We start from the raw sequence: 144,179 nt of genomic DNA, 5'->3' as shown, positions 1-144,179 counted from the left end.
ACAAAACCATTAATTAATTCTAACCACAGAAGAAAGCAAGCCAATCCGCTTTCAGATACAAGTGCCAAAATTCTTTATAAAGTCACTGTCTCTAACAAGTTGAATCTCGCTTGTTGGCTGAAACTATAAATACTAGTTTTACCTTGATTAGGTACAAGAGGAGTTTGCTTGGAAACTCAACTAATCCAATCCAAAACAAAACAAGTCAAACCGTGATGTAGCAAAATCCAAACACAAAAGGCTCAACGATAAAGAAAAAAAAAAGTCCAATTATGTACAGTAAAAACAACTCAAACCCGCGTGGAAGAGGGTTGCAAAGGCGCCGCCTCATCGAAATCGTCGCCGCTGCGAACCAAATCGGACAAGACTTTTCCGGGCGCCTCAGGCGGATTCTCTCCGAGGAGAAGCGCGACGACTTCCTTCATGGTGGGTCTTCTCTGGGGGTCAGGGTGGCAACAAGCCAAGCCAAGCTTCAAAACCATCTCCATTTCTTCCTCATCGTACTCCCCTTGGATCCTCGCATCGGCAGCCTCACGCGCGCACCCCTTCGCGTACAACTCCCTCACCCAATCAATGAGCACCACCTCCTCCTCCGCCACCGAAGTCTCAATGGGCCGCCTCCCGCACGCCACCTCCAACAGCACCACCCCAAAGCTGTAGACGTCACTCGCGGACGTCGGCGCCGCAACCGTGGCCAGCTCTGGCGCCAAGTAGCCCAACGTTCCCACCACACGTGTAGTGTTGGGAACCTCCCCGTGCGTGTAAAGCTTGGCCAAACCAAAGTCCCCGAGTCTCCCTCGCATGTCGGCGTCCAACAATATGTTACTGGACTTAATATCTCGGTGAATAACGACCTGGTCCCAACCGTGGTGAAGGTAGTTAAGCCCCTCTGCCACGTCGACAAGGATTCGACGGCGTTGCTCCCACCCTAGAAGCTTCTCGGGGCGATCGAAAACCCACCTGTTCAGACTCCCATTAGGCATGTAATCATAAACAAGCATAAGCTCGTTACCCTTTCTACACCACCCTCGCATTTGAACCAAGTTCTTGTGCTGAAGCCTCCCCATACTCGATATCTCCGCCATGAATTCCCGCAGCCCTTGCTTCGAATCGTGGTTCACACACTTCACCGCCATATGTGTTTTGTTCGGCAACGTCCCTTTGTACACTCTCCCGAACCCTCCCGAACCTAACAGCTGCTCCTTCCCAAATTCCCCTGTTGCAGAACTCAATTCCTCGTACGAGAATCTATGTGGCCAGTACTCTAACTCCCAATCCTCGATCTCCTCGTCTTCTTCATCTTTCCCTTTCTGGATTCGCCACCATAAGTAAACACCACAACCGCATATAACCACAAAAACTACACAACCAACAACAATCCCTGCAATTGCGCCGCCAGAAAGCGAGGAAGACGACGATTCCGGTTCGAACACCGGTAAGTTTGTCGTGTTCAGCTCCCTCGCTGGCCCTGAATCGCTGAAGCTCCATGCCAGAACCCTCTGCGCCTCGATCCAGTTCGTTTTGGAAGCGGAAAACCCGACGTACATGTCAGCTGACACGTAGTTACCTATGGTAGGAACAAAATGTGAAAGTGTAGGCTTGGACGGGCGCGAAACGCCGATTGGCGCCACCGTTACGTTGAACAGCAGATTCTGGCCGTCAAAATCGATCCAGGCTCGGATATTCTGGCCGGTTCGCATGCGCACCGGCACGAACCCCTCGGTGGAATTGTAGTAGCCGGCAGGGGTGTAGAAGGTGGATTCGATGTTGTTGAGGTCGATGCCGATGTGGTTGTCGTCGATGTCGTTGAATTCAGGGTTCTGGCCGGTATCGAATTCGACGGCGACAAGGGGGAAAAAGGTGGGGGAGGTGGCGTTGGTGAATAGGCCGAAGTACTGGCTGGCGATGGCTCCGGGAGGGTCGGTGGTGTTGCAGAGGACGAAGGCGAGGCCAAAGCCGGGACTGGTAGGGATTTGCGGCAAGACAGAGAAAACAAAAGAGGTTGAGAATGAAGTGATGGATGAGGATGAGGAATTGGAAGAAGTTTTTGTGATGGGAACTTTTGTGGGATAGAAGGCGCGGCCGTAAGAGTACTGGTTGGAGTCGTTGGTCATGCGGATCACCGATGAGTCCACGCGAGCGTCTTTCACCAGAGTGAGGTTGGTTATGCCGGTGAAGGAGTTGAATAGGAAGTCCAAGCAAAGTGAAGGAGTCGCAAAGAGAGCGAGGTGAAGAAGAAGAATAACCAACCACATGCCGGAAAATGGTATTTCACCGGCGACGGGGATTTTTGAAGGAGACATAGGTGGCTGTCCCCCTCTAGGCCAAGTATGTTTTGGGTATGCCCAGGACTTGTATGGTTGGATTTTGTTTCAACTCTTCCTTTAACAGCGTTGAACAATCAATATCAATTAATGCTCATATTATTTCAGAAGTGAGGAATGTTATTTTTGTTTGACTATTATTGTTCTAAAAAAATTGTCAATTGAGACTTTTTTTTTAGCTGATATTAATAATTTAATAAAGATTGAATATTGTAAACTCAATTCAATGAGCTGGATCACTTATTAAGGTTACTCAAAGAAAATGAAAAGTAATCGCTGCGTACCGTCAGCAGTCAGAGGTGTAAAACCCTACTCTCAATTTTTCTGGTTTTCGTAGTGTCTTTTTGAAAGTCCACTTGCCATATCTCTACTGAGAGAATGATGACGTGGGTCTTTTTACGACGGCTAATTACAATTTTAGATTTTTACAATAACTTGTATATTTTCTTAAGTTTTAATTGATTAACTACAGAGTTTGAATATTGAAAGGCTCACGTGATTGATATAAAAAGTTGAATTTTTAAAAGTTATTTATTTGCTTAGTTCTAAAATATAGTATTTTGCGGTAGTAGCGTAGCGTGATAATGTCTGACTTTGATGCGTGAGATTGTGAGATTGTGATAATGGTGACGTGGTACTCTTTTGGTAGAAAGTTAGGTTCTTGTGGTTGGGAGCTCGGGGCAGCAAGCTCTCATGGTGACAGAGTCTTTGTGGAGATCTCATGGTAACGGTCTGGTGACGGCGGATCAGGAATTAGATGGAGGGTGGTGGAATTTTTTAAATAAATAGTACACTCTCACCTTTTTTTTTTCTCCAAAATATCACATTGCAGAATTGTATTTACTCAAATAGTATGTATAGTGTTTTACTTTATAATTCAATCTTCGGATAATCAAATTCTGAAATATTTTTTTCATTAGTATGTTTTTAATATGAATAAGAAAAATTAGCACAGTAAAAGTGTATTATTATTTGAGTAAATTAAAGCAAATTAAATTTACATTGTGCTGTTTTGGGAGAAAGAAAAGTAGTCATGTACTATTATGTAAAAACAATGAGGGTGGTTTAAGTAAAGGAGAAGTATTGTTATTACGAGGTTGAAATGAAATTTATAATAATATATATTTTTTATAATAATGTAGTTATAAAAAATAATAATAGTATTTTTGGCTAATATATTAGAGATAATTATCTATTTGTATTATTTTAAAAAAGCTTTTACTTGTATGGTCTTTGAGATGGGTTCATGTAATTTCTAATGTTGGTTTAGTAATTGTTTTATTATGATGATTGGTTTAGGGTTTAAGATTGGTTCAAAATGATTATTATTACTTGATTAGTTAAAGAAACATTGTGTAAGGTGTTATTGGTTTTGTCTTGTACTTGTCGATTAGATTAGTAACTTTTTTATCTTGTCTAATACTTATCGATCATCTCTAATATTTCTCAACAAGACTATTACTTTTCAATCTTACTTGTTATTTCTCGATAAAATGGTACTTATCAATTATTACTTGACAAGATGGATATTTCTGGAAATAAGACTCGCATATTCTAGTTTATTAATTTATTTAATGTTCAGTTAAACCTAATATTAGTATAAAAATGACAAACAAGAAAAAAATATCAAACACACAATAAATACCCTAACAATATTACAAATGATATATTTTACATTAACGAGTAATTAGTGTCCTAAAATTGTTAAAGCTAAATTTATGGTTAGAAAAAAACGTTTTCATATGTCCCAAAATAAAAAGTTTAAGTTGAATAAGAAATTTATGTGGGTTTAATTAAGTTTTAAATATCTATGAATTTAATTATTTTTATTTCAAGTTCTATTTAAAAAATATGTTATAGTGTTTAAAATATATTTTACGTTTATCTATGTCTTGATTTTGTTATCACAAGGAATGATAAGATTATTAATTTCGTCTTTTCATCTCAAACTAATCAATCAACATTTTCTTTCTTCAATCTCCTCAAACTCTCCTATCAATTTGTTTTTAAAAAGAAAAATAGAATTGACAAAGAGAGTTGAAAAAGTTGAGAAAGGAACAATAATTGATTGGTGAGTTGAAGACAAAAAAATAAATAATAACTACATAAATCAAATAACACTTGAATAAAAATAAAAAGTATTTTTGACATTTAATAAAATAAATTTGTTAATACAAATTTAATTACATATTTAAAACCTTGCTTAAGACTTAATTAAGCATTTTACCTATATTTATTTGATGCCAAGTTTTTTATTATGATAACAAGGAGCCCTTTCTTTGTTAGTGTGCACCGTGTTTTTCTATAGACGAGTTCCGTCTCAATATATTGGGCCTTGCAGTGATCCAATTGTAGCTTAATTTTGGGCTTCAAGGGAATGTTGATCTTATAACACATTCTTCTCGCACCTCCAAAATATTTCCTACATCTCCAAAAAAATTTAAATTACAAAAATATCTTTTGACCAAATAAGTAAAGTCACAGATAACACACTTCAAAATTACTTTTGAATGTCGACTTTCAGAAATCAAAATATATTACCAAAAGTTAACTTTCGATAGTCAAAATATATTACCAGAAGTCAATTTCTGAAAGTCCAAATATATTACTGAAAGTCCACGTCCGAAAGTTAAAATATATTACTGGAAGTCGACGTCCGAAAGTCAAAATATATTATAGGAAGTCGACTTCCGAAAGTCAAAATATATTATAGGAAGTCGACTTCCGAAAATCAAAATATTAATTCAGTTTTTAAATTTTTAATTTAATTTAAAGTTTATGTTTTCAAAATTTTAAATGTTTTTTTAGTTTATTATCTATTTTTTTATTTATTTGTTATGTTTTAAAATTTATTTATATATTTTAAAAATAAAATAAAATATTTATATTTATATAAATAATTTTATTTTTATTTAATATGATAAAAAATAAATATAAGTATAAAAATAAATAAAACTAAATATTATTTAACTTTAAATAAAAAAACGAAAAATAAAAATATTATTCTGTTTTTATTTAGTTTTATTTAATATTTAATTTCTTTAAAATAATAAAGCTTCAAATTATATATATATATATATATATATATATATATTTAAATATTAAATTTTTTAATTATTTTTTATTTTTATTTTTTGTAGATTTTTAATAAATTATATTAAAATAAATTTCAATTTAAAAATATAAAAAATATATAATAAAAAAGTTTAAAAACTATGATTAAAATTAAATATTTAAATTCTAAATATAAAAAAAATGATATGAAATATAAAATACTTTACATATTAATTATATAAATAAAATAATTATAAAAATACTTATAAATAAATAAAATTAAAAATAAAATAGAAAATTAGATTAATTTTAAATTGTAAAATTTTAAATTAAAAAGAAAGAAAAAAATATAAATATGGTGATATATATATTTATATATAAACGAATTTATATATATATATATATATATATATATATATATATATATTTGTTTTGTTTTTAATTTAAAGTTTTATTATTTTAATTTAAATTATTTTTAAATTTTTCTTATATTTTTATACTTTTTTTAAAGTAATTTTTGTTTTAAATTTATATATTTTATAATTTTTAATATTTTTAATATGTATTTTAAAAATGAAAGAAAATCTTAACATATTTATATTTATTTATATAATTTTTTATAATGTATTCAAAAGTAAATAAAATTAAAGTAATTAATCTTTAAATTTATGAAAAAAAGTAAAAGCGAAAAATAATATATATATATATATATATATATATATATATATATATATATATATATATATATATATATATATTGAAATTGAAATTAATTAGACGTGCCTATTTTTAAAAGTATTTTTTATCAAAAATCGACATTTAAAAATAATTTTAGAAATTTTTGGAGATGCAAAAAGAAATCTCTGGAGGTGTAGAAAACAAAAATCCCACAGGGAACACTTACACCAACTGAACAAAGCAACGATATCTATGTTGTTGGTACTGCTGTGTGATTTTTCATCAACCCCGAACCTTTACTCCACAACTCCACAAATTAGCACACATGAAATAACTGATATGTCACTATTTATAATAATACTTAACCAACTTGTAATACTGTATTGTCGTTTTACATTGTGAACCAGAGAAAAGATTGTTTCACATTTATAATAGCTATATACCATTTATTGATAGGATTAATTTATGAATTTTGTAAAAGAAAATTTCAAAGTAAGTATTTTATATATATATATATATATATATATATATATATATATATATAACTTATAAGTATCTATCGAGGTTTATTAATCCAGCCAAATTTAAGCTACAATCTAGCTACTCAAATCTTAGAATAAAAACAACTAACTTCTCAAATAAAACAAAAGTTTAATATAGTGTGAGGGCCAATTTTTTCCTCCTTCCTCTCACCTTCGGCAAATTCTTCTCACACCTCCGCACTTTTCTTCTGCACTCCCATAAATATGAAAATTCCAACTTCTGAATTGAAGGTAGAGAGGAGAGGTTAACTCACATCACTTCTGAAATGTACTATTCAGAAGTTATTTTTTATTTCCGAAAGTTGAAAATGTTTTCTAAATTATGCAATTTGATTTAATGACGGATTTACGGAGGGACAGAGGAAGCCGTGGCCCCCAATTTTTTTTTAAATTTTTTTATTTATGTTATATGAAAATTATTTTATTTTTTATCTTTTAAATTATGTATAAGAAATTTGATTTTTTAGAATTTTTTAAATAATAAAAATATATATTGGAAATTGATAAGAATTAAAATAGGTATTTTTTTATTTATTTTTATAAAATATAATATTTAATGCTAATAAATAATAAAGTATAAAATTAAATTTAATAAAAAATAAACAAATTTATTAAAATATTTTTTATTTTCTCTCTCACTATTTTTTGAGTTTCTCACATATTGTACCCACTTTGGACTTTTACTTGTTTTGTTTTCTTTTGTTTATGAAGAAAAAAAGAAAGTTGAACACAAATTCATTATTGTGTGCTCTCATTTTTGTATGCTTTCTCCTATTATCGAAGAAAAATGTAATTTTTCTTCTCAATTAATAGCGAAATATTAGTTTAATAATTAATATTATTTTTTATCTCACGAGCATTTGGTATATTCATTTTTATAAATATAGAAGAAAATGTTGTGCACTAAGTGTTTTGTAATAACTAGTTTTTAATTGTCTTCATTATCATATATTTTTCTTTTATTAATTATGTATCGCAATTTTTATTTAGATTATGATAAATTATCTTTTTTTTTTTTTTAAAAACATAAGTATATTGATAAAAAAAGTAAAAGAATAAATTAATTATTTAAAAGTGATAAAATGGAAGCTACCGTGAGGAAGAAAATAGAAAAAATCAATCTTTCACAAAAATAGGAAGTCAATTACATCTACTTGATTAATTTTTTAATCCGTCTCGTCTTATTTTAACTCTTCTTGTTTCTACAACTATATCAGAAAGATAATTTTCTACAATCTACAATAAAAAATATCAAAATAAGATTGCAAAATAAAACGGAAGATGAATTTTTTTGCTGACGATATGATTATTTACATTAAAAATAAAATATAACTAAAAAATTTAATATTGATTCAATTATTATTGAGTTCAATAATTTTACGGATCCATAATTAAATATATAAATTTTAAGTATATTTTGGCACCCCACAAATATTGAGCAAGTTCCGCCATTGCTTCCGAATTGTGTAATTTGAAAGCTTTTTTGGATGGCATAATCCAAAAGACATTTTTAATTTCTGGATTTTACAATCCAAAAATAGTAAAGTTATAATTATTTTTGGAAGTGTAAATGAGAAGTATAGAGGTGCAAAAAGAATTTGCCTTTCTTCATCATATTTTTTTTCTTCTCAGTTATGCTTCTTCAACCCATGTTTATCACTACCTCTTCGCTTCATATTTCTCTTCTCATTTTTATTTTTATTTTTTTTCTTATAGTTTTCGAGAAGAAATCCTTTAATCTAAAACATATTAGAGTTGAGTTTAATTTCATGTGGTTATAATTCTTAAAGTTAAATTTATTGTTATTAAATATTCTTACTATCAATTATCTAGCTTTATTTGTAAATGTTTTGATATTTTGTCACTTTTGTCAATTAAAGAATAATATTTTCTTAAGTAGTTAATTATTTGGATTGAGTTTTTGTTATTCTGAAAATCTATGTAAGATTTTTAGTAGTTTTGGAATAATTTATATTACTTATTAATTTTAAATAGGGTTAAAATTGATATCTTATGGGGCTGGAGATTCAACTCTTTCATGAACACCAGTCAAGGATAGTTTCCTACTGCCTTGGATGCCACCCTGTCCTAAGATTAAGCCATTTGGTTCATCCAAAAACCCAAAATCCAGTCACTGACCTCACTGCAATGTTTGCCATATAAAAATGTCTCTAATGTCGTTTAATGCAAAGGACATTTTAATTCTTTTCATAAAATATAGGAACAAAACTTTTTCATACTTTAATTTATAGACAAAATGCAATTTTAGTCAATAGTCTAGAAAAAAAATTAATCCTTTTAAAGGATTTTTTTAGGTCAGTTAGTAGCAATAGTTTGGAGACTAAATATAATTTTAGTACATTAGTGATATATTTTTAAATTTTAAATTGATTAAGTTATGAAGTTTTTTTTTATCAATATTTGGTGAAGTTTAAAGGGTAAATAAACAATGATGTTTAATCATTTTCTTATTAATTTATTTTAATAGATTATCTCTTTACATTTTTTCACTTACTTAAATTTAATTATTTAAATAAATAAATAATCAAAATCAGTTTTTATAATTGTGGGTAGAAGTCGATATATTCTTATGAAAGCCTTTTAAGTACTTAGTTATTTATTTGATATGTATATTATAATAAATGTGTTGTATCACCATTGTTAAATAATTTATATGAATTATTTGTTATTCGTAAGTCTATCTTATTTTGTTTTGTTTATTGTTTTGCAATTATGATGTGTGTTGTTTGGCTTTTTTGTAAATTGGGGTCCCTTTTTACTTTTATTTGTAAAAAAGGGTCCCTCAATTTTTTTTTTTTTTGTGAAAGTGGGTTATGTCGTTAGGGGGAGGATGACTTTGAAGGTGAAGTCGTCCTCCAAGGTAACAGTTTATTTTTTTTTTAAAAAAAAAACAAAGTCGTCAGGTAGGGTAACGGTTTTTGTCGCGCGCTGTTAAGTCATCTTTCAAGATGACGACTTCATTTTGAGTTTTTTTTTTCACAATAAATATAATAAATAAAAATAAAAATAAAAATAAACATTAATATATTTTTAAATTGATTAAAAATGAAAATACAATAATTTAGTTACTAGAAAATAATAAAAGAGGCATCTATGTCTTCCAGTTCCACATGTTGGTCTTCTTCTCGGTCTGTTGGGACGTGTTTGAGGTTGTTGTTGTTGTGGTTCATCATCATCATCTTCATCTTGATGACTTTGGACAGTTTGCGGAATTTGTGGTGATTGGAAAGGCATTGGCGGAGGATAAAATGGCATTGATGATGAAGATCCTGGATAATAGGCAGATGGTGGTGTCATGGTTGTGGTGCCAAACATATGTGATGGACCAGCACCATAACTTGACTGATGCGGGAAGAAACCATATGGAGAAGGGACGTGTTGGAATGAGGTGTTTGATGGGTTACCAAATTGAGGATGTGACTGTCCAAACATTTGACCCTGACCCATAGCCGACTGTCCGAAAAAGGGTTGGGGATGATGTATGAAATCTGGAGAAGACCCAACATGGCCAATGTAGGGTTGTGAAGCAGGCTGGAAAGGTTCTTGTGACATATCGTACTGAAAAATAAATAACATGGTTATTGTTATGAATAAGTTTGTATGATAAATAGATGTACAACATTGTAGTATAAATAACCTCATCGTCGAAAGATTCTGTCGATGGAGATATATAGCGGATAGTGTGGTTTATGTACCACTGCATATACGGTGTTTCATCACGCAAATGGCCGTTTCCGCTGAAAGGTGTACCTTGAACGATCCGATTTTCTCGATCATTCCAAATTGCAATCCATTGGTGATGATGTCCTACCCAATCTCTGTCGTTTCTCCCCCTCAAGTCATCCCTGTGAACTTGATCCAGGTTAACCCGCTCAGGCAGAATGTTTTGTCTTAAACCAAACTGACGCATCACCCTATCCGCCTGATGGATTTCTACTGTGGCGAAGCAAATTATTGGGACTGTTGCTCTGGATACCGGAGGTATGTCAACCACAATCAATCGACTAACTTCTTGTCGAGTGTAAGGCCTCCATAAGAACTGAAACAAAATTATAGACATTAGTTTGAAATGTTAAAAAAAGCGCTTTGATTTACCTTAAGTATTACCTGTCTTGTATGTAATTGATCAAATCTCAACCGAAATTCAGTAACTGAAATTGAAGCTGGATTTATCCGATGCGTTACATTCATCCACCTAAAAAAAGTAGCAATTTCAAGTTAGTTAAATGACAAAAAAAAAAAATTAAAAGTTAGCTTTTTACCTTCTACAGACAGGGAAACCATCCCTATCAGCCACCTCTTGATCACTTAAAGGTTGAAGTTGTGGGGCTATAGTAGTAATCCTCTCCCAAGCCCAACATTGTAACAAGATCATACATCCACCAATATTTTCTTGGCGTAGGTGAATGCCATGATCTAGGCAACGATATAGGCAAGCCAAAACTGCAGACCCCCAACTATAATTCCTGACTACATTTAAGTCAGCTAGCCTAAGTAGATACATGACATGTACCCTAGCTGCAGACGTGTCTGGTATTAAAATGCTTCCAATCAATGTGAGAATGTACGCTCTCGCATATTGAGCAATAACCTCATTGTTTGCATTCGGTGGAAGCTGTTGGAAAGTAGAGTTTAACCAAGAAACTCTAATTGAGTTCCCTCTTATCACCGTCGGTGGTGGGATGACACCTAGGTGTTCATGGAAGGTGGCGAATATGTCCTCAACCGTAGTGGGACCAGTTACCACATCTCTGTCTATCGGTAGTCCAAGCAGGACGACTACATCTTCTAGTGTCACGATAGTTTCTCCATGGGGGAAGTGAAATGTATGAGTTTCTGATCTCCATCTTTCTAATAAAGAACTGATGAGGAAGTGGTTGACATCCATGTCTGGGATGTACACGGCATGTCCGAATCCGGCTTGATGCATTAAATTTATGACACGGGGATCAAGTATGTCTTGATTGTTTAGTATCCAAACTCCAGCTCTTCTCGGTCTAAGAACTCGTTCCCGTCCTTCCCATAAGTCGTGAGTGATATGTTCGTGTTGAAGCCGAAGTAATGACATATCCCGGGGTAGACGTCCATTTTTTGCCATGCTAAATGTGTTTAGAAATTGAAAATAAAAATTAGATAATAATCTGAAAATTAATTGACAACAAAATATTAAAAGATAGTAGAACCTTCAACGTAAAAGCTTAGAAATGTGTCGTGAAATGTTGAAAACTCCCAATGCGCACAACCTCCTCAAAGTGCTAATCCAAGCTGAATGCAGAAATTGATGAATATGTGCAACTTGAGAGTATTTGAACCAATACTCTGAACCTATTCTCGTGATTTTCCACAATGCACTACCATCAATTTAAAGGCTGGTCGTGGCTTGTGTGGTTGTGAGAGCATTCAATCAAAGCTATAAAAGCTGCCACCATTTTGGACGAATGCATGCAAATTTTTAGCTGTGCATGGCTTAGGGAGTAGGAGAATCTCTGCCACTCCATTAATTGCACTGATTCTGTGGTGGTGGAGGAGCGCACAGTCAACACAGTCGTCTCGCAATAATTGTGCGCGCGTGATGGTGTCAGGCCCACTGAAGCGAAAGTCGTCACCCACGCGGACGACATCTCATTAATGTCGTCAGCCACGCAGACGACATTTAATTGAAGTCGCTAGGTGGCCTACCAGTTTCCATTTAATGCTTCCAGCGCATTAAAGTCGTCAGCCACGCGGACGACATGCAAGGGTTCGTGTTTAATGAAGTGGGTGCTTCGTGGTGGTCCGTGCTGACATGTGTTTAATGAAGTTGGGGGTTTAATTAGTGAAGTCCCTTACATTTAAGAGAAAGACGTTGTAATTAAAAGCGACTTCAGGCATAGTAAATGTGCTTGTGGGTAGGAAGCAGCCATAGTAAATGTGCTCGTGGGTAGGAAACAACCATAGTAAATGTGCTCGTGGGTAGGAAGCGGGTCTCTTAAAAAGTTATTATTTATAGGAAGCATGTTACTTCAAATTTATACTCATTTCAGTATCATTCAGTATCAGTATCATACAGGAGAGACTCGTTCACTTTGTTTTGTTCGTACCTTATTCAAATTTATACACAAATGACAGATCAGTTGAATCAATATCCAGATATTTTGTCTGATTTTAATGAAGATGAGTTGGTTACCAACCAATATACAGCCCATACAACAGATCATAGTGGGTCATCAAGTCAGACCTCACGTCAAGCTTCAAATCCAGTGATTGAAAATTCACTATGTGTTGGCATATCTTTTGACACAAAAGAGTCCACAGTGTCATGTATCAAGCAATATCATATTGACAATGGTTATAGATTTGCTGTTGTTGAGAGCAAATCTGAAAAATTTATATGTCGATGTGTCGACTATAAAAAAGGCTGCCCGTGGCGTTTACGGGCTGCTTATAGCAAGCGAAGTTTGAATTGGGAAATTAGAAAGATTGACGGATCACACACTTGTTTGTCAACCATGCAACCTGCAGATCATGTCAACCTTGATTCCAACCAAATTGCTTCTATTGTGATGAACTCTGTAAAGGAAAATCCTTCCATACCTATCAAAAGTTTGGTAGCTGAAATTAAAAATCGTTTCGGGTATTCAGTTTCATATGACAAAGCCTGGAATGGTAAGTAAAAAGCGCTTGCTAAGGAGTTCGGAGATTGGGAAGAGTCTTACAATGAACTTCCCAGGTGGTATGAAGTTGTACAACAAAGCAATCCCGGCACAATAATTCAATGCACTGGATCTCCTGTACAAGTAAGTGGCCAACCTGACCCTTCTTGCTATATTATGGAACGCGTATTTTGGTCTTTTGGACCATGCATCCAAGGGTTTAACTATTGCAAGCCAGTTGTCCAAGTAGATGGGACATTTCTGACAGGAAGATATCAAAGGACATTGCTAACAACACTAGCTCAAGATGGGTCACGTAACATATTCCCTTTGGCCTTCGCGATAGTGGAAGGAGAAACAAAGGAGGCCTTGATATGGTTTTTTCAACTGTTAAGGGAGCACGTTACACCACAATCAAACCTCTGCTTGATAACAGACAGGGGGAAAGGCATATTGGCAGCCCTACAATCTGAAGAAGTACAATGGGAAGCAGATGGACTGCAATCAGTATACTGCATACATCATATTGCTTCAAATTTCAACAAAAAATTCAAGAATCACGAATTGAAGAATCGATTAAAGAATATGGGTAATAATCTTTTTCTTTCATTCACCACATTCAATAATTAAACTAACTAATATAATTGTATTTTTACAGCTTACGAGGTGAAACAACCCATATTCGATGCTAAATTGGCAGCTTTGAGATCCTATTCACCAGAAGTGGCATCTTGGATTGACAGGATACCACTACAAAAATGGACTCAGGCTTACGATGGAGGTAGTAGATTCGGGCACATGACAACAAACCTGGCAGAATGTATGAATTCTGTTTTAAAAAGAGCTCGTTCATTACCAATTTGTGCTCTAATCAAGGCAACATTTGAAAGGACCGCAACATGGTTTGTTGAGAGAGGGGTTAAGACAGACTCCATGTTACGAGCAGGACACCAATATACAGAGGAAATTAATGCTATCATTAGAAAAAATCAACAACAAGCGGGAATGTGTCAAGTTCGTCGATACTCAAGAGAAAATAATGAATTTCAAGTTCAAGAGATGTTTTCTCCACATGATCACCGCCTACCAATGTCTTTTACAGTTAGATTAAATGATTGGTGGTGTGATTGTGGTCATTTTCAAGCTCTACGACTGCCTTGTCATCACGTAATAGCTGTTTGCTCTTTCTCGCATATAGACCTAACCTCATACATCCATCCAGTTTATAGCCTCTACAACATCAATAAAGCATATGAAATACAATTTCATCCGGTTAGGAATAAAGAATATTGGTCACCATACACTGGACCAAATTTCATTCCAGACCCAAACATGCGTCGTAGGGTAAGGGGAAGACCACCAATTAATAGAATCCATAATGAAATGGATGAACCAAATCCAAATAGACAAAGCAAATGTTCATATTGTAGAAACGAAGGACATCATAGAGGCAACTGTCCTTATCGTCAGTAATTTTATTATGTAATTTTTGTTGTGTTATTTTTATTTTTTTACTTTTATTATGTAATTTTTATTCTCTTACTTTTATTATGTAATTTTTATTTTTTTACTTTTATTATGTAATTTTTATTCTCTTACTTTTATTATGTAATTTTCATGTGTTACTTTTATTATGTTAATTGTGTATTTTTTTAAATTACTTTATTTTACCAATAACAAAATGAATTAATAACTACTCTTAATTGTCTAAAATAAGGTTACAAAATAAAACTGAAAAATTTTAAAAAATAAAATAAAATGCAACGTTAAAAAAAAAAAAACAGAAACCGGTCTTTTGCCTAACGACTTCAGTGCAGAAGCCGATCTCCCCCCTAACGACTTCGATTTAAAAAAAAAAAATATCAAACCGGTCTTTGGGAGGACGACTTCTCCTTGAATGTCGTCCTCCCTTCTAACAACATGACCCAAATTTGCAAAAAAAAATTCAAAGAATCCATATTTACAATTTATTGGTCAAAATGATCCAGATTTACAAAAAAGCCGTGTTGTTTACATGCGAACAAATTAATAATGCATCGAAGACTGTTCCAAAGCCACCATTATTAACAATGTTCTTCTCCTATGTTTTGGAATTTTTAAATAATTTGTTTTAAAAAATTATCTTAATCTTAATCTTATAACGAATAATTTATAAATATTTCTGAGTTATTTATTATTTGATGTCTGTAGGACTCCACCATTTTATCTAAATGTTTTATTCATAACAGAATATATGTAAAGGAGACTTTCAACTTTTGATAAAGAGAAAATTTTGAAGAGGATGACGCTGCTGGTTCGCCATCCCAGGTTTTCAACCAAGTAAAATGAACACTTGGCAATGTGTAGCATGTCCTAAATTGCCACGTGTCGACTACCTTAGATATATATATATAATAAAATAATATATAAAATATTTTTTTATCTGCTCAATATCATAAATTTATGTTGAACGTGTATAAATTTTAAATATATTATTTTAATTCTTTAAAATTTATGCATATGATCGGCCACTGCCATCATATAATTCTTTCGGTACAGATAAATTAATCTCTATATCTCATTAAAGAGATACAGTTCTTTATAATAAAGAATATTCCATTAACTAAGGGTGGATCTTAGCTGTTGAGGAGAAGGTTATAACCATTCCAAATTTTTTACATATACGTAATATATAACACAAAATATAATATTTAATATTAATAAATAATAAAATATAAAATTAAATATAATTAAAAATAAATAAATTTATTAAACTATTTTTATGATTTCTTATTATTTCTTAGTTTTTCTATATTGTATTTATTTTTTACTTTCACCTTTTTGTCTTTGAAAAGAAATAATAAATTAGACATGAATTTATTCTTTTTTATTTTATCTATCTCTCATATCTCTATTTATGTTTTCAATTAAAAATTTGAGCATTTTCATATATACATTCAATATTTGATTTTTTGTCAATATGGGAACATGTTGGTGTAATACTAAGAGAAACAAGCTTATTTGTAATGTATTATATTTTTTCATAACTTTTTTTAATTGTGACTTAATTATCCTAATTTTTTTTTATTTTTTATTAATTTTTTAAAAATATTTTTATTTTTGAACTTTTTTAAAATAAATATATTTATAAATAATTAAAAAATATATTTTTTAAATGATAAAGATATATAATTAAAGCATAATATTAAAAATTTAATTTTTAAATTAAAGAAATATGTTTTAATATTTAAAATAATTTCATATTAATTATTTTGAACGTATATAGATTTTAAATATATTATTTTTATTCTTTAAAATTTATGGATATGATCTAACTAACATCGTATTATGTTTAACAACCCTCTCATAAGTATTAGAAGTTTCTTACAGGTAAAGTTACAATAACAATTATATAATATCTATACCACGTGGATGAAGAAAACTACAAATAACGAAATTAAAGTGCGAGGTCCGTGATAATTAAATTAAATTAATTTAATATAATAGAATTTAAAGCTTACATTTTTTATATAAAATTTAAAAAAACGAGGAAATTTTAAACAAATTAAAATACATGAAAAAAAATATTATTTTCATACCACAGTATCATTTAAGATTCTCCTACAAATGATAAGTAAATATAAAACAATACCTAAAAGTTTTAACTTTCAAACTCCAAAATAAAAATTCTATTAAAAATATAAAATGATTTTAGAAACTATACAATTTATCCAGTTTTAAAATATTTTTTTTAGAAAAAGTGACTACAAACTAGCATAAAAATATGAGAAATAAAATTTGGAAGTTTAACAAAAAACAGTGAAAAATAGGTATCAAGGCCATGAATAGGTTAGTTTCCTCTGTATTTTATTGAAATTGGTCTCGAAGTGAAAAATAAAGAGAAAAAGAAGAATGTAGAGTCTTTATATAAAAAGCAATGAAACAGAGAATGATGTAGAGATTCACTGAATGAGATAGTACATGACGAAAAGATAAGAGTGAAAAAACAAAGTAAATGTAAAGAAATAGTATAATTAAACAAAAAATAATATAAAAGAAAATAAGTACGAAAACATCATCATAGGTCAACTTTGTCTGTAATAAAAACAGAAAGGAAAAGAAGAATGATGAAAGACAACACCGAGTGCATAATAATTTAATAAAACAATAAAATTATCAATTTAATAGGATAAGTCATTCGAGTGGAAAATCAATTCAAATAAGTAATTCACTCAATAGAAATGTCAAGGAAAAGGATTAAATTAAATTCAGTGAGATATATACACATTTTGTATAATGACTTATTGTTATTTTTTATTACATAATTTTTCTATAAATAAAAATAATTTTCATTTAATAAAATACACAACTGTATAAAAATAATTATATAAATTTTCCACTTAAAATTATTTATTATATACATTTTAATTATTTATATAAAATCATTTACTCTTTTGAAATTCCACCCGTACCAAAAGAAAAGGATAACTTAAATTCTTTGTTTTGATGAGTCAGAATGAGAAGCATGTGAGGTGCTTACCGAGACAGCAGCATATGGAACCGGGTCGGTTTACATTAAATCATTAAATTACACGCGTCGCCAACACATGAAATCAGGACAAAACAAAAGCTTACACTAATGCGTGCTTTCTGTTTTCAAACGTGATGACTGGTGAGGCACTCAGAAGATGTCTGAGACACTGGGTGAGATTTTGGTAACTCCTCCAAACCAATTTAACATAGTTCATAGTTAAGATGTAGATGGCTCCAAACAAATTTTGCTAATTTGGGAATTGAAAAAAGTGATGCGGGGAACATGATGAAGCATCACAAAGTTTAAGATGGCTCTTTCATGTTGGATTAGATGTTTCCATTTTATTGAACTCAGATATGGACAACACAACGGAGCCTCACTGTCTCTTTTCTTCAAAGCTCATTCCAGATGTTTCTGTGTATTTATTTATAAATTATGCATTATATATATATATATATATATATATATATATATATATAAAAGTAGTTCAATGAATATAAAAGGATTTCGAACATTTTTAGTGAGATAAGTTGTTAATGTTATGAATTGAGGATGTCTATAGAAAAATAACTCATAATATATGTTTCGACACATATGAACAATTTTCAGCCAACTGAATATATTGAAGATTTGAATGTGGTGTGTTTGTGGTCATAATTGAAGGACGATTGTGCTTTCACTTAGGATCCACCAGAGTGAAAAGTGTGGACATAAACAAACATTTTTAAAAAGAGTATATAAAGTGTCATCTCCGCCTAACTTACGTCTAATGGATAATTTCTAATATAATTTAACAAAGACAATACATTCAATCTTAGTGATATATATTTCACTATAAATATTTAACATTTATATACTGATTTTACAAGGAACTAAGAATGTTCTTCTGTCACTTCTGATCTTGTCCAGGATACTTCTATAGATACTACGTAATATAGTTTCGGTGAGGTGGATCTAGAAAAGGTTTTCTAACGTAAGGTATTAAGTGTTGAAAGTTTTACGTTTGATTTAAAATAACATCAGTTTATATTATATAAATAGATGTAATATATAAATGAATTAATGTGTAAACTTAATAAATATGACACATTTTATCAAACCTGTTTGATCTGAGTTTGTTATTATTTATTAGTTTGTTGTTTCTGGTAGTTTAGATATATTGGATCAAGTATCTTGAGAGTCCTCATATAGATTGTATCTCAGTTATATATATATATATATATATATATATATATATATATATATATATATATATATATATATATATATATATATATATATATATATATATATATATATATATATATATATATATATATATATATATATATATATATAAAACATATGTCAAGTTACTTTTATTATTATATCGAATATATTCTCACTTTTTAAGAGCAAATAATTCATTTTGAGAAATTTCTTTGGATATAGTTTTCCATGTTATAGTGTTGGATAAACCTTACTGGTATTTTCTTTTATATTTTATTTCCTTCTAACAAAAATTAATGAGTTTTTAATCTATTTTGTAAAATGCTCTTTCAATATTATAAAAAAGAGGAAAATTATAATTACTATTTTCACTTATTTAAATGTTTTATAAACTTGTATTTCTTTATTTTATATGAGTTTATGTAAAAGCTTAGTTAGAAATTTTTTTGTTTTAATTTTTCATCCTTAAATATAATTATATATTTAAGGAAATATACATTATCTAAAACTTTTAACTTTTTAATTTTTTTTTTCATAATTAATAATAAAATATTTTAATACAAATATCAATTTAAAAGGGATTGACTGTTAACAACTCATCCGATTATATTTAAATATATTAAACCACTTTTATTTTCAAATAAAAATAGACTTAAATTGTACTTATTTTAATAACATATTGAAAGTGAAAAATCACTTAAATATGGTTTGATATGGAAGCATTTCAAATATTTTTAATACAATTGTGATGATCATGCTGATATTAGATTTAATACTTAATTCTATGTTTTAGATTATTTTATGAGATATGGAATGTGCTTTACATTTTTATAAATTTTAATTTAAGCGAAAAAAGAGGTTGAGAGCATTCTTTTTTATGTTTCATACTTAAGCTAAGAAAGCATAAGCATAAGCAGATAACAATCACATTAAAATCAAACATGGAATAATTTTTCTTCTCTTTATTTGTTTTTTCAAGTGAAAATTTTTGATGGATATATATATATATAAAGTTAAATAAATCTATTATCTATTGTTGACACCAAAAGCATAACAATCCTATTTTCTTAATTATTAGATCAGTAACTATAATTAAAATTAAGATTATAACTCATTAATAACATAAGTAATTAGTAATTATAGTTGAAATGAGTTAGTTCTTAAATTAGTACTAACATAGTTTAATGTATTTTAAGATATGGTTAATATAACTCATAGCTATTTTCAAAATAGGAACTAAAACTTAAAGTTTAGTATAGTCTTTAAAAAGGCTAACACATATTCTCTAACTCATGTGCTACTTCGGTGTATATAACTTTAGTTACATTATTAGTATCTTCATCAGCTCCTAGACCTGCTCCCTATACACATCATACATGATCATCGCAATAATAAGATAAACCAAAGATACAAAAGACAACAGTGACTTAAATATCACAAAAATAATTTATAATTGAAAGATATTACAATTTTCACAAAAATCTTAAACTAAAATCAGACAACTAAAGTCCAAACATCACACTACATCAAAATTTCTAGTCTCTAGACTCCCATGCTTCTAGAAGACTAGTATAATGGATAGACTTGTGAGACTCTGCACTTGTCATGTCGACGATTAAATCCTCCATTGATATTTCAACACTCAAGACCAATGTCCCAATTCAAGCATGACAAGGTTAACCCCACTGACTCCCTAAGTATGATCTTATTTCATACCATACTATCTATCATGTGGAGTCTCCTTTGACTCACACTACCTAGAAGTCCTATCCTATGTGAGTTAGACACTAGTTGAATTAAGATAGTCTCACATCACAAGTCACTTTCAATATACTTGACTTCATCCTAAACTTGTATTTTTCCATTGAAATGACTAATCACATTAGACTTTCACAAGTAATCCTAAGTTCAAGAGATATAGTTGATTTGTAAGATGACTCTATAATAGATACTATATTTATAGTTTAGCTTTTTAGTAATAAAATTTAAACGTACCAATTTTATTTGCACAAAATTCATTTATATCATTGCTTTTGCATAGTTTCCTTTAGATTGAGCTTACATTTGTTATGGTTGTCATTTGATTCAAAGAATCTCCGTTCTAAAATTGTACGTGAGATTTCCATCTCATACGACTCCCACTCCCCTTTATGTGTGTAACGAGAAAAATCTATAAAATCAAAAAATATTTCAATATTTCATTCTCAACTGAATAGAGCTATTGTTTTTACAATAAATTTCTAACCAACCTTCTGTCAAAAATTATTTCTTAACATTATTAAGTATGTAGGTTCTTGATAAAAAAAACAGGAACTTCAACCATATCTTTGTCCTCTACGCGCTTAATTTCCTAAAATTAGTCATCTTAATAATTTTTTATGGTTCTATGGGTATCCAAAATATGATCGAGATGGATATTTATTGCCCCAACCATTCATGTTAGTCCCAATCTCAATAAACAACATAACACAATACAATGATAAATATAATTTGTGACAGACAAAGAAAACCATTTGGAAAGATATAAACCACCTTTAGTGTAAACAAAATGTCACATGGTTACCACCTAAGGGCAACACTACACATATAAGTTTTTTCTTAAGATTAGGACTTTCTCAACACTTCATATACTTCATATTTCTCTCATCCCTATCCTCAATTTACATCATTCTAATAAACAACCCAATATGCCACATTTATTATTATGACATCAAATTTGATTAGCCCTTCTCTGTTCTTACCAGCCAAAAAAAGTAACACTTCAGTTATGTTTCCAATAACTCATTAATCCAACGTGTTTCAAATCATATTATAATCGAAAATTTCCTAAACTGTGTTGAGCACTATCATATTCTCCCAAAATTTGTTCTAGATTACAATGAAAAAATCACATGTAACCTAAAATGTTGTATGCATTAAAAATCTAAAACAACCCCAAAAATAGATTTCACTCACTTTATGTTAAATGGTTCGGAGTAGATTAAAGGACTTCTCACATATATTGTTTCTATTGTCTCCAAACTTTAAGGATGACAAAAAAAAAATTGAAATTTTTTGAAGAAGAGAAGATAAGAGATATGAAGGGGATGTAGTGAAGGTGAATAACATGTTTTGTGTTGTGAGGGATAAATCACCCTATCCCATTCAATTTCCTTTTTTAAAAAGACCATACTTTTAGTATATATGTATATATAATTATGTTTTATTTGTTGGATCCTCGCAAAAATATCAATTAAACAATTAAAAATAGATTAGTCCCTTAGTTCCAACCTCATATGATAATTATGATAAGATAGGTAATTTGTATTCTCATTTAATTTTATCTCGTAACAAGTCCATACAATTTTATTGATTTTTCCTGATTTGATATTAATAAAAGTTTGTATATCCTATCATACATTTCATAACTTAATCATCATGTTAATCTCATCACAAAAGTATTATCTCATTAATAAATATCATCGTAACAATGGTATTTTCATCTGAATCTTTAACATTGTAATTTTCCACCAAACACACAACCGTTAAAATTATAAAATATAGGCATAACTAATATATTCATAGGTTTAATTACTCGTTTGGTTTCGTTTGGTTTTAAGTTTTGTTGAAAAATTTAAAGTTAGTCTTCATTATATTCATATATTCATAGTCTTAATTATTTGTTTGATGGAAAAGTTTTAAATCAGTCTTCACTTGAATTTTTATTTCGATTAACTCTCATTTTTTTGAGGAAATAAGTCGATTAGGTCAGTTAGTATCACACGTTAAAAACATGTCGCATATCAATTCGTAACTTTTTAAATTTTTTAAATTTCTTTTTTTCAATTTTTTTTATTTTTCACGTTACTTCTATTTTTATCACCAATTATATATGTAAGATTCAAATTCCAACATGATATATTTATATATTTTTCTTTAATTTTAAAATTTATTTTAGAGTATTGATATATGTTCTTGCCGCACTAATTCCGATTTAACACCAGGAAATGATACGACAAGTCACTCAGAAAATTCAGTATATCCTTTCCCTCTCTCGCCTAGCCCTTTATATCGTCCTGTCTTCGTCCCCTAAAGATCCCGACTAATATCCGAATTGGTTCCGAGTCCTTGGGGATCGCCTATCGCGGAGGTTTTTCCCCGGATATTCCGGGGTTGTGCTTACACGGTTTTTGACCTCTGGATGTAGTGGGAAAGAACCGTTTGATGTCCTTTCTTGGGCCGATCTACTTGGGCCCATAGATCGGATTAGACTTGGGTGCGCCAGGCCATTACACTAACCCTCCGAGCTTTCGGACAATTTTATTGGACGATAAGGTCGCCACTTTCCCCCCTGCGCGCGTGAGTCTGTCTTTTCCAGACATTTATTCTCTAACCAATAAATGAGCGCCACGTGGGCCATGTTTCTGGAAGTTTTTGTTTTTTCAATTTACTAGAAAAGCTTCAAGCCTTTTCCCTCTCAAACGACAATATCGCACGACTGTGTCCCTTCGTTTCCTCTCTTCTTCTTCTGACACTCTTCCTCTTCCAATTTGCACTTTTTGAGAGACACTGCTTGCGCTGCTACGCCCCTTCTTACCAACATTTGCGTAGCGTTTTGTTCTGCTCTTTATCAGGTATCTTGTTTCCTTCCTTATTTCTTCATTTCTCTGAGGCTTCGCTTACATTTGGGTTTGTCTGTTTCATTATTTTTTCGTATCCGCCCATGCTGGTTTTGCCTGTTTTTCGTAAGGGTGTAGTTTTCTAGGGTTGCGATGGTAGCTTTTGGTCATAGTTTTAGATTGGATGACGCTGTGTCACTATAAAAATGCTTACTTTAACCAAAATACCACTTAGTTCTAAGCCGTATTTTCGGTGGTTTCTAGAGGTGGTTTTGCCCTAGTGGGTGGTTTTCTGGTTTTGTTTTTCTGAGCGGTTTTCCGGTTGTTTCTAGTTGTGCGAGGGGACCCCTAGGTTGGAGTGCTTGATTAGAGTCTTGTCGGGGCGAACTGATGACGACCTATGACGAGTTGTATTCGTGGGCGCCTTTAGAACTCCGTCAGGAAGTGTCGAGCCTTAGCTCTGACCAAGCGATAGATCGGTTTCGCCAAGGGCAGAGGTTATGTCAGAGTAGCGAGGCAGATGTTACCGTGGTTCGCTGCGGATTAGATGAGCCTGTATGTGCCGACATAGAGGCCGATCTGGCTTCGGGGCACTTTTGTTTCTTTTATTGCACCTTATTCTCCAAGGTTGGTCTGAGATTGCCTTTGAGCTCTTTTGAGAAGACCTTGCTAACCGAGCTGAACGTAGCCCCTGCTCAACTCCACCCTAACAGTTGGGCTTTTGTCCGAGCTTTCCACATCCTCTGTACGCATTTTGGAGTGGTTCCGAGCGTGAACGTGTTCCTTTACTTTTTTGAGATGAAAAAGTCAACGAAAAAGGTGTGGTCTTCTGTGAGTGGTGTGGGGGGTAGAGGTCTTCTGACCCTGTTTCAGTCATCTTATAAGAATTTTAAAGGCTCCTTTCTAAAAGTTCAAGCGTCGCCCCAAAAACCCGACCTGCTGGAAGGTTTTCCTTTATATTGGACTCAGCAACCGAACATTGTTGGGGCGAGGCAGCTCGAAGATCTCGAGCCTCAAGAGCGAGAGCATTGCTTGCTGTTGGAGCAGTTGAAAACTGTTTTTGAAACCAAGCAAGTGTTGAGCTATGAATATCAACCAGCTAACCTCAAGCTCTACATCGGTTTGTTTCCAGATAATTGTTTTTCTTCGTCTGGTTATTGTTGACATTCTTGACTTTGCCAAATTTTTCTGCAGAGTCAAGAATGGGTATGTCTAAACAGGATTTGGTGAGGCGTCTGAAGAGCATCCGTGCACCCCTCCTGCCTCGTCCAGCCGTAGGTGAAGCTTCTACTTGAGTGGGCGAGACTCTGCGGATTCCTTCTGATGATGAAGAGACTGTTTCGGAATCTGGTCTCAAGCGTCGAAGAAGAGGATTGGTCACCCGAGCGGCTACCGAGGTTATGGCGACATCTACCCAGTCCCGACCTGAGCAGACAACCTCATCCATTGGCCCACTACACCTCGAGGGGTCAAGTAGTGGAGGTCAAAGTTTTTGGGATTCGTCCTATCAGCACATGTCGCACTCTTTAGCGCATAATGTGTTTGAAGGTGACCTGCAGTGTCTGCTGAATCAAGACTTCTCCTCAGTCCAAGAGGATATATGCGCTTTTCTTCATAAGGCCGAGGTGTCTACCATCGCTCTGTGCAAAAAGTTGAACCAAATGAGCGTGAACGAAGAGAAGAAAGCCAAAGAAGTGTCCGCTGCAAGGGTGGAAATAGCGAGGCTGAATGCCGAGCTGGCTGATTATGAGAGTTTAAAGAAGAAACTAAAGGAGGAAGAGGCAAGGTCGGCAGAGCTTGGGATCGCGCTGAAGGAGGCGATGAGGAAATCTAACGAAAGTGAGGCTCGACTTCGTCAGCTAGGAGCGGACACTGAAGAGAAGGAGAGATCCTGGCGAGAGCAGGAGGAGAAGATGGCGAATGAGGCTGCTACCACTTATGGAATAGGGTTTGAAGCTGCCTTGGAGCAAGTCCGCCTTTTATGCCCTACTGCCGATCTCTCCGGTGTGAATGTCGAGAAAGTCGTGATTGATGGGAACTTAGTGGATGATTGACCTATATCAAAAACGAACATTTGTAACTTTATGTAATGACTTTTTACCTGTTTTGATACGCTTTGGCTGCTTTTGCTGAAATATATTTCCTACTCTGCTAAGACAGTGTAACCCTCAAGTCTTAATGTCGAACGCCCTGTATTTACTTTAAACGGTTCTTCACCGCCCCTAAGCCGAGCTTAGGTAGTTGCTTTTAAGCGGCTCTTCACCGCCCCTAAGCTGAGCTTAGGTAGTTGCTTTAAGCGGCTCTTCACCGCCCCTAAGCCGAGCTTAGGTAGTTGCTTTAAGCGGCTCTTCACCGCCCCTAAGCCGAGCTTAGGTAGACAAATATACAGATAAATGGGTCAAGTGACTAGGAACAAAATACTTTTTATTTAAGGGATCTCCTGACCTCGTTAAAAAACCCTCATGTTCCTTGAAGAGGGAAAAAGAGTGTCAGGGGTACATAAAAATTAGCTAAAGAAAAAACGGAGGTTCATCGCGTTCCATGTTCGAGGAATTTCTAGCCCGTCCAACGTCTCCAGAGTGTATGCGCCATTTGCTAATACGTGCTTAATGCGGAAAGGTCCTGTCCACTTTGGAGAGAGCTTGTCCTCAATCTGCAAGGGATGTGCCCTTCTCAGGACGAGGTCGGATTTCACGAAGGAGCGGGGAACCACCTTGGTTTTGTATCTGGATTCGACTCGTCTTTTCATCGCCTCACTGGTGACTTTGGCTGCCTCTCTGGCTTCCTCAACCAAGTCCAGGTTTGCCCTCGTGCCATCCTCGGTGAGGGCGATAGAAAAGGTTCTTACTCGGAAAGAAGATTGTCCGATTTCCAAAGGAAGAACGACGTCTGTACCGTAAACCAAGCTGAAAGGAGTTTCATGTGTCGCCGACTGTGGAGTGGTATGGTAGGCTAGTAAAATCCCGGGTAATTCTTCCGGCCAGTCGGTTTTGACGGTGGTTATGCGGCGACGTAGTGCTCTCAAAATTACGCGATTCGCAGCCTTGGCTTGACCGTTGGTTTGTGGATGTTCTACCAAGGTGAACACCTGGCGTACTCCCCACTCTCTGCAGGCAGGTCGGACGACTGAGGCGGTAAACTGCGTTCCATTGTCGGAGATTAATCGGTTTGGGACGCCGAATCGACAGATGATTTTTTTCCACAAGAAGGTTTTTACCATGTTTGCTGATATGGTTGCAACCGGTTCTGCCTCGATCCATTTTGTGAAGTACTCGATGGCTACAATCAAGAACTTCCGTTGTCGGGTGGCCACTGGGAATGGTCCCAAGATGTCGATGCCCCATGTATGAAATGGCCATGGAGTACTTATTGAATGCAGCTCCTCTGGCGGGGCACGATGGATATCGGCATGTAACTGACACTGCGAACACCTTTTAACGTGCTCCTGACAATCGTTTTTAAGGGTTGGCCAATAATACCCCGCGCGTAAGACTCGGAGGGACAATGCCCTGCCCCCCACATGACTTTCGCATATGCCTTCGTGGAGCTCGGACATCAAGCGCCTGCCGTTCTCGGGTGTCACGCAGATGAGTAAAGGCCGGTTGAATCCTCTTCTGAAGAGCTTACCATCTATGAGGGTATATCTAGCGGCATTCCTTTTTATTATCTGAGCAATCATATGATCATCAGGAAGACGCCCATCTGCCAAGTATATTATGTATGGAGCCATCCAGGAGCTCGGTTGCCCCTGGCTTTCAGTTGTCATGCTAAGTGTGTAGACTTGCACATCAGACCCTACGTCTGATACCCTGGGTGTCACCAACGTTTCGCGTATCACTGATCTTTGTCGGCCGGGGCGTGAGAAACTGGCTAACTTGGATAATAGATCCGCGCGCGAGTTCTGTTCCCGCGGTACGTGCATCAACTTGAAAGAGTGAAAATGATCGGCTAGAGCTCGGACAAATTCTAGATACCGAGATAGCATAGGATCTTTCGCCTGATATTCTCCCGACACTTGCCCTGTGACCAACAGGGAATCACTTTTTGCCAAAAGGTTCTGGATTCCGAGCTCCTTGGCAAGCAGCATCCCAGCTATAAGGGCCTCGTACTCTGCTTGATTATTGCTGGCTCGGAAGGCGAAGTGTAGAGACTGTTCAATTAAAGCCCCTTGCTGATCCTCCAGGATGATACCTGCTCCACTTCCCTTGGAGTTTGTTGCTCCGTCGACCGATAGTGTCCAAGTCGCCTCTAGCTCTTATTTCTGTATTGGCGATGGTGTCAATTCGGCCAAGAAATCAGATAGAATCTGGGCTTTGATCGGGCCGCGAGGTTCAAACGAAATGTCGTACTCGGAGAGCTCAATGACCCATTTCGCGAGTCGTCTGGAGACCGCGGGCTTTTGAAGGATTTGCTTTATGGGTTGATCAGTCATTACCGAGACTGAGTGCGCTTGGAAGTAGTGGCGTAACCTGCGTGAGGAAAAGAGTACAGCCAGTGCGACCTTTTCAATCTTCTGATATCTGGCCTCAGCTCCTCGAAGTGTTTTGCTGACGAAGTAGATGGGTTTCTGGTCTCCTTCTTGGTCTTGCATCAGAGTGGCGCTTATAGCTCGATCAGTGACGGTGATGTATAGCTTCAGAGGCTTCCCATGTATGGGCCGGCATAGAATCGGCGGGCGACTTAGCTGTTCTTTGAGTTGCTGAAACGCCTTTTCGCACTCATCTGTCCACTGGAAACCCCTTCCCTTGCGTAGGCACTCAAAGTAAGAATGCCCCTGATCCCCTACTCGCGAGAGGAAACGGGACAGAGCTGCGATTCGTCCTGTAAGCCTCTGTACTTCTTTCACGTTGGTAGGACTCCTCATGTTCATGATTGCCGAACACTTATCTGGATTAGCCTCAATTCCCCTTTCGGTAAGCAGGAAACCTAGGAACTTCCCCGCCTTTACTCCAAAGATACACTTGTCTGGATTGAGTTTCAGACCATATTGGTTGATGGTGGAAAAAAGTTCCTCCAAGTCCGTCGCATGTGCTTCAGCCATACTGGATACGACCACCATGTCATCCACATATGCCTGCACCCTCTGCCTGGGTAATGGCTTGAGAATCCGATCCATTAGGCGCTAGTAAGTGGCTCTAGCATTCTTAAGGCCAAAAGGCATGACCCTATAGCAATAAGTGGCTGCTTCACCCATGAACGCTGTTTGTTCTTCGTCCCCCGGGTGCATGCCGATTTGGTTGTATCCCGAGTACGCATCCATAAAGCTTAGGAGACTGCAACCCGAGGCGTTATCGACCAACATGTCAATGTTTGGCAGGGGATAGGAGTCCTTCGGGCAAGCACTGTTTAAGTCAGAAAAGTCAACGCACATCCGCCACTTTCCATTTGATTTGCGTACCATCACTACATTTGCCAACCACTCCGGGTACTGGATTTCTCTTATATGTCCTGTCGAGAGGAGCTTCTTGGTTTCCTCCCTAACCGCGGCTAATTTTTCTGGTGCCATCTTCCTCCTGCGCTGTACTCTGGGTCTAGCATTAGGGTCGACGTTGAGTCGATGAGTGATCACGCTGGGGTCTATGCCCACCATGTCTTCCGCACACCACGCAAAAGAGCTACTGTTCTTCTGAAGAACTCCAACCAGCTCGGCTCGGGTCGTCGCATCCAAACCGCCTCCTATCTTGACCTTCTTGTCATCGTCCAAACTAATTTCCTCCACCTCTCCTACCGGTTGAGGCCTTTTGTCCTCTACGCCTACTCGGGGGTCGAAATCGGGAAAGTTCTCTCCCCGTGGACCACGTAAGGAAAGGGCATACATAGACCTTCTCACCTTCAGACTGTTCTCATAGCATTTTCTCGCCACTGTTTGGTCAACCCTCAGTGTGGCGACTCGCCCTTCATCCGTTGGAAACTTCACCTTTAGATGAGAGGTGGATACAACTGCTTCAAGTCGGTTCAGTGACGGTCGACCGAGAAGAATGTTGTAAGACGATGGTGCCTTCACGACTATATATCGCACTACGATTGTCTTTGCAGCTTTTGCATCCGAGAATGTCGTTCGCAAATCTGTGTATCCTCTGACTTCCACAGCGTCTCCCGCAAATCCGACCAGTACTCCATCGAATGGTCTGAGCTGGTCCAACGGTATCCCCAATCCGATGAATGCGTCCCAGAACAACACATCCGCCGAACTGCCCTGGTCCACCAGAACCCGGTGGACCCATCGCCCCATGGCGATGATAGAAATTACCACCGGGTCATCTTCATGCGCAACAACGTCATACCGATCTTCTTCATTGAACGAGATGGTAGGCGTGGATTTGCGTGGTAGGAGAGCTGCGGTCATTAACACACTCCGCGCATATCACTTCCTGCTAGCGGAGGTTGGTCCTCCTCCTGAGAATCCTCCTGCTATAGTGTTGAGGTCCGCAAAGATGGGTGATATGTGCTCGGATTTTTCCTTAGGTTTCTCGTCATCTCGTTTCTGCTTTCCCCCAGGGGATTCTCCTCTTAACCTGCGCAGCTGATTGGCCAAGGTGACACACTGCTCGGTGTGATGCCCATACGTCCGATGAAACTCACACCATTCTTTGATATCCCTACCGAGGATCCTGTTGGTTGGGTCCGGCCATTTAAGGTCTTTCGAGATGTTTTTGTCCGCCAAAGCTTCTGCATGAGTTTCGGTTCTCGTAGAATTTCTTTTGGCTCCCGCTCCTCGCCCGAGTCTAGAGAGCGAAGCGCTGGCGACATAAGGTGAGTATCTTTTGTCTGTTCTCTTGAAAAAAGGGGTGTCGTAGGTACGCCGAGCATCTCGCGGCTTTACATCGCCATTTTCGCGCCTTTCCTGACGACGCTTAGACCTCATTACATCCTCTGCCTCTATATGTGTGGTGGCCCGAGATCGGATCTCTGACAAAGATAAGGCGGGGATCCTCACTAGGGATTCACTGAAAGTATTGGCACGCAAACCCTTCACGAAGGCATCTACTAACAGTTCCTCGTTCGGGCTCGAGATGTTGGTAAACGCATCACAAAAACGGTTCAAGTATTCTCTCAGCGTCTCATCGGGATTCTGTCTCACGTCAAAAAGGTCAGCCATCTTGGGTAACTTGCTTCTGTTGGCAGCAAATCTCTCCACAAATGTCCGGGCGAGCACAGCGAAGGATGGAATTGAGGAACGTGGTAAACTACCGAACCATTTTAAAGTTGTGCCTGCTAGTGTTCCCACGAATACTTTACATCGCACTGCATCATTACCTCCCGAGACCAACATCTGTGCATTGAACGCCTTGAGATGTGCGTCGGGATCCGAGTTTCCCGTAAAGGAGGGAATCTTCGGAATGATGAAATGTTGGGGGACGACCTCGACCATAATAGCAGTGGAGAGTGGATAACCTTCCTCCGGCATAACGAGCTCAGTCCGCCTACCCCTTTCTTGCTCCTCTCTGATTTGCACGCGTCTCCAGAAATCGCCATTTGCTCGCTGGAAAGCATCCTGTTCTCGGATTGTCTCCTCCATCTGCCTTCTGGTCTCCGCTACCTCCCGCCGTGCCGCCATATTATCTGCGTTGACCTCTTCTGCACGCCTATGGGCCTCGTCAGCTCTGTGTCGGATGAGTTCGTTTTCCCGTCTTAATTCTATTATCTGCTGTAAGAGCTCCCTAGCGGTTGGTTCCGGAGGGGCATCCTGCGCATGATTTATTTGATAGTCAGACCCGTGTTCCGGACTTTGGACCATTTCTATCAGATCATTCTTTTTCAGGGGTCGGGGAATCTTTTTTACCTGACCCCACGGTGGGCGCCAAAATGTTCTTGCCGCACTAATTCCGATTTAACACCAGGAAATGATACGACAAGTCACTCAGAAAATTCAGTATATCCTTTCCCTCTCTCGCCTAGCCCTTTATATCGTCCTGTCTTCGTCCCCTAAAGATCCCGACTAATATCCGAATTGGTTCCGAGTCCTTGGGGATCGCCTATCGCGGAGGTTTTTCCCCGGATATTCTGGGGTTGTGCTTACACGGTTTTTGACCTCTGGATGTAGTGGGAAAGAACCGTTTGATGTCCTTTCTTGGGCCGATCTACTTGGGCCCATAGATCGGATTAGACTCGGGTGCGCCAGGCCATTACAATATCTAATAAAATAAAAAATTTCATTATTAATGGAGACATTTACATTAAATATAAGTGAAAAGTGATATCATACATTTATAAACAAAGTTATATAATGAAAGCGAAAAGGTTTACATTAAAAAAATTAATTAAAATTTAAATTAAAAATGCTTAATTAATTCAAATTCGTTTTTATATAATATATTAAGATAAAGGTATAATTATTGATTTAATCCTATAATTTTTTTGTTTGATTCAATTTGGTCTTTTTATTATTTGTTGGTTCAATTTAATTCTCCAATTATTTAAAATGGTTTATTTTGTTAAGCATCCATATATGACACGTGTCAAGCCATGAAATTTTTAATGTTTTAATTTTTTTTTCTAAAATTATATAAACTGTCATGTGTTATGTTACCATCTTGCCACGTGACAGTTTAGAGTCGTGACACATTAATGTGGTAGTAATTGTTTTCAATTTAGTATCCCTATTTTTTAAAACGATTTAATTTTTGTCCTCCCAATTTGAGACTAAATTAGTAAATAAACTTAATTACAATTTATATATACATGTTAAAATAATTTCTTTGAATTTATATATTAAATCACTACACCTAAATATTCAAATTATTTTATTTTTTACAAATGTAACAAATTTCAAATATAAAAATTTACAAAGGTAAAAATATATAAAATAAAATAATTTGAGTATTTAGTGGAGTAATTTGATGTATAAATTCAAAAAAATTATTTTAACAATTTATATAAGTTATAATTAAACTTATTTACTAATTTAGTTACAAAAAATTATACGAGTGTCACCTTTCACATGTCACCTTACTAAATTGAACCCAACAAATATCGAAGGTACCAAATTAAATCAAAAAAAAAAGGAATTAAATCGTTAATTATACCTAAAATAAAAATAAAATTAAATAAGCTTTTACTAATGTTTCAATAAAATATTATCACCATAAAATATTTTCCCCTGTCTTGCTTTTTTCCGTAGTAGATAAAAGGGAATACGCGGGTGTGCAAAAATATAAAAAGAGAAATCGTATGAACATTGGTATTTTCGATTTATTATTATTCCCTGCATCTGCCTATAAATGTGGATGAAACTCACTTACAAGAGTTTTCAGGCACCAACACTCAAACACAACCAAATTACCAAAGCTTTTCCTTCTTACAAGACTCAGCCATGGGATCTGAACTCCTGCATAACAATAACAACGGTAATGATACTATTAAGTTCCTCTGTAGCTACGGCGGCAAGATCCTTCCTCGCCGTACCGACGGCATCCTCCGATACTACGGCGGCCACACCAGAGTCCTCGCTTTCCATCCTTCCACTTCATTCTCAGGTCAGTAACTTCTAACTCGCTTCATCAATTTCATCATGCTCTTCTGTTAGTTTATTTATTGATGAAATATATTTTTTTAAAGAGTCACTTTAAATATTAAAACTCAATTTTATCACTCATATCAAATTCGAAGATAGAAAAATGTAATGTTTTTATCATGGTAATTTCGTCCCTAGAAAAAAAACTATATCTTGATTTTTTTTTTAATTTTAACATTTTAAAGATTTAAATAACAGTGAAACACATCTATTAGAATTTAAATAGTTATTTACAGTATTTTTTTATCTTTTAATACAATTTTAGTTTTGATTTCTATAAAATAATACGTTTTATTGGAGGCGCGTGTGCTTACACGTTAGTGTGTGTTTTATAGAGTTAATGACAAAGATTAACGAGCTGTGCGGTTCGCCGGCTACACTCCGGTGTCCACTGCCAAACGGGGACTTGGACACCTTGGTTTCTGTAAAAAACGACGAAGATTTGGCGAATATAATCGAGGAATACGATCGAGCTTCTTCATCCTTACCTCATCGGTTGAAGATCAGAGCCATTCTTTTGCCGATGGACAAATCCTCTCCTTCTCCATCTTCTTCGTCCAGCGCCTCTCACACTCCGCCTGGTTCGCCTCACACTTCCGCCAGTTCCCCGTCGTGTTCTGAGACTCACCGGTTCGGCTGCTGGAACTGCTCAGCAACAGCAACTGCGTATTCTAGATGGCCCCGTAACGGAGCGGTAAAATTCGGCTCACCTCACTCCTCTCCCTGTTCCCTGCCGTGCTACGCGGTGCAGCGGTTCGGTTGCAGGAATTGTTCCTCGGGTGCTTATCCTACCAGCGTCCGTATTGGAGCGGCGAAATTCGGTTCTCCTCAATCCTCCGGCGGCTCCCCGCCGTATTCCGTGGCCCACCGGTTCGGCTGCCAGGATTGCTCGCTAATTTCGTATCCAATTGGCGTCTGTAACGCGGCAGCAAAAGGATGTTAGGGTATATTGGGATGGTAGTACCAGCTTTGTGAATTTTAAAAAAACATATAAAAAATTAGCTTTTAGTTTTATAAATTAAAATGAATTTATGTATAAAGTAATAATTAAATTTTTTTGGAAACCTATATAAAAAAGCTGGTCTACTACGATACGAATTAACTTAATTTATACCAGAAAATAAATTATGTATTATTTAATAAAAAGTTGTTATACAAAACTCATCCATAGAGATTATCAATAGACGAGCAATTGCACAGAAACACAAAATTACATTACCGTGAAACTCTCTTCAATGATTATTTAATGCTACTGATCAAAGTTATTTCTGGGGAAGACTTTCAGATAGTGGACCTCGCTTCAATGATTATTTATTGCTACTGATCAAAGTTATTTTTGGAAAAAATTTTCAGATACTTATTTTGGATTTTAAATATTGTACAGAGATGTCAAAATAAGTTTTGATCCGTGAGCTAACCCGATTCATCACGGATTTGAGTCGGGTTGGGTTGAGAAAAATTCAATTTTTTCAAAAATGGGTTGAATTTAACCTGGCTCACTTAACCCACAGAAGCTAGGTTGAAGGTGGATTGATCCACTTAACCCATCAACATTTTTTTAAATTTTTTATAATAATTTTGTATTGCTCCTAATTATATAGGTTCACAATTTCATATTTACTAATGCTAGAATATTTCTCAATAATATTCGAATAGTTTGAATGTTTAATTAATTTGATTGTCGTGATATACGTTGATACTTTAATCTTTAACTATAATCTTTATAGTACATTACTCAAGCAACTGTCTTATAAATAAATTTTTCTAAATTAACATGACAAAAATGTGTAATTTTTTTTATTTAGACTTTGTTGAATAGCATGACAAAAAATGTGAAATATTAGCCATGTTTTCTTGGATTATATAAATACTTTCTTGGAAATAATTCATCATATATTGAATTGTCATCTCATTGTTGCTTAAAAAATTATTTAAATATTTGAATACTTAAAAATAAATAAATATTTTTTTTATATGGGTTGGTGAGTCAACCCACTTAACCCACCAACCCATGAGTTGAACAAGGTTGTAAAATTTTTGGCTCACCATAAAGTGAATCAGGTTGAATTCGCTCATTTTCAACCTGACTCGTGGTGAGTTAACTCGTGTGAGCCAAATTTGCTCACTTTGACATGTCTTATTATTGAAATAATTAATTTGAATTTTAAATATTGTGATAATTAGAATGACGATTAAGAATCTAAAATGTATGCATGGAGAGTTGAAAGCCAAAAACATTTGCCGGATTTTTTTTTTCATAGAAGGCAGTGATTTGTCCAAATACCTGCATCCACTTTTCTAATACGATTATTTAAAGATTAGTGATTTATGAAATAATATTGAATGAAGTCAATATTTGGGTTAAAACAATATACATGTTTATGTTCTTTTGGTTTTACCTTTTAAATTTAATGTATATCCATTATAAAAAATTTTTGGCATGTTTTGCTTCATTTATAGTTGATATTACTTTTATTCATATTAGTTTGTGTATATGTGCAATGCACGATATATATATCTGTTTTAAAAAAATGTAACATGTTTAAAAATAACCATTACACATTACTTGTAATTGAATTTTTCAAATAAATATCTAGAAGTTATTGTAAAGCGAAAGTTGAAACACTTATTTCATTTCAGCTTACCATGAAGTTTATAAAATTGCATTTCATGTAATAAAGATATATAAAATTAGATTGTGTAAAAACAAAATAGGAAATGAATAAATAAATTACAAATACAATAAAAGTTATACCTGTTCTGGGTTATCAAAAGTTATAGAATATAGTACAAAAGATTTGTTGGGATTGTACATCTCATATATATAGTTACAGTTATCGAGAGAGACTGCGGTTATATATATATATATATATATATATATATTGTTTAATTTTGTCTATTTTATTCAATGTGAGATTTTTTGACTCATATGGTCTTACATATATAAGGTATTTGACACCATTTTTACCCAAAACCTTAAAACAGTGATGTTATGAGTTTTTAGTTTTTATTCTTATATAGTGTTTAACTTTGTTTATTCTATCTGATGTGAAACTTTTTTACTCATACTTGGACTATTCCCAACAAGATTATGAAAGATTTTGAAATATTTATTTGTAAACAACGATTTTAGTTGTACTTCATACATATTAATAATCATCTAAGATGAGTATTTTCAACAAATAGTTGACCATGTGTAAAAACTAAACATGGATACAATCTAACTTTTGAAAGAGATTCACCTTGACTCTTATTGATTATCATGACAAAACATATACATAAATAGCTTTTAACCCATGTTTTGACATGTTATAACAATGACAAAAATAATTGTTGGGCTGATGAAAATAACATGTCTTGAAAAATCCCATATCACCTAGGACAACCAAGGAAGTGGGTGTCAGTGATGTTCCTTGCCCCAAGTCAAAGAAACTTCAATCTTATATTTGACTCTTCTTATTTCTTAATACTCGTGTAATAAGAGCGTTGTGAGGTTTAGGTTAAATTATTGCTTTGGAGAGTGTGGGTGTACTCAGGTCCAAAGGGCATGGGTGTGTTGTGTATGTGTTTTCTTATGTTTATTTTATTTCTCTAATAATAAAGTGATTCTCAGGGGATTTTTCCCAACAGTGATTGTTGCATGTAGCATCAATTATCCTGTGGCAGAGGTCAAGTGGGCCGAGTCATAAGAGTTACGCCCTGACTAATAGTTATAGTTTTTTGTCTAGTGGTAAGCACTCGATCTTAACAATTGGTATTAGAGTCAAGGTCACGAGTTCGATTCCTAGTGGACAATTGTTAAGGGGGAGATTATTGCAGGTTGCACAATTGTCTCGTGGCAGAGGCCAGGTGGGCCAAGTCACAATCCAAGTGGGATTCCTAGTAGGACAATTGTTGAGGGGGATATTGTTGCATGTGGGATCAAATCCCGTGAAGGAGGTCAAGTGGGTCAAGTCATAATCGAATCGTGGCGCTTGGACAGTGTTTCACTCTTAAGTAAAAAGAGTTGCACCCTGACTAATAGTTATAGCTTTTGGCCTAGTGGTAAGCACTCATCCTAACAATAACATCTTTTCCCAGATCATTAACTTGCAACTAGGGATGTCAACGGGGCGGGTAGGATACGAGTAGTAGCTCCCACGTACCCTACCCATTGGATAAATATCTGCCCCGTACCTGTATCCATATCCGTCGGGTATCCGTTATGCGAGTACCCGTATATTTTTTTTTTCATATCTGTGGGTATCTATGGGTACTCGCGGATATTTACAAAATTATTTAAAAATAAATATTTAATCATAAATTCAAATAAAATAAAATAAAATACATCACTGTCATAAATTTTAAATAAAGTTCAAACAAACTCAAGTCCATACAAGATTAATAATTATAAAAATAAATATAAAATGTCGTTCAATACAATGGAAATTATTTAATTAGTTTTTTTATCAACAAGTCCACTTTCTCCCATTGATTCCTAAGAAATAATAAAATAATAAACCTCAATTACCACGTGTCAAGTATTCTTAATTTGATTCCATGATTTGATAACAAGCATACCATAAATGTCACTGTCTATATAGGGTTTGATGTATATGCGCAATTTCAAAGAAGGGAAAAAGAATAATGTCAAGGGGTGTACTTGGAAGACGACAACGTACCAATACTTGAAACTGAAAAAATGAAGACAGAAGATAAGATGTGTAACTTATAAAATATTAGCTCATAATGTTTTTTACTAATATATATATATATATATATATATAAGGATATTTTTGTGAATTAAAGTTTAACGGGTATGGGTATCCACGGGTATGGATACTATGATATCCGTACCCGCCCCGTTAACATGCGGGTATCAAAAATACTTGTACCCACGGGTAGCGGGTATCCATTTTTAATATCTGTTTCCTACCCATTGCGAGTTTTATCCGCGGATACCCACGGGTATGGATATTTTTGACATCCCTACTTGCAACCTTAGCTTATTACAAAGACCATTGACTTGATCAATATTTCTTTTAAAAAAATTATTTAATTTGAATCATATTCTCACACTCCCTACTATATTCATATATATCATACATAGATTTCGAAACTCTCTTACTACTTGAGCGCGTCGGTCGGAAATCTTTTGCAGGTAGATTTTTTCTCTAGACAAGGTAAAGAAACAAAACAAAATTTATTATTTAATAAAAAATATAAATATTTGTTAACATTAAATATCTTCTATTTAATAATTCATAATCATTTATGGATTAAAATTTAACATTAAAACATTAAATACATGTATTAGCAATGGTTTTTAAGTGAGAGTGTTGAGAGCAATGGTTGAGAGAGTAAGAGGTAAAAACATTAAAAATAAAGCAAGACATATTTAATGTGATAATAAAAAGGTTTTACAACCATCTACTATTTGAGTTTGTTGTTTTAACTTATTTTAATTTATGTATTAGAAAGACAATATCATAAACTCTTTAGTTTATAAATTTGAAATTGATAAACTGTTTTATTGGATTATAAATGTTTAGTAAAGATTAATTAATGAAATAAAGTAATATAAACCATATAAATACATGGTTTTATTATATGTGATACAACTTTTTTTATTTTACTATTATAGAATTATAATTTTATTTGGCAACAAGCTTAGTAGCCATCTTGATCTAGTTTAGATTGTCTAATCACAAGCAAAAAAAAAAATTAAAATTTTTTATACGATGACAAATGATTGATGAACTTTAAAGTGTTAAAACAGTTAAAATGTTAAAGTTTACAATAATGTCTAACATGACCTTATTGTTGGGTTTATGTATTTTTTTCATATGAAGGTTATAGTCATTGAGAGATTTTGATTATATATGACATTGATCTTACACATATAAAGTATTTGACACGGATTATGGGTCTTCACTCTTATATAGTGTGAACCTGACTCTATATATATAATATTGGTATTACTCATATAAGGCATTTGACACCACTTGTAACCCAAAACCTACCTTAAAGTAATGAGATTATGAGTCTTTATTTTTATATACTGTTTAACTTTGTTTATTCTATCCAATGTGAAATTTTAACTCATACTTGAAGTATTCCTAACACGAATTAATATTTCTTAAAACATAATAGGCATATTATTACTTAAATAGTTTACTTATTGAAACTAATTACTTATTCAAACTTATCAATTATGATTGTCTTATAAAGATGTAAAATTAAAATATAGAATATTACTTATTGAAACCTATGAATTAGTAAAGATAGACATTACAAAATATATAGCTTTTGTAAATACTCCAAAATTTTAAATTACATTTTTAACAAAAGCTATATATTTAGTAATGTAAAATATACGACATGAATATAAAAACTATAAGTAATGTAAATAAACACAACACTGAAATATGACATACTTGAGTTGTTTATCCACCACGCAAATGTACTTTTCCCAAAAATTGGGAAATTATTAAAAGCATTAAAAAAAAACAAATATTTATAAATGAAGAAAAACTCTGATCTCCTTGCTGGCTCTTTTTCTAGCAATTCGGTCACCTTCCTTCACAGTCTATGGACAACACAAATTTTTTCATCTGCTATCGATTTTCACCGAGTTTTGGGAGAAATTCTTCCATTTGATTTTTGGGACCATAAAAATAGACATTTTTCAGTTTGCCTTTTCGAAAACAGTTGGCGAGATCTAAGACAAATCCTACAAAAAAAGTATTATCATTGTCATTGTTTCAATTTCCTCAAAAGAGATGATATTTATGTAGAATTTTTTCCTTGCCTAATTTGAAATAATTATGTACAGAATTTGAAATAATATTCATTAACTAAGGTAGTGAGTGATATTTGTGTATATTTTTTCCCTCGCCTCCAACTCATGTGTCTACACTAAAAGGGTGGCTTAATTTCCTCTTTGGTTTTAGAAAAATTATATGCAAACAGCTACGGTTTTAATAGCAATTGCAAGAGTGAAATTGTGGAGAAAACTTCAAAGCCATTGGCCCATTGGGCCGTCCAAAAATAATTAGTGAAAGTAAGAAAAAACAAAAACACTACATATATGTTAGCATAATACTACTAAACTAATTATATGCTACGTGAAAGTGGTCTCACATTCCGCAGTTTCTCTTCTGCAACATTTAAAACAAATTTATTTCATTATTTTGCTTGGAAAGACAAAAAAAAATGAAAGTAAGAATAAAGGAGGTGAAGATTAATTGTTTTGATGAATGAAAATAAATAATATAAAAATTAGTATATAAAAGTTAAATTATGTATATTTTCTTCTTGAAGTAAAACTATTTATTATTTTAAAACATTTCTTTAAAATAAAATAATTTCTCTCTTGTTTCACTTCACGTTAGAAGACAAAATATATTTTTGAAAAGTTGTCCAAAAATAGGTTCTCTTATTTTTGTTTTTGTTCACGTCTCATCGCTCTCCTTCCTATTTAGTTGTACAGGAATTTGAGCAAAAGAAATAGAGGAAGTGATTTTGTCCCACACATTCAAAGAAAATAACTAACTAACTAACTACCTGAATCCCAGGTGTGGAGGTTGATCTATATAACGAAGCCATATCACATTGATTCACATTTTGGTTTGTTAGTTGCTACCTCACAACCATGCAGGCCACCACCATGGATCCCCACCCAGGAAGCTTCCCCGTTCTCTCCTACGTCATGTCCCGTCTCCCTTCCTTCGGCCCCAGAACCCCAGCCTCCGCTTCTGCCTCCGCCGCCTCTGCCTCCGCCTCCGCCTCCGCCTCCACCCCCGCCTCCGCCTCCGCCTCCACTTCCCATTCCCATCAAGTCGACATCGAACAGCCACCTCCCCCCGATGCTTCCTCTTCCTCCATCGTGGGCCAAATGCCCAATCTAGCCAACCCGGAAATGCTGGCCTCCATGACCCGCGCCATCTCCGACGTTGCCCAGGCCCGATCCGTCTTCAAGGTCATGGGGCCCCGGCCCACCCACGAGGAGGTCGACGAGGCCAAGGCTAAGCTAGCGGACCTGGAAGCCCACCTGTCCCGCCAACTGGAAGAGATCGTGGGCCTGCCCAGGCCCCCGGAGATCGACGAGGCCCGCTGGACTGCCCACATCTCGGAGAAGGAGAAGGTCATCAAGGAATCCACGGAGAAAGAGAAGCGCATTTTGAAGTCCATCATTCAGCTCGACAACATGCACGACGCCTACGGGAAGCTCCTGAAGGACGCCGAGAAGCGCTTGGTCAAGATTTACGAGAACGACGGCGCCGACTACGACAACGTCAACAACGAAAACGACGAGGACGACGAGGACAGTGTCCAAGTGAAAGAACAGGTTGAGGGGATTTTGAAAGAGGCCTACGGAAAAGGGGTGGAGCGAATCGCTCTCTCCGGTAAGCGCCTCAGGTACCTGCCTGAAGCATTTGGCCACATTCCTGCATTGGTCGTCCTCGACGTCTCCACCAATCAACTTTCGGTAATTCCGCCCCATTTTTTCCTCCATCCCTTTTCAATTCTTTATCTCCTCATAAATCCACACTCCTCCTCCTTTACGTAGCTTCTACTCTTTCGCCTTTTTTTTTTTTTTTATTTAACGCACATATATATATGTACGTGTTCCACAATTCTTTGCTGCACAATAGGCGATTCCTGATTCCATATGTGGATTGGAAAGTCTCGAGGAGCTTAATCTCTCTTCCAATGCTTTGGAGTCTCTGCCAGAGTCAATTGGCTTGTTGCAGAAGTTGAAGATCCTCAATGTCTCCGGAAACAAGCTGACTGCTCTTCCTGATTCCATTAGTAAGTGCAGGTAATGCAAGAAAGAACTCCATTTTACATTTTTTTTGTACACAGTATCAACTAACGTAACTTGTACACTGTTTACTTACTCTTGTTTCCTGTGTGTCAAGTTGGTTAATAACTCTGGTTTAGTTTGATGACTTCCTCGTAAAATTTATGTCCGACACCATGGCAACTCTGAAGTGATGATTGTGTATATTTTGAAAGCTATACTTGTTACACATGCAACATATCAAGGGCAAAACATGTTAAGGAAAGTCTTAACATCGTTTGTGGCTAAATTATATCATTTATGCATCTTGTCAATTTTTAAACTTCTTCCTGTATTTTGGAGAATATCTCAGTTTGCAACCGTATTTTTTGTTTATGCACATGCGTCGATACTAAGAATGCTTTTTCTATGATTGATGGAGCCATCTTTATATTAAATGATCAGTTCATTGGTGGAGCTAGATGCAAGCTTTAACAGCCTGTCGTATTTGCCAACAAACATTGGATTTGAGATGCATAATTTACAGAAGCTTATGATTCAGTTGAACAAGATTCGATCTCTTCCCTCATCAGTTTGTGAGATGAAATCCCTGCGCTATCTGGATGCTCACTTTAACGAGCTGCGCGGGCTTCCTGTTGCGATTGGGAAATTGAGTAATCTTCAAGTTATAAACCTGAGCAGTAACTTCAGTGACCTCAAAGAACTTCCAGAGACCTTTGGTGATTTGATCAACCTCAGGGAGTTGGATCTGAGCAACAACCAAATTCATGCACTTCCTGATTCTTTTGGTCGCCTTCATAACTTGACCAAGCTAAACTTGGAACAGAATCCTGTTGAAGTGCCACCTATGTATGTGGTGGAGGAAGGGCTCCAAGCCATAAAGTGCTTCATGTCTCAGAGATGGATTGAGATATTGGAGGAGGAAGAAAAGAAAACCACCCAGGAAGTGCAAGAACACGGAGAAAATGGGTGGTTAACGCGAAGCACCTCTTGGCTGAAGAATGTTTCTGAAAATGTATCTGAGATGATTATGTCCCCCAAAACTCCCAGAGAAGCGTATCTTAATCAGCAGCTATGAGCTTATGGCCGGGGACTTTGTTTGATGCTTATTGTGAGATGAAGATCATAACATACACACCTACTATCTGCTTCCATTTGGTTATTCCCAGCTCATCAGTCTTCTTTGGTTGATGCATGCTACAGCATAGCATCTTTCGGAGGCTGCAAGTTAACAACATTTCCTTTTTTTCGCAATTAAGAATAGTTTTGCTTACAGGCAATTGGTAAACTAAACAGAATTTACTATTTTCTATTACTTTTTTTCCCTCAACCCTCTGGTTGTTTTGTACCGTTTTTAATCCGAATAAACTCCAAATTGAAAAACATTCTCTACGTTTCATCTGCCGTTTTAGTTGCAGCAGATACTCTTTTCGACACTTCCTTTATAGTAAGGTGAATTTCAAGAAAATCCCATAGCCATATAATTTTCATTCAATAATAACAGAATAGTATTTTAAAGACTTAAATATATATTAGGTCTCTATTTTTGTTGTTTTTATTCAATTTGGTCTTTATTTTCATTTTATGTTCAATTAGATTATCATTTTCGTCAAATTGGGGTCAATTTGATCTTTCTCACTAACGGTGTTTAAATAGTTAACGTTTTTGAACAATACATGTCCCGTGTCAGTTCCTGGTTTCTTTAATTTTTTTAATTTTTTTTAAATTTTTTTAATCTAAAAAAAATTGTCCACGTGTCAAGTCACAATTGTGCCACGTGTCAATGCTAGTGTCATATGTCAGTTTGTGGTTGTATTATTTCTTTTTATTCAATTTAGTTCCGATATTCGTTATTTTTATTCAATTTAGTTATTTTTGTTTAATTTAGTGCCAAATTTTGTTAACATAGAACCATTTAATTTTTAAAATTCACATTATTATTAGTTATTTTTAAAATTTAATTATAAATTATAATATTTAATTATAAATTGAATATAATTCTTAGATTCAATCGTTAAATAGAATATAATTATTTAAAAATTATTAAAATTTTAAAAATATATATTAACATTTGTAAAATTCACATTTAAATTTAAAATATTTAATATTTTTATTACATTTTAGATATTAAAATCTAAAATATTTTATATTTAAATGTTAATTTTACAAATATTAGTTTATTTATCTAAAATATTTTGAATATTTAAAATATTTTTATATATCAATTTTAAAAGTATTTTAGAATATAAATATTAGAAAAAAAATTAATAAATATATTCTTATAATATTTTAAATAATTATATTCTATTTAGTAATTAAAAATAAGAATTTTATTCAATTTATAATTAAATTTAACGATTTATAATTGAATTTAAAAAATAATAAATTCAAATGTCAATTTTAGAAAAATATTAATATAATTTGTATAAAAAATATTAAATTTAATGTCAATTTGAAAGAGACAAAATTGATTTATTTTAACAAAAATTATGACTAAATTGAACAAAAATAACGAATATAGGAACTAAATTGAAAAAAAAAATGGTACTAGTGTTGACATGTGGCATAATTGTGACTTGACAGGTGGATAAATTTTTTGAAATGAAAAAAATTAAAAATTAAAAATTAAAAAAATTAAAAAAATCAAAAAAATCAAAAAAAAAATCAAAAACCAGCTGACACGTTGTATTGTTCAAAAACGTTAACTATTTAAACATCATTAGTGAAAATGAAAAAATTGGTTATAATTTGACGAAAAAGAAAACCTAATTGAACACAAAACGAAAATAGGGACCAAATTGAATAAAAATAACAAAAATAGGGACCAAATATATATTTAAGCCTATATTTAAACTAGTGTAAACACAGGCGCTATCGCGCCTGTGTGTACGCATTTTTTGAATTATATTAATAATTGATGATATTGTAATGTTATTAATTTAATAAACAAAATAAAAGTATATTTATAAAAAATAAAATAAAATGTACGGAGAAAATAAGAGAAAAATAACTGTTGATGAATAGTAAGAGAAAAAAAGAAAAAGGAGATAAGTAAATAATTTTATAAAAACTTGTAAAAGTAACCGTTAATTTTTAAAAATTTAATAAATAATTAAATTATAAAGGGTAAAGTTGGAATTATGAAATGTGGACACAAAAGAGGGAATCCCCTTTATATATAGTTATAGATAATTGATTCGGATATTATATTTCTAATTTCCATCCCATCTAATTGTGGGAAAGTATAGTGTTTTTAAGAAAAGGAAAAAAAGTTATTAAAACTAATTATAATTAGATATTATATATAATTAGTTGTTTTGTTTATTTTTTTCTATTGAGTTTGTACTCTCTTTACGATTATATATGCTATCTTTTTTTCAGTAAATGATAAATTTGATCTTATGAATTATTTTATACCAAACATTTTATTTTATTTTATTTTAAGGTAGTACTATTTTAGTAAACAATTTTTTCTTTTAAAGAAGTGTTTTCTTTTATGTATTCTTCCTCCATTAATGATATGATAACTTTGAATAGTCAAATTTTTCTTGAAGATTATAATTTTTTTATAATTTTTTATTTACAATTATAAAGATTAATAAATTTTAATTTATAAATTAGAATATATATATATATATATATATATATATATATATATATAATTATAGTGACCTATTATTTTTTTTAAATTGATTGTTATTTAAATTATTTTTATAGTGTTATTTTTTATTTTTTAAAATTATTGTAATCTTTGATGTAATGAAATTTTCAAAGTTGATAATTACCTCGATGTCTTTTCACATTTATCTTATTCATGGTTTGTAAATATTATATAACATCTTCCCATATATATATATATATATATATATATATATATATATATATATATATATATATAAATAAGTAACCTATTCAAGTCAACAATAAATTAACACCACTTCCTCAAGAACTTTCACAATTTCTTTTTTTTTTTATAAGTTTTTATTAAAATTATTTTTTATTTTTTATAACTTTTAACGCAAATAAAGGCTAATGATGGATATCAAAGACCACCTATTAGAAATTTATAGGAATTGAAAAAATAATATCTTTTTTAAGGACTAAAACGATATCATATATAAAAAAGACTACAAACATAATTAAATATATCTATTATAATTAAAATAGGTATTAGGCTGTGAACTGTACAGTTTCTATAATTACTTGTTGAAATTTGTAAAGTTAATATCTTACACGTTAGTTTTATATTTTATTTTTTAAAACTCAAATATATTAAGTACTTATTTAAACACAATAAATTTGGTCAGAAGTCACTAAAGATCAAGTTAATTTATGATATGTATAAGTAAGTGTAAATTCACCTTACAAGTTAGTTTTATAGAATTTAATTAGACTTTACATTCATCTCATAGTATAATATTAGAGTTATGAATTATAGTTTATTTTATTCAGAATTATTATTTATTAAGTCTATTATTCTACATGTTAGGCAATTACCATTGGTGGCAAACTCTATCTTACAAGTTGATTTTGTGAGATTGTTTTAAATTTAAAGTCCAACTTTTAATATATATATATATATATATATATAGAGAGAGAGAGAGAGATAAAAATGAACACAATACTTTCTTTTTAGTTATAAATTTGACATTGTGGATGTAAATAAAATTCCATATTTTTTTACTTTGATATTTGATATATCAATTCTAGAAGGGTTAAATATATTTTTAGTTTTTAAATTTTATGTAAAATTAAAATTTGTTTCTCTCTGAAACTTACATAATTTGATTCTCAAATTTTAAAAATGAATTAATCTTTGACACAGTTATGTTAAATTTTTAATGTATTAAACATGTTTTACGCTAATATTTAAATTATTTACATCTTTTGTTTTAATGACAACTAGAAAATGACATTTTACACAAAAAATTTTAATGTAGGACGAATTCTAAAGTTTAGGACTACTAATATATTTAATCCATTCAAGAATTCTGGTATCATATAATACAATTCAAATCCTCATATCGGCTACAAGAAGGATCAATCTACGACAGATAGATTCGACAATGATTGAAGGTCCTTTTTCTCTATTTTTTTTTTTCACATCCCATTTACAACACCGTTCATGTGTCACAGCCATAGTTATGTTACAAAACCTCAGTCACCAGGCACCGGCAACCACCTCCATGTGCAGCACATGCCTCTCATTAATTATATAATTAACACACACTTCAACAATTATACAATAATTAAAGCACCAGCGCTTCCTCGTATACATATTTTATGCAAACGCCGTTGTTCTGTCCTTCTGTCTCAACTTTTACCTTCTTCTTAGGCCTCTGTGTTGTGAGAGGCTGCAAAAGCATGAGCAAGACTTCCATAATCTTAACGCTGGTGGTCGCTGTCATGGTCTCATGTTTTGTCGGTGCGTTACGTGATCGAAAAATTGAAGGGTTGTATTTGGTAGTGGCGCTATTGAGTTTTGCATCAGTGGTGTTGTTGGCCTTCCGAGTCACAATGGTGACATCTATCACACTGTTGGTGCTGCTGAGTTTTGCAGGTTACCGTCGCAGGGTTTTGGTTCAACAAGGATGGCTAATTACGCTTGACGTGGCCTGGTCTTTGGGAAGCTCTGTCTTCAGATCACAGAAGGGACTCTTCGCTCTGGTTTGTGCTACCCTTCTCAGCTTGTTTGCCACCTATGGACGAATGAATGAAGTAACAACCACACGACAATGGCAATGATTGGGATAGAACCTTGTTGTAATAATTTAGAAAACAAGCTAGTTATTCACAAACAGCATTTACCCAGTAGTCACGACAAGAGAAAATATATATACAGTAACATGCAATTGACAAATTTTTGCATCTTTTTCCTGGTTTCTTTATCTTTTTCTTGTTGGTTCTGCAAATTGTTCCTTGATTGGAATACTGAGTTTATTTATATAAGCCTTTAAAGAGACTCAGCGTGGATTATTATAGCGCATTCTGTATGTGAATTGCAATCTGAATAGAGTGCTTTTTGATGTGCGAAGCACAAGCAAAGGCCATTAATGTCATACACCATATACAGTAATTGTAGGATCAAAGAGCAAGACCTGTTCCAACCTCTCCAAACGGAATTACGGATCAATCTTAGTTGTCCAAGGATTTCTTTTTTTGGAATTTTAGATAAGTTATTAGTATCGTGATTCTTGACAACAAACAAATCTGGTAATCATGAATATTTTTCAAACTATTTATTTATTATGGAAATTGGAGAGTTATATGATATTTTAATTATTTAACGAATTCAATAATATAATAATAATCATGATATTATATATTATTTTATTTATTATCATTAGTATTATTTTATTCATTATAAAAAATATTAAAAATCAAACTTTTATTAATTAATTATTTAACTTTCCATAATTAATTATGATGATGTTTTAATAAATTTTACCTTTCTTTTTCACATATTTATAAAAATACATCCAAAAGTACATCATATAATATTTTTGTTTCATTCTTTTCCACCATACGAAATCATTATTTTCCTCCTCTTTCCTTTTTTAATTAGTTCACCCAAACCAAACCAAAGAAAATGTGAAAATCTTTTACATTTAAAAAGATTTAGTTAATAATTTTTTACTCATCATTATAAAATGTGAAGTATCTGAAAATTAACATGTGAATAAGATAAGAGATACTTTGTTCACTTTGTAAACCTCCGTCAAAAAGAATTTTGATACGCTGGAAATATGGCAAATAAATCTGTCTTCGTGGGTATTACCCGAACTCATCCCGTTTTGACGGAGAATCTCCGCATTGACTGAGTATGGACATGGGTATGAATATGGGTATGGGGAATCTCCAACTTTTTCAATTGGGTATGGAGATGGTTTTTGGGATGTACATATCCCTCCCCGCCATATCTCCATCATCATTTAAATTATTAAAATATTCATAATTAATTAAGTAACCCTATCTATCTATCTATATATATATATATATATATATATATATATATATTATTTTTTTATTTCTTCTAATTATTTGGTTTGTCATGAAACTCATTCCATGTCCAATATATTTTTCATCTTATCATAATATTTATATAATTATGTTAAAATGATGTATGTCAATTAAAAAAATTTTATGTCTCATATTTGAATATTTCTATTATTTTTTAATATTTTTATTTATTGTATATTTTCCTTTCACATGAGTATGTTTAAAAATCTCAATTTAAGTGTTTAATAGCATAAACCTTTCATTTACTAGGTAATATAAAAAAAATTCTTTACTTATTTTTGTTAATTTTTGTTTTATTTGAAGAACTCTTTTATTTCGCTAAAACAATTATTTATCAACCATTGAGTATATATGTTGATATTTGAAAAGTATTCTTAGATGTCTAAGGTATTTTTCATCTTATCATACCCTTAATTATACATTTGTTTTCCTTTGTGCGGTTTCTTTCAATAGTTTCTCAAATTGTTTCTAAGACATACATTTGTTAATTTTTTAATATTTTTATTTGTTGTTTATTTTCATCATGTAGAATACTATTTAAGTATATTTTATCTAATTATTTTTTTATTTTCTAACTCATTATATCAATCATATTGTAATTTTCACTATAATTGTATAAATAACTTTTATTTACTACAATATCAAAATTTAATGTAATTGCCATGAATATTTTTTATCACCATCCAACATATATTGGAGTTCAAAAGATACAATATCCATGTTAAATATTTTTTATTATGTTTATTATTTGTTATTTGCGTCATGTTGATTAAGTGATGTATTATCATTTTTATTAGTGTATAAAAAAAGAGATTCATTAGAATTTAAAAAATTGAAGTAAACAAACATTTAAAATATATTTTAATTTGAATATTTGTTTTCCTTGAATTTTTTTTTAAAATATTTTTAAACTTTATCAACAAGGTTTCATTAATGTTTGTAGTTTGTAAATTTAATAAATGTTTAGTTCTCATGAAATTTAATTTAGTATTTCAATCTAAAATGTAAAAAATTATAATTTATTTCAAAGTATTTGATATCGAAGAAACAACCATCCTCATAATATTGAATATTTAATAATATTATGTTTCCTTTACCGTAATTTTTTATTATTTTATAAAAATTAATTAAATTTTATATTGAAGTAGTAAGGTAACAGGTACGGGTATGGGTACGAGATTATACTCGTTACCCGGTGGGGATGGGGATGTGATAAAACTTTAATACCCGTTGGGTTTGGGTACGGGGATGGGGATGAATTTTTTTTTACGGGGATGAGTATGGGATAGTGAAACTCGTTCCCGCCTCGTCCCGTTGCCATGCCTAGCTGAAAAAACACAGCAGAAATAAGACATAAGTCTAACTCACATAAGAGATTAACACTATCTTTAATTCAAAATCTTAAGATAGCGAGATATGAGTCTAACCCACATAAGATATTAATAGCACCTCTGACCCAAGACCTTGAGATAATGAATTATGAACCCAATCCATGTAAGAGATTAACATCGTCTTTAAAAAAAATCTTAAATAATAAATTTATGAGTCTTCGACTTTATATAAATTTACGAGTCTTCAACTTTATATATATTACTAAAAAAAAAGTTACTTTTAACTTTTTTTATCTAGACTTATGCTAGAGTTGAATTTTCAATAATTATACCACAAAACTAAACTAATGATCTTGTCAACATTATAATGAAATAAAATCCCGTACTTTTCTATAACATAGATAGGATAACCTTAAAATCACCGATAAACAGCTATGGTTTATCAATCTACCTCCTTAGACAGGTAGTCCCATAATTGCATGCACTAAAAAATAAAGACTAACACAAATCCTTGACATTAACCAAGAGGGTTTCTTAAAAAATATGTAAGATGATGCATAACATTAAGCATACTAAAGTGAAAAAGGCAACCCTTTTCTACCGTAAAGAGAATATAAACACCAAAATATCCTATGCTTTGTTCACTACAATCAAAGAATAATCTATCTTGATGATCCAAATGATTCTATTGTTTTAAAAAGAATAACAAGTGTCAGTTTGAAGTTGACCAAGATGAATCTAAATTTAATCTTTTCTAAACGAGTTAAGACTTTTTCTGATTTGTTAGTTAATGTATAGTATAAAAGAGAAAATTATAATTTTTTAACTAGTGAAAATTTTATTTACCTTTTCTAATGTTTAAAGGTACAATATGCAACTTTGAAAAAAAAATGTTGAAGTTTTCGGAATAATTTAAAGAAGACTTTTCCTATTTATATTTTCAATTTTCACGGAAGAAAAAACAAAAGAAACATGAAATTAACTTTAGACAAGAGTTTGGAGAAATTTAAAGATGAGGAAAAAAAATCATTTTCTTAAGTAAGATTTTAAGAATGAAAGAATATCTCAATAAATTATGCGAATTTGTGAATTAAATGAAATCTCGTGAAGATACAATTGATAATTGAGTAATTATTGATAAATTCTTATTAGTGTAACTAAATAATTTTATCATACGATTGTTGTCACGAGAAATTAAGGACTTATCAACTATGACTATTCAAGGATTCTATGAGTAAAGAGTAAAGGTTATTACAGTGTTGAAAGGTCAATTGAAAGTGTCCTTCGATCCAAACTCATGGTATTAGCAGCTTGAAAAGATGAATGAACAAATATTTGTGAGTCCTCTAGAAGTGGCAGATTTGGATGATACAAATGAAAGACTTGTGTGAACAAGGAAGACACTAATATGGTGGGAGAGGATAAGAATGTATGGTACTTGAATAGTGGCTACAACAATCATATGATTGGAGGAAACTTTTATTAACATGAACTCTTCATCTGTTTCAAAAAATAAATCAGGTAATGATGAGTATGTTGAAGTAGAAGGAACAAACAACAGTCGAACTAGAACAAAGCAAGAAGGTAAGGTGATTCATATTCGTTATGGGCCAAAATAGATGAAAATTTATTGATCATTGAACAATTTGTAGAACATGGTTATTCTCTTTTATTCTAAGAATCTAGAGTGCAACTTTTTTTTATTCATAGATAATAATTGTTGTTATGATGAAAATAACAAATAACATTTTTTTCACTTTCTCTTTCTCTTAATCATGAGAGAAAACCCAACATAATGGCTAGAATTGAAAATGGCTTTTATTTCTAGCATAAAAAATGGCTTTTATTTCTAGCATAAGGGATTTGGAAATTTAAATTACAATGGTCCTATGTTGCTTTCTAGAATAGAAGAGGGTTTCAGTGTTTCTTTATAAATATGGAAACACATATGTTTTATATTTTAATGTTCATAAAACTTTTTAAGATTTAATTAGTAATTTGGTCTTTATACTTACGTCTGTAATTTAATTTGGTTATATATATTTTTTATTCAATCGGACTAAAGATGTCAAAAATATTCATACTTGCGGGTATCCGCGGATAAAACTCGCAACGGATAGGAAATGAATATTAAAAATGGATACTCGCTACCTGTGGGTATGGGTATTTTTGATACTCGTGCATGTTAACGTGGCGGGTACAAGTATCATAGTATCCATACCCGTGGATACCCGTACCTGCTAAACTTTAATTCACAAAAATACCCTTACACACACACGCACACACACACACACACACACACACACACACACACACACACACACACACACACACACACACACACATATATATATATATATATATATATATTAGTAAAAAACATTCTGAGTCTTTATTCAGTAATGGTGCTCGGATTCTTATCCCACATCGGAGTAGATTACTTCCAGATATTGTGAAGGCATTGATGTGTTTCCAAGACTTGTTATGGACCAACATGAAAGGTAATGAAATTAACACTTTTACGTAGATATTTTAATTAAGTGATTGTAAGAAATTTTTAATGGACTTCTTATGTTTTCAGGCTCTTCTAGATTAAAATTGGACAACATGAAACTTTATACAATGTTGCAAGAGGTGGACATTGATGAAGTTAGTAATTTCTTTAATATTTCATTCAAAAATAAACTACAATATAAATTGTTAGTGATTTTTTATTTGTTTGTTTTTCAGGAATCAATCGGAGAAAGTGAGCTTGTTGATCTAAGCACTAGTTAGAGTTAAATATTTGTTTTTTTTAAATATTTTTGTAAATACCTGCGGGTACCCGTGGATACTCGTGGATATGAACAAAATATATGGGTACCTGCATAACGAATACCCGAATGATATGGGTAGGGGTACAAGGCGAATATTTATCCAGAGCGGGCAGGGTACGGGAGAGCTACTACCCGTACCCTACCCGCCCCGTTGACATTCCTAAATCGGGATAAGGAATGATCATGGATTGGATTTTTAATGATCCAATCCACATCGATTTTGGATTCAAATAATTGAATTAGATTTTCGATCCAAATCCATTTTTTCAGAAAAAGTATATTGAATTTTTTTTAAATCCAGATCCAAATATTTGGATCAAGTTTAAATCCAGAACCAAATATTTGGATCAAGTTCAAAATCCAAAATCTATTTTTCATAAAATTAAATTAAATTGAATTTTCTAAAACTTTTGTCCATAGGGCCTAACGAGAATTTGACAGATTTTTTGTCGGGGCTAACGAGACCAAATTTCAGCATGGGACAGACTCAACTGACTTTCAGTCGGGGCCAACCGAATTTTGGTCGAGCCCAACCGAATTTTTGTCAAGCTTGATTTGGTCGAATTCGGCCAAATTTTGGCTAGGGTCCACTCGGGCAAATTTGAACGAATTTCGATCGAGGACAACATGACCAAACTTGGGCTAGGACTGACTCGGCAAAATTTCAGTCGAGATCGACTTGACTGGATCCGGCCAAATTTCGACCAGGGTCGATTTTGCCTAATATGACCAAATTTTGGCCAGAGCCGACTTAGCCAAATATGACCACATTTGGGCCAAGGTCTGATTAGTCAGATTTTGGTCAGGGTTGACTTCACTAAATTCGTCGGTCGGGACCGACTCAGCTGAATATGACCAATTTTCGATCACGGCTAACTCAGCTGAATATAGTCAAATTTCGCTCGGGACTTACTCGACCAAATAGGGCTAAATTTGGGCTAGGACTGACTCGACCAAATTTTAATCATGGCTAACTCGACTGAATTCGGTAAAATTTAGGTTGAGACCCACTCGCCTGAATACGATAAAATTTCGATCGCGATCGATTCTGCCAAATACGACCAAATTCGGACTAGGACCAACTCGGCTAAATTTCGGTCGAGGCCAACACGACCGAATTTTGACCGGAGCCAACTCGATTGAATTCAGCCGAATTTCGATTGTGGACGACTCTGTCGAATACAACCAAATTTAAATCGTGACCGACTCATTTGAATACGGCCAAATTTCGTCGTAGGCCGTCTCAACCGAATACGACAAAATTTGGGTCATGGCAGACTCAGCCAAATCTCAATCGGGGCCAACTCGATTGAATTCGACCAAATTTTGATCGGAGCCAACTAGGCTGAATACGACCAAATTTTGGTCGCGGTCGTCTCGATTGAATACAGTCAAATTTTGTCTGGGTCGAGTCAGCCAAATGCAGTCAAATTTGTGTCGGGGTCAACTCGACCGAATACTTCCAAATTTTGTCCAGGACCGGCTGGGCCAAATTTCAAGCGGGACCGACTTGACTAAATTTGACCAAATTACGTATAGGGTTACGCCAACTCAGTCAAATACGACTAAATTTGGGCTAGTTCGTCTCAACTTTTAGCCTAACCTAACAAAAAATATAAATTGAAAATTTGGATTGGATATTTTGGATTATCCATTTTGAAAATCTAAATTTAGAGAATGAAAATTCAATCCATAAAATATATAAAATGTAGATCAGATTGAAATCCAAATCCAATAAAATGAATTTTTTAATGGATGAGATTTTTAATAAAATGGATATTAAATGGATTAGATCAGAGAAAAATTAAATTGGATCATGAAAATTGGATTTTTGTCCACCCCAATTATTTTGGTCTCTTCCCTTAGAGTTCTTTGGAAGTATGAGTGTGTCAAAATCTAGTTCACCTTCCATATAACTTGATGTGTTAATTTGACTTTAAAGTTCTTTGAAAGCGTCGGTGCTTGCGACAAAATATGGTTTATCTTCTACGAGACTACATGTTTTTATAGAATTTTTGATCCTATGGATTATGTCATAAAAATAGAAAATATTCAGCCAACATCTGATAATATAATCAAATATGACAACTTACCATTTATATACAAAATTAGCAAAATAATAATAAAAATATAATATTATTTCTCCTTATTAACCATACATTCTATTGATAATGGTATGCAAAATTTATTATAACATAATCAAACTAAGGAGATTTAGTCACATATTTTATTAATATATGATAATTACACCAATAAATATCTCTTAAAATATTATTTATCCACTTTAGGTCAATAGCATGAAATGAATCTTGTAGGACTATGTTACTTAGTATATTTGTTGAATAAGATACATACAAAAATCAATTTCTATAACTGCATTTATAACTCTGTAGTTGAATTTAACTCTAAACTAAAAATGATATGAATTATTATAAAAAATTATTGAAAAGTAATAAAAAATATTCATAAAATTATTATCTCAATTATAAAAATGTTATTTGTTATTTTTATTCTTTTAGAGTAAAAATAAAATACATCTTTTTATTTGGATATATATATATATACACACGAACGATATAGAAAACTAAAAATAATTATAATAAAAAGTGTTTATCGCAATAATAGATATTAAAGAAAAATAGATTATGATCAAAAAATAGTATTCCAGCTTCAAATTTCATAAAGCTAAAAATAAGAATAAAAATAAGAATGATCATGCTTATTATTCTATATTCATTTCTGAAGTAAAAGTTTATATTTATTTACATTTTTATATTAGTTCTGTTTTGTTCAATTTTTTTTTCCTGAAAATGGATATATTTGTATTTATGCTTGTACATGTTTCTCTTTTCAATATTAATTAAATAATTTAAAAAAAATCATAATAAATAAAACATAATGATATCAAGTATTTAATATTAAAAATTAAATAAGACTACAAATAATAATTAGATAAAAATTAAATGTTTATAAAAAAGAGTAAAAAAAATCAAATGTCTGTTATAAAATAAATTTTACAAAATTAATCAACAAAAAATTAATATAAACTTTTTAAAATAAAAGATACTTTAATAATTTAAAATAAAAATTAATCATGAAAATAAGTATTAAAAGAACCCAAAAATATGCTTATACTCATTTTATTCCTCAACTTAAATATTAATTATATTCCTTTTTATTAATAAAAATTTCTTTATCAAGATTTATACAATACCCACATGATATAATTATATAAGATATAAGATCAATTAATGGGTTACTGTAACAAAATTCCAAAATTCCACGTATAAGGGCTCTTTATTTATTACTCAACAAGTAATTTAACTTCTTTGTCATTGATGGATTACTGTCTCCCTCCATATATATATATATATATTTATTTATTTATTTATTTTAGTTTAGTAAATGGATTTTTTCAATGTTATTTGATTTGATGCGTCGGTTTAACAACGCTATTAAAGAGATAAGATACGTGGGTCGATCGTACCGTTACCTTTGCGACGAAGTTATGTATGCATTTAGGAAAAAAATAAAATAACATAAAAAATTTCTTGTTACCAAAGCCACAATAGTGTATATATATGTCACTCTCCGGCTCGCAAAGCTTTTAAAGTGGCTAACGGGTCGCTAACGCTAGCCGTGCAGCTCTCTCCATTTTCCGTTCCGAAGAAGAAGCTTCGTTTCCCATTAGGGTTAGGGTTTCAGTGTTTTCTCTTCGTATAGCTGCCACGCCTTCTTTTGTCGTTTCGCTCCGAGAGCTATGGAGTCTGCTCTAGTGATCAAGGTTTTGATCTTAATTTTCCTTTTCTGTCATGTTTTCGTTTCACTTTTCGTTCCTGAATTGTTTTCCTTCGCTCATATCGTGGCTTGTGTGGTGTGATGCTCTGCGTTTAGTCATATAGATATTTCTTGGAAAAAAATGAAGATGAATGGTTTTTTTTTTTGTTTGGGGTGATGTTGCTAGTTGATGAAGCCTCGAGTCTGATGCGATTTTGTTACAAATTACAAAATCGTGTTAACTTTGGCATACATCCCCTTCTAGTTTCGCCTTTAATTTTATTATCTGAGTGATCGGAACACGGAATTATGATTTTATATAACTCTATATGTAGTAACTTTTGGAATGACGATGGGGCTGAAACCTCAACGGTTGCTTGCTGGGTTGGGTATGAACACATTGGTTTTGCCTAGAAAACAATTTAGCGTGAGTTTGATGAAAATTAATTGATTCCTAGCATCTGCTAGATGTGTAGAGGTTGTATTATATTTATTCTTTTGGCTAGGAGTATTGTGAGTATTTAGAATGATTCACTTTGATGAAATTGTATCGGAATTAAAACTGTTGTGCATAGCGGAACTTTCATTTCACTGAGGCTCTGTTTTAGTTCGATTGATGGTATTATATATATTTTGGTTTAATATATCTACGATCCTGTTGATCAATGTATGATAATACATTAATCTTTGATGCTTAGTGCAATTTGAGAATACCCTTCATTCATTTTAAGGAAAATTCATAAAATAATATTTGGTGGAAGAATCTGCTAACATTTTTTTGTGGCTTTAGATCGGTTCTATAATCATGCACATCTTTGTTTATTGCATCAATACATCACTTTTTGTTGGACAGGTGAAATATGGGGATACCCTCAGGCGCTTCACTGCCCGTGTGGACGAGATTAATCGACTGGATCTCGACATGGTTGGGTTGAGACAGAAGATATGTTCTATCTTCGGTTTCAGTGCTGATGCAAATTTAGTTCTGAGATATGTTGATGAAGATGGCGACTTGGTGACTCTGGTTGATGATGATGATTTGCGTGATGTGATGAGGCAGCAATTGAAATTCTTGAAAATTGAGGTACTTATGAGCAATGATGGTGGTGCTAAATCAACTGCGTGGTCTACTGGAAGTACCACTCCCTTAAAATCTCCTTCTGTCACAAACCCACGTCTGGGTAGAAATACTATATTACACGAGGCTCTGTCTAAATTGTCACTTTCAAAAGCGGCATCTTCAACTCCCGTGGTTGATAATATTGCCAATTCAATATTGAAAATAGGACAATCGGTTCTAAATTCTCATTTCCAGCCTCGTGATGCAGCTGATACAATTTCAAAAACGGGTGTTCCTGAAGAACATACCACTTCTAAGGCAAAAGGTTCTCAATCTTCATATGTGGACTCGGCCTCCAATTCTACTGTCCATGGTGAGAGTGCCAATCCCTTAAGATTTCCTGTTTCAAACCCATCTCTGAGCCCAAATGCAGATAAAGTTGACATTTCATCTCCTGTGCCTGATCCAGTACGTGAGCTTGTTTCCAATTTATTGTATCCAAATGCTGCATCTTCTAGTCAGCTGCCTGTTAATCTTGCTGATTTAATTTCCCTAGTGGGACATTCTGTTCTAAATTCTTATTGCCAGCCTCATGTTTCAACTGGTCCATTCTCTAAAAATGGTGTTCCTGAAGAACCTCTCTCTGGTGAAGTCAGAGATCTACAGATGCCATCTGTGGACTTGGCTTCCAATGCCACTCAACATGTGGAGGCTGAAAACCTAATTAGAGATACAGCCTCTGCTTCTAATGCCAATCCACATTGTGAAACAAGAACTCTACGGATGCCATCTGTAGATTTGGCTTCTAATGCCACTCAACAGGTAGAGACTGAAAACATAATTAGAGATGTTGCCAGTCAACATTTGGAAGCTGGGAATGTAATCAGTGCAACAACAGCTGCGGAAGTTGCAACAGTTGATCTCAATATCCCTCCTTGTGATCCTTATTCATCTCAGTCCACAAATGTGAATAAGGGTCCACTTTCATCAGAAGTCCCTGATGGTGATCGCAGGAAGGGTAAAATGTCAACTGTCTATAGTTCTGCTGGTAAGGTTGACAGCAGTGGTACATCATCAAGTCTTCCTGGTCCTAGTAATGACAGTTCAACCCAGAATACTTCATTGAAGGCTGGTGTTTTCTTTGAATGTCCATTTTCTGGGTCATATATTAATTCTTGGACACCACATTTTGGAAACTCTCAAATGCCCCCATTTAAAAGGAGCCATCCTCACACTGAGGCAATGACTGGTATGTTCCACAAAGGCGTGCGTTGTGATGGTTGTGGTGTCTATCCAATAACTGGACCTCGGTTCAAATCCAAAGTGTAAGTACTTTGATTTGTTTGGACTTATTTATTGTTAAATTGTTTTCAGGGCCGTTTCCATGATATTTTGTTCTTCATGCAGGAAGGAAAATTATGATCTCTGCCACATTTGTTACAACGAAATGGGTAATGGGACAGATTATATCAGAATGGACCGCCCGGCATCTGCTCGTTTCCCTCGATGTGTATATGAGCAATCCAAAAACTTTGTAATCACTTTTGAACACTGCTATCTTTTCTTTTCTCCCTTTGCGAGTCTTTGCGTTTTCACACTTTTTTTATGGTGCAGCCAACATTACCGCCACATACTTTTAAGAAAAGTTCCATTTTGAAGCATGGAAGACCAAAGTTAGATAGTCGGTTCATTTTGGATGTCAATGTGCTAGACGGTACGATGATGGCTCCATCTACTGCATTTACAAAGATCTGGCGGATGCGCAATAATGGCACTGTAGCGTGGCCCAAGGGAACTAAACTTGTTTGGATTGGAGGAGACAAGTTTAGTGACTCTCATTCAGTTGACTTAGAGGTTTGATAAATATTCATACTGTAGTTTAATAATTATTTCCTGAAGGTCTATTATCTTTTCTCTATGTTTGTCTTGCTCGTCTTAGAATCTGTATGCAAGTTTATTTAGTGCTCTCTCTGATTAAACGTCCCTGGTTCAGGATGGTGTCCCTATCGAGAAGGAGCTTGACATTGCAGTTGACTTTATAGCACCACGGATACCTGGTCGATACACATCATACTGGAGGTTGGCAACTTCATCTGGACATAAATTTGGCCAACGTGTTTGGGTCCTTGTACAGGTAAAATGATAGTGTTGAAGGAATTGCTTACGGACACTAGATTTTACTCTTGATGGTGTAATAATAAATTTACTCTCTTGCATTGTCGTACACACAGGTTGATGCCTCTCTCAAGGACTCATTTTATGATAACTCTCAAGGATTGAACTTGAATATTCCACTTGATGTCAGTGGATCTGAAGGACCTCTGCTTATAGATATCAATGTTAGGCCTGCCGAGGATGATACTTTTCTTCAAACCCGCATTCCTAATGCTCCGATTCAACCTGCGGAACAGGTTGATGAGGAACCAAGATTGGAACTGGAAAAGGAATTCCCTATAAATGAAGCTACATTTGTTGGCCCTTCTGCCTCAGCCCCTGCTGCCTCAGCCCCTGTTGCAACCTCCCTTGCACCTTCATCAATCTCTTATCCTATTATTGATTTATCTGAAACAACCCCTGCTGTTCCCTCTAATCAGCAATCCTCCACTGTGGATGTACCATCATCATCTGTTGTAGGGACCGGTGGAATTAACCCTGTGGAGGAGAGTCTACTTAAAGAACTTGAGGCGATGGGTTTTAAGCAGGTTGATTTGAACAAAGAGGTCTTGAGGATGAATGAGTATGATCTGGAGCGATCCATAGACGATCTATGTAGTGATGTCTATGGTGTTTCTGAGTGGGACCCTATCCTTGTAGAGTTACAAGAGATGGTAAGTTGTTCGGTTCATCACAATCCCATTTTCCATTCGATCCTCTGACCATGCAATATATTGTTCAACTGGATACTGTTTTGATTGGTTATGGGGTTTATGCAGGGTTTCCGTGACGAAGAGATGAATAAGAGGTTGCTTAAGAAAAACAATGGAAGCATAAAGCGTGTTGTTATGGATTTAATCCAAGGAGAGTAGTTTTTGTTGAAATGTGGGTTAATAGTTAATGTAAAGTTGGCGACTTGTGCTCCTAGGGTGCTTGACATCTGCCAGGTAGACATAATTATATCTTATTTCGTATCTATCCCCTATCTTTGTGTTGTGGTGATATTGCCATCACAATCCAGTGTCGGATTCAAGTATGTTTGAACTTCTATGCTTTCGTATGTAATTAATTATATTGCCACCCTCAGCAGTTTTTAAGCCTTGTTATTTTTCTCAGAAACTAGTTTTAATAACATTTGTCATTAGCAATGATTTTTGCTACATTTGCCTAGGTATGACTGAAAGATGTAACGGGATACTTAAAAGATGTAGCAAAAAAAGTGAAATGGATGGTAAGATCATTGGTTTATATTGAAAGTTCCAGTCCAATTATAAAATATCTATAAAATGTTGACACACTCTAAATTTCTAAGAGTGTTGCTTCCTGCAACCCATTCAAATTTCTTCATCCACCCCATCAAAACAACTACCGGAAAACTTTCTCCGTAATAGGTATACCAGGAAATAATTTCCGGAACTGGATTTGTATTCCAGAAGTGTTAGGGTCCAGGGAGAAAAATGATATGGTGCAGGAAGTCATTCTCAATTTCTAAATACTAATCCAAGTTAAGGTGTCAATACATAATGTTGTCTTGTCTTGCGATTTATTAAGTAATATACATTCCATACTGTAGTTTTAATCGCATTTATCTTTATTTAAAGTGTCTTATCTTCTCGTGAGATAAACAAAAAAATAGCTGTTCATAATTTTGTTTTAAATTTTAACTCAAAGTATTTTATTTATTTGATAGCTTAACAATTAGGGATGCCAAGCTGGGGAAGGATTTCATTTTTAATTAATTAATTTTTATAAATAAATTATGTGAGAGGGTTTTATTTTTAATTAATTAATTTTTATAAAATAAATTATAATGTCAAGTATTTAAAAATAAATGATGATTGTATAAATTTTAAGTTAATATTAAACAACAATCGAATAAAAGTGAAAAGTGAAAGAATTATCAAAATATTTGATAATTATATGTAAATAAAATTTTAAGATAATTAAACATTAATTTTAAAGTCTTTAATAAGATAAAGTTTTTAAAATATATTTTAGAAAATTATTAAAGAATAAATATTCAAGTCTAGAAGTATTTCAAACGTTTTTCTATTTATTATTTTTTAAATTATAAGGATTTTTCTTATATATTAACAAAATTTATAATATACAACTATTATACTACTTCAGTGAAATCAAACATTAAAAAATATTAAATTAATAATAATTTAAATAATGATACATTTGTCTAGACAAAATATTAAATAATGTAAATTTGTTTGATGGTTTTTTTAAAGGAAATGATATTTTAATTCACTTTTAACCCATCACTCTCATCACTCTTAGATCATCTATTTTAATTTTTTGTAATGATGTGATGTGATGATCTAAGGGTGATGAGAGTGGTAGGTTAAAAGTGGATAAAAAAATGGGTTAAAGTATCATTATCCTTTTGTTAAATAGTATTTCATTCGTCCTATTAACTTTCAAGTTTTTTTTTTTCATATCCGTCTGACAGAGCTTAGTATATATTATTAAGGCTTTGTTCACTTGGCTAGATGGATTTGTGGGAGGGGGAAAAGATGGGTTTGAGTGAATTTGAAAGTAAATTGTGTGTTGTTTTTTTTTTTAAGGGATTTAGAGGTGATAGTGGGTGAATTTTGAAGTAAGATTTGTGAGAGTTTGTGAGTGATTTAACTGATATGATAGATTAAAAAGATGTTTTAATAGATGTAATAGGTAAATTACCATATTGTCCTTTATTAATAAGTAGTATAAATTGGTATTTGTATGACTTATAACTACTTTGTTAGTTTTTTACTACTAAAATTGAAAAGTAAATTATAAAAAAAATAAAATAATACATTGTTTTGATAGTGTATTGTAATAAATGGGATTGGTTTCAACTAATATGGGATCGAATCCCTTTTTCCAACTTCATACATGGATCGATTCCAACTAATATGGGATTGGATCTCTTCTAATATGGCCATTAGGGATGGCAATGTGGGCCGACTCGGTCCGTTTAGGCCCGGCTCGCATAAGGCTCGTACAACAGGGCTAGTCCGCTCTGTCCCGCACACTTTGTGCGGGCTGCAAACACTGGCCCACCCCATCCCGCACTTGGCTCACGGGGCCTATGGGCTGGCCCATTTTTTTATCTTTTATTTTAATTTTTTTAAATTTTTTTTTTAAATTTTTATGATAAAACTTTCAATGTTTAAAAATTGGGAAACTTTAAGAAGTTCACAAAATTAAGTAAAGACTTTGGGGAGTTGGATGATAAATTGATAATTCAACATTTTCATCATATTCATATTCATACTATGACATACACAATGTATTCTTTAAAATTTTAGCACATTAGAAAATACATAATACTTGTCTTTTCCAGTTATACAAGAATTTGAAACTTGAAACGTTAAAGCAAGAGTCTATGAAAAAAGTAATTAATATACACAAGTGCAAGTTTTTTTAAAAAAAATTTCATGCAGGCTTGCGGACTGGTCCGCGCGGTCGCGTGCCAACCCACGTGAGCTGCGGGTCGGGCCACTACGGGCCTGCGGGCTCACTACCCTTGCCCGCCCCGCGTTTTTTTCGCGGGTCTGACCCTAATTGTCACCCCTAATGGCCATAGTTGGATTGGTTCCAAGAATGAATGGATCGGATCCATCATAGTGGATTGGTTCCGCACTTGAGTGGATCGATCCAACTTTCTTTATTTTCTCCTGCTTACATAGCTCATCAACAATCACACTTTATGCATGGATTCCAACTCCATTGTTGATAACCAAGGTCTTCTCAATTGTTGTGTTCGTCTATAAAGCATGATATAGGATAAAATAGTCGTTGCTCGATTAATTGTCTTAAATCTGCTCTCATTAGGCAAGATCGAAAAAGTGATGAATCTCGCAAATTATTGCTTTCACTCGCTCGTGATTCAGCGCAAACGAACGTAATAAACACATTCTAATCCATCTTCTCCCTTCCCTTCAAACAGTAAATCACATCAAACGAACACAGGTTAAGGACTTTCTACCCTTCTAATTTTTTCTTCCACTCATATAAAGCAAAATATAAATAAATTATATTTTTCAACTTTAATATATTTTATATATTTTTTTCTTTCCAAAAATTTTTATAAAACTAATTTGACATTTTCAAAATATTTTTCTTAAGATTCGTCAGTGCTCTAACATACTTTTCTTCTCATTATAATTTTAATTATTATTTTTTATTTTATTCAAATAATATATTATATTTCATAAAATACAAACCTTAATTTTATTTAATTAAGTCGTTTTTATAAGATAGGTATTTGTTCGTTTCTACTTAATTTTAATATTTGTATTTTTTATTTTTTATTTTAGGTGTGGAAATGAGTATCATTTATATTAAAAATTTTAGGTGACTATAGATAAAATTAATTGATAATATATAAATAAATATAAATTTTACCTTACAAGTTAAGTTAATTTTGTAAAATTAAAAAGACATAAAATCTTAATTGATTAGGTAAAACATATTTTTTCTATTTAATTTTGTTCTCTAATTTCGTTTTTTTTAATAACATATCTTTCGTTATAGAATTTTTACTTCCTCTTAATATTTCTTAGTGAAACACAATCTTATAACAAACAAAAACTAGGATAGCATAGATATAAATTTTTACTTCAAAAACTGGTATGAGATGTATACTCAAACATGCATCCATCCAATTATGTGTTCCTATATGATAAAAAAAAAAACTAAATAAATAAACAAATCATACATGTATAAAAAAAAAGACTACAATCAAATAATAAATATTTTAAACGCTAAAGAGTAAAACTTTAGTAAATATTTTAAAGTAAAAAAATATATAATTGTATAAAATTATAAACTAACGTTTGCAGAAAATATTACTTCAATTTTTTCAAACAAAGGTCCTGCATGTTAAAAAAACTATTTTATAAACTATTAATTATAATTTGATATAATTTTTAAATTGGGAAAATTAAAAACTAACTCCAAAAACATAACCTGTCAAACCATAGATAGGTTACGGTATTAAAGAAACAAGTTGAAATTTAAAGCAATAAAAACTTTAAACTATTAAAAAACATCTTACCGATAGAAAATCACCATGAGATATATAAGCAATAATTTTCCTTCAGGTGTATGAGTGATCCCTTTTTGGTTATGGTTATGCGGTCACTCCGAACCATCGACTCTGATATCACTGTTGGGTTATATTTTTTCATATATATGGGTTATGGTTATAATCATTGAGAGATTGTGGTTTTATATAGGACATTAGTCTTATACTTGTAAGACATTTGACACCAGTTTTACACCAAAACCTTAAGACAATGGTGTTATGGGTCTTTATTCTTACATAGTGTTTAACTTTGTCTATTCTATCCAATGTGGGACTTTGACTCAACTTGGATTATTTTCAACACAAATAAACCCGCTTCCGTGGATATTTCTCAAACCTATTCCCTTTTCTACAATCTCCACAATGACTGGGTATAGTATGGGTATGGAAAATACCCAACTCTTTCAACTGAGTATGGGGATGAGGATGAGGATGTACATATCCACCTCGTCCTTGTCTTCGTACCCACCATAATATTCATCCTCGCCATATTCTTATCCTCGCTTAAATCCCACCACAACACACACACTACTCCCTTTTTTATTTTTTATTTCTTCTGATTGTTGGACTTGTCATGTCATGAAATGTTTTTTATTTAATTCGCATCTCCAAAATATTTTTCGTCTGATCACAATTTTTATACAATTATGTTCAAATGATGTATGTCAATTAAATAATTGTTATGTCTAATATTTAAATATTTACTCTTTTTTAATATTTTTATTTATTGTACATTTTTTTCACATGAGAATGTTTAATATTCCCAATTTAAGTTTTCGATAGATAAATCTTTCATTTACTAGGTAATATAAACATTTTATCTTCTTTATTTTATTATTATTAATTTTTGCTTCATCTGACAAACTCCTTTGTTTCGTTAAAACAATTTTCGCTATCTTTCAACTCCCGCTAGGTTGATATTTGAATAGTTTTCTTAGATCTTTAAGTTATTTTTTTATTTTATCATACTCTTAATTGTGCATTTATTTTCCTTTATACGATCTCATTCAATGATTCAATGATATCTCAAATTATTTCTAAGACACAAATTTAATATTTTTTAATATTTTTCTTTTATTTATCATCATTCATGTATATACATATGTATACATAGCCACGTCTATAAGGTTGACATAGTGATAAAAGGTAGGAGTGAGAATGGAAGAAGTTTATAAGATGCAGCTACCTGTAAGGCCCTATTTCTTTTCTGCCCTAGAGTTGGTGGGCTGCCCTTGTAAGTGGGCCTAAGGGTTGGCCCAATGTATATAACCTTGCTATGTTGCCCTAATCCCATCTCACACTCACTCTTTCAGACAACCCTTTCTCCCTCTCACAAAGAGCTCTGCTAGGGTTAGGTTTTTCGCCATCTTCAAGCTAGCTCGAAGCTGTGCTCTATTCCATGTAAGTACTGTGCTAGCCTTTTTCGTCTCCATTGTTCCTTTCGTTCATTTCGTTGTCTTTTCAGTTCTTCGTTCGCTCCTTGAGTTGTGGTGCTCGTGCGTTCGGTATCGAGGGCGTGTTGGGTCGTTTTACTAGCTTATTCCAGGTAAGGGAAGCTAGAACTTCTTTTATGGTGTGATTTGACTTGTGTCCTTGTAGTTCGTCGAATTATTGAGTTTGTGTGCTGCCATGAGTGACTGTGCTGGCTGGGATATGTGTTTGGTATGTGTGTACGTGTTGCGCGGGTGCAAACAGTGGCGAGAACTGTTAAACTCGCTTAAGCGGGCATGTCTCGCCTAGGCGAGATTAACAGGGGCTCGCCTAGGTATTTTTGCCACGAAGGGTCGCCCAGGCGACCCACTGTGTTTTTGAGCGAGCGAGCATCTCGCCCAGGCGAGAGGGGTCTCGCCTAAGCGAGATCTCGCGGGTGCTTCTGCTTCATGTTTCGAGCCCTCGCCTAGGCGGGCTCGCCTGAGCGAGACCCTCCAGCTTGAGCGAGGTGCTGGGCAAGACAGTACAATGTGGGATGACTTTCTTGGCTTTGTATTGTATGGATAATGCATGCTTGATTTTGAGTATTGTGATAAAGGTTTGATATGAATGAGTATGATTGAGTGATACAAGTTATGAATTGTGAATAATGGGTTGGCATGAGTTTCGCATGAGATTGTAATGAAATGGTTGGTATGAAAGAGACATGATAACGATATGATTTGGAAATCCTTGGTACACGGATGGTTTATGATGAGATGAAATGAGTTGGGCTTGGAACATGAAAGGCGTTGGCTTTAAACATTGGTACAATTAACGTATACGTGCATGGTGAATATTATTTTGGCTGCGGGATTTTGTTTTGTATGCGTCAGTGCATAATTCCTTGGGGTCTCTAGGTGAGACTTTCAGGGTCGCGCTTCAATGGTCGGGACGTAATTCCATGACCCCTGTTAGTGGGTGTCCATGGTGGTGCCCCATCTGTATAACTAAGTAAGGATTCAAAGTAAGGACTGCATCCTGACACTCTAAGGAGCCAGTTAGTCTCACTTAGAGCGGACCGACTCCTGTGGTGAGAGTAGCAGGAGGCCTGTAATTCATTAAGGGCTAACCTTGTGGTGAGGGAGATTTGATTCATCGTAACACTTGTAACACATAGCTCGGAGATGAGCAGCTCAGGGTCGAGCAGAGGTATCCACCACAAGTGCAAGCGTCCGCTGAGTCCGACTAAGTTATACGTATCCGGATGAGTCGAGTCGAGTCGTAGTGTATTGATTGAAGAGTCTTAACATGATTGGATGTGGTATTGATATTGGATGGCGAAAGTATGTTTAATTGTATGATAAAGATGTTGTTTGGCTCTAGCTTACCCTTTTCTTGTTGATTACCTTGTATGTCGTGTTTCTATCTTTGCGATGATCATCAATCTATTGATGGGAGCAGACGCGAGGGATCGTCATGGTCATCAGGGAGGAGGCGACTCTACAGCTTAGTGTTCTTGGGATATCTTGAGGGCTATGGCCTATGTATTAGTCAGTCTTTATATGCTAGTGTTCCAGTAGACTTTTATGATTCTCTTTTATCTCTTGTGGCATCGTGGTGTGCCTTATTTCGTAAGGTCTTACGTTTAAACTCCAGAACTGCGCTGTTATATTATAATTATGTGACGCTTCCTTTAATTACGCTCATTAATTAATTGGGACGTTACACTACCTTTGAGAGATCTTATATCTTATGTGATATGAATGAACCTATAAAGAAAATATAAGTTCTCCGAAAAGAAAATCTTACGTTAAAGATGCTCTAATAAGGGAACGAGTGATTCAATTTCAACAGTGAACTTTAAGACATTTAAGTCTCTGTTATAGAGAGGTCATATACATGATCTTGTTAAACTTCATTATTGGAGTATGCTACGGAAACATAAAAATTTAAGATCATGAGTCATAAAAATTAATATATATATATATATATATATATATATATATATATATATATAAACCAATAATCAAATAAGCTAAGACTGATAATGTTAGTTTAGCATCATCTGAAAAGTAGGGTAAGAAAACCTTTTTAAGAATAAAATTTCGTAGCATGCCTTTAAAGAGATTAATTTTATAATCTAATCTATTTATAACATATTTTAATTCAGCAACATTAAAAAAATTAACCATCATCATTATCTGAAGTAGTAATCAATTGTTTTGGTACAAAATTCAAGAGGAAACAATACTAGTTCAAGTAGAAGCTCTTTATCAACATTGTTTGGTGGTAACAGATGAGCAAATTTTACTCGCGCTTTGGTAGCCATCTTAACATTTGTCTTTTTGATAGTTGATACAATCAATACAAACCCCACACATAATTTGAAATTTCAATAGCTGCATATATGCAAGAGAAAGATACGTAGTCATGTTAAATGAAGACTTCAATGCTCCATGAAGTACTCCATGTAGAAACATTCAAACTGGTGTGTCTTAACTAATATGAAAAATCATAAAATCCTTCCATAAAATTAAAATGGTGTATTGTTCTTACTTGTGTGTGTTGTGTCGTGTCCTCCATCTACCAAAATAGCCGTTCTTTTATGACAGTGAGACGCCAAGTGTGACTAAACAGTGTTCTTATATGATGGAATATGTTAGTGTCGACAAGAATTTTAAAAGATTAGTGTGAACTGACATCCAAATTAAAAAGTAATTGGAAAGGAATTTTTCCATCTCTATATAACTTTCTACTTGTTTGGCCAAAAATATGTCTCTCTATGGTGCAGCTATTTTCAATTATTCACATGTCATTCTGGCCAATATCAGAACCATTATCTATTTTCCTTTTCATTACAGTACCAGAAAGATATATTATTAACCATTTGGTTATGTAATTTTGACTCCAACTCTCTACTCTTTCTCCCAAATGAAAAATGTTATTAATGCAGTGTTATGTTATGAATCCTTGTTCAGAATTTAGTAACTTCAAATGAATTTTAACTAATAAAAGTGAGAGTGTGTGTGCCTTACTTGCTTGCCATGGAATTAGATTCCCTGGAGGAAAGGAATCTGACATAGAAGTAGAATCTGCTTCCTGCTTTTGGAGATGATAAATATCCAAGGAATTAGATTCAAAGCAATCAATTTAAGAATAAACAGAGGTTGTTGTACCTGCCATTCTGTCTATAAATTGCAGTGTGTGATAGCAGATTAATTGTGTAGTTGTGCTTATATACCTGTTCTTGTGAGAAAAAAAAAAAAAGCATCAGAAAACAATGATGCGCTCAGAGGACTACCACGCCCACATATCAAAAGTTCACAGGTCACAGAGTGTTCTCACTGATGTCCCTCGCTACCCCAATGCTCACATGGCCTTCAACAACGCTCATCACAACTCACATTCTAATGAGAGGTCTGAGATGGTAGATTATGATCAGACTGAGGATGATGAAGTCATGTTCCAAGAAAGGGTTCAGTCCAAACCCGGGAAGAACAAACCTCGATTTGAATTGCAGAAGTGGAAGACCTACAGGCCTTGAGAACATGACCAACAACCTAGTTTGCTACAAAATCTACATAATACATCAAAATCATCACTATGTATGATTGTGAAATAAATGCCTGCTCAGCAGGCTATTGTGTTTGCCTGAGTGTTTTATACCTGTAGTACATTAGTATTGAACTTTACCATGTAAGAACTAATAATGAAGCATAAACACGAGTTATCTACAACATATTTTAACTATAGCATACTATAGTTTATTTTTTGTTTATTCCAACTTTACTTCTTCTGACTTAAACAACTAAATCTGTGAGAATAGGAGGGGGCATATATATTGAATAAAATTGAAGAGTAAATGAAACTTAAAAGAAGATAAAAGTCATGCATCGTTTTGGTGTGGAATATTGGGGGCATTAAAGCGCCTAGAAGACATAAGATTGAAGAGATTCCTGAGGCTATTCTTACTCTCAGGCTTGCGTTTGGGTTGGATTGGAGTGGAACCACATAAGTCATGAAAAGGGTTATCTAAAGTTAACCCTGTCTCGATCCTTCTGGAGACAGTGACAAGCTCATAGGAGTCCCAGAGTGAGTGCTGAAAGTCCCAATGAGTGTCTTTAGAAGAAGTTGGTGGGTTGGTCAAAGCTTGAAGCTTAAATCTTGAAGGCTTGCCTCTGAAATTCCTTCGATGAGCGTCGAATTCACTCATGGGCTTGGAAGTGCCGGAGTGGCTGTACCAGGCCTGTGCAACGGCTTTCAAAACTTCCAAGTCTTGGGGGTCGTGTTGTCGGAGCTCTGCCCTCTTCTTCATGGCACTCACAAAACATTTTCTTCACGACTCCATGTTCGTGTTCATGCTCATGGTCGTGTTACTGTCGTGGAAACCACGGCCTCACATATGCCATATGGAAAGGGATAAGCTGATGCTGGTGCAGATGCAATTTCCTTCTTTCTTTCTTTTTTTTTTCTTTTTTTTTTCTCTGGTTACTGAGAGTGCGTTTCGTCTTATTATCCTAATTTCTGTGAACAACAGTTTATTTCCGTCTCGAATTAACGTTAGTTCGTGCGATTTTATCGAGTATGATAATGAATTCTTCGAGTCCTAAATTTATAACAAAAATGAGCTAAGTATGATTTTTGTCCTCTTTAATATCATTAATTCGTTTTTAGGTTTCTATTTTTATTTTCATTTGTTGTATTTATAAAAGTAAGTTGTTGATAACTTAAATTAGTGACAAATCTAAAAAACAAAATCAAATATTTAAAATGAAATGTGTTTGATTCCTCTATAGTTTTTATCCTTCAACTACTTTATTTTAGGTTTAAATACCTTTTTCATCATCTCGTAGTGTTTGTTGCAGATGATCCACATTTTTACCAAATGTTTAAAATAATCTTTATTTTCGTAGTGGATTCTCGTAGTGGACTAACAACTCGTTAAAATAATAATTGCTTACATGACAATAAAACTAAAATGTATATTAAATTACTTATTATTTTACTAGTTTATATCATTTATGGGTGTATGAAATATATTGAGACATAATATTTATTGATTTTTTTAACATTGCTTTATAAATAAGATTGAGTATAAAACCTAATTTAAGCATCTTGCTTCTTTTCATAGTGGGACGGAGAGTAGCAAGTTCGAACGTAATTTTAGACATCATATTGTTTTTATGAAGAAAAAGTCCTGTTTTCAGTATTTGGTAATTGAAAACAAATTTTATTAATGTTTTTCCTTTCAATTTTGAGAGACTGAAAATTAACTACTTATAGAAAATTAAAAGTAAATCACTCATAGTTTACATATAACTATGTTTGTCACATAGATCCTTGTTTAAGGAGTGCAACATGATATAACAGTCATTTACCAAAACTAAATTTAACACGATTTAGTTTTGTAAAAAAAAAATGAACTCATAATTTTAAAAGGACCAAAATGATATTCTTCTTAAAATAATAATATTTTACTTAAATCCATGGAAATTTCATCAAGGATCATAAAGAAACTTTTCAAGTTCAAATATCACTTCGAATTCATAAAATAAGCAATATTCAAATAAGAATGCACCAATGGTTAAATTATCAACACTGAAAATTATTTGATTAGAATTAATGTTTCAGTAATTGATAAAAAGAGGTTCAAAGGGTGCTTAACAATAACTGTGTATTATATAAACTCTCATCTTTTAAGAGGGGGCAAATCTTTCATCTATGAAAGAAACAATAGATGGAAAAATACAAGAAGATCATTTCCTATATTGAAAGTAAGAAAAAATATGTAGCAATAGCATTCCTAAAGTTGGTTGTGGCCAAACTGTCATAAACATTTGTTAAGACTTAAGAAAAATAGAAGAATCCAACCCAAAGCACTAATATATTATGTGAGAGAATCTCTAAATTTGACTAGTAGCATGTCAAATAGTTCATCCTATTCAATCCAATGAGAGACTGCAAATATTATCATCCTTTCTAAGATCCGAAGAGCACTATAATTTCACTCATCTATCAGCATTTGACTTGTACCTTAATTCAATCTATAAATAACCCTCTCAGTGGCACAACTCTCTGACAAAAACACCAAATTGGTAAGAGTAAAATTACCTTGATTCGAGGCTAATGATTGTCCTAAGAGGTGATAGGGAAAAGGGAACTTATGAATTGCCAAGCATGTACATCCATCTCCGTTAGAAAAAAAAAAACACACTAAAAGCTACAATGCAGAATCTTCTGAAAAATAGCCATTGATTTTATAACTTTACGGGTCAAAGATGAAAATTTGTTATAATTTAAAAATGAAGCTTAGCCTCACATCACTTCCTGTGTCCAGTGGTGTTGCAAGCTAATGATCAAACTTGATAGTATCAATCATTTGAATTTTGAAGAAAGACGAGATACCTACTGAGAGAGAAGTTCTAGGGATCAGGCAGCAGCTGAGTCTGAGTGTCCCTTTCAGATGAACCAAAAAGTTTAGAGATTTTACTGTGTGTACGGATATGGTGAGGAGTCTTGTACAATAGATCCCTGGCCTCAGAGAGTCTACCCTCTTCGAATAAGGATTCAAAAACCTGAACGTAAACAGCATGCGATGGGTAACTTTTTACACTCAATGCCTTCAGGAATGCCTCAGCATCCTCCACAGACCCAAACTTTGAAATATAAGGCACAAAGGGTAGATGATATGGAGGGTAGTTGTGGGTCTTCATCAAACGAAGAAGTTGAAGTGCTTCCTCAAACTTCATGACTCCCAATAGCTTTTCAATCAGTTTTTTATATGTAGCTTGCCATGGAGATATACGACACTTCCTACTAATCACTATAAGCAACTCGTACGCACCTTCTATTCTGTTTTGACTAAGAAAACCGTCAACCAGAACATCCAATAAATCAGCATCCGGATTGCAGCCTTTTTCAATCATCTTATAAAAACAAAGTAAAGCATTGTCTATTTCCTTGGCATCACAATGCCCTTGGATCAAAATGGTCCAAGTCTTAATATCAGGGATGCATCCACAAGATTCCATCTCCTCCAGCACTTTAAATGCTTCTTCAAACCTCCTCATCTTGCAAAGTCCAAAAACCACTTGACTGTAGGTGATGTTGTCAGGCTCATGACCAGCATTTCTCATAGTCCTAACAATATTTTCAGCTTCATCAAATTTCCCAGCACCTGTCAAAGACCTGTGGATTCCATCATAAATAGCCTTGGAGAGAGTGTGCCCTGTCGACTCATATTTCCTAACAACCCTGAAAACTAAATCCAAATTTGGCTTATCACTTGCAGATATGCTCTTCAAAAGGAGACTGCAATCTTGAACCAATGGCTTATATGAACCATCCATCATATGCTCATAAAGCTTGACAGCATCCTCCATCATCCTATTCTTTTGAAGCTGCCTCGATATCTTTATGTAAGTATCAATATCCAATGCATAACCCACACTCTTCATCTCTTCAATGACACTCCAAAACTCCTGAATTGAGTCATTCCTCGCGAGAACACTTGCAACTGCATTGTAAGTCACAGTATTACGCTCATAACCAGGTTGTGTCCCAACCCAATGAAAGAACTTGTAAGACTTTAGAGGAGTATTTCGAAGCTCTTTCAAAACCCTTATTACAAAATTATCCGACAGCTGAATTTTGAGCTTTGCAAGTTCACCCATAACCTCCTCACCCCATTCAGACACTGAAATGATACCGACCACCTTGGTGACAACACTTTGCATTGCATTCTCCTCTAGCATCCGATTATAAAAGTGGGTCAAAGCAACGGCGTCACTGTTCATCTTTTCCTTTTTAAAGCGAACATAAATTGTGACATATGTTTCTTCGTTGAGATAAAATCCATGTTCCTTCATCATCCTTAAAGTAATCCAAAATAGTTTCATAGTATCCTTGGTGGCCAAGATCCTAACAATTAAGCTGAACACTGAAGAGCTTGACCTAAACCAGTCTTTCTTAATGACCCAATTGAAAAAGCACGAAGCTTTTTCTGGATTTTTATCCAACCGCTTTATGACGTAAATAACGGTTTCATGGGTCATTGACGGGCAACTATTTTCTAAATTGAGTTCTAACGCTTTGGACCAATCGTTGGTCAAAACAAGGTCCACAATAGAGCTCGGCTTGGTAGAAAAATAGAGTTTGCTGTGACTTATGGGAAATTGTAAATTACGAGACGAATCCAAATGGGGCAATGGATTATGGAGAGAGAAGTGAGTCACCTGATTTCGAGTCACCAGAACTCGGGTAGCGAGTGAAGACTGGAGCACCCTGAGAGAAGCGGCAACTGCTTTCACGCGGTTCATCGTAACGCCGAAATGGGTAGTGTGGCTCTGATGGTTAGAGTTAGAGAGGGTTTAAGGAATAAGCACTGTCCACGGGCAATTTGTTTTTGGGGGTATGAATCCAAGTCATGGGTTTCCATGGTGGTTTAATTAGTGAATAAACATAAAATAGTCGTTTTATGTTTTTAGTTGATTCATGAAATAAAATTTATACAAATAAACAAATTGCTTCGTTAAAATTAACTGGGATTTTTTACTGTATATTATACATAATAAATATTTATTTCATATGATTAAATTACAATAAATAGCGACTATTTAATTTAATGATTTTAGTTTTTTTTAATATATTAAATTTCAATTTAGAACATAATATATTAAAAATTATAAATTGAAAAAAAAAAACATTTTCCAAATTAAAATTCACCAAACTAAACTCTTTGCCACATTATTTATAAAACTCGATCCATTTATAGTGGGTTTAATATAATAACTATTTACATATTTATTTTTAGTATAATAAAAAAATTACAATCTTAATATAAAAAAAATAATTTAAACAAAAAATTACTTAAATATATAATTAATTTTGGAGAAACCTTTGTTTTCTTTTTTGCTTTATAAATTTAAAATTATTAGTGATATATAATACTCATTTCATAAAAATTGTGAGTATCTATCTCATGTCATGTCAGTATAAAAATCTGGTTTACTAACTATAGAACTCTATTTATATATGTTCTTTGAATTGGATATTTCTTTTTGTTTTTAAAAAAATGGAAATTCAACTATCCTAAACTTTATATGAAAAAAGAACTTAGAAGTCATAATAAGTACAAATAAATAAAGCAAGTATATTAACTATAGTAAGAATTATTCTAATTTTAAAACATTATTTGTTCTCTTGTTACTATTTTTAATTTCAAAAATATACTTGAAATGGAGTTTTGAAATGCCCGTAAAGAAAGATAAAATTTTGTATTACTACATAAATGAATACGAGGAGAAAGAATGTGTGAATGAGATAATTTGAATTAAGGAAAAAAAATGAGAGATAAAAATATGAAGAAATTGAATAGAAAGACGAAGAAACAAGGGAAGAAGTAGAAAAGATAGGATAAAAAGGAATTTATAAAAAATTTAAATTTGACTTAAAAAAACAATTAAACATGTGACAATCACATGTCATTATACATAAGTATAAGTTGAACGTCGTTTGTCAGGTGAATAAAGGTTTAACATCATCCAAAATCAAGTAATAAAATCATCACTCTTAAAAGTATGAGGATCAAAATAGTTCAAAGTTGTAGGAAAGAACTATTTCCGATCTGCGTAATAGTGTAAGGACTAAAAACATATTTAACCATTAATTTTTGAAAAAAATATTCTCAAGTTTTTTTTTTTTCAATTCTTCACATAAGGTATTTTCTTAAAAAAATTAAACATAAATTGATTTAAATGTTAATGTAGTAGTAAAGGTAATCAATTGTCTTACCTACAAGACCTTAAATAAACTTTACTATAGGGGTGTCAAAGTAGGTTAGGCTCGCCAGCTCATTAATAAAAGAGCGGGTCAGGTTGGAGTTTTCAACCTGTCATGCTAGTTTTGACTTGGCCTGTCTAGTCCGTCAAACTGGTGGATCAACCCGTCCAGGCCTGCTAGTCCTTTTTATTTATTTATTTTTTTTAATTTTTTTAAATTTAAAAACAAGTAAAAAATTAAATTTTCTATATTAATTTTTTATATGTAAATATGTAATAATATTATAATTTAAATAATTGACACTTACAAATTAAGTTCCAATTATTAATTATAATAGAGTAATTTAACATTTAACATATAAATATAATAATTATTTTAATTTATCCAATTAAATATATTAATTGATCCATTAAAAGCTTAGAAAATATTTATATGATTAAATATACTCTAAATATTTATTTATAAGAATATATATATAAAGAAATATTATAAATAAAAATTACAAAAAAATATAAATAAAAAAAAAGTAGCAAGTTAGGTTGCTTTGTGACGGGTTGTAGTCTCTGACCCGTTTTTCAATGGCGGACCAACTTGACCCGACCCACATTTTTTGTGGACCAAGGGCGAAACTGGTCAAAACAAACTAGGTTAACTCATTTTCTCACTCCAACTTTACTAATAATATGATGAACCTAAATTTTTAATACCCAAAACCTTACTAAACCATTATTGTAAATTTAATACTTTTTAATCATGATATTATATGAATTATTCATCATCAAAAATATAATATAGAAAATTAAATTTTCTATATTATATTTTTGTATATATTTAAATATGTAATACTATTATAATTTAAATCATTGACACTTATAAATTAAATTTCAATTATTAGTTATAATAAGATAATTTAACATTTAATATGTAAATATAATAATTATTTTAATTTATCCAATTAAAATCTTAAAAAATATTTATATGATTAAATATACTTTAAATATATAATTTTTCAATAGCAAATCAACTTGACACGGCCCATTTTTGGTGGACCAAGGATAAAGCTAATCAAAACGTGTCAGACTAACCCATTATTAATGATATTATGGACCCAAATTTTTAATATCCAAAACCTTATTAAAGCATTATTGTAAATTTAATATTTTTTTAATCATGATATTGATATGAATTATTCATCATCAAAAAATAATAGTTAATATTGGGGAAAACCTTCAAAATTAATTTAAAGATTAAACATTTAATAACTGGATTAAACATTCAAAGACATCACGGAGCTACAGCCCAGAGTACAATTTCTTCAGCCAACTAGGTTCCTTTAATACTATTGTAGCTCAAAGCTCATCAGAGTGTCCTTGCTCTCAAAATGAGCTTTTATTCTCCCTCTCTAAATTAACTGATTCAAGACCTCCTATGGAACCAGCTATCTTTTAATTGCAGCAGTAAATTCCAGAGCATCAAAACATGTATTGTACAACGATAGAAAAAAATCATTGCCCTAAATACAACAATGAGCTAAAATTAACAAAAACAATGGAAATCTTCTAAACAGAAACAATGAGCTAAAGTTAGCATTAACAAGAACAATGAGCTAAAGTTAGCATTAGCCAATGGAAATCTTCTAAACAAAACAACAACTACAACAATGAAGAGCTTAATATACATTAGAAGATCATTATTCTTTTTCCAAATTCTGTAGTCAACTCGGAGGCCGTAGTCGAAACACATTTGAATATAACTAAAGAGTTAAAACATTACATGGTAAAAAAATATCAATTGAACGTAAGAAAATGAACTAATCTTGGAGGCTAAAACAGTGATTCTACCTCAAAAGGTTTTCATTCTATAAATTGTCAAGCATGTATATATCCATCTCTGTTAAATGAACAAAGAAAGGAACATAGCAAGTAGAAGCCTCCTTAAATGCTTACGTTACTGGCTGATATCGCCGAGGCTGTGCACCTTGCAATTCTCCATTGAATTGAAGAGTTCACGGATTTCTTTGCTTTTACTAATATAGGAGGGTATTTTGCTCAATAGATCGTTGGCGTCAGAAAGTCTACCTTTTCCAAGCAAAGATTTAAAAACACGAAGGTAGATCAAATACGACCGGGGACTTCCCTTACTCTTCAGGAATTTTACAGCATCTTCAACAGACCCAACATTAGAAATATACTGCACAAAGGGTTCAATAATTGGTGTGTATTTGTGTTTCCTAGTCAAACAAAGAAGGTTAAGAGCCTCGTCAAATTTCCCAATTTCCAATAGATTTACAATCAGTTTCTTATATGTACTGTGTGACGGAGATGCACCGTGTTTAGTAGCAACCTCTACAAGTAACTTGTATGCATCATCTATTCGCTTTTGACCAAGAAAACTGTCTGTCAGAACACCTAAAACAGCAGCATCAAGATTGCAGCCCTTTGCAATCATCTTATGTAAACATAGTAAGGCCCTGTCTACTTCATTCGCAGCACAATGCCCTTGGACCAATAGGGTCCAAGTATTATTATCAGGGATGCAACCACAAGATTCCATTTCCTCCAGCACTTTACATGCTTCTTCAAGCCTCCTCATCTTACAAAGTCCAACAATCACTTGGCCATATGTGATGTTATCAGGTTCATGACCAGCATTTCTCATACGATTAACAATATTCTCAGCTTCGTCAAGCTTCCCAGAATTTGTCAAAGACCTGTGGATCCCATCATAGATTGCCTTGGAGAGAGCGTGCTCTGTTGACTCATATTTCTTAGAAAACCTGAAAACTAAATCCAAATTTGGCTTATCACCTTCAGAGATACTTTTCAAAAGAAAGTTGCAATCCTTAACAGAAGGCTTATATGAACTATCCATCATCAGCTCATAAAGCTTGACAGCATCTTCCATCATCCTATTCTTTTGAAGCATCCTTGATATCTTTAAGTAAGTATCAATATCCAATTCATGACCCACACTCTTCATCTCCTCAATGACACTCCAAAACTTCTCAATTGAATCTGTCCTCGCCAGAACTCTTGCAAGTGCATTATAAGTCATTGTATTATGCACATAACCAGATTGTCTACCAACCCAACGAAAGAACTCGTAAGCCTTTAAAGGAGTGTTTCGAAGCTCTCTCAAAACCCTTATTACAAAATTATCGGAGAGCTGAATTTTAACCTTTGCAAGTTCACCATTAACACCATCACCCCATTTAGACACTGAAATGATGCCAACAACATTGGCAACAACTCTACGCATTGCATCTTCCCGTATACTCCGATTATAGAAGTGGGTAAGAGACGAGCAATCCCTGTCCATCTTTTTCCTTTTAAAAGCGACTAAACTTGAAAAATACATCTCTTCATAAAAATAAAACCCTTTTCTCTTCATAGTCCATAGAATAATCCAAAATTGTTTTATCGTCTCCTCAGTGGCCAAGATCCTAAGAATTAAGCCATATACTGTAGAACTTGCTCTAAACCATTTATTGGTACTAACCCAATCAAAAAAGCGCCATGCTTTTTCTGGATATGCTTCCAACCGCTTTAAAATGTAAACAACAGTTTCATGGGTCAGGGATGGGTAGCATTTTTCTAACTCGTGCTCTAACTCCTTGGACCAATGGCTCGTCAAAATAAGCTCGGTAATGGGATTTGATTTGGAAGAAAAGTAGAGCTTCCGATGGAGGTTGGGAAAGGGAAAATCGTGAGAATGATCAAAAAAGGGAGATGGAGTGTAAAGAGAGAAATGAGTCACCTGGTTCTGAGTGATTCGGATAGACCGAGTTGCAATGAGTCTCGTGGTGACTGGCGAGTCGAGGAATCTGAGGTTAGCAACAATTGCCTTCAAACGATTCATAGTAGATCAGATTCAGAGGGACAGTGCCAACTTTGGAGCATTGCATTCCCCGCACCTTTAGCAGAAATTCAAAATGGGTTATGTAGGGTTTAGCATTAACCCACCTCTTTCGGGAACGGGTCCGGGACTGGGAACGGGTCCATCAATGGGTTGCATAACCGGATTTTGCTAACCTTATTTATTCGGGATCGAATTTTATAATAATTTATTATTACTATTATCATATCAAAAGGGTGGAAATTTTCATAATAAAAGAAGAATCCACTAAAGGCAGAAGGGGTGCTGCAAACAGAAAATGAGAAGTCTTAATTAATTAAATATCAATAAATTTAGTATTTCCTTTTATCCCAAATCATTACAAACTTGTGTTGCAGTAATAGTTTTTAAAACTATTTTCAGACTAGTTTATAATATTTTTTTTATTATCGAATTTTAAGAAGATTTTATATACACAAAAAAAAAATAATTGATACTTTATTAAGATTAAGAAAAATTATCTTTCAAGCTACTTTCACTAAATATAGCAATTAATTACTAAGTTGTTAAAATAATTTGTGAAAAAATAATTATTATACCGGTTTATTTTGAAGTATGATGCACCGACACGAACACATATTTGCATAAAATAATAAAAAAATTATTGTATTTAAAAATTATAGCATTTAATTGTTATTATATTAAGTTAGAATTATTTAAAAACATATTTTTAGTTTGAATAAAATATTTTTTTATTAACTAATTTAGTGATGTTATATTTAAGATAAGGATGAAGTATACGGAGGGGCTTGTATCGTCCAATTTTTTACCAAATTTAAATTACTACTAAAAAAAATTATAATGCTGAAGCTAAAGGCAAATTGTTGAAAATTAAGCATAAGAATTAGTTTAATAACTACATATTATGATATTTAATCGATCATATAGCAAACGAAAATTATATTAAATTTATTATATTCTAAACACCATAAAGATAGTAGTGGTAATTGTGGCATTAATAATAATAATAATAATAATAATAATAATAATAATAATAATAATAATAATAATAATAATAGTAGTAGTAGTAGTAGTGACACTCAACTCGTGGTAATATGAACAATAGTTATGGCAGTAGTAACAATAGTGGTTACACATTAGTAGTGTTATTTAGAATGGTAGTAGTAGTATTAATAGTAGTAATGGTAATAGTATTGATATTTTTATGTTTTCACCATTCTATTCTTTCATTTTTCATCATCAATTTCTTTATTCTTTGGACCAACCCTTTCTTTAATTTCTTATTCACTCAATCATCAAAAATAATTGTAGCTAACAAATTCTTCACACCTACTATTTTAAGCAAAAAAAAAAAAAACTCACTTCATATCTTACGAACATGTGCTTTTGACAGACTTTTAATAACCAAAGAGAATAGTAAATTTTGCTTCCATGGATCTTACTTTGAACTTAAGACAATCTTAAAATTGTTTTCCATTATAGAAGTTCTACAATTTTTAAGATTGTATTCTCACCACAATAGCAAATGAGTTTTACACTCAATCTCCTCGTTTCACCACCATGAGAAGACACGTTAGGATTTTGCATCCCCAACCATTACACCTGCAAGATGAAAAAGATCGAGAGTGAGACATACTTCACCCGAACAATGAAGAACGGGAAAGACAACCTCTTATTTCAAAGCTTGCCTCTTTAAATGTTAGAGCAAATGACACATAATTCATACAATACTACAACTCATCAAGTTCAAATGTTGTTTCACGAAAAGGAGCTGAAATGACCTATTTGTTACACATAAAAAAAAAAAGGATCCAATTGAGACTAATCAAGATCTAATGTTCTAATTGATATTTAAAAAATAAAATGAGAACCAACCAATAGTTTAAATAAAAATTGTTTTAGCAAAACAAAAAAAACATTATTTAAATAAAACAAAAATTAAGTATAAGAGAATAAAGAAGATAATTTTTTTTATAATACTTAGTAAATAAAAGATTTAAGTTATTGAACACTTAAAATAAAAATTAGACATTCTATGTAAAAAAATAAACAATAAATAAAAAAATCAAATGAAATAGAAATATTTAAATTTGAAACATTAAAAATATTTAATTTACATACATTATTTGGGAATAGGTGTACAAAGGTTTTGATGAAAAAGAAAATATTTTGAAGATGTGAATTGATTTCATGGTAAGCCAAACAATTAAAAAAAGAGAAAAATGTAATCTAAAAGAAAAATAAAGATTAAAAATTATACATATATGTAAATACATATAAATAAATAAATAAATATATATATATATATATATATATATATATATATATATATATATATATATATATATATATATATATATATAAAAGATTACCTAATAGATTATGACCATTTTAATATATAAATAAAGACGAGGATGAAGGCGGGTAAGAGGATAAGGATGAGACAAATATGAACAAACTCATCCTCAACTCCATACCTAATTACAAAAAAATGGGAATTACTCATATTCATACCGAATGGTGGATCTTGATCGTTACTATTGGAGGAGTTTTTAGTTATTGTTAATAATACAGTACAAATTAATACACAATTTACTATAATTGTAACTACGATAAAAAAAATTGTAACTACCAAAGAAATGAAATAAATATCCCTATATTTAAAGATGTTTTCTCGAATCACGTTCCAAATAATAAGAATAAATAGGAAACTCTCTACCTATAATTATTCTTTAAATCTTAAGAATTGACTTCCCTAATTGAATAATTATATCATTAGTATATACTTGATTATATAGATGGCAAATAAACCTGCCCACGTGTTCCTGTTATGATGGGAAACCCCCGCATTGACTGAGTATGGGTATGGAAAATCCCCGAATTTTTTAATTGGGTATGGGATGAGTATGAGGATGTACATATCCTTGCCATAATACCTGTCCCGTTTAAGTTATTAAAATATTCACAATTAATTAAGTAACATTATATATATATATATATATATATATATATATATATATTTCTATTTTTTATTTCTTCTAATTATTTAGTTTGTTATAAAACTCATTCACATCTCTATTATATTTTTCATTTTATCATAACCTTTATGTAATTATGTTAAAATGATGTATGTCAATTAAAAAAAAAATTATGTCTCACATTTAAATATTTCTATTATTTTTTAATATTTCTATATATTGTATATTTTTCTTTCATGAGAATGTTTAATAATCTCAATTTAAGTGTTTAATAGCACAAAACTTTCATTTACTCGGTAATATAAAAAAATATTTTACTTATTATTATTATTATTATTATTATTATTATTATTAATTTTTGTTTAATTTGAAGAACTATTTTGTTTCGCTAAAATAATTTTTGTTATTTTTCATCCATTGAGTATATATGTGATATTTGAAAAGTTTTCATAGATCTCTAAGGTATTTTTCATCCTAGCATACCCTTAATTATACATTTATTTTCCTTTGTGTGATTTCTTTCAATGGTCTCTCAAATTGTTTCTAAACATTTGTTAATTTTTTTGAATATTTTTATTTATTGTTTATTTTCATCATGTAGAATACTATTTCAATATATTTTATCTAATTTTTATTGTCTAACTCATTATCAATCATATTGTAATTTTTTCAATACAATTGTATAAATAACTTTTATTTACTACAATATAAAAACTTAATGTAATTGTCATGAATATTTTTTATCACCATCCAACATATATTAGAGTTCAAAAAATACAATATCTATGTTAAATTTTTATTATTATGCTTATTATTTGTTCTTTTGCATCCTTTTGATCAAGTGATATATTATAACTTTTATTAGTTATACAAAAGAGATTCATTAGAATATAAAAAATTGAAGTAAACAAACATTTAAAACATATTTTAGTTTGAATTATTGTTTTCCTTTTATATTTTTTTAAAAATACTTTAAAATTTTATCAACTAGGTTTCATTAATGTTTGCAAATTTAATAAATATTTTGGTTCTTATGAATTTTTTGTTGGTATTCTAATTTAAAAGGTAAACAATTATAATTTATTTCAAAGTACTTTGATATTGAAGAAAGAATCATCCTCCTAATATTGAATATTTGATAATATTATGTTTTCTTTATCGTATTTTTTTATTATTTTATAAAAAATAATTAAAAATATTGAAGTAGTAAGAAAATAGATATGGGTATGGGTACGAGATTATACCCGTTAACTGGTGGGGATGAGGATGGGACAAAAGTTTGATAGCCGTTGGATTTTGGTATGCGGATGGGGATGAATTTTTTCTACGGGGATGGGTATGGGATAGCGAAACCCGTCCCCGCCCCGCACCGTTGTCATCCTACTTCCTAATGTGTAAAGAAGTTGAATATATTCTTTTAAAAAGTAAATATATTCCTTTATTTTTCATCAATATATTAATTTTCTTAAAGTTCAAGATTAAAAAATAATTTATCATAATCAAATAAAAACTTCAAAGACACAATTACTAAAAGAACCGTTCGTTGTCCCTTATCCATATTCAATCAATGCGGAAATTCTTAGTCAAAACGAGAATGAGTTCAAACAATATCTACAAAAATAGATTTATTTGTTATCTCTAATTATGATGAACATGGTAGCACTGCGAACAATAGAGATCATGAGTTAGGAACTGATTCAGTTATAACAGGATTATAATTTTATAATTGTTTAATTACTCGGATGATACCACTTTGGTAGAAGTGTGTTAATCTAGTACCCACTTTTAAAAAATGTCAATTGCATCCAAACTTTTAAAAAGTGCTTCAAATAGATCCATTTTAGACAGAAATTACTAACGTCATTAACGACACATGTCAGGTCTCTAGTGTGACACGTGACATTGTCAGTGTCACGTGGGAAGGATAATGCCATGTGTCAATGTCAATGTCACTGTCAAATGTCATTGTCTTGATTTCAATTTAGTCTGCATATATATCTCGTTAATTCAATTTAGTCTCTGCTTATGTGTCTTTGATTCAATTTTGACCCAATATTTTTTAATAATTAAAATATTTTTTTATTCCATTTTTTATAAGATTAAAACTAATTAAGTATAAATATTTTTACAAAAATAAAGTATTGATATTTATATTGTTTCTCTCCAATTTCAAACCAAATTTATTATTTGTATAAATGGTATACTAATATTTTTTTATTAAAAATGAATTTTTAACATATTAAATTATTGTATATTATTAACTCATCCTTTGTTAATTATTTTTTTTTTTGCAAAATAAAACAATATTGTCTCTCACTAATTTTAAACCATTTTTTTTATTTGTATGAATGTTATATTGTTTCTCTTCGATTTCAAACCAAATTTATTATTTGCATAAATATTATACTAATATTTTTTATTAAAAATGACTTGTTAACATATTACATTATTGTATAATATTAACTCATGTTTTGTTAATTATTATTTTTTTTTCAAAATAGAACAATATTCTCTCTCACTAATTTTAAACCGATTTTTTTATTTGTATAAATATTATATTAATTTTTTTTATTAAAAATGACTTAATAAAATGAATTTTACCATTAAATTGTAATATAAATATCGGTACTTAATTTCTGTGAAAATATTTATACTTAATTAATTTTAATCTTATAAAAAATGATTAATTTTTTTTTACAAATTTGAATCAGAGATACATAAGTAGAGACTAAATTTGAATCAAGAAACACATAAGTAGAGACACATATTAAAAAAATAATAGAAATATTCAAATGTGAGACATATTTTTTTTAATTGACATACATCATCTGAAAGCAACCTAATTGAAACATTTTTCCAAAAATGGGAATGTAATTGAAACTTTTTTAAAAGTTAGTACCACATTGACACACCTCTACTAAAGCGGATACCATCCAAGTAATTAAACCTTTTATAATTTAGATTCCACATTATATAATTTAGGTTTAATTACTCGGATGGTACCCACTTTGGTACAGGTGTGTCAATCTGGTACCCGCTTTTAAAAAAGTGTCAATTGCATCCCAACTTTTGAAAATGTGCTTCAATTAGGTCCCTTTCAGACGGAATTGACTAATGTCGTTAACGACTTGCCACATGTCAGCATGTGTTTTTTTTTTTAATTTTTTTAATTTTTTAATTTTTTTTTTAATTTTTGAAAAGAAAAATTAAAAATGCAACGTGCCAGGTCCCTCTGTGTGACACGTGGCATTGTCAGTGCCACGTGTCAGTGTCACTATCAGATGTCATTGTGTTGATCTCGAATTAGTCCTCATATATGTCTTTTTGTTTCAATTTAGTACCTACTTATGTGTATCTGATTCAATTTTGACTTTTAATAATTAAAATCCATTTTTTATAAAATTAAAAGTAATTAAGTATAAAATTTTTACAAAAATTAAGTATTTGATATTTATATTAAAATTTAGTGGTAAAAGTTATTTTATTAAGTCATTTTTAATAAAAAAAAATATTAGTATAACATCCATACAAATAGAAATTTGGGTTTAAAATTAGTAAGAGACAATATTGTTTTATTTTGGAAAAAAAATAATAATTAACAAAACATAAGTACTTAATAGAAAAGTAATTAATAAAGTAATATGTTAAAAAATCATTTTTAATAAAAAATATTAGTAAAACATTTATACAAATAATAAATTTGGTCTGAAATTGAGAGAAACAATATAAATATTAATACTTAATTTTGTAAAATTATTTATACTTAATTAGTTTTAATCTTATAAAAAATGGATTACAAAGATATTTTAATTATTAAAAAAATTGTGACAAAATTGAATCAGATACACATAAGTAGGTACTAAATTGAAATATAAAAAGACATATATGGGAACTAAATCAAAATCAACACAATGACATCTGATAGTGACACTAACATGTGGCATTACAATGTCACGTGACACTGACAATACCACGTGGCACTAACAATGCCACGTGGCATACACAGGGACCTGACACATGACATTTTTTTTTTCAATTTTTTTTAATTTTTAATTTTTAAAAATAAAAAATAAAAAAAACCACAGACTGACACATGGCACGTCGTTAACGGCGTTAGTCAACTCCGTCTAAAAGGGACCTAATTGAAGCACTTTTTTAAAAATTAGGATGCAATTGACACTTTTTTTAAAAGCGAGTACCAGATCGACACACATGTACTAAAGTGGGTACCGTCCGATTAATTAAACCTATAACTTTAAAACTAAAAAAAATGTATTTCAAATTACGTGATCTGTGATAATTTTTGGATTAGGTAACTCAAACTAAAATTTTAAGTTATTTATAATTTTTTTCTAATTTAAATAACTTACAATGAGTAAAACTCTTCCTTTTAGGTGTCTTTTAAATAACGTAGAGGTATTTATATTTTTATTTGACATTCACTTAAATCCCTTCTTACTAGGTGGGCTCATTTGAGATAAAAGAGTGCTTGTGACTTCACTTTTAAGATGTAGATTGTTAGCTTTTGATAGTTAAAAAGAAAAAAACATTCTACAATCTCCTTTTTACATGTTTATTGAAATAATTAAGAACTGGAATTAAAGTTAGAACAATAAAAAGTATAGCAAGAACATCTGGCTTTAACCCAAAAAAAAAAAGAGAAAAAAAAAATCTAAAAACAAAATAAAAGGTGAGCTTTTTAGGCTTAACGTGTACTGATGTACACTTGAGCTATACAAATATTATAATGCCTGGATTTTAGTGTGGCGATACCTGCGCGACACATCCATACCCACTGATTCTTATTCCCATTGAAAGATGGTGATGGCTCACTGCATTTCATCATTTTCAATTTTCCCATACTTCTAATTTCCACCATCTTCTAAAAGGCAAGTTTCTCTCAATATTAATTAATTTTTTTATTGAATTTATCTTAAATAGAATTTCCTTATTCAACAGTGCTTTCTATTCATAAGATTTAAATTAAAATATTTAAATTGCACTCAGGATCAACCTAAACATTGGTTTCTTCTTGTAAAGTAAAAGGGTTGACATAACATGTCATTAAACATGCAGGACAAGAGGAGTGTAAAAGGCTGAAAAACTATCACAAATTTAGGCTTTGCCGTGTTTTCCATTGCACATAAAAAAACCTATTATTAAACAACCTTTTTCTTATGTTTTAGCAAAAGTTGAGAAAGATTTTAAGGTGTGTGTTTTTGGCCATTTGTGTAGGTTTGATTCATCGTCCCTACGTGATAAATTGTCACTGCCACGGCATTACCTAGTTTCCTCCATACTAAAAGTACCTTTTTTTTCTCCAACTCCTTAACTCACAAGTTCTTATATTCTTTCTCCTACTTTTTCTTCTCTCATCCCATTTACCACTTCCCATTGGTTCTTTTTCTTAGATCCGCTTCACACGGCTTTATCAGTCCACATAATTTTCAAGTATATTCTGCTAATTCTCTTTTCAATTACATTAATAAAGTAGTGGATGAACTATTAAATGTATTATGCTAAGAGGGTTATTAAAAAAACAAAAAAAGAATTTCAAATTATTTAATGTATAAATTGTATTTTTATCTGAGAGTACATTCCTCTCGAGAATTTGATCACTTTCTGAACCACTTTCAATGTCGAGGAAAGTACCCAATTTTTTTAAGTTACAGAAAGTGAAAGGAAATGCCGGAAAACTTTACTGGAAAAGATGAAAAACTATGAATAGACATGTTAAGTTTGCTTTACAATTTTTGTCAAAATAACGAAACACATTACATCCTCGGAGCTTAAATCTGTGTACGTTTGATTGACCTTTGTTTTTAGACAACTAATGACTTGGAAGCAAAGTTTTCTCAGCTTTAGACAAAAACAATGCCTGAAAAGTCATTAGGTTAAAAAGTGGACAAAAATTGGAGTCAGTAACTTAACTGCTCCAAGTTATACGTGAAAAAACATTAGCTAAAATTGTTATACTCACTTAGGCCTAACTTTTCTTTCTTTCATACGAAAATTATTAAGAGATTTCTTTACAGTGATCATGTTGATAAACCAGAATATACACCAAGTTATTTTATGAATTTCTTCTTTTGTTAAGAAATGTTTTGAAATGCCCCCGCAATATTACGTGATACAACATTAACTAAAATTGCTGATAGAAAAAATTAGCTAAAATTGTAATACTCACTAAGGCTTAATTTTTCTTTTTCCATAATATTAAGAGATTACTTTACAAATAATTATGCTGATAAACCAGAACATTTATGGTTGTGTTTTTGTCAAGAAAAGTTTTGAAATACTCCCCTAATTTATTTTAGTTGAGATATATTGGTTTACAAAAACGAATGACTCTCGTATCTTATTTAATTCGTTCAGCCAGTAGTATTTTTCAATAGCTTTATGAATAAAAAATAACACATCGAAGAATCACAATTCATAACCAGTGTCCTAAAAACTGAAAACAGAAATAGAAAAACAAAATGATACAAGTGTGACAAATGATAATAAATATCTTTCAATTTTTAAATAAATCGTGATAATACTATTATATTATATAAAAAGACCAATAAATCATTGTAAGTATAGTTTTATTGGTCTTAAATTAACATACGATAATTACTAAAAAAATAAATGATTTAAATTTTTTTTAAAAGTTCTTAAATAATGACTAATATTAGTGATAAAAATATGTTTAGAGATCAATTAGAAACAAATTATTTTGATAGTCAAAATTTTAATAACTAATATTAATAATTTAGAAACCAATTCATAATAAAAATTATTTTAATTATCAATTCAAAGACTAAAGATAAATTTTTAAAGTTATTTTAGTTATTAATAATTATATATTATAAATTTTTTAATAATAACTGATTTTAGTTATTAAAAATAATTAGTTATTGATGTAATTAATTTGGATACGAATTTATCATATATAATTTAGTTTATTAGACCACCAGATACTACATAATTTATAAAGATATTTATTTTAAAGTTAAAACACTAAATGCTATTTAATTTTTATTAAAGTTGACCCTTTCTATTTTGTATCTTTTAGTTACTTGTTTAAGTCCTAAATTTTATTTCACGTATTTCAAACAAGTCCCATGTTTTAGGACTTTCTTGCATTACGAAAAATGTGCAGAATTGGGTAGCCAAATAATTAGCCAATAAAAGGACAAAATTACGGTAGGCTACGATTAAAAATATCAACGATGAACAAAAGTGGCAGCTGTAAAGTAGTGGACAATTAATTAATAATAGAAAATTGATAAAGCATATATTATTTTTCTAATATTATTATGATATTACTCTGAAATATTAATTTCATGGAAAGTAAGTTAATGAAGATGGGTCTCGTATGTTGTTGGGCTTTGTTGTCTTCTGATTACAAATGCTGCAGTTATTCAATTATTAGAAAATGGAAAAAAAAAAAAGAAAAAAGAAAAATAATGATTAAGAAATGCCAAGTGTAAGCCATCATGTTGATCTTTTTGTGTGTCGGAAAAGCATCGATTGTCAGAAGCCAAACATGAGTCAGCAAGACTTGGCAAGTTCACAAAGCCGGTGGTGATAAATAACTGATGGGAAAGCAAAGTCTTTATCTCCTTAGAGTACTACTTCACACCCAAAAAATTTACCTCTCTCTCTCTCTCTCTCATCTCCTTCATCAATCACAAACACCACCTCTTCAACCCTCAACTCCTTCGCTAGTTCTGCTGAAAGACCACAATTTTTGTTTGCTTGAAGAAGCTGCTGACATCATGGACTTCGACTTCAGGGCTAGTTTTCATTCTGTCAAACACCTCTCTGCTGTGCAAGCTGCTAGACTTCACTCTGGTACTTCATTTCACTTGCTATTTCGCTTTGTTCTTTACTTTCTTTTTCTTTTTTTCCCTTTTTTTTAAGTTCTTGGTATTCATGAACCCCACTAGCTATTCATCTTGCCTCTTGATGTGAAATCCTAAGACTTTTTCTTTAGTGGGTTGAACCGGGGGAAAGCATTTGGGTTGGAATTATGTGCTCTGATTTTTTTTCCTTTATGCCACTTTTTGATGAATTGGATATAAAGTCTCATTTTTTGGTATCTGTGATTTTTGGGAAACTGTGTGAACGCGTTTATTTCTTTACATTTGATTTCAATATTCTGTCAGGTTTTCCTTGTGGCAAGCACGTGCACGTGTGATTAGAATTTGTGTTTTAGTTTGCTTAGGCTACCGTCCTAATTTTTCAGAAGCATATCTTCATTATGTGACTGAATCTGAAGTGATTCACTACGCTCTAAGCCGTAGTGTGCATTAACTTCTAGTTTATTATGAGAGCCTTTAAATTGTAAAACCCCAAGTTTTTAAGACTTTTCATGATAGCTTTACATGTGCTTATGAAGAAGCTAGATAAAAGTGCATATGGAAGAGTTGAGAATTTTAATTTGTGGCATGTAATATTTGTTCTAACGCTAATTTCGATGCCGATGAACAAGGGACACCACCCTAATTAACGCTAATTAAGAAAACCTACTTACCTATTGGCAGTTGAAGATGATGTTGTGTTCTTTTATACAATTGACCGAGGACTTGTTGGTGATGATCTCTCAGTATTTCTCCCTCTTGAATTTTCCAACTAAGGGTAGGTTTAAGCAGATGGATAGAGAGACACCAGAATATGACATTTTTTTTTCTGGGTTAAGCATACAAAAAGCCTTAGCAAGTAGTAAGGGAATGTATTATTATGATGAGACTTACAACTGATCTATCAATGATTGACTTTCAGCAATTTTCAAACTTGACCTTTACTTCAATTTTGTTTAATTGCACTAATATATATTTGTATCCCTTTTCTTTTGGGTTTGATTGGACTCTTGGAACGCAAGTTAAAAAATTTCCATAATTGTTTAATAAAGCCAGATTTATGGGAAAGCGAATGTATCAATTGTCATGTAAATGACTGAAGTGTACGTATAATATAGGTTTATGCTTAATGATTTGATGTTAGGTAATTTAGGTCTGAATATTTGATCATATGGCAAAGTTTTCATTTACGCTCAGACCAGGTATTGGCATGGAAAAGAGCATAAGTGAGTTCTACTTGTGCTTATTTTTCTTGTTTGGGATTATTTTTCATTTATGCTTATTTTTCATTTTCCTAGTGCTTTTATCTTGAGATATTGAGATGCTCTTTCTATAACATGCCCTGTGAAGTTTTTGTACTTGTCCTAGAAATAACTCACTGACCCCTTTTAAACTACAGATAATTATTCAGTGATCCATTACACGGATGTGGATAATGACGGCCTGTGCAATTTTCGATGTCCTTTTTGTGATTTTGAAATTGAAGTTCCTCTACTCTGCACCAATTTGGAAGAGGATCATTGCTATGCCCTAAAAAATGTGGTATGCCTTTAATGTTTCTTAAAATTTCTGTTTCGCAGAAAGTACCTCTAAAGTGCTAACATGATTACAATTTTGTTGTAAATTCGTTTCACTTTCCTTGATTACTTGGTATCTGTCCAACCACTTTATTATAGATTATAAATGTAGTTATATACATCTAAACAGAAAATTTACATGTCTGCTTGATACGGTACAACACTGTCCTGATCTGGATCAAGAAGATAAAGGATCCAGGGACCAGCAACCATTATATTTAACAACTGGGAAAAGTGAAATAGGGACATTTCTGTTTAGGTAAGTAAATCATAATTGAAAACTCTGCTTCAATTTCTTTTATCAGGTTTGTCCCGTGTGTGAAGAAAATTTAGGGAAGGATGCAATTGTGCAATTTACACATTCAAACTCTCGAAAGGTACATATGCTGCTTTACTTATCTCAAATGTGTTGTTTTCTAAACTGTAATCTAGCACATATTTGGTATTATGAGTGTAACACTCTAGACAGGTATTGCGGTCCTTAAATATATGAAAAGCAGAATTAAAATAAAAATTCAATATACCAGCAGACCATAACTTCTCAATATTGAGCACAATGAGGCATTATAGTTCTTAACGTAGAAAAACTAATGTCTCACATCCTTATTTGGTTTCTCATTATTAGAAAAAACTCAAATCTCACACCAATTAGAAGTAGTACAAATAGTATTTAAGTGAGGGCAATCCTCATCTTTTAAGTTTTGTAGAGTTAAGTTCGGCCTAAACCACTTTGTAAGATGGTATGAGAGTCTATCTTAGATCCACTAAAAGAGTCACTAATTGCGTTATACACATACCAAACCCAATAGTACTAGAGGTGAGGGGGTGTATTATCTCGTATTCTAATCTCTTTAATATTTTATTTTTATTTATTTATTTTAGCTTATGTTATAACAGGATTTGATTTCTGTCTAACTCAACTGAATATGTTGATTTTTTATCTGAAGTGGGCGTGGAAGCCTGAGAAATCTAGCATCTGGTCTGGTAACACAGCAATGCTAGGCAAGAAGCTGGCTACCAGGGGGAACAAACAAGAATCAATAACTGATCCACTTTTGACACCATTCATCTGCAACCCTATTCCTAACTCAAACAATCTCCATCCAGATGAAAACTCCAGCTCCAGCAGCAAGGATATAAACAGTCCTGATGCAAAAAGGTATACTTCTTTTTCCATCAAACTCTGTAGCGGTTTAAGTTTTGCAAAGCATGAGAAAACTAGTACAGAGTGAATGACATACAAAATGATTTCCTCTAAAACAAACTTTGATAGTTATAATGAATGATAGTGCATTATTACCAGGAGCAGCTCAGTTTACACTTTTACAGGACATGATGATCCTCAATGCCTCAAGATTTTTTGTGTGTTTTCTATTATTTAGAACAGATATGATTTGCCACAATACTAAATTTCAATACATAGAATAAAAATTAAACTTGATTAGCTACTCACAGACAATGTGCTCTGTTGCGTTATCAAATGTTAACTGATTCTGTTTGTTTGGTTTGGATGGAAATTAATGAAGTTGATCAGTTATAGATTAATTAGAATGCTTGCTGATGATACTGTTACTAATGATGTATAACTCAGCAACTCATGGTTGCAGAACTTGTATTTTACATTGCAATAAAATCATTTATTAAGATAGTCATTGCACAATCAGATTATTCCCACTTAAATAGCTTGTATCTTGTTACGAAGGATGATTGAGATGTTTTCCCTCAAAATTTGCCTGTAATTTTGCATTAGAGGAAGAGAGAATGTAAAAGTCTTGTATTCTGGTTATATAAAGAGGAAGAGAGAAGGCTTGTTAAAAGTCTTCCCTTAAATCCAATGCTGAAATATTGTTTATGGTTCTGTTTCTGCAGGTCTGGCAAAGATGAAGCAGATGTAGGTGATGAGCAGGATCAGCAAGAGAAAAGGCTGAGGGCAGCTTTTGTTCAGCAGTTGTTCTTCTCAACCATATTGGAGTAAATGTGTTACCAGAATTTACGGTCACACACAGCATGGTTTGGCAGAAGCTCCTTTTCAGATTGCCTCATGCTGATTCAACAGGCACTGGGTTTTATTGTGCTGTATGGGTGTAGGGGATGTGAAGTAGTCTAAGCCATAGTTATATGTATTTAACTATATTTCATATCTTTCAATTGAAGTTTGCCGTTTGGTATACTATATAAAAATTAGTCAATCTTCTTTACCTTTACCTTATCACTGTTGGTGCCAACTGATATTAGTCTCAGATTAGTTTCTCAGTTTAGTCATCTCCTAGTTACTATATGGAATGCAAAAAAGGTTAAACACTGATAGATCTAATTCAAATAACTATCACTGCATAAGGTTATGTTGATACTATCACAAATCGTATGATCTGTTTTTCTTTTTCACATCTTACATGGATACTGAAAAAACAAATAAATGAAACTGATGTTCAACTTAATGTTACAGAAGAAAGTAAAAATATTGAAGTGTACTTGCGCTTTATACATTTTGAAAATCCTTTTACTCTTCAAAAAATAAAAACACTCGTCTATTCTTTTTTAAATTAACATCTTTTATGAACACATAGCAGAGAGTAAATAAACTAGTTATTCTGTCATGAGTGCCGAAGCATCTTTGTGTCCTTGTTTCATACTTTTGATTGAATAAAGTTTCTCTGTGAAATCATGAGATTATTATTATTCTTGAAGGTGACACTCTCAGTTATTGAGTTTTATGTAAAATGTAAGATCTTAAGAATTCATGAGATGATTGTCTTTCTCACGTGTCTTGAATCAATCATCAAATAACATATTATTTATTTCTCATCTTATTCTCTCTTTTACTTTTCCTAATTTGATTTTCAGTTTTTGTCACACTTATGTTCACGTATTATTGAATCTATGACTCGAGCTTAAAGATGAGTAAATATCGTGAACAATAAACAGAAAATTCATGTTTGATTATGACTTTAAAAGAGATTGAGCTAATTGATTCAATCATTAAACCAATTGAATTTCATGGGTTGTAGGTGAGAATCACTATGTTAAAAGATCACTCTTCCATTCCATTCATGAGGTTTCATCATTTTTAGGTTTCTATAAGATTTTGTTCAATAATAAAAAGATAACGAATAATGTATCGCCAATACTTTTTTATTTCCACCATAGGTTGGTTAAAACAACATACACTTACGTTCAACTTCTATTGACAAAACAAGCAATAAACAGCTTTCCCATTCATGTTTTGGTTTTACATTGGTTCATTCCAGGCATTACAAAAATGTTGCTACAAAACAAATGCCAGAAACAATGACAGAGTTTAAATAACAGGTAAATGTAGTCACTACTTCAAACTTCTAATCATTCCATGTAACAAAAATAAAAAGGTGTGTGCTCACATTAAAAGATCAAACATGATGCGAGATTCACATGTAACAGATATAATTGTATCCTTTTAGAATCTAACTGTGTCATTTCACTTCTGTATTTACTTCCCAGGGAAATGGAATTGGCATAAACAGAGGATGAAGGAACCTATTTTAGAATCGGAGATCAATAACAGAACTTGTACTTGTACAACAGAAGAATTCTCTCAGTACGATCTATATATTTCTGAGACCTAGTTCTCCCCCTTTCAATTTCACACTCATAGTAGTCCCCATTGTCTTACTTTACCTGTCTGATTTTGCTAAAAAAACCCACTATAAGTCTCTTGGCTGCTGAAGACCAGAATACTGTAGGTCTCCTAATAAGATCAATTGTCTGCCCGCTTCATTGTATAAGGATACTATTCATTAGATCGCTTCGGTAACCAGAGGGAAATTAATAGAAAGTTACCACATGATTAATGATGTCGTTTTCATCCTTAATGTATGAGGGTCAGTACAGATCACTATCCAATCTTATATTCCACAAGCTTGTCTCTTCTCATCAATATATCATTCGACCAGTATTTTGCTAAGCACAGTTTGAGTTCACTATCATTCAGTTTGAGTTCTTCTGCTGCAAACCCCTCTCCAAAGCCATTGAAGAAAATACCTTTTAGTTATTGTTTGTTCAGTGCACCTCAGCAGGCCGACGTACAATTTACATTACTCCCTGAAATAATCCATGTGATAGTTTTCTTCAAACTGAAAAGCAATTCACATGTGTTTCCCATCATGTAAGGCTGAAATTGCCTCTTCACTGATATTCAGAAACCCTCCATTGAAGGACTCAGTGTCAGTCAACAACATTCCCACCATCAAAACCAACCAAGAACCTTCCCCTCCATAATCACCATCTCAGCTGGAACCTTTCCCCCTCAACTATCTCCCTCTCCTTCACCTAGGTATTCAAGAGACCCAGTTCTCTCCATTTCAATCGACTTCTCAATTGACTCTAACCAACTCCTCCCATCCCCCTGAACCATATGAGTACTAGTACGTGTTCTCTTAAAAACAAAAATCAAATCCTCATTCCCCCCTGTTGTGTATGTTGGGAGGAAGGGGGAGATCTTGTCAACTGAACCTATTAACGTAATACATACTCAAATCCACACATATAAGTGCAAGAGAACTGAGATCGTTTGCAGTTCATCTCTTACAACTTGTCATGCAATATCTTACATAAATAAGACAAGGAAACATCCATTGACTCTGGATATGAATGTGATCAGGATTAAAAATACATTGGTAACTACTCTACATAAACATGGCTTAAATCTGATATAGCCTTGCAAAGTAAAGTAGTTAACTTGTCCATTGCATATTTATTTTCAATAAAGACCTATCCATTCAAAATAAATATTCTGTAAGAGTTCTACCACACAAAATGAACATGCATCAGCATCAAGTGTCTCAGGACATTGCAATACCAATTATTTTATTTCTACATATCTAATGACAAAAAAAATGGGTAACCACATTACTGTAATTGTTGTATTACAGTAGATTACTATAACTGTTATGGAAGAATTCAAGTGCGTAATGCCTCCTCAACCCCAACCCCCCCCCCCAAAAAAAAAAAAAACCTTACCCACTTTATTATAGTTTAAACTAAATAAGAGAAAATAACTTCCTATTCCCTTTAACTCCAGCTCCTATTCAAGGGTTAAGGAGTTCCCCTCTTACATCCAAACAAGGGAAGTGGATTCATCCTCCACCCAAATATCGAATGACTGTACTAAAGAGAAACACTGATCAGCTTTGTAAGACAAATCTCATAATTTTACGCAAGCAGAAATTTGTGGAATCTTGCTCAAGCACTTAATAAATGAATTATGACAACAAAAAAAAGATGGAAGTCAAACAAGCCATTGCTAATTCATTGTCCAACTTGACTAAACAACATCTAGAAACCTACAAAATATAACAAAATGGATATAACAGCAGTTGTGTAAAATGAAAAAAACTCAATTGCACAAGCCCATCGTAGATGATAGATACTTTCTTGGCCCACAAATGTAAGAGGCAAGTAGTTGGGATGCCAATCTCACACAATTTACTCAATGATAGATTGGATAACACCAGCTCCAACAGTTTTGCCTCCTTCTCTGATAGCAAACCTCATTCCTTGTTCACAAGCCACGGGGACAATAAGTTCAACCACCATCTTAACACGGTCACCGGGCATCACCATCTTGGACTCCTCATCCTTGTCATTCATAATGGAAGTTACTTTGCCAGTAACATCGGTTGTCCTCATGTAGAACTGAGGCCTGTAACCGGCGAAGAAGGGAGAATGTCTGCCACCCTCTTCCTTCTTCAAGACATACACAATTGCAGAAAACTTGGTGTGAGGGGTAATGGTTCCAGGCTTAGATAAAACCATCCCTCTCTGAATATCAGTCTTCTGAATACCCCTAAGCAACAACCCCACATTGTCCCCAGCCAGAGCCTCGTCCAGAATCTTCTGAAACATTTCCACCCCAGTCACAGTGGTGTTCCTAGTTTCCTTCACACCAACAATATCAACCGTTTCTCCAACCTTAATGGTACCCCGCTCAACACGGCCAGTAGCCACGGTTCCACGTCCAGTGATGGTAAACACATCCTCAATGGCCAACAAAAAGGGAAGCTCAGTTTGGCGCTGAGGGATGGGAATGTAGTTATCCACAGCTTCCATAAGCTCGTAAATCTTATCAACCCATTGGTTTTCGCCGCGCTTGATGGAAGGGTTGGCCATCAAAGCTTCCAAAGCCAACAATGCAGAACCAGAAACAATAGGAACATCATCACCAGGGAATTCGTACGAAGAAAGAAGCTCACGAACCTCCAATTCTACCAACTGCAGAAGCTCCTCGTCATCGACCTGGTCCTGCTTGTTGAGGAAGACCACAATGTTGGGTACACCGACTTGTTTGGCCAAAAGGATGTGTTCTTTGGTCTGCGGCATTGGGCCGTCGGCGCCGGATACGACGAGGATGGCTCCGTCCATCTGGGCGGCGCCAGTGATCATGTTCTTGACGTAGTCGGCGTGGCCGGGGCAGTCGACGTGGGCATAGTGACGGTTCTCGGTCTCGTACTCGACGGTGGCAGTGTTGATGGTGATGCCTCGGGCGCGCTCCTCGGGGGCAGCATCGATTTCGTCGTATTTCTTGGGGGCGCTGTTGCCGAGGGAAGCGAGGGCCATGGTGAGGGCGGCAGTGAGGGTGGTCTTGCCGTGGTCGACATGACCGATGGTGCCGATGTTGACGTGGGGCTTCTTGCGCTCGAACTTGCCGCGGGCAGCGCGGACGGTGAAGGAGCGGCGGCGTAGGGCGGCGGGGACGGGAGCGAGGTGGAGGACCGTGGAGGGGTGGATGAAGGAGGAGGAAAGGTGGGTGGTGGAGGGTGTGTGGGATTTTAGGAATAGGGAATTGGATGAAGGTGAAGGAGAGGGGTAGACATGAGGGTATGCGAGCTTTGAGGTTGCTGCTGCTGCCGCCGCCGAAGAAATTGCCATTGGGATTGGTGGTTGAAGGTGGAGAGTGAGGTTTTGGGTTTGGCGAAGAAGAGTGGGAGTGTGAGTGAGGAGAAGAAGAAGAAGAAGAGGATAGGGAAAGGGTTTGGGAAATTGTTACTCTATCTGCTGTGGATGAAAGAGGACCTCATGTTAAGTTTTATCCCTCTTTTTCCTTGTTTTGGAGGGACTTCACCTCACTTTCGCTTCTCCTCTACTATTCTTTTTTTCATCTCATCATAAACAATTTTAATCTGTCACCTATTATTAATATTATTGCTATAATTTCAAAAATAGTTCGTTCATACAATATATAACTATTCCTAATTAATAATAGCGTGTATTTTGTTCCATGTACGATTTTGACACTATTCAGTTAATTTTATTTTAAAAAGTTAATTTGTTGTAATTTTAAGGGAGTCCCGTAGATGTTTTTTTTTTTTTTTGCTTAGAGTTTGCTCTCTTGTGACAATTTAAATTAAGACAAAATCATGTGATAAATTAATACATAGGATTTTTCTTTGGAAGGAAATAATGTTTATTATCCATGTTATCTGAATCATCATCCAAGCCAAGCCTCCCCTTCCATAATATTTTCTTAACATTTTTAACATAATAACAACCTTCGCTACCTTTGTTCACAAATACAGTTAAGTTTTCTTCTTCAAACTCCAGGGATAAATTTAAATTGGTAATGTTTAACTTAAGACAAAGTAATTGAATTTTTCTTTTTTTTTCAATAAATGACAACAAAGAATTATATTTATCAGTTGTGCGCAAATTATATTTGTAAAATTGGTGGTATATATAATATCCTATTTGAGTAGTATAAAATTAATAAAATAAGACACTTCGTAATAATATTTAAAGGTACGGAATAAAAAATATATTAATAGAGTCATTTGAAAGTTCGCCTTCAAAGGTATCCTATATCGAACATACTGATCAATCATATTTCTGTCGCAATCTTATAACTCTACCTACGAACTCATTGTCCTTCAGAGGTGTCTCAAAACCTGCATTTTCATCTGTTCTCACCATAATGATGATCATCACAAAAGAAAAATATAACACAAGACCACAAAGTGCAAGTATAAACTAGTATACAAAAGAGTTGTTTAAGACCATTTAAATCAAATCAATTATAAAACATACATATGCAAACTTTCATAATTCACATAATTGCACACAAACAATTGACACTAAATTTAATTATCTAGATACATGCATTTGGAATCAGAATCATTGGAGACTTGCACTTGTGGTGACCTCCATTGCTCTACAGACCCATTGTCAATGGATTTCATCCTATCACACACAAGGTTAATCCATGATCATCTAAGGCTATTATTCTGCCTTAAACTAGGACTTTCTGCTACTCTCACCACATGAATCATTCTACTCTATTTGAGTGTGAATGATCATTAGAGTTTTAAGATGTCACTTTAGTTGAATCCATAGTCCAATGCATACACTAAAATAATACCACCATAAAATCTCCCCATGAGACCTATGAAATTACATAAAACACATATAATGCTCGTATATTTATTCAAAAATACATTATCAACATAGTTTCACAATAATACTTTCACAATCATATACATCCTTGATTATATTTTCATATTCACATATCAATCATTCGATCTCAAATTTCAAATATCAAACAATCATATTTTGCAACAACATACCAAGTCAAGTTTCAAAAATACCACATTATTCATGCATAACTTCACAAATCATATTTTTAAAATTAATTCAATCAATCACAAGTTAAAAATAAGGAATTTAAAATTCTGCAGTAATTCTCACTTGAGCTAGAAATCCTCGCTTAAGTGACAGGGCTCTCGCTTAAGCTAGAGATTCTCGCATAAGCGACAGGGACTTTTGCTTATCGCTTAAGCTAAAATTAAACATAAAAAAGAAAAGAGTTCCAGTGGTTTTCTCACTTAAGCTATAAATTCTCGTTTAAGCGACATGGACTCTCACTTAAACTACATTTTTCCCGCTTAAGCTAGAACACTCTCGCTTATGCTAAAAATTCTCACTAAGCTAAAATAACATATTTTCACTTGTTCTCAGCATGCAAAAACCATAACCCCAAACCATTTTTCACATGCGCTCATCAAATCAACATATCAAACACAACAATTTCAAGCAATTCAATCTACCAAATTATAACATGTAAGACAAATTTATTCCATCAAAAGAGAATAACTTCCCTCACCTCAAACATAGACCAAAACTGAGACAACGAAGAACCTCCAGGAGGATTGTTTAGTTGTAAATCCCCAATTCAACCTATAGGAACCAAAAAGGTGGATTCAAGTTAGATTATTAATTTAAAACCCAAGAGGTGTAAAACCCCAAGAGATGGAGGTCGGATTATCAACTTATTCAAAGGAAGAAATTATTCGGTGAATTCAAAGAAAAATCTCCACGAATCCAAATATGTCTTTTGATTCAAGAAAGAATGAAGTTTCAGATAAGAAGGAAAAGAATTAATTGATTAAAAGTTGAGTAAAAAATAGAGAGAACTAACAAATGAAGAACGATAATTGTTGGTCAGGAAAGCCGACTTTGATTCTTTTGAATGATACAAACTTTTTAAAATATAAGGGCTTTACATTAATTTATCATCCATTAATATTATATAAAATATTTAATTCTTAATTATAGACTTTTGATTTTCATATATTATGTGCCATTTAATATATATATATATATATATATATATATTATATATTATATATATATATATATATATATATTATAATTAAATTAGGGGATTTTATCGCACCTAATTTAATTTTAATAAATATTACAGTAAAAAGTTAAATACAATAAAAATAAGAAACAAACTAAATGTATATAAGAAGAAAATTAAGATTTTTTTTTCTATTTTCTCTTTTCATATGTTGAGTTCATTCTCTTTTTATTATTAAAACACATTTTTTTTTGTTTACTATTTCCTCATTTGTTGTATTCTATTTTTTTTAAAGTTAAATAAAAAAATAAAAGACAAACTCATTATTTTTACTTTACTCATGTTTCATATGTTTTGTCCCATTTCTATAATTTCTTGTACCACTTGAAGAATTAGTTTCATGGTATAGTATTTTTAGTATATGAGCTTTTACAGTTTCTTACGTAATTTTTTGTTTATCTATATGTGAAAAATAAGAATTTGAATAGATATTTATTGTCACCTTTTATAGGTTATTATTAGACATGTCACAGTGAGCCAACCCGCACCACGAGCCGGGTTCAAAACGAATGAACCCAACCCGGTTCACTTTTTGGTGAGTCAAAAATTTTGTAATCCGGCTCAACCCACCACGGGTTGGTGGGTTAAGTGGGTTGGCTCACCAACCCACCTAAAAAAATTATTTATTTATTTTTTTTAGTATTCAAATATTTAAATAATTTTTTAAGTAATCCATGAGATGACAATCATAGTAAAATTAAGAACCAATGTTTTGATCATGCTCACCACTAATATATGAAGAATTATTTCCAAGAAAGTATCCATTAGTCTAAGAAAGCATGACTAAGATTACAAATTTTCTGTCATGCTATTCAACAAAATATAAATAAAAAATTATACATTTTCTTCATGCTAATTTAGAAAAAAATGTTTATAAGATGTTTACTTGAGTAATTTACTATAAAGATTATAGTTAAACATTAAAGTATCAACATATATATAACTTGACAATCAAATTAATTAAACATTCAAACTATTCAAATATAATTAAACAACATTCTAGCATTTAAAAATATGAAATTGTTAACAAATATAATAGGAGTAGTAAATAATTATTAAAAAAAATAAAAATTAAAAGAAAATAAAAAAAAATAAAAAAAATTGTAAAAAATTGTTGGTGGGTTAAGTGGGCCAACCCACCTTCAACCCGGCTCGAACCCGTTTAACCTGTGGGTTAAGTGAGTCGGGTTGAATTCAACCCATTTTTGAAAAAGTTGAATTTTTCTTAATCCAACCCGGCTCAAACCCGTGGTGAGCCGGGTTGGTTCACGGGTTGAAACCCATTTTGACATCTCTAGTTATTATACTCAAACTAATTTAAACTCAGTCTTTATAAAAGATGAATTTCTTTTTGACAGTATACTTATTTATATTAAAAAATAACTAAAATTTTTAGTTAATTATTAACATTTAAAAAGAAAAGAAAAACTTAAATATGTCTTTTTTACAATTATGTTTATAATAAATTATATATTTATATTTTTTTATCACTGACAAAGATAATATATATATATATATATATATATATATATATATATATATAATTTAAATATATTATTTTGACTTTTGAAAATAAAGATCCGTGAGTGTAAATGAGAGATGGTTCAAATCAAGAAGGTACATGTAGCAAAAGAAATGGGGATGAAGAAAACAATTATCTACATTTAATGTGTTTCTTTAATTTCCGTTTGGGCAATTTTTTTAGGCCCTGGTGATGGGACCTTCTAAGAACGATCAAATTGTTTCACTCTGGGCCATTTAAGACAGTCTGGATGAACATCTCATATGAGGCTTCTCCCTGTGTCTCTAACCACTTTTTATGTATTTCAAAAATATTTTAAATTTTTACTTTATTCCTAAATTAAAAGTAACTACATTTTTATTTTTATTCTCTGTAACTTATTCACTTTCAATTTCTTTTTTCAAAAATATATGTCGACATCTAATATTTTATTTTATTTCACGTAAAGTGACATCTGGTATTATATTTCTTTTTAATATTTTTTTCATTATAAATATTGACATTCAATATATAATTTTATTTATTTTTTCATTAAGAATATCGGCATCAGATTAAGATACGTGCTTTATTTTTTTAGTTTATTTTTAAGTTTTGTTATAAAATAAATAAATCTCTTACTTTATTTTTAAAATATTTATCAATAAATTAAAAAAATTAAAATATAAATAAATTTTAAAAGAATTAAAAGTTTAAAATAAAAAAATATAATATATATATATATATTGTTTTTTTTCTTTTCTGTTATTAAAAACTTAATTTTTTAAATTAACTTTTTTTAAATATTATTTACTTTTAATATATGGTATAAGTTAAATATTTACTTTTAAATATATATATATATATATAAATATAAATATATATATATATATAATTAAATAAATATATATATATATATAGATTAATATTTTATTTTAAAAAAATATAAATTAAAAAAATTATAATAATTTTTTTAGAAAAACAATTAAAAAATAATAAGTAAATTAGATATAAATTAAAAAATTATATATATATATATATATAAATATATTTATTTTCTTTTTTTCTTTTAAATTGTTTTTTTAAAATTAATTTTTTAATTTAATTTATTTTAAAATATTATTTATATCATATATATTATGTAAAAATAAATTAAATATATATTTAAATATAAATATATATTAATAGAATTTCTTATTGAACTTTAATTATTTACTACATCAACTCTTCTGTATAGTTTTGAATCTTTTATATATGAATATATATATATATATATATATTATTCTTTTACTTTGATTTTTTATGGATGGAGATGTAGTCCCTCTCTAAGGTTGAAAAGAAACCTCATCTCAAGTCTACGAAAATCCTTACATTCATCATAAAGAAATAATGTTTAAACATGAGAGTTATCAAGCATGAGATTTTGTCTTTTTCTAGTCAATCATATTCTATTTTAATGCATATTTTGGTTTCATATTTGAGGGTTTATTTTACTTGACATTTTGAAGTTTCATATCCACATCTCAAAAGTAAATAACGAAAAAAGAAAATTTGATCCACTAACAAACGTGCACTTAAATACCACATCTAAATTGAATCTGCTTTATACTTATTCTATTTTCAAACTACAAATACCAAATAAAATGCACATTTACTGTACAAAAAATATATCTTTTGTTATAGAAACATACAAGAAATTGTTTCATGTTTTTAAAATAAGGTGACAAAGTAACTTAAATCTTCTGTTCACTACAAAAAGTAAAGATATTTAGTGATTTTTATTTTTCAGAAATTATAAAAATCCTTTATAAACTAACATGATTTAAGATAATTATGATGAGTTGTCTAAAAAATAATAGTACTGAAAATTTTAATTACCTTTTGAAGAGATTTATGACTTACGCAAATTATAATACATTTTCCAATCTCTTACTATTTTTTTTTTCCGATTGTTCCCTCCTAAGCACGACTTCACCAAACCTAAACTAAGTTTATTCATCTACGTTTCGGAATTGTAGAAGCTCCTATTGCTCATATATATATATATATATATATATATATATATATATATATATATATATATATATTTTTTATTATACATGTGGAAAAAATTACTTTGATACCATTATCTACAAATAACTTTCCCTTGACACCAGTTTTTTCAATAAAATATTATTATTTAAATAAAATATTAATTTATTTAAATGTCAAAAGGAAGTAACAATTGTCAAACTATCACCGACCATACATGTGTTACGAGACAAATGGTGCTATTCAATATAAACAACTAAATGATCTCACGAAATACTATAAAAGTGTTATTGTAATATAATTTAGTTTTATTTTAATATTATAATAAATTGTTATATAAAACAAAATTTTATTTTAATAAATGATAGAAATGAAGGTTTTAAATTCTCAAATAAAATAATTATAAATAAAAAAAGTTTCAAACCTTCACAAAATCATAATTACCCATAAAAGAGATTAAAACTCTTAAAAAAATATCCACAATATAAATCAAATATTAGAAGTCATCCTAAACATTTGTAATAGGTTATGATAAATATATTTGCAAAGGTTTAAAATATCTCTGCAAATTGATTTATAGAGAATAAAATCTCCCCACAAATTAAAATAAAGACATCCGTATAATAGTTTTTTTCTTTTCTTTTCTTTTTAGTGGTTAGGTCTAATTTATTTGTTAACTAAGATATTGTTTACAAGTGTTCCACTATTTTGTGATCAAATGTGGTTTCTAGTCTTGATGAATCTTATTTTTTTAAAATAGAGTGGAAAAATTGTTGGATTTGGTAATTGAGTTGAGGACTAGGTTTTATAACCAAATATTATTTTAGTTTAGTGGAACTAAATAAATAAGTTCTCTTTCTAAGTGTATCACACTTACAAAATAGTGGTAAGAAAATTGTCACGATCAAACAACTCGATAATTAATATGCTTATTAAACTCGCTTGGAGCCTTATTCTATAATTCTTTTAGAACATTTCAAAATAAAAGAAATTAATTTGTGCATATGCACAAAAATACAATTCAAAGACTATTTAATATAATGATATTCTTGTCCTCTTTTATATGCATATTTCATAAATGAAATTAATTAAAGTACCATCTACTTTTTTTTTTTCTTTTAAGTGGTCAGCACTGGAACTATATTTAAAAGAAATGAAAAACGTCAGAGAAAGACGAACTAAAGTTTTACCATGATATTGATTGGCACGATACTATAAAATTAATATATAAAGCTTCAGAAAAGATGATAGGAGTAAAAAACTTTACCAGCACAAGATCATAGTTAATGTAATGATGTTACCATTTCCTATTTACTAAGGGTGAATTAAATTTGATGGTAAAAGTTAACCATGGTTAAAGTTATAATGGTAAAACCAGTAAAGCATACTTAATAATAGATACGGAAAATCAGGACCATAGGAAATCTCAATTATACCTATCTCACAACGATTTGGTTAAGATAGATTATATGTAGATCATAATTTTTCTTTCATTGTTAATCCAACCTATTTTTTTAGCATAACCATAGGCTATTGATATCTGTATACTAACTTGCTTTAAGGACCACTTTTTCAATGATTTACATTTTAATTTGTTACTATTTTTCTTCTAAATTTTCCCTTCATAAAAAAACAAATTATTAGATCCATCAATGTTTTAAAGCTCAAAATTTTACTTCAGAGTTGAACAAATAATATATATATTTAATTTTCATGACATATGTTACTTATCTCAAGTATTTTTTAAAAATAGAAATAAATAAAGGAGTAATGTTATTTAGCCAAACTTAGACTGCAGAATGATGTAAATTAAAATTAGATGGAGATGATTTATTATGTGTAGCTAGCAAGTATCTTTTTCTTTTGGGGGAGCTAGGTATCTTTTTCTTTTTGGGTAAGTACTGAGTGTAAGCTGTTAGGTCTGAAGCAGTTGGAAAGTGTTGGACCCTCGCAAAAAGAAAAAACCATAAAATAAAAATATAAAGACAATAGGGACCTTATCCAATTGCATGTGGACAGTTAAGGTTGCTAAATTACCTAAAACCATTACACAGGTAGGTAAGATGAAATTACCAGAATGTAGTTCTTATTCACTTTTAGTTTTACCCTGCATCACAAAAGGTAAATCAATTTCCTCACTACAAAACCACCCACACAGGGCCTCTTTGTCACGAAGCAAAAATATGCTAAACTCTGGCTATCAGACCAGATCTGCAACTTCAATGTAGATTCCTCAGATTTTTCTGCAACCACCTGCAGAACTTAGATTCTCTCTCAAACCCTTCTTTCGAGTAAAAAGTTCCGATAAAAACATTTTAGAGACTCCACTTCACAACAACCTTTCAGTTTTAATGGTTTCATCATGTGATGTAAAAAAAAAAAAAGGAGGATTGATAAGGAAAATTGCAAGGTGAATTAAAACGTCACATGCAAGAGTGATAGGAAGATCCTTTCAAACAAGGAAGAAATATGATGAGTCTTACCTCGGAAAGCTAACCCTCCCTACTACAGTTGTTCTTTTGACCTATCATAGTCCCATGTCATGTGGTGTTATGAATATAGATGACTCCCAAGTTAGTAAAAATCTATACACCAAATCTGATGAAAAATACAAGCTGGGTCCTCTGCATCTAACTGTGCCTGGAAGTAAGCACTTTTGAATATAGTAAAATTTTAACAACTTTGGATTCGAAAAAGTTTGTGTAGACTCAACTTTGAACTTAAAAAGGTAAACATAAACCGAAATAAAATAATAATAACAACAATAATTATAAAGGAGGTGACAAGTAAGTGAGAGAGGTGCAGAATATAAAAAGGGTTGTTCTTCACTCACTCTCACTCACAGCCAGTCCATATGCCAGTTAGGAAATATTCTTCCCAAATCCAATTAATGCTGCCATTAACACCTCTGCCAGAGTCTACCATTCATTCAGTTTCTGACTAACTTCTTTGATTAGGCCTCTCATATTAAAACCAAAATCCCTCCCATTCCATTTTCCTCTTGTTTCCACCAGATTCTGCTTTTGGAAGTTCAAAATCAAAAAAATGATGCAGGACTCAATTGGGATCAATATTCCTGCTTGCTTTTCTTCTTCGGCAGAGAAGCAGCATGGTGAAGATCATGGAGCGGTGACCCGTTCAGGCCAGAGCGTCTACATGTCCGTGTACAGAACAAAGGTTGCGGACCACTGCCGTTTGATCACCATCACGTGGTGCAAAAACCTCTTGCTTCACGGGCTTTCGGTGTCAGTGGAAGGCCCTGAAGGAGAAGAACAGTACACCTGCAAGGTGGAGGTGAAGCCATGGTACTTTTGGAGGAAGCAAGGCTCCAAACGCTTCATAGTGGATGGCAAAGCCGTTGATATTTTCTGGGACCTTAAGGCTGCCAAATTTAACGGTGAAACGGAACCAACCTCGGAGTACTATGTAGCGGTGGTTTGTGATGAAGAGGTTGTGCTGCTGCTGGGTGATCTAAAGAAAGAGGCATACAGAAGGACGGGGTGCAGGCCAGCACTCATTGACCCCATTTTGGTTTCAAAGAAAGAGCATATTTTTGGGAAGAAAAAGTTCTCCACAAGAGCCAAGTTTCATGAGAAGGGTAGGTGGCACGAGATTTCAATCGAATGCAAGAACAAGGGAAATAATAATGGGGAGTCTCTGAGTGGGGTTCAGCCAGAGATGGAGATAAGGATTGATGGGCACTTGGTGATTCATGTGAAGCACCTCCAGTGGAAGTTCAGAGGCAACGAGTCAATTCATCTCAGCAAAATGAGGGTGGAGGTATATTGGGATGTTCATGATTGGCTATTTAGTCCTGGTTTAAAGCATGCTTTATTCATTTTTAAGCCAATTTTATCACCCAGTACCACCACCACCACTTCTTCAATGTCATCTTCATCACCTTCATTATCATCATCATCATCACCTCCCTTATCTTCTGATCAGACAAGGGGTTCTGGATCAGTAGAGGGATTTAGTGTTAGTGGGTCATCAGAGTTTTGCTTGTTTCTCTATGCTTGGAAGGTTGAATGAAGAGGTTAATGTCATATCATCATCATCATCATCTATAAAGAGTGGGAAAATAAGGTTGAAAATGGAGTTGGTCTGGTAGTGATAATGGAATGGTGAAGATGCAGGATGAGATTGGGTTGAGAGAGAGAAGAGAGATGGGTTTGGTTGAGATTGAGAAAGGGAGTGGGGCCAAAGGGAGTTAGTTACAGCTGGGGTTGAGCAAATGCGCATAATTGTGGACAAGACAGATTGTATCACATTAACAATCGCACACATGTCCAATAATTCTCCATCCAGAGGCATCTACGTCTCCACCTACATTTTACCACACTGGAAAATGCTCTTTCTTGATCCCATCTTGGTAACCGAGCTGTTTATGTTTCCTCCAAAATCTATCAACCAAAGGTACATCTTACCTAAATTTTCTATCACAAAATAATGTATGTACACACAACATTACTAAACTGAATGTTTGTATTTGCCCATAAAATTATATCTGTTCATGCATGTGACGGAAAATGCTACCCCGGAAAGAGAGGATGGCTGTTTGGTGATGATGTAGAAACAAGAGTACAATAATAATCCCAGTATGTGCACCTCACGCACATTAATACACATGCTTCTCTTTCTAGTAGTTGGATTATCAGTATCATCCTCATCATTATTGTTTAGCCGCTGCCTAAGTTCATTACTCTATTCGTTATTCATTCCCAAACTCTGCATACAAATTTTAGTACCAATAGCCAGGTAGGTCAAGCATTGCACAAAATCATTCTGTTTTTGGTCCAAGCCTTTTATTTCTTCTACCTCAATGCGCGTATTATACTTGCAGAAATACGTTGACAAACTATTATTTGTTTTGATTAAATTAAATGCTACGTGCAGAGTAATACTTTTTAATCAGAAAATTTACAAAACGATAGCAGAAACAGTGTATAAAATGACAGCAGCAGTTGTAGCGAGATAAAAAAAATAGTAGATTTGTTCTTTGGGGGTCAAGAGAAATGAGAAGTGAACTACAAAGTTCGTCTTTTTTAGCAAGAGTTGAAGTTTTTTTGACCAAGGAGATTATTAATTCACGTCAACATCGCAAACAATGATAACAAGGTCGCACTGAAAGATTCAAAAGTATGCGGCCAGGGACTTTGGCTGATTTATCGAAGAAAAATATTGGGTAGGCCCCGATGTTATTGTTTTACATTTAACCGGAAAAGTGACCACAACGCCTTAATTAAACTTCAGCATAAATTTATGACAGTTATGGTGAGATTCTTAACTTCTATCTGTAACTAAAAACCAATTTATGAATAAAATTTTGGTTCTTATGAATAAAAACCAAGTTAAGTACATGCACATAATGCAGTGAATCCAAAGTTGAATTATTTGGAAATGACCGAAATTAATTTTTGACCAAACTTTATTTATTTTCACGTCGATCCAAATTAGGATGAAGTAAACTGCGTTGGTAAAAAAGATATAGTAGGGATATTACGTTCTTTCACAATTGGGCATTGGATTAAAAAATCATTAATAAATTTTAAAAAGCTAACAGGACATTAGTAGAACCAGAGTGGTAATTGAAGAATTTGCAAAATTTAAGTTGGCAACGGTATTCATGGGTGAAACGTATTCATTTCGAACCAAAACCAAACCACCTTGCCAAGAAGAACTTGTTTTTCCCACGTGGGGCCTCCTTTTCCGCATGTTGTGGTGTTGGAGCTGGAGAAGGAGATAGCAAAGGTGGCGTAACGAGTTTGACTGCAAGAATAGTTGATGTCATCATATATTCATAGATGGAAAGGTCAATAACTGAGTATGATGAAATCAGAGTCCAAAATATGTAAACACAACTAAAAAGCCATAATTGGAATATAAGGAAAGAGAAGGAAATGCAACCTGGATTTGGGGAAACCTTGCAAGCTTTAGAACTTCGTGTGTCGGAGGAATTTGTTTTTGAACTTGATATGGTGGGTTCGCGATCAGATACAGAGCTTGACTTTCTCTCGCGAACTTTACTCTTCGTCTTTCCTTCACTGTTTTCTTCACCTACAATTACCAGATACAGAGCATTCAGAGAATAGATTGCAAAATATCACTGCCATTTTAACCAGATATATCACTTCTTTGAATTTTGCAATTTCATAAGCATGGTCACAGCAGGGGCTAAGGCCATGCTCATACATTTTGGAATTTAGAAAAACATATGTATGAAAAGAGTTAAAATAAATATTACTTACTTTCATCAGGAGACTTCCCGTAGGTATGATTCAAAGCTTCAACAAAAGAAGCAGATTTCTGGTCCTGGATCACTATAAGAAAGAAAAACAACTTTATTCATTCAACTTAATCATTTATAAAATCACAATAACTATTTTAATATAGAGAAATATGAACTGACATTGATCAAATAATGCATATCTGTAATTTGGGACCGAGCCAGCCAATAACAACTGGACTGCTTCTGCATCTCTTGTCATCGATATTGCTGCAGATGATTTTAGATTCTGTGTGTCCAGCAGAATACCTGCAAGCTGTAAAATAAATACACCAAATGAGCAACACCAAAGTCACTTGAAACTAAACCGGTGTTTAATAATTTTCAAATGAAGTAAATTAATGGTGCCACAAATTTGATTAGGAACTAAGATCGCCATAAATTTACCAATAGTTTCTTCAGAACAGGGTTTTCAAGTAAATCATAGGCATCCTCACAGTAATTATCAGTAACCACTGTGCATTGGGATCCAACCTTGAAAATCAAAACAACAGGTAAAGTTAATTATAAAATTCATCTGGGCACATTGCCTTGGGATCAAACTTGTTTTTAAAATTAATTTTCAGATTCATGTATAATTGATAATCCAACCTCGCCAGTAGTGGTGAGGACATCTTTTCCAACCACGAGGACGCTCAGTTGGCCAGTCATCAAAAGGTTTTCCATGTCCACCTGCAAACAAATTCAGTGTCAGTTCACCAAACTAAGCAAAACACATCAAGCTTCACCCTACTAATCATGCCTACAATGTCCTCCAAAGTTCAAACATCTTTATCATAAGCAGAGAGATAATTTCAGTGATGTCTAATCCAAATAATTATCAAATCATATATATCAAATAAATTGTACATGCATCTGACAAATGAAAGCTAAAAAGTATGGAACATGTATTATTTCATCACACAATGGTAAAGTCTTGTCCATGCAAAAACAACTTTAATATATTTTCATATCATTTGAAATTTTACTCCTTCGTTTCACAGGCCAAAGAACCTAGGCCTACATCGGACTGAAACATAACAACTTTTTCATGTAAGAGCTAACACTTAAAAAATGAGGATAATTAGCAACCTTTAATTTTATGCATATTCTATACCATTTATGTTATTAGTTGAATAACATTTTTCATGCCATAACTAACAAAAAGCCGGGTAAAATCTGAATCAATTAGGCACCTCATCAGTGAAAAGCAACGAAGTGGCATCAAGGCCAGCATGGTGAAAGAGCCACGCAGCCTGCTTCAGCTTCCACATGGAGCTACGCTTCACATTCATGACAGGCGCCACCACCACGCCACCCTCCTTTTCTCTCTGCCGGTAATCCAAGAGCCAGGCGTGGCAAATGGCAGCCACCATCGACGCCGTGCCTGCACCGCCACAACACAAATTCAATCACTCTCCGAAGCTCCCACGTCCAAAAAAAAAAAAAAAAAAAAAAAACTCTAGTCACCAACCGTTGGAAGGCCCAGAAAGCACGATTTGCACATTTGCATGGGACTCTCCGGTGGAGATTTTGTGCAGCAAAGTTCTCTGCTCTTTGAGGAAGCCGTTGAGGCATGCTTGCTCTCCTTTGACAGCAACATGCCTCGGCGCCATCCTCTCCCGCGAGCACGTCGAAGACAATATGGTCCTCCGCTGAGCAGACTCGACGAGGTTCCTGGGCGGCGAAAGAGGAACAGAATCCGAGGGAGGATTCTCCGGCGCAGAAGCCTTGAAGGTTCGCCTGGAGTTGAGAGTTTGGATCCCCTGCGGGTGAGGCGCAGCAGAGGGCTCTGTTTGGAATCGTGACTTTCGAGGATGCGACTGACGTGAAGGGAGAGATGTTAAAAGGGTAGAATCGGGAGGAGAAGAAGGTGGGTGTTGATTGTTATTGTTATTGTTCGGTTTGAGGATGTTGGAGAACCAGTTGTGAACCGCCGTGGCAGGGGATCCATCCCCGTCCGATGAGGGTTGAGAAAAAGTGTCGGATTTGTTACGAGTGTGTCTGGCTGTTCTCGACAGTATCTCGTCACTGATCCCTGCCCCTGTTCTGTATCTGCTTCATTCACATTATTATTATTATCATTATCATCATCGTCATTATTATTTTCATCATTATTATTTCACGTGATTAATCTAAAGCATTATTTCTTCAATGAAACATTTATGAGTGAGTCTTGTAGGATTTTGCTTGAATAGTGTGATTATTACCTTCGTGCAGACCTAGTTCTAGAGAGAGAGTCTCTGTGGTCCAATGAGGAAAGGGGTGAGGGTGGTTGTGGTGCTGCGAACCTTGGGGACCCTGAAAGACGACTCGGAGATCCACCGCGGGAAGGAGAGGAACCCACGATGAGTCGTGCCTCTTGCAGCCACTCTTGCGTCAACCTTGCACTGTTGCTTCTAGTGCTGTCGTCGAACCCTTCGTCGTCCTCCTCCTCCTCCTCCACGCCCACTCCTTTACTACCTGTGAGGTCGTAGGTTTTGTTGTCCACGTGATCTACTACTCCGAAAAACATGTCGTTCATGAAGTCGGTGAGGTCCGGCGCCGGTTTCTCCCTACGCCGTGTCTCCGCCATCTTTTTTTGTAGGCTTAGAGACCCTTTGCTTTCTCTGTCCAACCTTCGATCCATTAATTCTGAGCCACCCCTCGTAAAAGATTGGTTATAGTTTTGTGGTAGGGTTTTAGTTTTTGGGGTGTTCAGTTTTAAAGATCGACAGAAACATAGTAGAGAAACATAGAAAACATCAGTTTTGACTGTGGATGCAACGAATTGGCCGGCGCTGGGGCTGTCTTGTATATATGTATATTTTATTTTACGGACAAAAGATAGAAAGAGAGTAGAATGATAACTGAATTTGCATGAACATAGTAACGAGCGGAACTTATAGAAATTTTTGTTCAGGAAACGCCAGTGCTAATTAGTAGCTCAAATTATGAGATTAGAGTAAAATTTATAGTTCATGGTCGCTTTAGAGTGGACTAATTAAGTGAGAGTCCAGGTGCATCACCTCCTTTTCTTGTTTCTCCATCAAATCTTATACTTGAAGCTTCATCGTTACATTGCGAAGACATGTGAAGAAGAGATTCACTTTATTGATTTGAAATGGTCAGAACTCCACATCTGCAAACCGATCATTGTTGCCTGGTTTTGTCCATTACTGGCAGGCTTCTCTTACCTTTTTTTTATTGAGTAAAACCATAAAAAAGACAGGTATTTTTACAGCACATTAGTCTCCTCAATTGTTCATGAAAACTCTCTACATAAAAATTTAAAATTAATGATTAAATATGTTTTTTATCATTACAAAAATTGGAATTAGTCTATTTTCAAAATTTCGATCCAATTTATTTATTTAATTTTAGAAATGCAATTGAGTCATTTCAATCAAATTTTGTTAAATTTATTTAATATTTTAAATGCGTTTCATAATAGTATTTGTATTAGTTACACTATTTGATACATTATTTGACATATTTATGCTTCAATGTTAGTTGAGGAATATGTTTAAAATGTCAAATAAACTTTACAAATTTTGATTAAAAATATCAAATCTATGCATTTCTAAAAATGAAAAAATAAATTAGTCTAAAATTTTGAAGAGACACTAATTACAATTTTCATTAAAGGTGAAAGAACTAAAAACATATTTAATCCTAAAATTAAATACATTAACCTTGATCTTATAAAAAAAATTTAGCAACATTACATACATGTTCTTTAGAAGTGTTTGATAAAAAAAATCATGAAAATAATTTGTCAATTTTTTATTATATTTCCCATTTTGATATTACTTCATTCATTTTGTCAAGCGTATAGGTTATAAGTTAGCAAAATTATAGTTATAACTTGTACAAAATTATGTATATATTACCAAGTTTAAAATAAATATCGAAAAGAAATAAACTAAGAATTTTGCGGCCACAAATTTAATTGTTAAAGGACATTAGTTTTTATTTTCTTTTTTAACGTTAGGACCAATTTTGATTTATTTGTAAGTCATGCCTCTAAAAATTAATTATGCATTAAAATCTTTCTCCTAGTTGGTCAGTCTAAACCATTCTTTGTCAAAATAAATGTTTGTTTTATTGGGTTTTATTTCTGATCCACAACATAAAAGAGGTACCTTGGGCTAAGAAACATTTGTTTACATATGGGCCTGTTTTCTAAAAACCCACTTGCACGGGGGACCTTCAATACTTCTATGAAAAACCCAATACATCACAGAAGATGGGACTTTCTCTCTGCATTTCCAAATATTTATTCTCCATTCCTAAAACTTTTTTAAATTTTCACTGTCCCTAAGTTCAAATATCTTTTTTTTCTCTCTCTCTTATTTAAGGAACACGACACACTAATCGACATTGCCCTCAAGTTCTTTGGCTCTTATGGATGTTGATATCTGACTTTTCTTTTCTTTTTAATTTTGTTATGGATATCCACATCCAGTTGTTTTTTTATCTGATGTCAATATCTGGTTCTTCGTTCTATTAATGTTCATTTCCGATATTTTTCTTCGTTCGTTACGAATGTGAACATCCGGTTCTATTTTTATTTTCATTTATTCGACATTCGATTATTTGTTCTGCGGATGTAAAAAAAATGTTAAATAAATAGATAAATTAATTACCAAAAATACACATCCTGAACAAAAAAAAGTTAATTACAATGCATTTAAAAAATAATTAAAAAATTAAAAAAAATAAATAAATATCGAATGTCAACCTCGTTCCAACCCAAACCAACGAAATCCGTTTTCGTGGGAGAAGCCACCATACAATAATTTAACCAAGGTGCCTCTCTAATATCTGATCCCAAAAATTCAGCATCAACTATTTGAAACCCATTTGCCATATCCATCATTGCATCACTTTTATCAGCATCATTTTGAAAATGCATGCCCATGCAAGGAAGAATAAACCACATCCCTATTCCCATTTTGGAACTCCAACTCACATGCATCCACCCATTCACAATTACTATGTTGTCACAAATAAACCTTCCAAAGTTCGACAAAAGTATTTTTACGGAAATAACCTTTAGTTTTGCATCTTCACAAGCTTTATTCAGATATGTAATAAAAACGTAATAGCATTGCACAGTCCGAAGACACACCTCTTGTTTGTTTTCGTTTTATATTTACAAAAAAAAAAAAAAATGTCAACATATGCAACAAAAACTGATATCGTATATTTGTAAGAAATCTTCTTGAATGTATAGAGACATATACATGTATATAAACGGATATCGTTCATTCGTTGCTAAAAGAGAATAATGAATTAATTAACTTCTTTCTTTTTTTGTCTTATTAGAAAAATCTATTAGGAATCTAAGTATGAGTTTAAGTTCTATATTGGCTAGAAATGAGAAAGTAGAACACTGTTGAGAAAGTAGAACACTATATAAGGATAAAAATCCATAAACTCATTGTCTTAAGGTTTTTGGTTGAGTGTAGCGTCAATGACTTATGTGATTGGGCTCAAATAGGTTGTATCTCTCCAGTTAAATCCCTCTATAGACCTTACAAAACCTATCAAAAAAATTGATAAACATATACAATATATATATATATATATATATATATATATATATATATATTACATAACAAAACTGCGTTTATTTACATATTTTAATGAACTGTTTTTTATTTACACAATGAAAACGTATTTCCGTTGCTCATTCAACGAAGATGCATAACAATAATTGTAATATGTTATATTGTATATCTCGACAAATTTTGTTTAGATAAAATATGCTTTTCTTATACATTTTTTCTTATTTTTTTTATATATATGATATTATTTTTCGAAATACCGAAGAAAAAAATTTCATCGTCTGAAAAAGTTAGAGCGTCTAAACGAAAATTATTTAATTATATTATATTGATAGTTATTCTGTATTACCTTAACACGTGTTTTTCATAAATGACTTAACATTTGTATTAAATTCTCATAAATGGCTTAACATTTGTATTAAATACAATAATAAAATATAAAAGAGGTGAAAAGAGAAAATATTGTGATTTGAGTATTTTGTTATAAAAGCTTTATTAAATATTTAACTTTTTTGTCAAATATATAAAAATCCGACAATAGAATTCTGTGGTGTACTTAACTTTTGTGAACAGATGAATAAAAAATGACATGGCCAAATTGCGGATACTGATATCAACGTTCTAAAATTTAAGTATAAAAAAGAGTTGCAAAAATAATTATGCAAGTTTTTATTAGTTTATAAGTGCATAGCTCTCGCTTTGCTTACGTTAAGTCCGCATTCCCAATACGTACTCCTCTTTTTCGCGCCCCTTCTCAGACATAAGGGGACAAACACAAATATTAAACATTAATTATTCTCTTTACAAAGGAGGAATAGGATCTCAATACTAAACTTTCATTTTTTTTATTTTTATATTCATGGATTAGTTCTAGGTATTTTTATAATTTTAGATTTATATACAACGAGCAGTTAGAAAGTATAATAATAGGAAAATGTGTTAACAGAGGACTTTTCAATAAAATAAGAAAGGGTGATATGTGGACACTGATATTTTGGTTTGTAAATACATTATATGATGTACTTCCGTGTGTCCCTCGTAAACTCCAAGTAGTTGGGTAGAAGAAGAAAAAAATAAAGAAGAAATGACAATGTCAACTAATAAAAAGTATAGTAAATTTTGCAAATGGGCAAGTACACTCGTGTAAACCAAGTGCATCAGTACAATCACCTGCTGCAGCATCTCAATGCCCTTTCAAACTGTTCAAAGGATATATCATTTTTTTCAAAATTCAAATCCTATGTCTACCACTTGCTTCTTTCCGCTATTACTTTTATGCTATAATTTCAGCATATAGGCCTTTGACTTGTCCTTACCAATTATCAAAATTCAATTTGTTTAGATTTCCCATTATTTTATGAAATTTGGCTTTATATATAAAGGCTTTGAAGTCAGTGCATCCCACTCACATTCTAAGAATATCTCTCCGATTCTGAGCTGTTCTCTCTCCGATTCTGTTGACTTTTATATCAGAAAAGCTTGATACTTGAAACTGAGAAAAAATGGCAGCACATCGCCTTGTGGTAGCATCACTTCTAATTTTCTGTTTAGCTGGAACTTGCTACGGGAAGGTTCACTTTTCCTCCCTCAAAACAACCCTTGATGTCACAGCTTCCCCCAAGCAGGGACAAGGTAGGTCAAAACATCCCTTCTCAGATACCCCCTTTCATTATTTGAATCAAGAAAACCTTCACAAATTCTTAAATTTCACTCCTTTATGGATTTTATGAATTGGGTTGTGAAATTCACTCTCCTGGTGGTGTTAATGGTTATGCAGTTCTGGAGGCTGGAACAGACAAAATCACTGTGACATGGGCGCTAAACAAGACCTTACCAACGGGGACAGACTCGGCCTACAAAACCATAAAGGTGAAGCTGTGCTACGCGCCCATCAGCCAAAAGGACCGCGCGTGGAGAAAGACCGAGGACGATCTCTCCAGGGACAAGACATGCCAGCACAAAATCGTGGCCAAACCCTACGACGCTTCGAACAAAACCGTGCAGAGGTTCGAGTGGGTGATCGAGCGCGACGTGCCCAAAGCCACGTACTTCGTACGCACCTACGCGTTTGACTCTAACGGCGAGGAAGTGGCCTATGGGCAGACGACGGACGCGAAGAAGAGCAGCAACTTGTTTGAGATCAACTCAATCAGCGGGCGCCACGCGTCCCTTGATATCTGCTCCGTTTGTTTCAGTGCTTTCTCCGTAGTCGCTCTCTTTGTGTTCTTCTATATTGAAAAGCGAAAGGCAAAGTCTTCTTCTTCCTCAAAGTGATTGAGTCACCACAAACACAGAAAAACGTGGCAGGTTTACATTTTTCATCATGGTCATTAATAAATCATGAGGGACCTGTTTTTCCCTCTAGTCAACTATCTTTAGTACAACTAAGTTCCACCACAACGTGGAGCACGATCTCCCCCATGATAATTTTATGTATGTGATTAGGATGTGATCATTTATACTATGAAAGTAAAAAAATAATTAAATTGTCAAATTTGCAGTTTCATTGTATAAAAGTTCTAAAATAATATGACTATTACAGTAAGTTAAAGGAGTTTTATCTAGAAAAGAATCCTAATAGTTACACAAAACAAATAAAAAATTTCACAGATAAATCATCTATGACGAAATCTCCTGTCTTTGTTAATGCTTTTTGAATCTTTGTCTCTCTCCGAAGCAACGGAAACACTCAAGTACAACGTGGTTGATTTCATAAATTTGCTCTGAGGTTAGCTGACTCAACTAAGTAATTCCACTTCGGATACTTAGAAAGTTAATTCCACGTGGATTAGATTTGCGCGAGGACCACAATATTCTCCAATAAACGAATAGGTGTCTCACAAACATCAACATGTCATGACAAATCTGGTGAAGACTGAAAATAAATGTCTTTACTCAGCATTCTACCCGTACCATAAAGTGATATTCTGTCGTCAAAAACCTCAGCATATCCAAACGCATCCGTGCCTGCAGGACATTCCAGGGCAGCTTCAAGAACTCTATGGTGAATTCCATGGGAATCAACGGAATACCCTCCTTTGTGATCATGTCCCGATACACACAATTTTACACAACTGTATCTGTGTATCAAATTCATTACTTCATCGTAATTCCATAGCAGAGCCTCATTGGATGATGCAACAGGGTCTAGAGGCATGTGGCAGCATATCACTACCTTCTGTTCCAATTTTGTTGCTTCCTGAAGAACACCGTTCAACCATTCCATTTGTTCCTTTCCAACACCCCCATTGAACATAAGAAACCTTCTTTCGAGGCCCACCAAACCTGTCGGGCTGTTCTTGTCATTATTCGGATTCTTTTCCCGGAGGAATTTCAAGGCCTCCAATGTTTTCGGATGGTCTTGTGGCCACCCAATTGCACTTATATCATACCCATCAAGTACTACAAATCTATATTCTGGCACTGGCGAAAAGTCATAGTAAGCATGACTTCCAAAACTCTTGATCTTCAATAATGGAAGGAGCTTACTCCGTGGCAGATTGTAAAGGCAGTGATTGCCAACCAAATGATAAACTGGTCCATTGAACATCTCAAATTCATTAACAATTTTCTTTACAGTGCTAAAAGATTGATCTTTTGGACAGTATCCATCAACAATATCCCCAAAATTTATCACAAACTTGTGGTTCTTATTAGTATTCCAATGTTTTACTGCTCTCTGCAACACAAGAATGCTGTGTCTGTAGTAACGTGGAACACCGAGAAATGACCTACCATCAGGAATGTCAGCATACTGCACGTCAGATATCAATCCAAAAGAAAATAGAGGCTGTTTCCTCTCTGCGTCAATCAATCCGTTAGCAGAACCCATAGTATAGGTCTCTGCTCTCCACAAGCTCCTATCGGAGATACACCATAAATAATGTCATCAAACTAGGATTTTCGATGCAAGGTCTATGATAAAGTAATGATTGTGTGTATAATCTCAAATAGAAAATTCATTTCATATGCAATTTACGAAACTTCAAATGATATTAATTTAACAACTTCGTTCATTTACAAAAAACCAACTATCTCAACCTGTTAGTAAACTGGTCTACGATTAGCAGTTAAGTTTCAAATTCAGAAAATTCAGAATGATGGAGTGAAAGTATAGAAAGAAAATACAATGAACCATAAATCTTGATTTGCTAACGTGACCTGCCTTAAAAGAGTCTGGCATGTTCTAACGGGGAAAGAACATGATTAATCCTCAACTCTCTATTTCCACACTCGAATTTTTAAATCTATCACCTTCATCCTATTTCATCTATCACTCTTTCTCTGTTTTCCAACCAGGTGTATACAGTCTAAAGAGGCCGAAAAAATATCATTTTTCATCATTCTCTCCATACAAGTCCACCAGTTTGAGACAAGAGAAGATGCAATCACAAATTCAGGCATAACAAGCACTGATGCACCATCAATAATCTGGAAACAAGTTTCAGAACCACAGAAGAAAGAAGAAGAGAAACGGTCTTAACAGATCATAGTTTAGAAAGTAAAGAAAAGGAAAGACAGAAATTATTGTAACCGGGTAACACACTCAGTTTGTTTGATCTGACATTACAGATTCCATATAGTGACCTAAGTAATTGTATGTATATGATATGAATATGAATAGAAGAGGCAATGTAATGTAACAGAAGAGATGCATTGATGTTAAATTTATATGAATATGAATAGCCCATTTTGCAGCTAGCATACGTGAAGAAGATGAGAAGAAAAAACATGTAAAGAAAAAGAAGAGAAGAGAGGGATGGTACTTGTGATGATAGGAAGGAGAAAAAGTGAAAGAGAGGTGTAATGTGAGAGAGGTAGTAGAATGGAAGGTGGAGGTTGGAGAGATTTGTTTGGAAGAAGATCGTAAGTCTCAAGTGTGTGGGGTGTGAAAAGAGGTAGACAGAGTCAAGGACTCGGGTTATTGGGAATTGGGACGTTAATGCAATATAAGGGCTAAAATTGTCGTTCGCAGTTGTCACAAACACGGGACTGACACCGTTTCCACCTCTCTGCCTAACTATATAAAATCTAAATTACCATAATTATATTAATTGTGTTTATTTATTTCTAATTATAGCTCCTAAAAACTATTGTTGTTACCTATTGTTCAACTCTCATATTATTATATTAGGATATATTTTGTTTAGTTTTAATCTTAATTTTTAATATCTATAATAAGTTTACCACATTTAAAATTCAATTTTCAAATATTTGTTTTTTATTTGTGAAAGTACAAAATGTGTATTACTTCAGCATATTTATATTTTAGATAATAAAGACATAATATTTGTGTTAATAAAAAAATAGTCGTCAGAATTTCCCTACAAGCTATGTTTAAATGTTGACGTGATTATTTAAGGGAATGTAATATTTCAAAATAACTGTAATAATAACCTCAAAAATAGTTGCAATTAAGTGAGACTCCAAATTTTGGTACAGGATCCGATGTTAGAGTAAATTATATGTATCAGATGTTTTTGTTTCGAGTCTAACGTATTCGCTAATTTCTCGATTTAAAAATACATATTTAATATTAATTCCTATAAAAGGAGTTTATTTATTTTATTCATATAAATAATATTGTATATTGACTTAGGGTGTGTTGAAAGGTGATTGCGAATTTTCAATTTTAGTTTTTAAATAAAATTTTCAAAATAAGATACATACAATAAAAATGAAGATGAAACAGGTTTATTTTTCAATCAATTGTATTTATTTTAAAAATCAAGGACAAGTTTTTAATTTCATTTTTAATTAAAAGTAATAATTTCATTGTCTTTGATAATGCTGTTTCTGTTATTATACATAAAATTATTTATCCACAATATCAGCACTACCATTTTTTATATTATTCCTGTTACTATAATAATTCCAATTTGTACAAACATTATCATAATCATAACACTACTATTTGTATATTTATTATTATCAGAATTATCATTAATATAACTGTCACTATTATTAGTAGTGAAATTTTATCTTTCCTCACTGTTACTGTTATTATTGTTACCACGTAAACATTCTATAAAACTAATTTTAACAAGATATAAATATTTTAAATTAGTTTACTTTAAAAATAAAAATTACAAAAATGTAGTTTTTAAAATTAAAAGTTACCCAAAAATGTGTTTTTTAGAAAACTAACGGTAATAATCGGCCTTACAGTGTTTTAATCTTACGATCAAAAACCATATTGAATGAACACCTTTTAAATTTTAGGTTTTAAATTTATTTTGGATACAAAAGGTAGAATATAGTATGAGTCGTATTGTATACATAGTTTTTTTTTTCATATTAATTTTTTAGTATCAATTTCTTTTGGTTTAATTAGTGATTTAATTTTTTAATTTATTGGTTTAATTCATTTTCATTTTTTTATTTTTTAATTTAATTTAATCCTTCAACTTTTTTTAAAAAAAATCAATTTTGGTCCTTCAATTGTTTTAAAAAATGTAGCTTTTTTCTTTAAATTTTCAATTGAAGGATCAAATAAATAATTTTCAAAAAATTAAATCTTTTTAAGCAATTAAAAAAAATAAACATTTAAAAAAATTAAAAAAAAAACTAAAATTAACTAAACCAACAAATTTGTAAGCCTTTTATTTTATATTAAAATTTTATTTTTTTTCTCCCCAATCAAACATCGGGTAAAAGAAAAGCAAGATGTGATTGTTTTATCTTTGAACTCTTGCAAATATGTTAAAGTAAACAAGAAAAATTGTCAAATAAAGCATTATCCAATATTGTGGGATTACAGTTGATTAATTTGAACTTGATTAGGATTTAAATCTATATGACTTTATCTAAATTAATGGAAATATACGTTTGAAGTTTTAATTAATTGTAAATACTATGGTGCAGAGCATGAAACATAACACTAAAATAGTAGCCTGAACAGAGCAAGACGTGGCAGCTTCCTTTGACATTGCTTTGTGGCTACCGACTAATGACGCTGTAATCCCGGCAATGATACAGACACCTGAAAGACAACATACGATGCAACGTGCTTCCAACTTTTAAACACGCCATACATAATCCATTACCATTTATTTTATTTTATTATTTTAGTTCTAATTTTTTTATTATTTTTGATATTATAATGAAAACAGTCCTTAATTTTTTTTTTATACTTAATTTCACATTGATTAAAATATAAGTATCAGTCAAATTAATTTAATGCTATTAATTTCATAAGATAGAAATTTACAATTACCATAATCATATATAAGAATGAATAATTGTAAGGATATTTTTAAAATAATAACACTACATAATATTAACATAATTAATATATATATATATATATATATATATATATATATATATATATATGCATTTCTTTTTTCAAATTTATCCTTTTCTATAATTTTTTTTATTAAACAAATAATTATTTTTTTAGTTTAACCATGTTTTTAAACTTCACCATTTTTTTAATTATAAAACTATCTATAAAATAAATAGAATATATTTAAAATAAAATTATAAAAATTATTTATATTTAATTACATAAATATAATATAATAATTTTAATTTTAATTTATAATTTATATATATATATAGTTTTTTATTAATTAAAAATATAAATTTATTATATATATTAGTTATATTTTGGTAAAAAGTAAAATCTTAGTATCTTTACCAGCATAATTTTTTAATTAATAAAAAAAAAGAAAATAACAGATCTAATTTTACTCATTTCTCTATATCAATACGGAACTATATTATCGATATCAGATATCATACAACAACAAAATCTGGTTGTATGAATACTTAGCGTGCTATATATAGAAAGACAAAGACCACGCACGACCTAGCTTTTGCAACTTGGAATTGCTCACAACATAACAGCACAATTGTCGGTCTTCACATCACATTATTGTTTGAAAAGTTGATGAAATTCAGCGTCTACTTTGTCGAGGGTGAAGAATCTGGTTCACAAGAATCTCTGGAAGCTTTTTAGTAGCCTGTGCAAGTATCAATACGTGAATTGAAAGCACTTGGTACATGTGCCACTCAATAATGTAGGAAAAATACCGAGATTCTAACCTGGAAATTCCTCATGTGCAAAATAGGCTCACATCCAACATCTGCCACTGATTTCCCATTTGGTGTTTGCAACTTAAATCGCTCTGCCTTGTATGCAGAAAGGGTATTTTCTTCATCAGGTAGGTTACAGCAAACTTTCAGGAGTGAGCTCAGAGAATTCATCTGAAAGGTTCAAGAAAACTAGTTACAGTCATAGACAAAACATAAATGTACTCAAAATGGTTATAAACAAATGACAAACTCTACCTTCATGTATGGACAAGATGCACACCCACCATGAATGGAACAGCCCTCCCCGCTGGCTATTCCTGGTACCACCGGAAGTATGATATCACCCACTTTGGCAGATTGAACACCTGAGGATGTTTTTGAGATTGAATCGGAAGAAACTGGAAAGACTATTTCAACAGTAACTTTTGCTTTTTCAGAAGACGACTCCAACAAACTACGAACTGTAGCCACAATTGAAGTCACCATCCCAGATTCTGTTCCTAAAACAAATTGGAGATGATCATTTATATTTCTGTCCAAAGCTTCCTGTACGCGATCCTGTATGAAATCTAAAATATTCTTAGTGGAGCCTACTACGCCCATTCCCCTTCTCTTTGCTTCCATTGCCAGTGAAAACATCTCTCCAGGAACCTCAAGATGAGCAGTGAGAAACGCATCACAATACATTTCTTTTATGTTCTCCACAACTTCATGGCCAAATAGATGGTGAACAATGCATGTTCCATCCTGGCAACAAGTCACAAAAGCATATATAATCATGAAATGAAGTACGGAACCATAGATTGCTATTGCTAGTACCAGCCTACTAAAGTAAAAACACAAACCAGCAGTGGATAAGCGATTACAATACAAGCCATACTTTTATACAAGGAAAATTCAAACTTTTCTAAAAAATTGCAGAAAACAGAGAAAGACCACAATAGTGTAAGTGCAGGCACAGACAAATTTCTCTCAATGTCTGACGTTGCATAAACCCAATACATGAAAAAGAAAGATGAAAAATTATTTAACAAAGCATACACCAACTTATCCGAAAGAAATTGTGAGAGGGAAATATACCATAAGAATGACATATCATACTAGCTTACTAAGTATATCATTGCCACAGAGAAAAATAATGTACAACAAAAACGTTTTCACTACAAACCAGCATCCCAAAAGGATAAACAGCAGATCTCAATCAAATGGATAGACATAACATGTAAATGAAGCACATCTAATTCCAAATGAGTCATATTCTTTCCTGGATTTTTAAAAACGTTCTAAAGATCTCACCACAAAATAGTGAAGTCGAGGTAATAATTGTCTAATAGAGTCTTGACTGTGCTCGGGATGAATTGCAGCAATCTCTTCATCAGTCATCTTTGCCATTTGTTGGAACAATTCTTTAATGTTTGCACCCATGTAAGAATCAGGTCCATACCATATGCTCAAATCTGGAACTTGAGCAAATGCCTGCATAAATATGACCAATTAAAGAAACGACTAAATGGGCTTGGTGATGATCATCATATGATGCTTTCATATGACCATCACAATGTCAAAGAGGAATAGTAAAGGTTTGTATCTGACCAACCTGTAGGATAGTCTGGACAACATTTGATGAAGTACAGGTTATTGTAGGCACAAGCTCATGAGCAAATGCCTTTGTCTCTAACTTGGTGTTAATGTATATGACATGCAAAGACGTAGACATGGAAGCAGCTGAAAGGTATTCCATGTAAGTAGGAGTAGCTGCAGCATCAGCCAGAGAGCAACCAATTTGCTCATTTGACATCCTATACACACCAACCTGCAAGTAATTATCCGAAGAAAAATTAAGGAATAAGGATTAACACATAGCCCTGATACTGAATTTTACTAATATGGTTTGACCTGCTTCATACAAAACCATTCACCAATGTTTATAAATAGGAAACTAAATGGAGTCCATCTTCTTGACAGCCTTCACTAATCATTACTTATTTAGCCTGCTGATGGTTATCTTCAAAACAGAGAACACAAAAACAAGACAAATGCATACCTCACTAAAACCCGCTTGATCAAGGATGGCACGCACATTTTCTGACATAAAATCCACACCCAACACTGTTATGAACTGGCATCCAGCTTTTGCCATTTTAACTGCAGTATCTGCCATCACCAGTGAATCAGATATATGGATATGTGGCCATTGCTTCTGAGCAGCAGTTAAAATGCCTTGAACCTCAGGATCCATGTAAAAGTGTGCAACAACACCAATGTTCTTCTCCTTCAGCAATTTGACTAGTTCATCAACTTTTGACTCATTAGGGAACAGATATTTTGCCTGCAGTGGAGCTAGAACAAAATTAGGAGAACAATGCTGTCAGGTCATGATCCAAGAAATTATGGCATTTGTGGTGGGCATAACCATCTATTATCATCTATTATGATGTGAAGTAAGCATGTCCTTTCAGAGAAGAACTAGTTGAACGGATAAAGCAAGCATGGTGACATAATGTTTTAAATTGAAGTTCTTTAATAAAATAGAGAGGAAAAAGAAAAACTCCCAAAAATTACTAAAAGCCCAAATTAACAAGTTAGTATTTACAGCATAACCTACTTCACAATCCTTGGTCCTTGGTTGATATGTCATGCATATTGAGTTGTTCAACTTTGAAAAAAAAGATCTCATCAAACCAAAACACCACCAAAAAAATGAGCAGGAAGTTTTCGGTACAGTTGGACTTTCATCAAATACAGAATTTGTACGCATAAAAGTGTCTTACAAAGATCTTAAGATGATGGTGTTTCTCAATACAACTAATCAATAGTAAAGATGTAACAAGTACAAAGACATAGCTTAGTTAAACATCTGAGTCACAATACACCATTTTGTCTAGTTGATGTGTTGGATGTTCAGTACAAGAAATTTTGAGGGAAACATAGGGAAAAAAAGGAAGGAAAAGAAAGGTTGGGGTAGATAAGGGCCAAAAGAAAAAGTGGTCCCTTATTTAACTTATTAAGAATGATTAAAATTTGTGTCTTGTACTTCATCTTTCCTTTTTTGTTATTTGACGATTACTATCGAACAGATATTGTCCGGTAGTTAATTTTTTACCAAATCAAAATTACTTTGGTTAATACAACCGTGTATCCAACTATAAGGACAATCAAGACAAAACACATTAAAACGGAAAAAAGTCCTACAGCTTTTGAGGAGGATCAGATCCCCACGATAACAAAAGGAAGCCTGCACTCACTAGTACTCTTCACAGTTCTTTACTTTTTTGACGGTGTAAGATTCTGTTAGACTGTAATCACTCCCAATCCCAGAAACGACAAATTATGCGAAAAACAAAGGAGAGGAAAAAAACCAAAGAAACACACCATTTGTGATTGGATGAGTTCGAGAGAGAGAATGAGAATTAAGAAAGTAAAACGGTGCTAACCTGGGCTTCAGCGTAGCTACCCTTGGGAAAAACCCCATCAGAGGTAATAACCAAGGAAGGAAAAGGCTCAAAGGGAAACTTCCCTTCCCTCTGAGCCATCAACTGCTTAGTCCTCTTCTGCATGCTCACCAGCACGTTGTGCCACGTGTTAACCCTCGAACGCCCACTCCCTCCCGGCAACCCCACATTCAGACCAACCAAATCATCGGTGCTCACATTCATAACTTCGTCCGGCTTTGAACCATCCAGCACCCACACCAGACACGCGCAGAACCCCCTCGTAATATCCGAATCACTGTCCGCCGCCACCCGCACTTTCCCCTCCTCGTCGATCCCCACCTCCACCCACACGCGCGAGGTGCACCCCATCACCCGGTTCGAGTCGACCCGACCGGACTCCGCCATAGGCGCCATCGCCGCCGCGAAGTCAAGCAGGCGCTTCACCCGCTCCCTCGGCTCCCGCAGCGGCCGGAACTCCGCCGCGAGCTGCTCGAGCTTGGACGGAACAACGAGCTCCGAGGTGGCGAGCGCGGAGCAGGAAATCACAGGGTTTGGCTTGACAGAAGTTGAACGGTGTCGGAGGCATTTGAAGGGTTTAAGTAACGGAAGGTGTTGTTTGAGGGGGTGGACGATGAAGGGTTTTGGTTTGCATGAGGTTGAGAGGAAAAAGGAAGTGGAGACAGTGGTGCTCATAGTGATAACTGCCATGGCTAGTTGGTAGCAATGCTTGGAAAGGGTTGAATTGGAGCGAAAGAACGAAAGGGTTAAAATAACTCCAAAAGTGGGAACGGTTGAGAAGAAACAACATGAAGAATCAGTGAAGGGTCCAAAGGGGTGATTCCCCCCAATTTGTCATTTGTTGCTCTTTTTTCTGCTCCAGCATCTTGTCACTGTTTGTTATGTTATGTGAGCTTAAACACCACAATTTTGTCGAAAAAGGAAAGGTTAAGATTTGTAATAAGTAAGATTAGTAGAACATATTTGCATAATGTTTTCTAGAAAACATGAAAAACATGTCCCGAATAATGTCTTCTGAGAGCGGGTGAAGACACATTCTATGCACCATATTTCTTAGCAGTTTCGCCTACTCGCATTTCTTGTGAGCATCTTTGAGAAAGTTGACATTGCATAATATCTGAAATCTACGAAGAATAAGAATAAATAAACTACTAATTTCTGTTAAAATGTTTTTCTTTATTCCGTCATTTTTAAAGTATCAAATATTTATAGTTTGATCATTAAATGAAATTTCAGAACTAATTTAAAAGGTTTTTGATGAGAAACTGTTTAATTTAATGTAATGCATCGAAGATACTACTTTAAGAATGAAATTTAATACTTTAAGTAGTGATTATCCGATGTCCGTGTATATTAAAGTAAAACTTTCTAATTTTGTATTTTGGAGACTTTAAGTATGTTTGGCTCAAAAAAGTATGAAGAAAGACGAAAAAAATAGTGAGTTTAGTAGTATGAACCGCAGAAAGAAGAAAGATGAGTTGTCAGAGGAGAATTATATAACTCTCCGTTTTGTTCTTCTTGCGGTTTTACTTATATCACTAAAAAATAGAAATAAATAATACAAATAAAAACAGAGGGATAAAATTGTAATTGAAAAAAATATCATATATTTTTTCAATTAAACCCACATATTTATTATCACTCTTTTTACTATTTCACTTTAAATTAAAAATTTACTCATTTTCACTTTTATTTTTTTCTCTCGCTCAACTTATTCATAATGGAAATTTCAATGAAGTTTAATTTAGTTGAAAGAGTTAAATAATAATAATAATAATAATAATAATAATAATAATAGGTCTATTCACGCATTTGACTAATTAAAAAAATCACGCACTCGTCTAATAATGATAATAGAACAAGATGCTATTTTTCTTTTTATTCAAAGTGAAGCGATTCTTTATCTCTTTTCTTGAATAAAATTTTCAAAGATACGAGTACAGAATAACATGTAAAAACGATTGTAGAACTACTTTATATATATATATATAACGCTTAGCAAAACAAAAAAAATTTCAAAATAATTTTACCTTAAACTTTGTAAGGACTCATATTCTTTATATACATATTTAGAGCTTATTTTATATTTTCAATAAGCTTTTGGGATGTTTAATTCTAGTATACTTACCATATTTTATCAATTAAGATAAATTGTGCTGGTTAGACATACATGTTTTAATTCCACCATATTTTTAGCTAATATGACCATTTTTATTCTTTTTTGCCTATAATTTGAGGTATAAATATTATTTGCAGTTGATTTTTTTTTTCATTAAATTCTAAATATCTATGGTCTAAACCAAACATAAGCTTTTCTGAATTTGGAGTTTATTAATATTTTTTATTTTGTATTTTGGAAGTTAAGATGAATTTGCTTAATTTCTTATACTGGATTAGTGTTAAAATATTTATATTTGGATCCAAAAGCAAGATCCAATTTGCATTACTAATAAGACTAATTAAGCTCTTGTTAGAAAATTATTTATTTATTTTATAATTTTCATAATAAATTACTCCATTCTCTCTTTTATGTTTTTTATTTTTCTGATATAGTTATCATCAATGTAGACACCGGGGGATCTTCAACTAATATTTTGGGGTGTTAAAATTTTGGTTGAATTACTTTTTTTTTTCATTTTTTCGTCCAAAAATGTCAAGTTGGTCCTCTAATTTTTTCTAGTCTCAATTTGGTCTCATTTTTTTAAAATTGATGCAATTTGATCATTTCCTTAAATTTTTTGAAGCGCGAGCAAGAATTTTTTTATCAAAATTGGCATTAGGATTATGTCAATTACACCAATGAAGCAAACCATCTTTATTCACAACTTCAATTTTGATGAAAAAAACCTTAATTTGATTCAAGAAATTTAATGAAAAATTACTAAATTGCATCATTTTTTCCAAAATTTGGACCAAATTGAGAGTAAAAGTGATTGAAGGACCAACTTGATATTTTTGAACGAAAAAATGAATCAGAAGAGTAATTTCAAAATTCTTACACAAACTAGTAAAAACATTATATTTACTTTTGTTGTGATAATAAAAAATAATAAAATTATAATTATTGTTATTGTTATTATTATAATTATAATTATAAAATTAAATAAAAATAGTTTTATAATTTTACTATAATTATATTTCATTTACAGTTATTAAATTTAAAAAAAAAAATTAAATAAATGATTACTTAAAAGATAATATAAATAAAATAATTTTTTTATTTTAAAATATATTTAAAAAGTAAAATGAAAAAATAAATATGAACAATAAAAAAAATCTTTTCCTTTATATAGATATAGATATATAAAAATATTAAAATATTACAATATATTAAAAATATTAAATTTAAAAAAAAATAAAATAATACAAAAATTATATAAATATAAAAAAAATGGGGAGGGAGGGAGGGGGCCATGACCCCTTAGTTACTTCAAAGGTTCGCTACTGGATGTAGAAAATATAACACATTTTACATTAGTTCAAATTTAATTGATGTAATATACTCATAATTACAACATGTAATCTCGTGGCGATGCGATGAAGGTGGTGGGACCGAGGAAGCTTTGTAACGGAGACTTTATAAATAATTTACTCATTATGCTTTCATTTTGTGCAGTAATAGAAAAATTGAGGGTATAATAGAAGAAGGGGACGTTTCCCTTGGCAACAGAGTTCGTGGAGATTGGTTTGTGTAGAATTGTGGTGATTCGACATCTGTTATTATTTTCAAGGCTGCTTCTAATATAATCCTAGTCTTCACAGTATGTATATCTTTTTTAGCTGAATGTTCACGCAAGTATATAATTATATTCCCTTTCCACGGCGCCATTTATGGATCCCAACTTTTTTTTTCGGTGATGATTAGCATCGGTTACCTATAATGGGAGCTAGAATATGTTACATGTTATAGAGAACAAACCAAAAAAGAAAGTCATATTTGGTTCTCAGAACCGACGATGTTTTTCGGAAAATGCCGAATGAATCTTTTTTCTATGTAGCCTTTCTTTTTTATTTGTATGATATTGAAGGAGAATATATGCATTTACGAGTATCAATATCTTTCTTCATATCATATGTGTTTTTATTTTAAATTGTTAAAATATTTTTAATTTATTAAACAATTAAAAAGTTTATCATTTTTGTACTTAATTTAATAATTTTATTCATTTGATTTTTTTTAATTTTTATAATTGTTTGATATTTATATAATTATTATTTAATACTTATATTTGCAATTCTTTTTATATTTGATATTAGGGAGAAGAAGATCCGTATTGTTTTTAAGATTGATAATACCAATTTTTATGATTTTTATCTTTTTTAAGAAAATTATTTAATTAATGATCATTTAATTAAAATATTTCTAATTTATCATATAATTTAAAATGATTTTATTATTTTTTTTGTGTTTAATAAGTTATTTCTAGGATATATATTTGATTACTTTTACTTTTTTTTTAACTATTTGACACTTATTTAATTTGATATTTGACTTTAAAAAAAAGATATGTATTCTTTTGATATTAAATGTAAAAAATATCAACTTTTTCTATAAAAATATTATTTAATTGGTCCTTTGGACGCCGTTAATTTTTTAATTGATATAAGAAATAATTACTAATTTAATTTTTAATTTTTTATTTAATTTAATTTTGTGATTCATTCAATTTAGTACCTCAATTATTTAAAATAGTTCAATCTAATCTTTTTTATTAAGTTAAATTTAATACCGTGTTCTGTACAGGACATGTGTCAAATCGTGGAAAGATAAAAAATCTAAATAGATCAAAGTTTGAGAAAATGACGAAAACAAAATGCAAAAATATTTGAGGGACCTATGACATAATTAATTTTTTTAATAATATCTCTGAAATAACCTGCCAAAGTAATTCAATCTCATTCTAAGTTCTTCTTAAAACTGAAATTCTGTGATTCTATAACGTGAATTTCGTACATATTTTTTGGATATGGTTGAAGCTAGCAATCACTAGTTGAGTTAATTTTCTTAATATCTGGTCCCATTTGTTATTGAAGAATTTCTAAAGAATACACTCCGAGTGTTTTCACTGTGTAGATTAATGTAAAAATAATTGTGGTGCATTGAACCTAAGTTTTGTCCCTTTTAATGCTCCATCATACGTGACCAGCACAAATGATATTAAAATGGAAAATAATTTTTTTATTACTAAATTTTAACAATTTTTTTTATAATTTTAGATGTGATTTTTTAAGTTATTTTTTTTATTTTTTTATTTTTAATATTCTAAAATTACTTAAAATATGTCAAATCATATTATAAAAAAAATCTTTAAGATTTAATACTCAAACTATCATTCTCCTAGTAAATACCATTCGGTTTTCATGTTAGTGTTTTGGCTGCTGATTCGACACGTGTTCATGAATTTTATTTTAAAACTACAGCTGCCAAAGATCCAAAATTATCTGCTTAAACAAACATAGGGCTTCAAACCGCCCTTGTAGAAGATGTACATGTAAAGAAATATGATTTTTATTTATTTTAGAAAATAAAATTAATTTTTGATTGTTTTCGCAATAAATGCAAAGTCTAATTTGAAAGGTAAGATATGTGAAGACACACCAAGCAAGTGAGTTATTATATTAGTTTGAGTAATGACACAAATAAAATATCATTTAAAAATGACACACCAAGCATCGGTCATTTATTTATATCATGTAAAAACTTCTCATTTTTAGATTAGTTTCTGCTATTAATATAAGTTTTGGGCTGCTAACATAGGTAAAAGCAGGGCAACACATGCATAAATAGCCATTGCACGTGCTCGACGCATGCATTGAATCAGCACAAAACATAAACAGATAAAACAATTATACGAGAGCAAAGTATATTTTGGAAAACTAAATTTAACTTTGACGAACATCAAGCAGAAAACATTTCTGTCCATTTTAACATTCAAGGTTACAACATGAATTCAGGCACATACCCATCGTTACTTTAGTAGTAACTTGGTCGAAAACATAAAAGAAAGAAGAAATGAAACATTAAAGAGACTATTAATGGTGGATATGTGAAGGTTTGGATCCACTTCCTAAGGAGAAGGGTATCGGTTGAAGGAGAAGTGGAAGCTTCTTGTTGACGGTGATCCCATATCTCTCGTTCATGTCAATACCTTGCACAGTTCCATCAGTTTTAGGAAGCTTCCAATCGAACCAATAAAGAAGATTAGCAAGTGCATACTCAGCTACACTCATCCCAAATGTAATTCCAGGGCATCCCCTTCTTCCACCCCCAAATGGAATATACAAATCTTGTCCTTTCAAATCTACGTCCCTCTTTTCAAATCTTTCCGGAAGGAACTCATCTGCTCTGTCCCAAACTTTAGGGTCTCTCTGTATGGCCCATGCGTTCAACATTACTCTTGTCTTGGCTGGAATATCGTACCCACTTAGTTTCACACCAGAGGTTGTCTCTCTAGGAAGCAAAAGAGGACCTGGTGGATGCAACCTCAAGCTTTCTTTGATAACACAATTTCCGACCACTCTTCTTTGATAACTCATTTGCTTCACATCATCTTCATCAACTTCTGCTTTATCTCCGACCACTCTTCTCACTTCTTCCTGAGCCTTCTCCATGCTATTTGGATCCCTCATCAGCTCCGCCATAGTCCATTCCAGAGTTGTTGCAGTTGTGTCACTTGCCCCTATAAACATGTCCTGAAATCATGCAAAATGGAACAATATAGGATTAAGTTTTATCATATTAAGAATCCAAAAGAAGACATTGGGAGAAAGACTAACCACAAGCATTGCTTTGAGAATATCTTGGGAGAGCTCAAAACCAAGCGAACCGGTCTCTTGAAGTTGAAGAAGAATACCCAAGAAGTCTTTCTTTTCGGATTTTATGCCATCCTTCTTCGTCATCTTTTCTTTATGTTCTGCTATTACCTGATCAAAGAAACCATCTAACAAACCAAGAGTGGCCTTAAACTTAGGAATTTGGCCCGTTAAAACATCAATCCAACCCAACGAAGGGAAGAAATCTCCCACACAGAAAGCTGTGAACTGAGTCAGCAATTTCCTTCCAATCTCCCCAAAGTTGTTAATACCATCGGGAGTGTCGTACTTCTGTCCAAGAACACATCTCGACATTATGTTGTTGGTGAGTGCAATCAACAACTCACTCAGGTTCACACAGGCTGTTTCACTCGCACACGCTTCGCGTATGGCACCCACCATTTCTGCGACTTCTTCAAGGCGGATGAATTGCAGGGACCGCACGCTTTTCATGCTCACAAGCTCAAGAACGCACACCTTCCTCTTCTGTCTCCACTCGTCGCCGTAGGGGGTGAAAGCCACGTCCTTGTAGCCGTAGAGAAAGATACCCGCGGTGGTGGTTTTTGGGCGGTTCATGAAAACGAGGTCGTGGGTTTTGAATATTTCTCCGGCGACGTCAGCAGATGAAACGATGATTGTGGGGACCTGCCCCAGCTGCAACAACATGAGAGGGCCATGCTTATGAGAGAGGGCTTGGAAGGAACGGTGCGGCAACGTGCCAAGCTGATGAAGATTTCCGATGAAGGGTATCTTAGGTGGGGATGGAGGTAAATTTGTTTTGGTTCTTCTGGAGAGTTTAAACACGACGAAGACGATGCTGATGAAGATGCAAAGGAAGGATAAGGAGAGCGTTGAACTTTGACAACATGGTCGTGGAGTTGATTCATGTGCCATCTCCCTGTTTTCCAGAAAATTAATGACAAAATGCACTTGCACACACATGGTGTCGTGCATGATTTATAAACATGAAAATAATTTTTTTTTTATTATTAAATTTTTATAACTTTCTTTAGGTGATATTTTTTAAATAATTTTTTATTTTTTTATTTTTAATTGTATTCTCAATATCTTAATATTATAAGAGAAAATTGTCAAAAAATTTAATAAGAAAAATTATGAAAAAATTTAATAGTAAAAATATGATTGTCTTTATAAATATGCTTCATCCTCTGGCATCAAATAATTACAACCACCTCACAATTATTTTGATGGTATAATATTAAAATATTATAAAAAAATTGTCAAATTTAATAATAAAATAATCATTTTTGTATAATAATATATGGAATATCGTACTTTCACAACATTTTTTTTTATAAAATTTGATAAAATTTATTTTTCTAAGGCATCAAAACTTTTTTTCCTCTTTTTTAATTTAAATCAAATATTTTTTTCATTCATTAAGTTGATGTTACGTTTTCAAAAATTTGTGAATCAAATTTTGTTAAAACATAATTTTTCATAATATATATTGTTATTTTAGGTCAAAAGAATTAAAAGGTACCACCATTATAAATAACTCCTAATATAATAATATAACTCTTTTTTAGTGAATGATTGAAGTTTCCTGTTCTTTAATCTTGTAGGTTTAGAGTGTAAAACAATTAAATTCAATTAAAAAGTAGTTAATTCAACTAAATTAAATTGGTTTACATTTATTAAAAAAATAAACTAAACTATTTTAAATTCATTTTTTAAAAACTAAATCAATAAAAAATAGTTTAGTACATTACTTAATATAAGAATTGAAATAAAATTACATAGTCATCAATTTTTTTTTATCACTAATTATTTTAGGTGAGTTTTTAATTATAGTTTTTTTATCGGTAAAATTAAATTTATGTTGCAAAATTAATGTTAAAAATGTAATCCGATAAACTAATAACTACACGGGGATAAAAAAAAAGGCAACATCTTCTATGTTTCTACTATACAAAATTTACTTCTCATTTATGATTTGCTTATTGCTTTCTGGTTTTCCATATTTATATCAACGTACAATTTAGTGGGCATAAATAATCAGCAAATGAATTATATTTGAATTTGATTTTCCTTTCTGTTCGGGTATATTATGAAAGGTATAATTTAAATAATTAGATTAGTTCAACTTCTAGAAAAAAAAAAATAGAGCTGTGAAAATGGGTTGTTCGACCCGATCCGGCCCCACCCGATCCATTACGGGTTGGTCATTTAGTGGATCAACTCAACCCGGCTCACTTATAGACGAGCCAAAAAACTTCAAATCCGACCCGTCCCATCACGGATTGGTGGGTTAAACAGGTTGACTCACTAGTCCACTTAATTAAAATAAAATATTTTTTTTTCTTAAGTCATAAATTATAATTCAGATTAAAATTTAAATAAACTTCAATACAATCTAAGTACAATCTAAAATGATGTTAATCTTCAATACAAACTAAAATTACAAAAAAAAAATACTATCTAAGATCAAAGCATTCTATTCAGTTATCCAATTATAATATTAGATTCTTGGATGGATAAATCTACAATATTTTCATCTCTTGAAACATCTTCTTTATCTCCATCTATTTGAAGTTGAAACTACGTTTCCGTTTATCAACCCACTAACTTGTTTGGTTAAAAAAACAGCTCAACATTGCAAAGTCTAACATAATATGTGTGACCATAAGGGTTGGTGGACTAACCTGGCTCACTACGGGTTCAACTCGGGTGAGCCAGCTTCCTTGTGGGTCAGGTCAAAAATTGATCCATACTAAAATTTGTAAAAAAATTTCAACCTAACTCGATCCAAATCCGTGGTGGGTTAGGTTAGTCCACGGATTCTGACCACTTTGGCGGCTAAAAAAAAAATCAATAAAAAAGGTAATTAAAAATAGTTCCATTCACCCGAGTTATTTTTCACACGAGTTTAATTTGAATACAATATTTTCCGGTTTACAACAGATTCTTCAAAAATTGAACATAGAAACTATTCAAATTCTGCATTTTTCTATGATGTATTTTTGGAGGGAAGAGGTACAAATGAGTTCCTTCGACATTAATATACTCCTTTTCAGTGGAACCATTCTCAAGTATCTGAACCCCGGACCATACTTTACTCGTATGGACACAATAATAAAACTCAGAACTCAATCACGTAAATAACTAATATTAATTTCAATCCAAAATTTTTAAATTAATAAATTTTCATCTCTCCACTTTTTCGTTACTATGACTTAAATTTAAATTTGGATTCATGTACTACTGTATCATAACAAATTACAAAGAACATTAGAGAGAGTAATGGCAGAATTATTTTCATACTTTATTCAGGATAACCAGTACCTTTGAAAATAGACTAAATACACAACTGAAAATAAGACTCAAATATTCTGCTGACTAAATCAGAAAATACATAGAACAAAGTTTGCAACACAAACGTACTACAGATTCTAAATTTTACGCTTCTAAACAAGTGGCGCAATTTAAAATATAGATAAAACAATAGAACAGATGAATTCTGCAGACGACAATTCACAGCAATTTTAGAACTTAGAAGGAAAAGTTACTGGGTTAAGATAGAGGGGTATTTTCCTTGAGACAACAAGTCCGAACTTCTCACTCATATCTATATCTTTATGTTCATCCGACTCAGGTAACTTCCAATCAAACCAACAAAGAAGGTTGGCCAGAAAATACTCAACCAAAGCAAGTCCAAAATAGATTCCAGGACACCCTCTTCTCCCGAAACCAAATGGAATATAGTGAAAATGTTGACTCTTATAATCAATTTGGCTGTTTTCAAATCTCTCTGGTGTGAATTCTTCGGGACTTTCCCAGAAATTAGGATCTCTATGAATTGCCCATGCATTAACATATACCAATGTTTTTGCTGGAATGTCGTATCCTCTCAATTTCACACTGGATATTGTTGTCCTTGGAGCCAAAAGTGGAGCAGCTGGATGCAACCTTAGAGTTTCTTTGATAATACATTTCAGGTAATGCATTTGGCTCATGTCACTTTCTTCTATCTTCGATTTATGTCCCACGATTTTTCTCACTTCTTCCTGCGCTTTCTTCATTATGGCTGGGTTTCTCATAAGCTCTGACATAGCCCATTCTGCTGTTACTGCAGTTGTGTCGGTTCCTCCAGCGAACATATCCTGAATTATATATGAAAATGTGAAATTTGTTAACGATTGACACAGTGGTTAAAGATTGATGTAAAATTAACAAATTAAAAATGATAACCTATATTATTTTGATAAAGAGAGAGTAACAATGCAGTAAAAAACTTGAGAAAAACAGAATAGAGAAAGATACCAAGAGAAGTGTTTTGACGTCATTTTTGGTGAGTTCGAAGTTAAGGTTGTTACTCTGTTGAAGTTGGAGTAGGACGTTGACGAAGCTTTTGTTTTCGGAGTGGTCACCTTCCATGTTCTCTGTCAAATTCTCCGCAATTGTTTGGTCAAATAAAGCATCCAGTGCATGAAAAGTGGCCTTATACTCCTGAATTTTTCCAGTGAGAAAATCAACCCAACCCAGCAAAGGGAAGTAATCTCCCACAGTGAAGGCCACAAGCTGATGCATAACATCGTTCGCTAACTCTTTCACTCTGCTGTGACCATCGCCGGAGTATTTCCGTCCGAGAGCACATTTACACGCGACGTCGCTGGATGTGGACATAAGCATTTCGCTCAGATTCACATAGCACTCATCATCACTGGAGCTCACATCACGTAGCTTATTCACCAAGTTGGCAACTTCTTCTTCTCTGATTTGATGAAGTGATTGAACCCTTTTCATGTTGAGAAGTTGAAGGACACTTATTTTCCTTTTGTGTCTCCAATTTTGGCCATAGAGTGAAAAGGCGATGTTAGTACAACCATAGAGTAAGATTTTTGCAGCAATGTTTTGGGGTCGGTCGGAAAAGGCCAGGTCATGGGTTTTCATGATTTCCGTGACCGCCTCTGCGGATGAAACCACCAGAGTTGGATTCTCCATCTGCCCCAACTGCAGTAACATGATACCACCATGGTTGAGTGAGAGGTTTCGAAGAGAGCGGTGTGGAAGAGTGCCAAACTGATGAAGATTGCCTATGAATGGTAGTTTTGGTGGTGATGGGGGTAAATTCAGTTTGGTTTTGGGTTTGGTTTTTGTTTTTGTTGCGAACTTCAACACACAAAGGACGCTGATGAAGAACAAAAGAGATAGATAAAAGTTACAAATCATCATTTCTTTCATTTCATCGTACACTCGTGACACTGTAACCAGGCCCCTCAAACATTTATAGCCACAGTCAAGCACCACCTGCTTCTTATTGATTAAAGCTTTTTCGTTTTATGCATATGGTGGTATCCGTTTTTGTCAGATTCCGGTTGTTTTTGTCGTGATTTTCACTATTTCACGAAAACCCGTTGTTCATCCACTCTCATTTCCACGCAGGTTTCCATGTCATCGTGGATGTTGTTTTGCGATTGGAATGCTGGTATCATTAATTATATTTTGGGAAAAGAGAAATGATAGGTTTACACCCACGTTTGACCACTTTTTTTATCACCTTAAAATTAACTTGTAACTCAAGACAAATTAAGTTATAACCTATAAAGATGGTAAAAAAGGTGGTCAAATTTGAGTGTTAACCTATCATTTCTCTTTTAGGAAATTTCATTCTCTTATTCTTTTTCTACATTATTTTTTAGTTTTACCAACTATTTTAAATTTAATTCTTATTTTTTAAATTAAATAAATAAAAATTATCTACAAAATAAATAAAAATGATATACAATTAAATTGTGAAAATTATTTACATTTAGTTGTATAATTATAATTTCATTATTTATTTTATTATAAAAAAATAAACACACTAACATATGTATTTTTATTAGTTTTAATAATATATATTATTTTAACTTTAAAAAATATTAATATAATGAGTTCTTTTTTTATTTTTCCAAAATAATAACGTCTTTTTCTCTGATTTATGTGGTCGTGAGTAAATAAATAAAACAGGAAGGAAGAGAAAACATGATTTTATTTGTTTTATAATAATTTTATTCATCATTGATTATTATTTTTAATATTATTTATTATTATAAGAAAGAAGAGAAAAAAGATAAAAGAAAACAAACTGATATGTAAAAATAAAAAAAAGTTAAAAGTGATTACCATTTTATATAGGAAACATAATTCATTTGTTGTTTTGTTTCATAAGAAAATTTCGTCCAAGAGTAAAGAATGTACACAGTAACATTTATTATTTCATTTTTGCTACACACAAACTGCCACCAATCATTTATTCATCTTCTTTTCCGTTTAGAATATAGCTTACTGATTTATGACGAGTTCACAAAAAAAGATGAAAAAAAAATCCATTAAATTTGATCTACTTCATGATTCAGTATATTATATGTAGATTGAAACAATTAAAATTAAAATTAAATCTAAATTTGTATTTGTAAACATTTAGTTTAGGATTTCTATAGATCCAAATTATTTCTTTTAACATATGTCTATAACTTATAACTTAGTTTGGTGTATGTATATATTTTAAAATCAGTATATTTTTTTTTCGAATTGATTGTAAATTCAATAAAATAGTAAATAAAAAATATGTTTAGTTAACATAAAACTCTATTCAACATAATAGTAGAAAATATGATATATTTAAATAATAAAAAAAGTAACCATATAAACATCTTGGTATGAACTTTCATGTAAACAAATATTAATTACAAATATATAAAGTATAATTTGAGAGAATATATTTTTACGTGTATTTATGGTAATAAGCCTCAAACCTATAAAATACGTACTAAACCAAAACAACTAGAATTTAGAAGCACTAAAAATAATACAAATAATAAATGTCGGAGATCACATTAAGTTTACATTAAAATCAGATTTGATTGATATAATCGAAGCATATGGAAGTATATATCTCATTGTCTAGGTGGGGTTTGGTTCTTTAAGAGAAATAAAACTATAGTTAAGGTATAAGCTTCTATAAACTAAGATTCAGAACCTATACTTTGTTAATAATTATAAAAATATCATCGCATCTTTAAGAGAGTATTATAGATTTCAGTTTTATAGAGAACCAAAGCCTTTGTCCCTCTGTATAGGGTTAATTTGTGAATTCTCACAAATTTGCGAGAGGTCATGTTACATTGCGTCACTGCAAAAACGCATGTCATGCATTGCAACATATTCAAGACATGGATATACATAAGAGTTCTAACTAATTTTTAAGTCACAAACCATATAATTAATGATAGGATGTCACTTGACTCATATATGACCTTGATAGCTCACCAAATCCGCATTTTTCAAGAGTTTAATCATAAATTATAAATCCTTCCATAATCATCAATGATGTCATTCTTATTCATACAACAACACTAATATTAATAAAGCCAAGAGTCTTTTTTCAAACTTCACAACATTTTCATGTTTTCAACTTTCATATGATTTATAATCAAACTAACCATTACATTGTAAAATTATGAGATTAACACTCCTTAGATTAAAATGTGTCTTATTACCAATCTTTTTTAAAATTTCAACAAATTCAAACAAGCTTCTAAAAAAAACTAAACTAAACGCATATAAGGTCAACTATACTTACCAAATCCAAATTTCATCCATTCAAAAATTAGCTACACTACTCTAGCTTTTTAGAATTTCAATTGACAAAAAATCTACCATCAAAGCTCTATTTTATTGTAGAATGGTAAAAAAAAAATTACAATAAAATAAAAATGAGCATATAATTTTATTTTATGGACTTTTATCTGTTATTCATATAAAGTTTATCATTAAATTAAAATAATAGTATGATGTTACATTTCACCTATTTCAATTTTAATTAGAAATTGGAAAGTACAAAAATGTCCATACGCGTGCATATATATATATATATATATATATATATATATATATATATATATATATATATATATAATATACTCATTTATTTTATTTAGTATACAAATAAAAAATGTAAATTAAATTTTTTAATATATTTACAATTATATTTTTGAAATCTTAAGAAAAACTATTGAATATTTAACCTCTGGATACATATATTTTACAAAGATTGAAATGTGCTAATTGATATATCTTAATTCTATTTTCAATAACTTTTAAGTAATAACGATGCGCTAACTCTTTCTTTTTACCATTGTAATTTTTTATGACATCTAGTAATATATAGAAATATTTTTAAAATCTTGTCTAAATTAGTTAAAGTTGTGTTTATTAAATACGAGTTCAAAACATTAAAAAAAGTAATGAAATCGTGTTGTAAACGTGCGTTTTTTCAATATATCATATAAAAATAG

The 144,179-nt window shown here is 32.4% G+C and overlaps 17 protein-coding genes and 1 pseudogene across 19 annotated transcripts; 8 read left to right on the top strand and 10 right to left on the bottom strand.

The window, feature by feature from the left end:
* Window positions 1–49: 49 nt before the first annotated feature.
* LOC114176824 (L-type lectin-domain containing receptor kinase S.1) lies at window positions 50–2,465 on the bottom strand. Its single transcript, XM_028062001.1, has one exon. It carries the CDS (start codon window positions 2,301–2,303, stop codon window positions 291–293), a length of 2,013 nt encoding a protein of 670 aa, XP_027917802.1. The 5' UTR covers window positions 2,304–2,465; the 3' UTR covers window positions 50–290.
* A 10,255-nt stretch (window positions 2,466–12,720) lies between these two features.
* LOC114175519 lies at window positions 12,721–14,724 on the top strand (annotated as a pseudogene).
* An 18,038-nt stretch (window positions 14,725–32,762) lies between these two features.
* On the top strand, window positions 32,763–34,116 carry LOC114177582. Its single transcript, XM_028062987.1, has 2 exons — window positions 32,763–33,047; window positions 33,421–34,116. Exons 1-2 carry the CDS (start codon window positions 32,885–32,887, stop codon window positions 34,026–34,028), a joined length of 771 nt encoding a protein of 256 aa, XP_027918788.1. The 5' UTR covers window positions 32,763–32,884; the 3' UTR covers window positions 34,029–34,116.
* Window positions 34,117–40,710: 6,594 nt separating this feature from the next.
* On the top strand, window positions 40,711–43,195 carry LOC114179436 (plant intracellular Ras-group-related LRR protein 9-like). The gene is made up of 3 exons (XM_028065779.1): window positions 40,711–41,555; window positions 41,722–41,888; window positions 42,315–43,195. The coding sequence occupies exons 1-3, from the start codon at window positions 40,719–40,721 to the stop codon at window positions 42,946–42,948; spliced, it is 1,638 nt and encodes a 545-aa protein (XP_027921580.1). The 5' UTR covers window positions 40,711–40,718; the 3' UTR covers window positions 42,949–43,195.
* Window positions 43,196–56,576: 13,381 nt separating this feature from the next.
* On the top strand, window positions 56,577–61,276 carry LOC114176079 (protein NBR1 homolog). The gene is made up of 7 exons (XM_028060989.1): window positions 56,577–56,821; window positions 57,668–59,199; window positions 59,282–59,408; window positions 59,489–59,728; window positions 59,868–60,008; window positions 60,106–60,702; window positions 60,808–61,276. The coding sequence occupies exons 1-7, from the start codon at window positions 56,798–56,800 to the stop codon at window positions 60,898–60,900; spliced, it is 2,754 nt and encodes a 917-aa protein (XP_027916790.1). The 5' UTR covers window positions 56,577–56,797; the 3' UTR covers window positions 60,901–61,276.
* A 7,439-nt stretch (window positions 61,277–68,715) lies between these two features.
* On the bottom strand, window positions 68,716–71,144 carry LOC114175857. Of its 3 annotated transcripts, none has more exons than XR_003602931.1 (3): window positions 69,698–69,771; window positions 69,078–69,620; window positions 68,716–68,920 (listed from the first exon to the last, which is right to left on the bottom strand). XR_003602931.1 is itself a non-coding variant. In XM_028060694.1 (3 exons), the coding sequence occupies exons 1-3, from the start codon at window positions 70,834–70,836 to the stop codon at window positions 68,914–68,916; spliced, it is 414 nt and encodes a 137-aa protein (XP_027916495.1). In that variant the 5' UTR covers window positions 70,837–71,144; the 3' UTR covers window positions 68,716–68,913. The 3 variants fall into 3 exon arrangements, 1 of the variants encoding a protein (XP_027916495.1); XR_003602930.1 differs by having other exon boundaries at window positions 69,557–69,620; XM_028060694.1 differs by lacking the exon at window positions 69,698–69,771 and adding an exon at window positions 70,494–71,144 and having other exon boundaries at window positions 69,557–69,620.
* On the top strand, window positions 69,729–70,276 carry LOC114175858. The gene has a single exon (XM_028060695.1). It carries the CDS (start codon window positions 69,802–69,804, stop codon window positions 70,063–70,065), a length of 264 nt encoding a protein of 87 aa, XP_027916496.1. The 5' UTR covers window positions 69,729–69,801; the 3' UTR covers window positions 70,066–70,276.
* A 1,520-nt stretch (window positions 71,145–72,664) lies between the features above and the next one.
* Window positions 72,665–74,938, bottom strand: LOC114175112 (pentatricopeptide repeat-containing protein At3g48250, chloroplastic-like). The gene has a single exon (XM_028059870.1). The coding sequence runs from the start codon at window positions 74,837–74,839 to the stop codon at window positions 72,944–72,946; it is 1,896 nt and encodes a 631-aa protein (XP_027915671.1). The 5' UTR covers window positions 74,840–74,938; the 3' UTR covers window positions 72,665–72,943.
* Window positions 74,939–77,890: 2,952 nt separating this feature from the next.
* LOC114176022 (pentatricopeptide repeat-containing protein At3g48250, chloroplastic-like) lies at window positions 77,891–80,294 on the bottom strand. The gene has a single exon (XM_028060916.1). The coding sequence runs from the start codon at window positions 80,157–80,159 to the stop codon at window positions 78,249–78,251; it is 1,911 nt and encodes a 636-aa protein (XP_027916717.1). The 5' UTR covers window positions 80,160–80,294; the 3' UTR covers window positions 77,891–78,248.
* A 10,360-nt stretch (window positions 80,295–90,654) lies between these two features.
* Window positions 90,655–94,767, top strand: LOC114175178 (protein DEHYDRATION-INDUCED 19 homolog 5-like). The gene is made up of 5 exons (XM_028059945.1): window positions 90,655–90,973; window positions 92,381–92,523; window positions 92,864–92,935; window positions 93,506–93,717; window positions 94,428–94,767. The coding sequence occupies exons 1-5, from the start codon at window positions 90,718–90,720 to the stop codon at window positions 94,531–94,533; spliced, it is 789 nt and encodes a 262-aa protein (XP_027915746.1). The 5' UTR covers window positions 90,655–90,717; the 3' UTR covers window positions 94,534–94,767.
* A 2,993-nt stretch (window positions 94,768–97,760) lies between these two features.
* Window positions 97,761–99,617, bottom strand: LOC114178554 (elongation factor Tu, chloroplastic). Its single transcript, XM_028064543.1, has one exon. It carries the CDS (start codon window positions 99,459–99,461, stop codon window positions 98,019–98,021), a length of 1,443 nt encoding a protein of 480 aa, XP_027920344.1. The 5' UTR covers window positions 99,462–99,617; the 3' UTR covers window positions 97,761–98,018.
* An 8,506-nt stretch (window positions 99,618–108,123) lies between these two features.
* LOC114176133 lies at window positions 108,124–110,453 on the top strand. The gene has a single exon (XM_028061067.1). The coding sequence runs from the start codon at window positions 108,800–108,802 to the stop codon at window positions 109,784–109,786; it is 987 nt and encodes a 328-aa protein (XP_027916868.1). The 5' UTR covers window positions 108,124–108,799; the 3' UTR covers window positions 109,787–110,453.
* Window positions 110,454–111,201: 748 nt separating this feature from the next.
* On the bottom strand, window positions 111,202–115,104 carry LOC114177345. Its single transcript, XM_028062643.1, has 9 exons — window positions 114,230–115,104; window positions 113,494–114,074; window positions 113,216–113,406; window positions 112,632–112,712; window positions 112,428–112,514; window positions 112,164–112,296; window positions 112,003–112,074; window positions 111,662–111,811; window positions 111,202–111,523 (listed from the first exon to the last, which is right to left on the bottom strand). Exons 1-9 carry the CDS (start codon window positions 114,646–114,648, stop codon window positions 111,396–111,398), a joined length of 1,842 nt encoding a protein of 613 aa, XP_027918444.1. The 5' UTR covers window positions 114,649–115,104; the 3' UTR covers window positions 111,202–111,395.
* A 3,791-nt stretch (window positions 115,105–118,895) lies between these two features.
* Window positions 118,896–120,065, top strand: LOC114177950 (high-affinity nitrate transporter 3.1). The gene is made up of 2 exons (XM_028063568.1): window positions 118,896–119,203; window positions 119,349–120,065. The coding sequence occupies exons 1-2, from the start codon at window positions 119,074–119,076 to the stop codon at window positions 119,843–119,845; spliced, it is 627 nt and encodes a 208-aa protein (XP_027919369.1). The 5' UTR covers window positions 118,896–119,073; the 3' UTR covers window positions 119,846–120,065.
* A 68-nt stretch (window positions 120,066–120,133) lies between these two features.
* On the bottom strand, window positions 120,134–122,470 carry LOC114177949 (manganese-dependent ADP-ribose/CDP-alcohol diphosphatase-like). The gene is made up of 2 exons (XM_028063567.1): window positions 122,338–122,470; window positions 120,134–121,431 (listed from the first exon to the last, which is right to left on the bottom strand). The coding sequence occupies exon 2, from the start codon at window positions 121,401–121,403 to the stop codon at window positions 120,426–120,428; it is 978 nt and encodes a 325-aa protein (XP_027919368.1). The 5' UTR covers window positions 121,404–121,431; window positions 122,338–122,470; the 3' UTR covers window positions 120,134–120,425.
* A 2,765-nt stretch (window positions 122,471–125,235) lies between these two features.
* On the bottom strand, window positions 125,236–130,108 carry LOC114177948 (quinolinate synthase, chloroplastic). The gene is made up of 7 exons (XM_028063566.1): window positions 129,046–130,108; window positions 127,656–127,940; window positions 127,209–127,424; window positions 126,908–127,087; window positions 125,867–126,358; window positions 125,621–125,782; window positions 125,236–125,538 (listed from the first exon to the last, which is right to left on the bottom strand). The coding sequence occupies exons 1-7, from the start codon at window positions 129,751–129,753 to the stop codon at window positions 125,473–125,475; spliced, it is 2,109 nt and encodes a 702-aa protein (XP_027919367.1). The 5' UTR covers window positions 129,754–130,108; the 3' UTR covers window positions 125,236–125,472.
* Window positions 130,109–134,951: 4,843 nt separating this feature from the next.
* On the bottom strand, window positions 134,952–136,804 carry LOC114177452 (cytochrome P450 71A1-like). The gene is made up of 2 exons (XM_028062792.1): window positions 135,841–136,804; window positions 134,952–135,756 (listed from the first exon to the last, which is right to left on the bottom strand). Exons 1-2 carry the CDS (start codon window positions 136,768–136,770, stop codon window positions 135,097–135,099), a joined length of 1,590 nt encoding a protein of 529 aa, XP_027918593.1. The 5' UTR covers window positions 136,771–136,804; the 3' UTR covers window positions 134,952–135,096.
* A 2,337-nt stretch (window positions 136,805–139,141) lies between these two features.
* On the bottom strand, window positions 139,142–141,177 carry LOC114175518 (cytochrome P450 71A1-like; the record flags this gene model as incomplete). The annotated part of the gene is made up of 2 exons (XM_028060274.1): window positions 139,142–140,000; window positions 140,161–141,177. Coding segments are annotated over 2 exons (1,635 nt in total), but the record flags the coding sequence as incomplete, so codon positions are not given.
* Between the last annotated feature and the right edge of the window lie 3,002 nt (window positions 141,178–144,179).

Source organism: Vigna unguiculata, chromosome 3, assembly GCF_004118075.2.
Source record: "Vigna unguiculata cultivar IT97K-499-35 chromosome 3, ASM411807v1, whole genome shotgun sequence".
In the NCBI taxonomy this organism is placed as follows: domain Eukaryota; kingdom Viridiplantae; phylum Streptophyta; class Magnoliopsida; order Fabales; family Fabaceae; genus Vigna; species Vigna unguiculata.
Note: the sequence above shows the minus strand (reverse complement) of the source record. Positions and strands in the feature narration are given on the sequence as shown.

Bases quoted from the DNA above. Each gene is read 5' to 3' on its own strand.
- LOC114176824 (XM_028062001.1), bottom strand. From the start codon at position 2,303: ATGTCTCCTTCAAAAATCCCCGTCGCCGGTGAAATACCATTTTCCGGC.
- LOC114177582 (XM_028062987.1), top strand. From the start codon at position 32,885: ATGGGATCTGAACTCCTGCATAACAATAACAACGGTAATGATACTATT. The intron at 33,048-33,420 runs GTCAGTAACTTC...TGTGTTTTATAG, and splicing joins TCCTTCCACTTCATTCTCAG to AGTTAATGACAAAGATTAAC.
- LOC114179436 (XM_028065779.1), top strand. From the start codon at position 40,719: ATGCAGGCCACCACCATGGATCCCCACCCAGGAAGCTTCCCCGTTCTC. The intron at 41,556-41,721 runs GTAATTCCGCCC...GCTGCACAATAG, and splicing joins TCTCCACCAATCAACTTTCG to GCGATTCCTGATTCCATATG. The intron at 41,889-42,314 runs GTAATGCAAGAA...TTAAATGATCAG, and splicing joins GATTCCATTAGTAAGTGCAG to TTCATTGGTGGAGCTAGATG.
- LOC114176079 (XM_028060989.1), top strand. From the start codon at position 56,798: ATGGAGTCTGCTCTAGTGATCAAG. The intron at 59,409-59,488 runs GTAATCACTTTT...TTTATGGTGCAG, and splicing joins ATGAGCAATCCAAAAACTTT to CCAACATTACCGCCACATAC. The intron at 60,703-60,807 runs GTAAGTTGTTCG...GGGTTTATGCAG, and splicing joins TTGTAGAGTTACAAGAGATG to GGTTTCCGTGACGAAGAGAT.
- LOC114175858 (XM_028060695.1), top strand. From the start codon at position 69,802: ATGATGCGCTCAGAGGACTACCACGCCCACATATCAAAAGTTCACAGG.
- LOC114175857 (XM_028060694.1), bottom strand. From the start codon at position 70,836: ATGAAGAAGAGGGCAGAGCTCCGACAACACGACCCCCAAGACTTGGAA. The intron at 69,621-70,493 runs GTAAGAATAGCC...CTCCAAAAGCAG, and splicing joins ACCCAAACGCAAGCCTGAGA to GAAGCAGATTCTACTTCTAT.
- LOC114175112 (XM_028059870.1), bottom strand. From the start codon at position 74,839: ATGAACCGCGTGAAAGCAGTTGCCGCTTCTCTCAGGGTGCTCCAGTCT.
- LOC114176022 (XM_028060916.1), bottom strand. From the start codon at position 80,159: ATGAATCGTTTGAAGGCAATTGTTGCTAACCTCAGATTCCTCGACTCG.
- LOC114175178 (XM_028059945.1), top strand. From the start codon at position 90,718: ATGGGAAAGCAAAGTCTTTATCTCCTTAGAGTACTACTTCACACCCAA. The intron at 90,974-92,380 runs GTACTTCATTTC...TTTAAACTACAG, and splicing joins AGCTGCTAGACTTCACTCTG to ATAATTATTCAGTGATCCAT. The intron at 92,936-93,505 runs GTACATATGCTG...TTTTATCTGAAG, and splicing joins CACATTCAAACTCTCGAAAG to TGGGCGTGGAAGCCTGAGAA.
- LOC114178554 (XM_028064543.1), bottom strand. From the start codon at position 99,461: ATGGCAATTTCTTCGGCGGCGGCAGCAGCAGCAACCTCAAAGCTCGCA.
- LOC114176133 (XM_028061067.1), top strand. From the start codon at position 108,800: ATGATGCAGGACTCAATTGGGATCAATATTCCTGCTTGCTTTTCTTCT.
- LOC114177345 (XM_028062643.1), bottom strand. From the start codon at position 114,648: ATGGATCGAAGGTTGGACAGAGAAAGCAAAGGGTCTCTAAGCCTACAA. The intron at 112,297-112,427 runs GTAAATTTATGG...TTTATTTTACAG, and splicing joins CTGTTCTGAAGAAACTATTG to CTTGCAGGTATTCTGCTGGA. The intron at 111,524-111,661 runs GTTGCATTTCCT...CTATTCTTGCAG, and splicing joins CAAGGTTTCCCCAAATCCAG to TCAAACTCGTTACGCCACCT.
- LOC114177950 (XM_028063568.1), top strand. From the start codon at position 119,074: ATGGCAGCACATCGCCTTGTGGTAGCATCACTTCTAATTTTCTGTTTA. The intron at 119,204-119,348 runs GTAGGTCAAAAC...ATGGTTATGCAG, and splicing joins TTCCCCCAAGCAGGGACAAG to TTCTGGAGGCTGGAACAGAC.
- LOC114177949 (XM_028063567.1), bottom strand. From the start codon at position 121,403: ATGGGTTCTGCTAACGGATTGATTGACGCAGAGAGGAAACAGCCTCTA.
- LOC114177948 (XM_028063566.1), bottom strand. From the start codon at position 129,753: ATGGCAGTTATCACTATGAGCACCACTGTCTCCACTTCCTTTTTCCTC. The intron at 127,425-127,655 runs GTATGCATTTGT...AATTACTTGCAG, and splicing joins ATCAAGCGGGTTTTAGTGAG to GTTGGTGTGTATAGGATGTC. The intron at 125,539-125,620 runs GTTAGAATCTCG...ATACTTGCACAG, and splicing joins TGCACATGAGGAATTTCCAG to GCTACTAAAAAGCTTCCAGA.
- LOC114177452 (XM_028062792.1), bottom strand. From the start codon at position 136,770: ATGGCACATGAATCAACTCCACGACCATGTTGTCAAAGTTCAACGCTC. The intron at 135,757-135,840 runs GTTAGTCTTTCT...GCATGATTTCAG, and splicing joins TTCTCAAAGCAATGCTTGTG to GACATGTTTATAGGGGCAAG.